Source organism: Protopterus annectens, chromosome 11.part0 (assembly GCF_019279795.1).
Source record: "Protopterus annectens isolate FY-2018-M chromosome 11.part0, PAN1.0, whole genome shotgun sequence".
In the NCBI taxonomy this organism is placed as follows: domain Eukaryota; kingdom Metazoa; phylum Chordata; order Ceratodontiformes; family Protopteridae; genus Protopterus; species Protopterus annectens.
The window spans coordinates 1,536,807,885-1,536,952,063 of record NC_056745.1 but is presented as its reverse complement, the minus strand read 5'-3'; positions in this window follow the sequence as shown (position 1 = coordinate 1,536,952,063).

The window sequence follows — 144,179 nt, the reverse complement described above, 5'->3', positions numbered from 1 at the left end:
TATTGGAAAGGCATGAAATCTAGAAGTATTCTACAGGCAATAACTTGGTCCTCTGTCCATACCTTTATGAAGCAACACAAGATCTATGGCATTTCTAAATCTAGATTAGGCTTCAGTAGGACCATTATGCAGGGGGATACATATCCTTCCTCTTCCCAGGTAGAGAACATTTGGGAAGTTATCCATATCCAGTAAGGCAGTGTGTTTGTTAAACATAGTATAGCTGTGTAAGTCCTACTTACCTGTAACAGTAGATGTTCGTAGAACACAATGCCATACTGGCAGCACCCACCCACCATCCCATTTTTTGATGTACATAGTTTGGGGTTAGAGATGAGTTGAGTTATGCGCAACTATCTTTTTTGTTTTGTGTGTGTGTGTGTGTGTGTGTGTGTGTGTGTGTGTGTGTGTGTGTGTGTGTGTGTGTGTGTGTGTGTGTGTGTGTGTGTGTGTGTGTGTGTGTGTGTGTGTGTGTGTGTGTGTGTGTGTGTGTGTGTGTGTGCATGTGGTTTTTGGTTTGGAATAGCAGGTGTTTGCTAGCTTGCATTTTTAACTTCTGTTCCTCCTGGACCCTAGAAGGCTGTAAGGGTTCTGTCTGTGGGTTTGAAAAACATCATCATCACACTCACAGACAAAGAGGGGGAGGAGGGCTGAGATTTGGTAGACTGCCAGAGATAGGGTAGCAAGGCACTATGTAAGCAATAATGACCAATAAGGTGTGTGTTGATGTGTAATTAACACCTGCCCAGGGGTGTTATGTGGCCTGATGCCTGGCATTATTTATGCATTAACACATACCCTGGATGCATTATTGTGTTTAGAGAAAGGGCTGCCTGTACAATTGTTGTGTTTTACCTTTTTTATATATATTTTTGATGTAAAATAATTCCTCTGCCTAATGTTTCAAACTGACTGTAATATATGTTAATGGAGTGGGAGGAAGCATTTTACATCAACAATATATAAAAAAATGTACTTAAAAATAAATTTGTAAAACAACAATTTTACAGAGAGCTCGTTCTCTCTCTCACATACACAGTCTCTTCTGCTTTCACACACACACACACACACACACACACACACACACACACACACACACACACACACACACACACACACACACACACAGTCTCTTATGGTTTCTGTGATTTCATACTTGCATTCTCTCATGCAAGCATAACTCTCCATATCTTAGCACAAAAACATCTTGACAAAGCCAGAAATAATGGGGGGACAAAGGCCCAAAAATAGGGACAAATTTAAAATTTTGCTCATAAACATTTAAAATTGCTAGAATAAAAGGTCTTGTATTACAATGTATTTTCTGAAAGAAAAAAAAGCCTGAAACTCAAATGCTGAAATTATTCGCGAATTCACTCCTCACTGATTTGTCACAAAACAAAAACCACACATTTATTGAGGAACAGGCAAAAAATATGAGTAAAAAATCTGGATGTTCTGCAAAAATTTGGACAGTATGCACACAAGACTGCTCTCTCTCTCTTGATCTCACACACATACAATCTTCTCTGCTTTCATATATGCATTCACTCACACAAGATCACTCTCACTCTCTCTCGATCTCTCACACACACACTCTCTTCTGCATTCATACATGCATTCACTCACAGAAGATCGATCTCACAGTCTCTCTCTTTCTATCTCTCACACACACAGTCTCTTCTGCTTTCATACACGCTTTCACCCACATACGCAGACAGAAACATAAACACACATACACATACATACACACATACACCTTCTTCTGTTTTTTTTACACTCGCTAAACAGCAAAAGCACTGCTTAGTGAGTGTAAAGAAATGGTGGCTGTTAGTTTTTTTGTAGTCTGAGCTACACTGCAGCTTGATATGCTGCCATGAAGTAGTGGACTCATTTTACAGTGGGCATTACTGTGGCATCATTCTAGGTGAGGGTAAGATGCTGCTCAAGGTCAGGGTCATACCAGCCTGGGCTACATGATCAGAGAGCTCCTCTATGTCTCTTTTCGTGTAGTCCAGGGAGGTACGTCTCAGGTCATTCCCACCAGTATGTACAATGACTGAGTCATATTTGTATTTTCTTTGGAGTGACCTGAGTGCTTGCGTTATGTGGCGGATCCTAGCATCCGACAGGCAGCTCACCGTGACCTTCTCTTTATTCAGCCTGGTGAGCAGGACGTCAGTGTGTCTGACAATAGAGTCACCTATTACAAGAGTATCAGGTGTGTTATTCAGCCTTAAGGGCTGTGGCTGCTTGGCACACTGACTTTGTGGGCTATGTGTTGTGTGTGTTTTGTTTTGAGGTAGCGTTTGCTTGGATGTCTGCTTTGGAGGTCTCTGTTGCTTAGGTAGATTTTTATTTAGAGCCTCCGAGTATGTTTTTGTGTATTTATGTGTTTGGTTCGTTGATGTGGTTGGACTATGTGATACTGGAATTGTGTTGTGTGAGGTTACCTTCTCCTCCTGACTGGTTACACCAGTTTTGAGATGAGAGAGCTCAGCCTCCAGTTTGGCTAAATAGTTGCATCTCTCACATATATTTGAACCTGTTTGGAGGAGGAGAGGGTTGTCCATGTACATGAGACAGTTGTAACATTGCCTCAAAATTTCCAGATTCACCAGCTGGACTGGAGAGGAAACCATTGACTGACCTTTGGACATGCTAGAGTAATATAGGGAAACTGAATTTAAGACGGACCAATAGAGGACAGGGTAATCATAGAGAGTATAAGAGTAAGTAGTGCTTATGGTTTAATAGTGCTAACTTGTAGGATTACTTGATTGGGCCAGTGAAGGGCCTTAGAATGAGAATATGGTGTTTAAAATGAGAGATTGAGCAGTTCTAAGGGAAAAGGTGAAGAGCAGACTTTGTGGAGCCAGGAATAGTTTAAACCCAATTAGGCGGCACTGCCCGCTGTTGCGCTATGCACAAAAACGTGCAAAACCGCTCAAAAGAGAGATCTTTTCAGGCTTGTTGGCTGTTGGTGAAGCACCCACCAAGAGGAGAAAACGCTGAGAGAAGAAAGGAGCCACTTTTGAGATTTTAAGTATTTTTCCTCTGTTTATTTGCTAAGTTTTTCTGCATAGCCACCTATTTTGAGCATTTTCTGGCTTGTTAAATTTGATTTCTGCATTAGTAACTGTATTTAGAGCACAACCTAGAGCTGTTTACTGAATTTCCTGTTTGCACTTATTTTTAAAATCGTTTTTTTCTCAAAACTTGCATTTTATCTGTCTTTGGCCTAGCACTCTTGTGTGGGATCATTTACTGCACTGTTATAACTTGCTGATACTTGTGAACCTCTGCTATCTCTGAAAAAAACAAAAAAATAAAAAAAATCTTGCTTTTATTCCCACTTTTCTGAGATTTGAGCACACATGTCTATGTATACATCTTGCTTGTAACTGTGTGTGTCTGTGTGTGCTGCTGTTGTAACTGTTTGTGTGGGTCTCTGTTGGAAGTAAGGGTGCCTCCAGCAATGATCTTAGTAGTATCATTTATCATCACTTGCTTCATAAAATAGGACATTAAAAAAATGTTCTCAACCTCAACAATTCAGATTTCTGAAGGCTAGGACATGCCTACTAACTCTTGTGAGCTTCTTTGAAAAGGTCACGGAAGCAATGGACAGTGATTCCACTGTTCATGCTGGCTACTTGAACCTGCAAAGGTGTTTGACAACATACAACATGATGGGATTGTTAATATGCTGATGGCCTTAAACACTGATCTCTATGTGGTAAGATGGGCTACAAACTGGCTCAAGGAAAGAATACATGTTGTTAGACTCAGTGATGCTTCTTCAGTTAAGGAAAATGAAACAGCTGCATGCCCCAGAGGCCTGTACTATGCCCCTACTTTTAAGCATTTATTGCTCTGACCTAAACGCTGACAACAATGATTTCTGGCAGACTAAGCTTGATTATTGTAAGCTGGATGTAGTTCTTAATTCATTCAATGATATTAAAACCTTCCATTGACTCATGGTGTACCAACAGGGGGCTCAAGTTAAATGCTAAGAAAAGCCATATCATATCTTTAGAAAACATCAAATTCTTACTGCATATATTATCAATGACACCTCACTCTCCAGGGAGTTTGTAAACAGGGAGTCAGCCATCAGAATCAATGGATCCCTCTTGTTTGATCACCATGTAGCAACTGCAGTCAGAAAATCCTTCTATATCTTGCAATTAACCATGAAGAGTATCTCATCTAAGACCACGGAAGTTACTGTTCTCTTGTATTCTGCCCTGGATAGACACATTATAGAATATAATGTACATTTGAGATGTAATTTACTAGACAAGACAAAAACTGGAAATGTGGGGGTTCCTAACAACAAGGATCTTGGGCCTCAAAAATCTCAGTTATCAGGTTTGCCTGTGATGATTGTTCTTGTACTTCATGTCATAAATGATCTTCAGGAGAGGACTGTGTCTTTCCATGACTTTCTGGACCCTATTAACTGAGCCCTCCTATTTCATGCTACATTAAATAGTTTAGCCAACACTTGAACAAAAAAAAAAAAATCTCCATTTACATTAGGTGGTATACAAAAAACAAATAGAGAAACAAGTAAATTACCCAGTGCCCCCCCCCCTTGCTTTAGAATAGACTCACCTTGCATGTCAAGCAATCTGACTTCATGTCAGCCTTCAAACATAGAAATGGATGGCTGCCATAGAATACATTCTGGATCTTATAGGTGTTGCCTTCCTTGAAAAGTTTGGCAAAGGGTGGTCATAGGCAAGGCTCACTTGGCCTCTGGTCAAATGGCCTCATATTACCTATGATTCCCATGATTCTGTGTTGACCATAAGGGAGCCCAGCCAGAGAATGGTCCTATTGATGCCATGTCCACTCCCTAAATTAAGTCTAGGAGTGAAAATCGTAGCCCAGATGCATAGTGATGCACATGCCATGTGGCGTGCACCAATGGGCAGTAAAGTAGTATGATGCTCATCTATAACAATGTGATGCACATGCCATGTGGCATGCACCAATGGGCAGTAAAGTAGTATGACGCTCATCTATAACAGTGTGATGCACATGCCATGTGGCGTGCACCAATGGGCAGTAAAGTAGTATGATGCTCATCTATAACAGTGTGATGCACATGCCATGTGGCGTGCACCAGTGGGCAGTAGAGTAGTATGACGCTCATCTATAACAGTGTGATGCATATGGCTATTTGTGCAGGGGAGAGTGATAATAGAGCATACAGGCTCCACAGGTAAACATCTTCTATGTCAATTTCATACCCATTCAGGTGCATGAGGGACAGCTGAGTGGTGTAATAAACAAAAGCATTATTATGATGCAAACTGCAATTAACATGCCTAAGCTTTCAAAGAGCACACACCATATACAACTCCAACTTCATGAAAGAGCAGGACCAAGCCCTGTACTGCAGATTAGGCTTGATAACACATTGCTTTATTTGTGCAATCCAGAGATGATTACACCAAACTAATTTATTAGCATTAAGACTGTAGTGCAGAACTCATTTTATGGCATTTTGTGGGAGACTGAGTCACAGCAAGGAGCACACTCTACAGAAAGTGGAAAATGTCATAAAGTGGAAGTGACAGCACAGAAGTGCAGCTAGTGATTCTGGTGCCCAATGCTCTCTCCAGACCCCATGCCCCACTTGACTTTATGTTCAGGAGCAAAAATAAAAAAAGACCCATACCTCCATCTGGCACTCCTTATCAATGGAGAAGCCAGGTCCACTCATCCTACTCTATGCAAAGAAAGAAAGAAAAAAAAGTTCTTCAAACTACTTGCTTCATTTATAACAAGCAGTATCTATGCCTCATGCCACACACACAACATGATTCAGTTTCAACCATAAAAGAAATAGTAGCATTCCAAAATCCAGCAATGCACTGAAGTACTGAAGACAGATTGGTATTTTCCAATCACACAGCCTAATCCTTTGTGCCGATGACACCTTCCGCTTCACTCTGCCATAGCTGCATTTCTGTGACATCAGACAGGATAACTAGTACTGGTCCCCCAGCACTTTAGTATTTCACAGAACTAAGATTTCCTGCTATCCCTCAGTGGTGACAGTGTGACAACCCCTGTACCTGCTCACAGAGTTGTAAAATGAGTTGCTGCTGATATCCAGAATGCCAACTAGAAATGAACCAGATCAGTAGTGGCACATGCCATTCCTGCAACCCATTGCTCAGCACATCTCCATCACTATTTTTTTTACCACCCATGGGAATTAGTGCTGCAAGAAAGTCAATCTACACCACTTGGCAGGACTGGTCAAGTATCTGTAGGGCATTTCTGCAGGACAGTGACTTGCACCTCTACATAGATTACTCAGACAGACATACCTGCTTTTATCCTCAGTTGGGACATCAGAGCTGCAATGGAGACAAACTACATAACAATAAAAAGTATGTGTCCATCAGCACTATGTATAATCTGTAGTGGTCTGTGCATGAAATGGTGGTGGGAGTCAGAAATACATGCCACTTTTACAAGCCAATTAGTTGTATGCATTCACAGGTTCCAGAGGTACAGGATTCATCGCAACAGGTCAACACATACCTGACATCAACGGCTGTCTGATAGTGATGGTGAAAGCATGCAGCTGATACAGTTTGTGAACACAATGGCACTGTCTGCAACACTAACAGTAAAAGACACACTCCACCCCCAACCCCGATGAGCTCCAGACCGAACCTCTGGCATCACCTATATCTAGTACATGTTGTTCCATCCATTTCAACCAACTAAGGATACACAGCAGCATTGTAAGCAACATGAGAGGGGCAGCCACACTGTTCCAAGATGTGGATGCATCACTGGGGAGAAGCACGCAGCTTATCACTTTCCTCATGACTGCAGAAAATTCCCTGACCTGGGTGCTGCTCTTGACATCAATCAGTGTATGTGAAAGGTAAAACAAAACACCAAACTGGTAACATACACAGTATAGTATTCCAAAAAATACACAAGTCCACCTCTGGTGACAGAAGTTCTCCTGGATGTGGCTGATGTTTGTCTGGCTGCACGTGTCCCACACTCCTGTCTGTGAGTTCTCTGCTGAATGTGGCCAGTGCTTCACTGGCTCCACTTTGGCATCAGTGCCTGGCCTTGGGTGCTCTCATGGGTGTAACCAATGCTTATCTGGATACTCTGTCAGTACAGTCTACTGAATAAACCACTCAGTGTCCTGCAGTTCAATGCTAGCATACTGCACAGTAGCCATACCGTAAGAAAAACAAATGCATGCCCGAACATCGCATAGTGGATGCCATCATTTTGCTGCAACAGCACATTGACATGCTCATATGTGTCCCTGACATACTGTGCTATCCCTTGGGTCAGCTACCTCCAGTCCTGACACTGCAGAGCCAGTCCACATACTACATCCACCAGCATTCCACCCTTATAAACCCCATCCTGTCACTGGAAGAGGTGGTCCTTTTCACCCCACTGTCCCCTAGCCATGTGAATAGTTACCATAGACACCAACCATGACATCTCCTCCTATACTAGCATTGCTAACATCTGTAACTACTCTCCACCTGTGCACATGATGATGACTCTGTCCCAACCACTCAGTGGCTAATGTGGGACTAGTAATACCTGATGCACAGCCTAGAAATTTAATGCACTGCAATGCATAGACTGGGTGTGTTAGGCCTGCAGCACTCATGTTCTGTGATGCTCTTGTCACAGCCCCTATATGTGGATCAGATACCTCTTTACTTATGGCAATACGTATTGTATCCACCTCTGCCTAATATGATGGCCTGCTGCAATTGTTCCTCCAATGAATTCTTACCTGCTTCCGTCTCTGATGCTGCCACAAGTGTACCAGAAAAAAGGCACAAAGAACTCGGATGCAGGACAAAACCTCACTTTAATCCAGCAAGTCACAAACAAAAATAACGCTGTGTAACCAGTTCCTCTTACATTTTCATCAACAACAACTTCATCAGATAAAATTTACCTCATTAAACAATTAAGTATATAACCTAACCCATTTAATTGTACCAGTAAAAAGCAACATTCATTAACTATATGTGGAATAATCAATCATGAAAGACGTAAAATAAATTAACACAGTTTAAAATGCATAAAAGGACATAGATATATAAAATTGTGTGATAAATGTGTGTACACATGTATAAACCTTAAATGTATGTACATACAACAATTTATAGTAAAACCTCAATTAAAAATCAAAAAATCCTTAATATGTACTGAATAGAATACAATGAATCAAACTACACTAGCACCAACTGCTGGGAAAAAAAACACACATTACATTTAAAATTCATACTTTACATGTTAAATTCCGAAAAAAGAAGAAAATACATGGCCCCTAAAAATGACATTAAATAAATAAATACCTGTTAAATGTAAGAAATATATACATATATATATATATATATATATATATATATATATATATATATATATATATATATAAATTATATATAAACATTTTTGTGAATGTATAAGAATTGAACAATGTTATAATTTGGCAGACGTTAATTTCATTTAAGACCAGGAGGGGTACTGGCATCTAAAACAATTTGCCAGTATAACTCCCTGTATTCCATTCGGGTCTCCCATGGACCTCCCCTGGGATCAAGAGGGACAATGTCAATTACAAAAAACTTAAATTCAGCATTGTCACAATTTTCATTATGTTTGTACAAGGCATTATTATCCTTTCTTTTTCTAATATCATAACCGTGCTCATACATTTACTGCCTCAACCTCCTTTTGGTTTTGCCAACATAGAAACAATCACACATCCTGCATAAAGCAATGTATACCACCCCAGTGGTATTGCAATCAGTAAAGCCTTTTGTAATAAGGTGTTTACCCCTGCATTTCAAAAAAATGGCATCACCTTCTTTTATGTTAGAACACTGTGGATAATTACCACATTTATGGGTCCCTTTTTTGTTACTAAAGAACAATCCACTGTTAGCCCCTTCCAAAATATTCTTAATATTTCGTCCCTTTCTGTATACGCATTTAAAAGGTTTTCCGAATATGTTATTCAAGTCTGACAAACTAGCAAATGTATTCCATTCTTTAGTAACAATCCTCCTTACCAAGTTACTTTCACCATCAAAGGTGGTAACCATGGCAGACTGATAACCTTTATCTTGAACTGGAACATCCACCGAATTCTCCTGATTGTTTATCAATTCAGGGATGTGGGAAATTTTCCCTAAAATCGGGGCAAATCTAGAAATTCTACCCTCCATTACCTCAGTGGTCACAGATGTTAACAGATCAATGGGATAACCTCTTACTTTGAACATGTCATTAATAAAGTCACATTCAGTTCTAAAATCATCATCTTCAGAAGTCATCCTGCTAGCTTGCACCAACTGACTTTTAATAATTGCCCTTTTTTGATAGGGAGGGTGGGAGCTGGTATAATGCAAGTAGGCATTAGAGAATATCTCCTTTCTAAAAATGTTTGATTTAAAACCATTGCCATGTCTCCGAATGTTGACATCAAGAAAACATAGGTCACTCTCATCAATTTTGTAAGTAAACCTTAAACAATTAGTTGTATTAGAAATATAATCATAAAACTCAACAAATTTATCAACAGAACTATTCCAAAAAAGGCACACATCATCCAACAAACACCCATAAAAATTCCAATAAAATTTAAAATTGGAATTAAAAACAAATCTTTCTTCCCAGTACAATAAAATAATATTAGCATAAGTGAGTGCACAATGTACACCCATAGCCACACCTTTTATTTATCTAAAATACTCCCCCTGGAAAAAAATAAAATTATTTAAAATTAAATCCATTAAAATCAAACATGTACGAAACACTTTAAAGGAAATGTTGGGCCTGTTTTCTTAAAACTCTTCAAACCATGTCAAGCCGATGTCGTGTGGAATACATGTAAATAAATCCACTACGTCCATTGTAATAAAACATGATGTATTTCCCTGTTTTGAATTGGGAATATGTCTTAAAAAGTCCCAAGAATCCTTCAACACATTGAGATGATCCATTACTTACTTTTTGAGATGGACATCTATATATTTAGCCAAGGGGGCCGTAATAGAACCTTGAGCAGAGATGATAGGCCTAAGTGGAGGGTCCACAATGTTTTTGTAGACCTTAGGTATTCCATAAATTGAAGATACTTTTGGTTTCTCAACATGTAAAAAATTGTAGGTTTCTAAATCAATAAGCCCCTTCATCAATAAATCATTTAAACATAGGGCTAGTTTTTTATAAGCAATGTGAATTTCATTCAAAGAGACTCTCTCATAGGAGGTAACTTCATCATTTAACAGTTCAAACATCTTTGCTTCATAATTAATCTGGTCCATGAAAACAACCCCACCCCCCTTGTCAGGCTTCATAATTCTAAGGTTTTTATCTTCCTCACAAGTTCTTAAAATATCCATTTCTTCCTTAGAAAGATTGGAAATAACCTTATTATACGTAAGCTGGCCTCGAAGTTCTTTCTCAACCACAACTTCAACATTTTTAAGTTGGGGGTGCAAGGGTGGATTAAAAGTGTTCTTTTTAGTTAAATCCAGTGCATTCTTTCTTATATTACCATTAAAAAACACTTATAAATTATTTTGCCTTATAAATAATTTTAAATCTATTAGTGAATTCACTATATTTGCCTTAACTTTGGGAATGAAAGTAAACCCTTTTGTAAATAAACTAAAATGTCCTTTGGAGATAAAAGTGGATGTGTAATTAAATATTTTAAAACCTTTGTAACAAGCTATACAGTCATCAACTATAATTTCTTCAGAGTGGACTATTTCCAAAATGTTTTCCGACCTCTCTAACTCTGGTGGACATACCTGTAGTCCACCTGATCCTTGTTCTTGAGTCTTTCCGATCTCCTTGGAGAAGGAAACTCTAAAGGGTCATATATATCGTAACTCTCAGAATAATTTTCATTAAATAATACATTTTCTTGTCCATTGTCTCTATCACCCCTATACAGGTGGGGTCTAAGAGGTATGTTACCCCCTGTATTTTTAGGTTTAGGGTAATGTGTGTTTCTATTATACTCCTTTATGTCCCTTTCTATCTTTCTAAATTTTCTTTCGTGTACTTTAATACATTTCACTTCAACATTTTTAAGCATATCATAGTATTTGACTTTTTCACATTCAATGCCAAACATAAAATCAGAAACAATTTTGTTGTTAATAGTCTTTATCAGGGAAAACATTTTGTCCATTTCCAGTTCATTATTTCTTATTATGGCCTTCATGATTTCGATGCCACACTTATAAAATGCATTAATTAAGTCTTTATGGAAATCCAACCCTTCAACCACATTGTTAGGGTATTTGCACACCCATAGACCTTTTGGAATAATGTTTAGTTGCAAACAATGTTTTAAATAAACGTTGTCCAATTCCCAAGCTTTGAATTTAAAAAGCATGTTGTCCAGGTCAGATATTAAAGTGGAATAACTTCCACTAAAATTACTGGGTTGAGGTCTAGGTGACTGTTTAAAATCTAATTTGAGGTCAAGAATGTCTTTAAATTGGTTAAACGTACCTGCCTTGTTTAAGTTTGAGACACCAGCTGTCGCTTCACTTGGTGTGTCAGCCACTGTTGACCTGCTAAAGCAGATAAAACTCTTAGCATGTTAATATCAGTGATGCACCTGGTCACCCTTGCAGTGACAGTTTTCAAAGCACCGTGCTATGTAACATGGCACAGATCACTGATATATTGTTGTAAATCTTCTGAGCATACTGCAGTACACCAACAGATGTAACCAGAAAGCAGAAGCAGGCCTACACCAGTCCAAACCCATGTCAGATGATGTTTTGTGTTTGCAGTGCAAACCCATGCTAGATGATGCTTTGTTTCTGTGACCATGCAGTGTCAGATGCCATCTCTGCCATGAACTGGAGGCTTTGGATGGGGTTGGTCATCGGCCATTTATTCAAGGCATATCTAGCAGCACATGCAACATATAATGAGCAACACCATTATGAGTGGTCTAGTTCCTTCATTCAGGTACTGGACCTTCCTGGTCACTCTGGGTGGCAATGAATGTGTATTCCAACTAGATGATTCTGTGAAAAGTCACTTTGCATGAAATGTCAGTATATGTTTCACATGTGCCATATGTGGAAATCATGGGAACATACTAAAAGGTACACAGATGCAATGAATATAATTCCATGTGCACAACACACCAGCACTCTAGTTATGTATTGGAAACACTTCTTGTTGATATGCCACAACATGATGAGCAGGTGGGGCATTGAGAGCAGTTTGAGTGTACTCAATGGTCCCCATGACCTCAGGAAAATGAGCTGTGTTACAGAATGCATTCATAATTATCTCTTTTTCCTCTGATGTCTGTGGAAACCAAATATGCTCCTACATCATCATCAGATCAAGGAACTAGTGCAGAATTTGTGAGGCTGAGACCAATGAAGCTCACATGTGTCCCATGCTGATCACTCAAAGGTCAATTTAGAAAAGGTCACTAATGCCACACAAACCTTTATATCTACTGGGATTGGTTGTCCATGCATTCTTCCTGACCCATGTGAGTGAGCCATAGTTTACTAGCTCCCATATGATGTCTCAGTCCACATGGTAACCACCAGCTATGTTCCAGTCATGGAGGTTATTCTATAAAAGCTCTGATGGATTCCTCTGCAATGTCATGAGAGGAGGCTCACAACATAAGGACACTGGCTTCCAAGGCATCTACTTACACATGCTGACCAGCTAATGAATATGCAACTCCTACCATCTTAGTATAAGCAATACACTTGGTCACTGAAAACCTATGATGTTTAGATAACCCGATTGTTGTGTTTTGGTTCATTTCCCATATTATATGTTTCTGAATCATACTGCCATGTTTCGTTTTGCCGTTTATATACACTGTGCTTCTCATTATCACCCAGACCCTTTGCATGTCATTGCGCAGTCATTTGCACGTAATACATGCCATGCTATTTTCCCACTAGCATAATCATGCTACATGTGTGTACAAATGGTTCCCCTTCACAATCCCAAATTACTGAATGCTCTAAATTCAGTAACTCAAGACTGTAAAGTCGAAAATGCAAAAGCGCGAATCTGCATAAGCACAAATTCAAATATCTCAAATTTGCGCTTATGCATGTCAGTAATGGGACAGGAAGTGTGTGAGTTGGGATGTTTTATGGAAGTGAAGGTGAGTGAGTGTATGTGTGTGTTTTGTAAGTTGTGCATGTGGGTTAGGGTGGGGAGGTGGGAGTATGAGTGTGAGTGTTGGATGTGTCTATGTATGTGTGATGTGTTTGTGTGTGTGCCAGGCAGTTTAAAATGTCTGTGTGGTGTTTTTTTTTGTGTATTAGTGCGATCTCGGAGTTAGAATATATAAGTAGGGGGGTGTGGGGGGTGCAGGGGGGCTTGCCCCTTGTGTACATGTAGTGTAGGGCTTGTAGTTTATGTTATGTGGGTTGTATGGTGTGCGTGTTGTGTGGTGTATGTGTTCTGTATGTTCGGGGTTTTTTGTTTTCGAGCTTGTGGGTTTCGGGATTTTTGTTGGTTCAATTTTATAATTTCGAGTTACTGAATTTCGAGCATTCAGTAATTCGATATTATGAAGGGGAACGTGCAAATCACTCCCTCAGTGTGTGATTCTATTTACCATGCTGTTTCACTTAGCACAATGCACTATTTATTTCTGAATAACCATCTTTGTTTCTGCAACATGAAAAAAACAAACTAAAATTTCAACAGATTTCGTAAAATTATCCTCTTTGAAATGGATTGCCACTGTTCTCTTATTTCCCCTATTGTAAAATTACTTTAATTTAAATTTTTTATATTCTTACCGTGTGAGTTTTAGTTCTTTTCCCCTTTACACTAAACAACATATATACATAGCAGCTGACATGACTGTTTGTACAGCTGAAAAATGCTGACTTTACATCAAACTTCATGCCATGTATGGTCTGCTGTGTCTCACTGTTACTAGATCCCAAGAAATATCAAAGTGTGGAAAAGGAAGTTTGATCAAGTTACTACTATTACATCCACATCAGTATTTTTTTCACTTGTCTTAATTAATCCATGTTCAAAAGTAAGAGAAGATTAGAGTAGATGCAATTGTATGCATGTTGTATATCCATTACATCGTTAAATATAACTACCTGAGGATTTTCATTTTTGCAGTCAGAAAAGCAAATCATAGAAATTGTGCTCATTTATAATGTTTATAGCATGTCTACACCTTCAGACATTATCATGGCCTTACCTCTTCTCATTCAGTACTTTCATGGTTATACTGTTATAATTTTCTGAAACCTTTCAATCAATTCAAACTAGATAAACAAATGAATTCACCTGTACTTGTGTGAAACATAGGCATTTTAATACATCTATTTACAACTCTTCAGTCTTTTTGTTTAACTTTGCACCTCATGAAAAAATAAATACAGAAACACAATAAAGAGAGCATCAGAATGATTTTAGTAGTGCAATTCTGCTTGTAAAATCTATTTTCAAAACACTATACAGTGAAATGATCTAAACAGTCTGAACTACAAGTGAATGCCTGTTGATGCCAAAAGGGTAATAATTAATTACACAGCCTAATGAAGATGCATTGTATTATCTGCTAGAAGCATCTGGATTAAAACTATGTTGAAAAGGAATGCTGGCAATCAGACTATTGTATGTGGCAGATGGAACACGCGGGCTGCTTCAAACATTTTTTATCCCTAGGCTATTTCCAAAACACCTGTTAATTCAAGGGAGCCGACTCATATTCCAGAGAGTGATTTTAATCAAAAATGTGGATGGTACTTGTGTCTGACTAACTTCTGAGTCCATACATTCCTCACTAAGTGTTTTCTCTTTCTAGTTTCCACTAAAATGAGATGACATATGCTGCTACTGTTTAGTCTTAAATATGCTATAATGCCTCATTTTATCATGTTTCGTCTATAGATGTGTTTGGTCACATCTCAGCCCCATAGATCCACAAGCCATACTCCCATCTTTTTAGTTTGTTCTCTTCAGTTTTCACTGCTTCAATTTTGATGATCTGAAGGCAGTTTGTAATGATTAATAACTATTGGCTGACTCCTAATAGGAGCTATGGGTTTACACACATACTCAAATATATATACACACACACGCGCGCGCGCACACAAGCACTCATGCATGTGCACACACGCACACACAAACATGCATGCACATGCGCGCACACACACACACACACACACACACACACACACATATGTATGCACACACGTATGTACACAGACACACACATGCACACACACACACACACACACACACACATGTATGCACACACATGTACACATACACACACACACATACACACACACACACACACACACACACACACACACATACAAAAACACAAATGCTAGTATATCCATATGGATATTCTTTCTGTAATTCTTTAATATTTTCTCAATATAAACAATATAAAATGCCAGGTCTAAAGAAAACAGAGCCACAAAAAGAACATTTTACAGCTTTGACAGATTATAAAATATGGAAATAGAAAATGCTTACATATTTTACTATTACGTCATGAGTAAAATTGTTTGCATATTCAATCAATGGAGAAGTGAACAATTCTGACATGTAAATACCATGTTTCATTCTCTACTGCATTAATTGTATACTTCACTGTTGAGTTTATTGAGTCAATAATCATATTTTGTCTAGGCAAAGTGGTGCAAAAGAAGCCTTAAATCTGTCAAGATCAGAAAAGATGTTTTCTGATACATATCTTAATATTTTGATAGAAAGTATCAGTGTACTTTTTCCAGAAGTGATTATAATGCTTTCAACACCTTTATTCCTTTTTCAAATAGCACGTCAAAGAAAAAGTAAACCACTTTATACAATTACAAAATGACATCATAAGTTGTTCTATACTAAGATACTGTGGATATGTGCCCCTAATATTTTTTAACTGATTTTTATCTCTGCTGTCTGGGACAGTTGCTAAAAAGTTAAAGCAAGAGTTTAAGTTGGAAAAGACATATTGTTTGGCTGAATTGTATGTTGCAGAAATGTATTTCAGCCAGATTGGGATACTTGCACAACTGCCCAAGGCTGTCAGCAATGAATAATAGTTTTGATTATTTTTATAACGTTGCATTCTCAATGATATATTGCTGAGCACATTTATGAACATGTGGTTGAGAGGTAAAGAGTCAGTGAGTACAAAGGAGGCACGATCCTTATCATAAAATTAGCTGCCCTGTTAAGGTGAACAGATTTGTGAAAAAAAATCTTTGCCACCTGCAGGACTTACAGCTGTTGGTATCTTCAGTGGAAGAGATGATATTAAAGATATAGCAATTTAATAGAAAATATCAAACACTGACACAAGTTAAATCTAACATTAGAAATAGGCTTTATTTGTAAAAAAAATAATTTTCTTTCTAAAAAAGAGCATTAGAAGTTGTTGGATGTGTATTTTCAGTCAGATTAGGTATTCTAGCTCTTATTTTGCATATGTGTATGGTTCTTTGAGTAGCAGAGTATCTCCCAGAAAAAAAAACATTTGACTATGTCTCGATTGTGACTGTAATGATCTATGAATGAGACTAAAACATGAAGAGGATATTATGTTAATTCTCACTGCTGCAGTTTTCAAGCAATGGTAATTTAAATCATTCCGAAATCTTCCCTCTGCTTCCAGGTTAACTTTAAACTCTATGTGTAACTGAGATAAGATTGAAATGTTTTAGATGAAATAAACTCAGGATATCATTAACCAGGGTGGCCTACTTTGTGTCACCCCATCCCTTATTATAAAAACATAACCTCAATAGTTTGAAAACGCACTTTATTTTTTAATAGACTTGTTGATTTTTATGTATTATACATTTACGTGAAGGATTACATATCATTTCTTAATATTTCTAACCCACTGAAGCATTATTCAACACTTCAGAGAATGAGAAATTCATGCTATCCAGGGCATATTTTAACTTCATTACTATTTTTAATAACTGCATTTCACAGTAGTTGAAGTGGAATTCAATACAGTGAGTAAAATACAGGATTGCTATGATTATAACTACAATGACCACACTCGTTTAATATGCTACACAATCTTTTACAACCCCCAACTATTTATTTAGAAAGAAATTAAGCAGGAAATTAGATTTGCTCTTTTTTCCTCTTCCTGAAGTCTTCATTTTAAGACAGCTGATGGCTTACTTTTGCGGTCTTAAAACTGAAAATGAGTGCTCTCTTCTTAAAAAGGTTCAAAGCTAAGTACATTACAGACATTTAGCTGGCTTGCAAAATATCTTGAAGAGATGAAGGCCAATATGATTTAATATAAATTTTGCACACTGTTTAACTTCTAATGTTGTTCAGATTACGTATCTCACTGTTTATTTTTAAACTGAACTTTATTTCATTTTCAACACATGCTCAAAAAAAAAAAAAAAAAAAGAAGAGAAAAAAATGAAATGTAGATTGGTTCTCCTGTCTTACACTCCTGGACTGCAATATACTGAAAAAATCCACATGTGAATAATATGCATTCACAAAAATAAAAACATATCCACAACACTGGAAAATATAAACTAAAAAATTAAACATGCACATGCATATATGTATGCACGCATGCACTCCTTCACACACAAACACAAGCTCATGTGCAACACTGTAACTGAAGTTTTTTCAAAGACATGTTTTGTGCTACTGGACAATGCTCACAGTGGCATTGGTGAGCTGCCTGCCCTGGCGTGATGTAGTTCAGAGCAAATGTGAAAATTCAGTTCCCAAGCAACAGATAGTGACATTCACATGTGCACTAATGTGACTAGAACAGAGAATCAGCTCAGCCTTAAAAACCGAATGTATACCTTAAATCTATTTATACTGTGAACAGGTGAAAGGCTGGAAATGGGAGCATAGGGCAGAAAAAAAGGGAAAGCAAGCAGAGGGGAGCATACAGAGGAAACAGGTAAGGATGGAATATGTCGGGGAGGGTAAGCATGAGTAATATGTTTTGTGGGCAACAGATGGATTATTTGTCTTTTCAAGGAAGGAAAAGAGAAGGATGTAAGGAAATGTGAAGGTATGGTAAAAGGATAAAGATAGACAGCAGGAGCAAACGTAACACAAACAAGGCTGACAAGGGAGGTGCTGACACACTGAGAGTGAAGGATGACAGTGGAGTTATAGTCATTAGACAAACAAGAGGAAGACAGTAGTGATTGAGAGGACTGGACAATAAACAGGGGGCAACAAGGACTCAAGAGATAGGGGAACACCTTGATGGGGGACAGGGTGGGTATTTCTCCCAAATGTCTCTGCATGTATCATCCCCAATGGGAGATCAAAAATCACCTTGTATCCCTTCATCATTGGGTCTTGGCTGAGACAGTGTTGTCAGTGCCTGGGTGGGATGTAAGTCTACAAGCCACAAGAAGAGTCTTTGCAGGTGGATGATGTGATCTTCCATACACCATTCTACCTTTACCCCACTACCACAGTCAGATGAGTATGGGAGAAAATGAGTCATCCCTAGCCCTGGCAGAGACAGTGGTGGAAAGAACAACACCCCAGCTGGAGAAGCTCAATTAGGTAAGGGAGGACAGAAGATTGGGTCCCCTGTGGCAAAACATAGGAGAAGCTGGCCTAGCTAGAAATTTTATAAATCTAGCAGTCATCCAGTCTTTGCTAGGGGCTGGTGGAATGGGGCATAGCCACTGGTATTGCAATGGCAGCTACTGTATAGAAATGCAAAATTAATGGAGAGAAATAAAAATAATAAACAGAGCAAAAATAAATCAATAAATCAAGAAGTAAATAAATAAGAAAGGCTAGCAACAAAGAGGGAGGGGAGAAATAGAGACACATTATGTGAAATATAATAAGAAGTGCTCATACATTTCAGTGATACTAAGCACAACTACAGTGTCAACATATTTGCAAAACCTAAGTGAGAAACAGCTTTCCAACACATACCAACTGGTATGCTACTATGTACTATTTAATTAGGATGAAAAGGACAAATACTAGATGGTGTGCTACCTAAACTGCCTAGGGCTGACAGATGTATTCCAGCTACTATACTTAGGAAGTGGTTTGACATATCAATAAATCGGAATATGCCCCACTGACTTTGTGTATCTAGTATATACTATACCCCTGGCATATGTGCAAAGGCATAAACTAAGATAGCAACATCACAATCTGAATGACTTCATAGTGTGTCATACTGTCTAAAACCACATACAGGTTATTAACAGTAAAAAATGAAACATTTCTTTCAGTATATTTTCAGACATACAGGCATTGCTATGAGAAGTTAGGCATGTTAACAGTGCTGCAGAAGGAATATCATTGCAGTATGTCAACTGGAATTTGTACTCACCTCTGCCTCTGGAAAAACACTGCATCCAGTTCTGGAATAGTGGACTATTCTCTTCAATAACCTCCTGAGCTGTGCATAAAGCTCACACATGCAGGTAATATGCAAGCAAAAAGAAGTTTTATAATAGCTGCAGTACATCTCAGGTACCTTCAACTTGTCTTTTTCTTCTTTCCACTGACTAAGTAGGTCTGAATGAAGCCTCTGCAGGTCACTGTCATGGTGACTGCACTGTTCATCAGAGCAAGGTGTGCCTGAGACATCACTAACAGCTCTGGGAAGACTGTGTCAAGCATTCAACTTATAATGAGGACTCCGATAAGACTCCCCAAACAGGCGCTCATGGTGGTTGTTATGTAATAAGTGCAGGGAAATTTTTGACTCCTTAGACAATCACCAGGGAACTTTCTGCCAGAAAATGTTGTAGTACTTGAGGTCACCTAAACAGAACAATGGCTGTCATCTCATGGTCATGCTCATGTTACATTTCATTAATTGCAATAGTGCAACATCTGTCAGAGTGCAATAATGTCTTTGCCAATATTACAGTGAGTTAAATGTGGTAGTAAGGTGTGAGTCATGCTAGAATTTTTCTGCTGTGTTAGCGTGCAGTTGAAAGTGTTGCACAGCATTGCTCTTTAGCACCACCATTTGCCAAAGATTACAAAGACAACCACAAGGCATTCTATAGTTATGTCAAGAATCTAAATAGCAATGCTCAGATCTGCTCTGAGCTACAACAGAATGGTATTAAATATACTGATACCAAGGATATTGCCAATATCCTGGCAGATCTATTTAGTGCCAACTTTACCCCCCTATCACCCTCTAAAGGGCCCATCTCAATACCAAAAGATTGCGAAATTCTGGTAATCATGGCCACACAGGTAGAAACCACACTCTCCAAAGCTAAGAATACAGCATCCATGGGACCAAATGACATCCCAGGCTGTGTATACATGAACTACAAAATGAACTGGAACCTCACCTAAGTGTCATGTTTAATCATAGCCTTATCTCAGGCTTCATGCCCACTGAGTGGCGCACAGCTACAGTTATCCCATTCCACAAGGGGGGGATCTACCTTGGATCCTGGGAACTACTGTCCCATCAGTCTGGCAAGCCTGATCTGCAAGGGCATGAAACGCATTATCATGGAACTTATAAACAAAGACATTGGCAACCTTCAAACACTGGACCTCACCCAGTTTGGGTTCGTAAAGGGCTGATCTTGTCTCCTGAACCTGATTGACTTCTTCAAATCTGTCTCCAGAGCTGTGGATGAGGGTAAGGCAGTCTACATAGCATATCTGGACCTCGCCAAGGCCTTCGACACCATCCCCCACTCTGGAATCATAGATAAATTTACTAAACTGGGCATTAATCCCTATGTCACTCGATGGGTTGCCAACTGGGTTACTGACAGAACCCAGACTATAAAAGTAGCCTACTCCAAATCCAGCTCCAGACAACTGACAAGTGGAGTACCTCAGAGTTCAGTCCTGGGACCACTCTTGTTTGGCATCTACTTCTCTGAAGTACAGGCCAACACTAAGGGACTCTGGCTAACAACGTTCGCAGATGACTGCAAACTGGGAGCCATTATTGAATCCCCAAATGATGTGGATATTCTACAAAAGGGCTTTACAGAAACAAATGCTTGGTGCCAGAGCTATGGGCTCAAGTTTAATGCCAAGAAATGTATAGTTATCTCCTTTGGGGAAAACCATGTACCCATGAATTATCACATAGGTGTCAGTACACTAAACACCAAAAGTGTGATGAGGGACTTAGGGACACAGGTGGGCAGTGGTCGCACCTTCGATAACCACATCGCCACAACTGTCAGGAAATCCTTCTATGTGGCACACCTCATCACTAAAGGATTTTCATCCAGAAAAAAAGGAGATCATTGTCACACTGTGCTCATCCCTCATTAGACCCATTATAGAGTACAACACCGAATTTGGTATGTACCTCACAAGACATCTGCAACAGCTGGAAGGGCCGCAGAAATACCTCACTAAAAGAATCACAAGCCTAAAGCAGATGCCCTATGCTGACAATCTAAAAAAACTCCAGCTATTCTCTGTGGCATATCGTCTACTCAGAGGTGATCTCTGCTTAACATACAAGGCCATGTCTAACCCTGAGCTGTTGGACATGCTCACTTAAAGAAATCCCAATCCCTCAGAGCCACATGCTCCAGGGATTTAAACCTTGTCATCACAATGAACAAAACATGCTGGAGGGATAAGTTCCTGACCCAGAGCCTCCCCATAATCTGGAATAGACTGCCCACACATGTCAAGCAGAGTGCCTCCTTGGCCCTCTTCAAAATGAACCTTGATGATTGGAGGCTTGTATAGGCCCTAGGGCCGATAGTCTAGTACCAACCTATGAACCTATATAAAAAGTGTTCCTCTTTGCATTATTGGTCTGAGCATGCATATTCAACGTGTATTGCACACTCAAATTTAAATTCTTCCACAAAAAAAAAAAAAAAAATGAGATTTCACTGCAGAGCCTCCATCACCAGTACAGAGTGATGTTTATTCTGGACAATGTTGAGTGGCCCTACTGTGACTGGACACGTTAGCATATTGTTAAACATGTTAATACTGTCAGTGGCCAAGAGTAAAACTATGAGCAGGTAAGATACAAAGCCATCAACATGATAAGAGATATCGAAAAGTATGCTACCCATTTTGCACAATAGGGTAGGGTGATGAACTATAGGGTGTGTAGGAATCAGAGGTGGTAGTTTCCAGACATGTGCGTTAGGCCCTGGAACTGAGCTGCAGCATGCACAAAGAGTCTCTGCTAGGGATTCATTGTGTACGTTTCAGTACAATTTATTGGGAAGAATGCACATCTCTCCCAGTATTTACAGATCTGCATAGTGTCATACTTGTCAGTGAATTTGTATTTTCCTCTTATGTAGGAATGTCAAGGCTGCAAGCTACTTGGGCCCCGTACAAGGTAAGGTTATCTTTTTCAGTACTGACACTATTCAATATGAGTATTATTTCTGCACTGGGAATAAAGTAGGGGTGATGTGTGATACTGTGCTTTGGTATTTTCACAGGTTATATAATATCTGACTCTAACATCATGAATATTTTACTGCCTGATGTTGGAGCTTGGTCTGACTCTGACTAGGATGGCAGTGAACAGCTGCCATGCACACGGAACTTTGTGACAGTGTTGGATACAGGGAAAGTGCAAACCAGATCCCCTTGCCAGAATAGAATCATGGCCTCTATGTCTGTCCAAGCCACACAAGATACATGGAACCACTTACATGGGCAGATTGTCCGTGATAGACCTAGTCAGAAAAGAATATCTCCCTCAGCAGCACAGCCCTCTTTGTCTGCTACAAACTGCACAGGACATGAGGATGACTGTGTAGGCTGGTGTACTGGTAACTGTAAATATTATAAGTAACAGCCCCCCCCCCCCCGAAAAAACAAATAACTGTCACAGGGTCTCTGCTGTAGTGAAAGTGCAGAGCCATTATAAAGACTCAGGCTAGTAAAACCTCAGTCTTTGTAGAGATGATACCTGTATTGCAGCTTGAATGAGATGAGCTATGGCAGTGCACAGTCTGTATGTGTGACATTTTGAACATGTGCTTCATTGTCTGTTGCTGCAAATCAAACCTTCATTTGCTCACAGGACACAAACCAGGCATGTATCGTATAACTTCTCCACCTTCACGTCTAGTGCTTATGGCCATCATTTATGTGTCAGGTCTAAGTCTACTTTCACAGAAAAATCTAGTGTGGAGGTGTGTAAGGGCAACAGAGGACACCCATGAGGACAGGATAATTATGTCAGTGCCATGTGTAGAAGAGGGCCTCCCTCATGGTCATGCAGTGCACCTACCTCTAGCTAAGGCCTTGTTACTACCAGTGAAATTCCATGGTTAGGCCACTCCATGGATGGGGGGAGTAACTCTTCTACCGGTGCCCTGGACCGGTCTATATGAGCCAGCCACAGTGCTGCCACATCTGCTTTGGTTGTGTCCCAGCATCCCCACACATAATCACAATCCACCTTAGTTCACAGTTGCATATGCACAAACATATAAACATACATGCACGCATGCACACACACACACACACACACACACACACACACACACACACAAACACACACACACACACACACACGCACGCACACACACACACACACACACACACACACACACACACACACACACACACACACACACACACACACACTCAAAGTGACAGTGCCCTTTCCCAGAGTGTTTTACATTAGTTCCTTTCACTCCAACATCAAACCCACACTCTAGAAAATTACCTTAAGTTAGTTCAGTACTCACACTGTTCCCTTCACACTGTTCCCTGTGGAAGACATTTCACATTTATATTCTTACCCTGTCTGTGAAAATAGTGACCACTGTGCCCTACTTTTTGTATTTTGGTAGATGGGTTGCCTATATGTGATGCACAGTCTATACATGGAGAAACATACGCTGGTTTTAGGTCTGCATGCATCACTTTTAATGTAGTGTATATGCTTTACTATGACCTAAAGCTTTGCAGCAATCTCTACCTCTTGATCAGATCCTTCATCTCACATGGCCAACCCCTGCATCTTGCTCCTCTACTGACTCCTCCTCCTCTGGGCCACTCTCAACTATCTGTTGTGGTGGCAGGTATTCCTCTTACATAGGACATCTCTGATGCAAAGGTTTCCTTATATTATGCTATGCAACATTTTCATGCTAAGAATATCTTCCAACATGTGCCAGCATCATACTGCAAAGCACCACCAGATACATCCAGGCAGCAAAAGTGTGCCTTTAGCAGCCCAAACACATGTTCATTGATGACCTGGGTTTGCGAAAGGGCATAGCTGAAGCTATTGTCTGCTATGGCATGTGGATTCTGAGAGGTGTCATCAACTATAGCTCTAGGACATATCTGGCATCACCAATAAGATACCCCTGTGGAATGTCATCCTGCACAGACCTCCCCTCACTATGTCCCCTGCTGGTTGCTGAAAGGTCCTTGCTGGTATTATTCTTAAAGCAACACACACCTTAGCATCCAATGGAATATATAATCAGTGACACTGACTGCAGATGAGAATGACACATATATGGCAGCTCCTGTTTAGTGACTGCATCAACACAGTACTGGTCTATACTGTTAGTGCTGTGTAGGCCTTGAAATATTAAGTTCAGTCAGATGACATGGTACCTTTAAGGGAGGTGACGTGCAAGACCTTTACTATGCTGTAATAAAAGCCTGTTTTCACCACACTTCTGATGACGTTATACATTACTCTGTTACATTGTTTTACCTTATTTGCATACACAGAGCTCATTTTAATACTATTACTATCATGTCATTATATCAATATTCACATATACTGCAAACACTCTATTAATTAGTCTCCCCATTTCTGCTTATTGTGTCTCTGAAATACACACACCCGGCTTGAGGCCAATTGTTTCTCATAACTGCTAACTCACAGTAAATATTTCTGCATGGCAGCAATGGTAAGTAAAATAAAATATCTACACTACACAACAACATTCTAAAAGCAAATAATCCTAGCCAGTATTTAAATGACATTCCTAGAAATTCAGATTTAAAATAAAATAAAGGAACTATATTATTCAATACTACATTAAAAATAAATCATACAACTTTCCTCTGAAGTATTGTGAAAAAAAATCCTATGGATAGCTTCATCTGTCTTACCCTCAAAGACACATAAAATAAACATTCTTATTCACTAGAATGGCTTATGCAAGTACTAAAACCTGTTGATATGAAGGAGAAGCAGTAATTCACATTAAAATAAACTGGAAAAATGGGTATGTAGAATATGTGAATGTCTGGTTTATGTGGCAAGCTGTTCAGTGTAGGTTTAGACCTCTCCCCATGAATCTCATTCCCAACATATTAATTTTACATATTGTATGAAACATATACATACATACATACATACACACATGCACGGGAGCACTCACACAAATACAGACACACACACACATGCACAAAGATACATGCACGTGCGCATGCACACACACACACACACACACACACACACACACACACACACACACATGCTCACACGCACGCACACACACACACACACACACACACACACACACACACACACACACATATAGACATAGCTCTATATATATATATATATATATATATATATATATATATATATATATATGCAGTATATATTTTATATATACATATATATATATATATATATATATATATATATATATATATATATATATATATATATAAAGATGCCTATATAGATCTTCAAGACTGTGAACATGTCATATTGATGAGATGTAGAACAGAAGGCAAAATACAAGGTCGGATGAATAATGCAGCCACCTCTCTGCCTGTTCACAATCTGCTGCTCTAACAGTATGGGGATGAGGTATGCAGCAATGCAGTTTTTAATTGCAAATTAAAATGTAGACAGGGAATAGGGGTTTTGTACCAATGAAGGAATAGTAAAGTATGGATGGAAATAGCTATTAGGTTTTACCTAATTGAAAATAATTGACAGTCATTTAAAGAATGTTTACATTGGAAGTGGTTTTGTAAGAAAATAAAATAGCTTCAGGTGATTAGCACTGGAAATAATAATTCTTTAAGAATGAATGCAAATTTGAAGAGAAAGAAATATGTATAATATACTAATGCGCACAAAAATAATAGTGAGGACGTTTGCAAATAAGGACTATGTAATATTAGGCATCAATGCTGGAACACAATGACAAGGTGAAAGATGATACTGTAATGTCGAATTTTTTTAATGTCTTTTCTGTAAAATTAAAAAAAAAAAAAAACAGAAAATAGCTATTTTTATGAAAAGAATCATATCATTAAATAGTCCTTTTAACTGAGAAAAAAATGTAAAGATTAAACAGAGGTATTTATTTTCCAGTGATTACTGTAACAGCTCTCAGCAGAAAATAAGCTGCATACTTATATTTCTCACAGAGCTGTATTGGCTGGTATATTACTTTGGGTCTATATTGAATGTTCAGACATTCAAAATTTCGAGTCTCATATGGTCGACACCATATGATCAGATTTTTGAATGTTCGAATGTTGTAACGGAGATCTCTGTACAGAGCGGAATGGAAGATTTCCCTTTTCTGCACTGTAGTGCGATCTCGGAGTTGGTATATTTAAAGAGCTGGGGGGTGTGGGGGCACTGATCCCCATGTGGGGGTGCAGGCGGCTTACCCCCCAGCCTAGAGCATTCAGGTAGGTGTTTTATGTAGTTTACTTTTTTTATTAGATATTTGAACATTTGAAAATTCGATCATATGGTGTTGACCATATAACAGTCAAACTTTCAAACATTCGATTATCTAATATAGACCCATTACTTCTGCTCATAAAAGACTAATTTAATTGATTTGCAACATTTGAAATCTGTATCATACCCTTGTCATTCCAACTCCTATTTCTACCTCTTTTAACAGCTGCCACCATTCACAGAGTTTACTATGCGAGTAGGAACCAGAAGTAAATTGCCAGGCCTTTCTTCAGTATTACACATGCATGCATACACATCTATGGACAGTTGCCAAACCATCTAATACATGTGTTTAGGTTGTGGGAAGCAACTGAGCTACCAAAAGAAACTCCACATAAGTCTAGGGAGCACATTCAAATGTCACACAGAAGATACCCCAGCCAAGGATCAAAACAGAGATACTCATGCTGTAAGGCAACAATATTATTCACTGTGCCAATGTGAAAAGAACAGAAAATAGTACAGCTACACTGAGACCTACTTTTTTTGTATACCTCTTTTAGGAATTATTTACGCTCTTTTGAAAATGGATGAGATCTGTTTTCACCAACGTTATGTTTTAGAGACTGATTCATCACTAAATGCTTTGCATACTAAGCTGTAGAGAATGCAGAATGGTAAGGCAACAAAACTGTATTAAATCCAAACTAATGAATTTCCTCACATCACAGCATTAATAACTTTTTTTCCAGAATAAATAAATAAATAAATAAATAAATAAATTTGTCCTAATATTTCTCCTAACTATATATATAGCATTTTATATAGTAGATAATACTTTTGCACACATTATGTAAATTACTGTCACCATATAGTATAGTAAAATCTCCATCCCTTTCAAGTTCTTTGATCCATTTTTGTTTTTTGTCAGCTTAAGCTTTTCCATTTATTGTCTTTTTCAGTGAATACAATAGGTAGAAGTATTCCATGATCTTTATCGTTTGGAGATGTGTTAATGTGAAATGCGTGCAGCAGTATCACTTAATACGGTTTATTTCTGCTCCTCTTTTATGTATTCTGGATACTTAAAATTATTTTGAATATCAATTAAGCCTCATATCACTGTATCATTGGCAATGATTTATGACAACATAAGCATGAAATGTAAGTAAGAAACAGCTTTCTAAACTTGTTATGAACTGCTTTGCATGCATACTGTAGTTAAGGATATCAAAGATTTTTGGCTGGAAGCAGAAAGAGGCATACAATTATTTCATAATTCATGCTTTCTTTCTAATGTTGAGTGGTTGTAAAAAATGTAATGAAAGTTTAATGGGGAATATCAAAATTCTTCCCTAGAGGAATTGACTTCATGTAGTGTAGGGACATGGTACAATTTTAATCATTGCAATAATTCTTTGTACTGCATATGTACTGAAATAAGTAACAGAACATTAATCTGAATATTTAAAAATAGCAGCAGACTATTTTATGGTCTTCTCTGTTATGTTGCTTATTAATATATGCAGTGTTTGCGATTTGTAAATGGCCATATATACTCATGATTATCTCTTATACATTTCCACTCTACCTGCACACATTAGTACAGTGCATTAAGTGCCATAATTACATTCTGAAATTGGGAAAAAGGACCTTTCCAATATCAGCATGGCAAAGCTTTTGTTAAGCACCTCTAAGTGCCATTAAGCTGTAGTTCTGCACATTAAGTAGCGATTCTTCATGTGGGTCACCACGGAGCAGAGGTGAGAAGGTAAACAGATTTAAAAGTGGTAAGACACTTTGCTGTGCCACACTGGTAAATGAAAAGTGGGGCAGATTAACAGCTTTTAAAGCAATTTGTTAGGGTCACTTCACTTGTGCCTGCTGCCTTTGTGGCATCGATAAAATGTTTACAGCTGACAAAGCTTTAAAATGATTTATGCCCTTGCATTTTTTTGAAACTATTAGGACATGGAGCAGATAAAGGTTTTCATACTATAAAAAATTATGACCAGGAATTTTCAGTCATCACTCAGTTGTTATATGTTCTTAAAATAGAAATGAACCTCTCTAGTTTCACTTTACTTTGTTACTGAGATGAATATCTTGACTTCCATGCCACGAACACTTAAGAACTTGACTACCGTTAAAGACCCAGTTATAATCTTATATATTTTGTTCTTGAAATAGAATGCAAAATAAAACAAAATGAAGGGGATTGCATATCAAATGATAAGACAAATTTTAGAATAACCTTTGATGTCGTGCTTTTACACTACCTCATTTCAAGAGTTCCTGTTTCAATTATCCAGTCTTGATTAGCATGGCAAGGAAAACAACTGGTGATATTTAAACATACGTCAGTAATTACAGACTAAAAATTAAGACAGCTGATCAGTCAGACCCTTGAGATTTGTTACCTTTCATGTATTGAGAAAAATCAGAATGCTAAAAAGGTAGTAACAGGAAAGGCAGCATAAAAGTGCCCAATAGTCAAGTCTGAATTAAAACCAGAGCACGTACTAGGGGAATGGATACTGATTAAAGACTCTTGTTGATAAAGCTGGTGTGCATCTGCACTGGGTTGATGTACAATCAAAACCATGTCCATAGTCTAGTGCAATTTTTAAAGGTATTAGAAATGCCCTGAAGTAACTACATACACAGCTCTGTACCTGGAGAAGTTCAAAGATTCAGCTGGTATACAAACAGAGCATACCTCTTAACCTCTTAATGCAAGAAATCTGATCAAAGCATAAAATAATGGGAGTCAAAATCCTAAAAATAGGGACAGATTTTAAATACTGCCCACATAAATGTGACAGTTGCTAGAATAACAGGTTTTATGTTAGTATACATTTTCTGAATGATGTGAAGTCCGAAACTCAGATGTGTGACATTATTTAATGACTTTAATCCTCAGTGATTTGACAACAAAAACACAAATTTTGTGTTATGATGAACAGACCAAGCATTCAAAGCAAAAATCCTGGACACCTGTGAAAAGCTGGACAGTTGAGTGGTATGGAACAGAGATGCAAAGCATAGCTCATAATTCATAAACCTGTAAACCGTAAATGCATTGTGCAGTAGGTATGATGAATTACAAGAATTCAGCTGATGATGAACTTGTGAGAAAAACATCTTTTCACCTTTTGTTCAAGAAATGGTGATGTGTTGCTCAGCATAACATAGTTGAGTGACATTGTCATTTCTTGGAATGACATTCCCCACAAATCATAAAAAAGTCATATAAAAAGGTATACACAGTGATTACAAGCATACTACTACAACAAAACATATCCTACCCAAACACCATGATGTCACTGAGCCCCTTCATTAGCATTCATGCTAACCAATGGTTTTGTGCAGCCATGGGCTAGGAGCTAAACATTGCTATTAATTGCTCTTCCCATCGCTATAGAGTATTATATGCAACATTTGTCTTCAGGGGGCAAAAGTTCCATCAATGTAAATGCTTATGCCATGTGTGTATAATACATATCATTTTTTTATAATTTGTTTGTTTTCTTAATTATGTACTTTATTGTAACAAATTATTTTTGCACTGGAGCTTTTCTCCTTGAGTCTCTGCTGAAAAAAGGCCCCCGGCCCAGCCAGACTAACTCAGTTAACAACAAGCAAATAAATAAATAAAATAAAATAAATAAAAATGTGTGCTGAAAACAGCAAGAGCCATAGTATTTTCAAAAGTTGGAAGTTACTTTCTATTTTACATTATTTTATTTTATTTTATTGTATCAATGTTTTGTTGACTGTATTAGATCCACTAGGCCTATGGCCAGTTTTCAGGTGAGAGTGAGACCCAAGGTAATATTCCTATTGACTAGGGAAAATGTGTCAAGGGCACTAAAAAAATTCCTTTGCTCAATTCTTGTTGGTTGATCAAGTGTGGAAAGATGGCAGTATAAGCAAAGTCAAAGAGTCAGACAGCTCTGGTAGAAGATGTATTAAGAAGGCAATAGTTACCCAACATTAATAAGTCCTCCAGTTTACCCTTAGCAGACAGTGAAGAGCCTTTGGAGGACAGAGTAGCAAAAACTGAGACATAAAGTCATGTGATGGAAGCAGCAGAAGTCTTTGAAGATCTTACCTTATGATTATCTGCAAATATCAGAATTCAAGTTCAAATCATTCCTTGCACTCCTTTATTGCCTTTCCTTGCAAATGACTAGTAGCAACGTACTAAACAGATTCTTCTAACTCCATAAACTCTATCCATAACCCTGTTCATTGCATAACTTTAAGAGTTAATAAATCTAACTGTTAAAGGATATTTTGTACCTATCTAGTCTGCAATTATTGGAAGGTGCTCACATTGTTGGCCTATGTATTTTGGAAATGTAACTGCATTTTAATGCATCGTTTTTTTGTATTATTGTCCTATGTGATCATAAATGTATTCCCGTCATGTTGTTACCTCTTACCCATTTTTTCTGTATAGAGCTTTTCTCCCTGGGCCTCCACTGAAAATGGCCTCATAGCCCAGATGGACACTCCTGGTAAACACATGTAAAATAAAATAAATCAATAAATAAATCAAACATTTTTTATTCTCTTGTATAAAAAGACTTGGAGGATATGAAGATGGTCAGTCCCATCAGCTTCAGGCAATAGTGAGCATCATTGAGATGCTCAGACAAGCAGGTGTTAAACCAAAGTTAGGATAATGTCTGATGTCATTCTCTGAAGCTACACCATGGCCATCTCTTCAACAAGCAGAGTGAAGTGCAATCATATAATCAACATGCTTATTAGGATTTTTTATTCATGAGTACCCACATGGACAGTTATGACTTTTGAAACTTAATTGCTTAGCACTTTGGCATTTCTATTGCACAAGCCAGGGCTTTTGTGCACTTTGTCTATAAAACAGTGTATGATACAAGCTTAGAAATGGAGAAAAGTATGCAAACCACATTGAGCATTTTTGAAAAGAAGGTGGGTTTGGTACCATGAGCAAGCACTGTGCTTTTAATTTTAATCAAAGAAGAAAAATGCAGTTCTGAATGAGAGACAGTTTCTAGATGAAACTGTTGAGAAGGCTGCTTTGGTAGATATGGATAATGCCTCCTACCCTCTAGCTAAAATCAAGGGCAGGCTGGATTTATGGGTTGGTGGAGGACCGGGTAGGAGAATGACAAGTGTGTGACAGGTGTTTGGTTCCTTTAGATCACCAGATTTTTGTAGGTATGAGCTGCATGTGAATGCATGAATACATTTCTTAAAAAGTTGTAATCTTGATTTCATAATGTTAAGTTATTCAAATGACCTAGTATGTTCCCTTTCACTGGATTCTACTCCCTTTCCATAAAAATTCTATAGTTATTGGTATGTCACATTATGTCACATTGTTATGCCAAACAGTCACAGCCCTTAAGGCTAAACAACACACCTGATACACTTGTAATAGGTGACTCTATCGTCAAGCACATTGATGTCCCGCTCACCAGGCTGAACAAGGAGAATGTCATGATGAGCTGCCTGTCGGGCGCTAGGATCCGCCACATAACACAACCACTCAGGTCACTGCAAGGCAAGTACAAATATGACTCAGTCATTGTCCATGCTGGTGTGAATGACCTGAGATGTACCTCCCTGGACTACATGAAAAGAGACACAGAGGAGCTCTCTGAGCATGGAGCCCAGGCCGGTATGACCCTGACCTTGAGTAGCATCTTACCCTCACCAAGAATGATGCCACAATATGAAGACAAGATGATCAATTTCAACAATTGGCTTAAGTATTGGTGTCATTCAAAGGGGATCCAATGCCTGTCAGCCTGGGATGACATGCTCGACAAGCCACGATGCTTCGCTAGGGATGGCTTGCACCTGTCACCCCTGGGCTTTCTGATATTGGCAAATACTCTTGCCACCCCCATAGTGCCTTATTTAGGCAAGGCTCAAAAGACAAACCCACCTGCATAGGTATCACAAGGGATAAGAAACTAAGAGTAATGCTACTCAACGCCAGAAGTCTAAACCTCAAGATGCATGCACTTAAAACTCTCCTTAGCATGGAGAACATCAATATCTGTGCAGTAACAGAAACCTGGTTCAAGGTTCCCGAGAGCACCCCAGCACTACCAGGTTATACCTCATACCATGCTTTTCGGCCACAAAACTTGGACCAAACCACAAAAGAAGGGGGAATATCAATATTCGTCAAAGATACCCACACCTCCAGGTTGGTGGCACAGCATGAAGCATCAGAGACTATCCATGTGCAACTAACAGTGGGTAAAACTGCCTTCCAGTTTATAGCCTGCTACAGACCACCCTCCCAAACCCAGGAACCCCACTCAGCCTTCCTGAGAACACTGGAAAATATGAAGGTCTCTCCAAACACCATTATATTGGGCGACTTCAACTACCCAAACATAGACTGGGAGCATTACTCTAGCTCCAACACCCTAGCCCAAAGGTTCCTAGAATTTATAAACTCAAATGCTATAGAACAACTTGTTACCACTCCCACAAGAGGGGAAAACATACTAGACCTGATCATCACCAACATGGGGGCTCTATGCTCCAGACCAGAAGTGTATCCCTCACTGGTAAGATCAGACCATAAACTAATCTCACTGGATATTCACATCCCGACCCCACACCTTGCTCAGAAAACCACAGTGAAAAACTTCTCTAAAGCAAATTTCACACTCCTCAAAACCGAGGTAGAATCCTTCAAAGCCCCCAGGCCTGTGTAAAATACAGCCCAGACTGCAGAATCCTTTATAAACGCATTCTATGAACACCTTCAGGAATGCATGGATCATGCAACCCCAAATAAAACCAAGACCCAATCCCCCAAAGGCAGGTGTCCTGTCTGGTGGACCCCAGCCATAAACAAACTATACAATAGAAGGAGGAAGCTACTACATGATAGAGCAAAATCCCAAAAAGGGAAGGCATCTCTGATCAGTATTAGCAAAAACTATGGGCACTCATAAAATCATCTAAGGCCAGCTTCGAGAGAAAAATTACACAGGACACTAAGGATAATCACAAGGCTTTCTTTAGTTATGTTAAGAACCTGGGTGGGAATTCCCAGATATGCTCAGAATTAGTCCAAAATGACAAAAAATACACCGAACCCACAGACATTGCCAACATCCTAGCTGACAGGTTCAGTGCAAACTTCTCCCCCCCTCCCCACCAAAAGGGGAAATATCTATCCCAGCAGAGTGCTGTCTCCCTGACATCTCAGATGCTCAGGTAAGAGCCGCCCTCTCCAAAGCAAAAAACACAGCATCAATGGGACCAGATGGTGTCCGGGGCTGCGTCCTACATGAACTCCAAGAACAGCTAAACCCAAACATAAAACTACTGTTCAATCTCAGCCTTACTACAGGATATGTACCCAAACAGTGGCATACAGCAACAATGGTCCCTCTCCATAAAGGTGGTGCCTCAATGGATCCTGGAAACTATTGCCCCATAAGCCTGACTAGCTTGGTCTGCAAAGCTATGGAAAGGATCGTCATGGACCTCATAAATAAAGATATTGGGGACCTACAGACACTGGATCTTACCCAGTTCGACTTTGTTAAGGGCAGATCCGACCTCTTAAACCTGGTTGATTTCTTTGAAACAGTCACCAAGGCCATTGACGAGGGGAAGGTGGTCCACACAGCCTACCTGGACCTCGCAAACGCCTTCGATACAATACCCCACTCGGGCATTATAGATAAGCTCACCAGCTAAAATATAAACCCCTATGTCACTAGATGGGTTGCAAACTGGCTCAAGGACAGAACCCACATGGTTAGAATTGCTGGAGCCATGTCAGACTCCAAACCAGTTACAAGTGGCATCCCACAAGGCTCAGTCCTGGGAACTCTCTTGTTCGGTATATATTTCTCAGAGGTACAGGCCAACATGGAAGGACTGTGGCTGACCAAGTTCGGAGATGACTGCAAACTAGGCGCCATAATCGACTCTCCAGCCGACACAAGCATCCTACAAAAGGGCCTCATAGAAACAGACAACTGGTTCCAGAGCCTTGGCCTCAAGCTAAATGCCAAAAAGTGTATAGTCATCCCCTTTGGCAAAAACAAAGTGCCCAAAAATTACCACATAGGTAGTAATCCATTAAGTAAGGAAGAAGTAATTGTGGACCTGGGTACCCAAGTTGATAGCAATCTCTTATTTGAAAACCACGTGGCCAAAGTGGTTAGAAAAACATTTTATATAGCCCACCTAATCATGAAGGGATTCACATCTAGATCAGTGGAAGTCATCGTGCATCTTTACTCATCCCTCATCAGGCCCATAATTGAGTACAATGCCCCTTTTGGGATATACCTTACCAGACACCTGCAGCAACTGGAAAGACCCCAAAAGTACCTCACCAAGAGGATCAAAGGGCTCAAACAGATGCCAGATGCTGCCCGGTTAAAGAAACTCCAGCTCTACTCAGTGGCATACCACCTGCTCAGAGGCGATCTGTGCCTGATGTATAAAGCCATGTCCAACCCGGAATTAATGGACATGCTGCACCTCAGAAAATCCAAATCCCATCGAGCTATGCACTCGAGAGACTTGAACCTCAGCATTGAAAGAAATAGGACATGCTGGAGGGACACATTCATAACCCAGAGGCTCCCTTCATTCTGGAATAAAATCCCAGTCCAGGTTAGGCAGTGTCCCTCATTGCCTCTCTTCAAGAGGAATCTTGACGAGTGGATGGGAGATCATAGGTTTACCCCAGGTATCACTTCTGTGTCACTGTTAGACAGAGGCACAGTATACTAACCTCAAAATAGGGCATAGCAAAATTCATTTAAAAATGGGTGGCAAAAGCCAAACACACTCTGGCTAGGCTTATAAATGCCCTAGTATGAACCTATGAACCTATGAACCTATGTTAAAAGACTGGGCGTGGCATTACTCTAGACTTTTTAGATTGTCTGATGTCTCTTCCTGCATTTCCAATATTTTTACTAAATTTTATATAGCCTGGGGTGATACTAAATAGCATGGAATGTGTGATGTGATGGCTGCTTCTTGACAGATCATTTTTTTTATTTAAATATGTCATGGCATTATAGATTTGTCATGGGACTTATTCATTTGATTTTGAATCTTTTAGAGTCAAGAATATTTAATAGTCACCTTGTCTTCCTTTGGTGGTGTTCCAGTGTTTTTTTAGTTTGTGGTTTGTTCCCTGTGTGCCTGGTTGAGCTCAGTTTTTGCTGTGATTTTGAATATTGTAAATATGTAGTTTTGCTTTGCTGATGATCACTTCCAGTGCTGGAGCAGAGATAAACTAACTGTTCTGAACACTGCTGGTGTATATTTGGATTTGGTTTTTAGTTCTGAAAAATCAAAAAAAGTATAGTGATGAAGTGCAAAAGCAAGGCATGAAACAGAAGTGGGTGTTTGCCTGAATTTCTATGGATTGCCTTTGCAATGGTACACCCCTTTGGGGTGTAGGTAATCATAGCTTTTTATGAGATCTATCATTCACAGTGAATAGTTTGAAAGAGAAGTAGTTACCAGCTTCGTCGATTACATATTTTTAAGTCATAGATACAATAAACTTAAATAGAAACTGTTTTCAGTTTGACATGGGAGGTTGGCATAATGGGATTAGTGAGTAGTAACAGCAGATAGTTGCCCACGGGTTGGATCTTTCTCAGTTGATAGAATGATGTTCAGGAACACATTTTCTCTTTGGCTTTGTGGAGTGTGTTCTTTCTTTCTTTTCATTTCTGTGCATCTTGCTTGTTTTGTGCTGCAAAGGTGGTTAATTTTTTTTTGAAAGAAGCAAGTAATAGGCCATCCAAAAGCACTTCCTTCTTCTATGATGGTTGCAGATGAATGACTTGTCACTGGTGTGGATCATTTTTTTGTATAACTCTTTGATATAGGTATTGTCCATTCAAGGGAGAATTTGCTCTGGTGCCAGTGAACGGTAAATTGATTCTTCTTTGTGGCCCATAGGATCTGTTTGGTGTACCTTTGTCTCATGAAGTTGTTGCAGTCTTGAGATCCATGGATTTACAGTAAAGGTCAACCTCTGTCCTATATGGAAAGTTCTGGTGTTTTCTCTTGCAGACATGTATTCATGTATTTATCTATTTGTTTAGCTGTTTCTTTGTTTGGTTCTCTCCTTTTTGAAAATTTCTCAGGACTATTGGTGACTGAGGGATAATACTTTGTGATGTTCCAGGTTGTAGAATTTTCATAAAAGCTATGACAGCATTGTTGGGGGCTTCTAAAGAGAAGAAAAGATGAGTCTGTTGAATGTAGTGGACTGTGGAGTTTGGAGATATTAAGTTGGCATTTTTATGCTAAGGAGCCTAGTTTTGTAGTGGGTTTGATGGTGAGGTTATTGATAGTGAAAGTGACAAGACAGTGATCAATGAAGGTTGGTAGACAAATGGTAATATATGAGATGAGATGGAGGTTAGAATGTTTGAGATAATTAAATCAAGGAGGGAGTTTTGGTTGGACTTGTAGTTGAGTCTTGTAGGTTCAGTGATAAGTTTAATAATTCCGAGGTCAGCAACTATTTCTGAGATGTAACTGGATGTAGAATCTAGAAAGTTGAGACTGAACTTCCCAAGAATTTCTATGTTAGTGCAATTGGGGGAAGCAGTGTTGTTGGAGAGTGACAGTGCTTTAAATATGGATAGGAGAGAAGAAGACACTAGGCAGGTAATTGCTAGAAAGAGGTTTAGTTCTGGTAATGGAAAATTTCAGGAGAAGCCAGTTGTGAAAAACTGAGGAGCAATTTACTTAGACAGCCATGTACAGAATGAGGACACCTCCCCCTGTTCTATTCCTTGGTCTGGAGTTATTAAAATATTTATAGTCTTGGATTAGCTGTTGGCTGTTCAAAGTGTCTTTTTTTAAATTAAGATTCTGCAGTTGCTGCAATGTCAGGGCTGTGCTTTGAGAGGAATGCAGCAATGCAATAATTTGGTCTATACAGTCCAAGACAACAGGGTGCTGGATTATACAGCGGTCATCACTGATGATACTGTAGATCATTTTGCCCCACTTGACCACTTGAGGTATTCCCAGTCTTCACTGTGACTCATGAGTCTAATATCAGGGAAAATAGATAGGGTCTATATTAGAACACCAAACATTCAAAATGAAGAGTGTTCTAATATCGAACCCAAGCAATCGAAAAAAAAAAACCATCGAACATTCGGAACAGCGAAATTTGTCCTAGGGAAAAAATGTGCTGTTCCAAAACACATACACACAACACAAGCACACCAAACAAACAGCAATCCACACACATACACCTAAACTCTAACACCTAACCCTACACTAAACTATATATACACCACTAACTATCCACTTACCTTTACCCAAACCCTAACCCTAAGGTCCATCACTATCGCACAGTCACCTCACCCGCGCCCTAACCCTAACTCGCCTAGCCCACCCTAACCCACATGTCCATACAATCACACACTTACCTGAACCCAACCCGTAACTTTCCACCAGAGCGCTGAAAATACAGAAGCAACAGAAACGGAAAACCAAATTCTTTCCCTTGGAAAGAATTCGGTTTCCTGTTTCTTCGATATTTTCAGCTGAAAATGGGTCGATATTAGAACACTCAACATTTCAAATGTTTGGTGTTCTAATATAGACCCAAATAGATAAGTAGGCAAGATAGAAAGACATTGAAAAAACTGCACACTTTCCCAAGAACACCTTTTTCTAGATAAACATTTTCTTGATCAACAGTCTGATATTTCTCATAAGAAACCAATGCTCTTGTCCAGAAAACTTTCTGAAATCTTATTGTGATCACTCACGATTTTCTACCTTGTGAATATATCATGAAGTTCAGCCTATCTTATCAATCAACTAAAACACCTTATTACAGATATGATTTTTTTTTATAATTTTCTGTCAAACTGGCATTATTTTATGTTAGAGAAAGATGTAAGAGTGGCCCAGTTTGAAAAGACAGGCTAGTAATTTATAATGCTTAGTAGATAACTTTTTTTAAGTTTTGGGAGGTTATTCAGATACTAGCATGGTGAGTGGATGAAATATTCACACATAACAATATTTTTCTTCTATAAGACTGTTATATCACTAGATAAAACAACAGAGCAGTAATTGTCTGTGGTGAAGAGACTACTAACTGTTCTTTCCCATATTTGTAATTTGCTACTTAGAAGTGTCATTCCCATGGTAACTGTTATACTGCCATAATTATGTACTCTGTTTTTCAGGATGTATAGAGGTGATTTAATATGGGTATATAGAAGTTTAAAAAAACGAGAAGATGTGATGTACTTTGGTGCTGGATTCTGTTATCCATGGAAAATTACCAGGAATAAAACTAATTTTGTTAAGGTAGGGATTGTAAATTGAAAACTTGGAGCAATGTTTTTCACTTCAGACTGATGAGTCTATTAAACAAATTGCCCTTAAAATAAGACAGGAAAAAATATTGTAAGTATTAAAAAGAGTGTGGACTAATGGTTTGGTGATATGATATACCATACTAGGGCTAACTGGAACAAGGACTATAGTAATCTCATCTGAGGTTCTCGGCTTTAGAAATATATTGTAACATTGTAACATATTTATTATCTAATTGTGGTTTAATTTGGCAATAACACACAACTGGGTGTGGATATTATATTATTAACCCATGGTTCGGTTGATTTGATCATGAAGCCCGAGTGATTAAAGAAAGCCAACTATGGGTTAATTCTGTGATATTCACACCTAGCTGTGGGTTAATGCTATCAGTTAAGTTCTCACGTTTGAGCGGTACATTTTATTTATTTTTTTGCCAAATGTAGGAAACATGGATAAAAGCCAACATAATGGGGGGACAAAGATCCAAAAATAGGGAAAGATTTTAAATATTATTCTAAATATACAGAACCAACTGATATTGCCAACATCCTGGCAGATAGGTTCAGTGCTAACTTTACCCCCTTCTCACCCCCTAAAGGGCCCATCTTTGTACAGGAAGAATGCAAAGTTCCTGAAATCACGGCTGCACAGGTAAAAACTTCACTCTCCAAAGCCAAGAACACAGCATCCATGGGACCTGACAACATCCCAGGCTGCCTTCTACATGAACTACAGAATGAACTGGCACCCCACCTAAGTACCATGTTCAATCATAGCCTCACCTCAGGCTTTGTGCCCATTGAATGGTGCACCGTGACATTTATCCCACTCCACAAATGGGGGGGCACAACAGACCCCGGGAACTACCGCCCCATTAGCCTGACAAGCCTTGTCTGCAAGGCCATGGAACGTATCATCATGGAACTCATAAACAAAGACATTGGAGATCTGCAAACCCTGGACCCCACACAGTTTGGGTTTGTAAAAGGCAGATCATGTCTCCTAAACCTGATAGACTTCTTTGAAGTAGTCACCAAAGCCATAGATGAGGGTAAGGTGGTTCACACAGCCTATCTAGATCTCGCCAAGGCGTTCAACACCATCCCCCACTCTGGAATTATAGATAAACTCACTAAACTAGGTATAAATCCCTATGTCACAAGATGGGTTGCCAACTGGCTTACTGAAAGAACCCACACTGTGAAAGTAGCAGACTCCAAATCAGACTTCAGACCAGTGACAAGTGGAGTACCACAGGGTTCAGTCCTGGGTCCTCTCCTGTTTGGTATCTACTTCTCTGAAGTGCAGGCTAACACATAAGGTCTTTGGCTAACTAAATTTGCAGATGACTGCAAACTAGGAGCCATAATTGAAACTCCTAATTATGTGGACATCATACAAAAGGGCCTCACTGAGACTGATGCCTGGTGTCAAAGGCATGGTCTCAAGCTCAATGCCAAAAAGTGCATTGTCATCCCCTTTGTTAAAAATTCTGCACCCCTGAACTACCACATAGGCGGTAGTCTACTTAAAACTGAAAGTGTGATAAGAGACCTTGGGACACAGGTGGACAGTAGTCTCTCCTTTGATAATCACATCGCCAAAGTGGTAAGGAAATCCTTCTATGTGGCACACCTCATCACAAAAGGTTTCTCATCCAGAAAAAAAGAGGTCATTGTTCCCCTCTACTCATCACTCATTAGACCCATTACAGAGTATAATGCCCCTTTTGGTATGTACCTCACAAGACATCTACAACAACTGGAAAAGCTGCAAAAATGCCTCACAAAGAGGATTACTGGCCTCAAACAGATGCCTTACGCAGACTGTCTAAAAAAACTCCAGCTTTACTCTTGCATATCGCCTACTCAGAGGCGATCTCTGCCTAACATACAAAGCTATGTCAAACCCAGAGCTGTTGGACATGCTCCACTTAAAGAAATCCAATCCCTCCGAGCTACATGCTCTAGGGACCTAAACCTTGTCACCACAATAAACAGAACATGCTGGAGGGATAGATTCCTGTCCCAGAGACTTCCCATACTCTGGAACAGACTACCTATCTATATCAAACAAAGCTCCTCATTAGCACTGTTCAAGAAAAATCTTGATGATTGGATGGGAAATAGGAAATTCACCCGGGGATCACTTCTGTGGTTCTGCTTGACAGGGGCACAGGAAAATAATTTTCTTGTATGGCGAAAGCCAGGGTACATATTTGGCAAGGCTAGTATAGGCCCTAGGGCCAATAGCCTAGTACCTAGCTATGAACCTATGAACCTAGACAATAACATTATTTAAGAAACAAATTGCTTACCTTTCTTAAATAATGGCTTTTTATAATGATGCTTTAGTGCTCCTTCGCATTCTTCCATGTTTGCTGATGTACTGTGCATGTGTAAGAGAGTTAATTTCCCACGTTTGAGCAGTACATTTTATTTTTTTTTTTCCAAATGCAGGAAACGTGGATAAAAGCCAGCATAATGGGGGGACAAATGCCCAAAAATAGGGAAAGATTTTAAATATTGTTCGTATAAATGTAGAAAGTTCCTGGAATATTTTGTGTTAGTGTACATTTTTGAAAGGATATGAATCCTGGACTTGAAATGTCTATCATTATTTAATGACTTCAATCCCTAGTGGGGTGCCAAAAAATAAATGATTTTTATGAGAAACAGACCAAAAACTATGAGGCAAAATTCCTGATATCCTGTGAAAATATGGACAGTTGAGAGGCACTAGTATCTGCAGAGATTTTAGGAGGCAGAGCACAGAAATACAAGGAAAATTAGATATGCTTCTTCTTCTTTACTTTTGCAAAATGTGCCTGCTTTTTCTTGCATTATGTTCTGAACTCTAGGCATATGCTAATAGAAAAGTCTGGCTGCTCAATTGTACGACAGCATCCAGACTTTTTTCCTCTGGTATATGCTCTATTTACAACAGGCAAGCTTATTGCACTGTGATCAGTATGCACATTTTTGAATGCTAATGAGCCATTATTTTAGAGGTTCATATGTGTTTGGAGTACTCAGCATGTGTACAATGTGCACCAAATGTGAATATAGTTCACAATGTTTCATAGAATATGACAGTTGTGCTGTTTTACTTGTTTCTGTTACATGTTTGAAATAGCTATTTATTCTATAAAGTACTGTAGTATGCAGCTTACAGCCAGGAAATACAAGTGATGTGCCCAGTGTATTATGTTCAATTCCACTCAGTGCAAACTGTAGTTCTTGTTATTATGAAGTAAAACATGTTGTAATTTGCAATTTATTTAGTGTAATAAAGCAGTGAGTATCGTATAGTCTTTGTCAGTCATTCAGGAAAGAAAGGGCAAACAAAAGGAGCATATCATCCAAAGATATAGACAGACTTAACAACAGGGGAAAAAGAAAGGGAGCAAGCAATCTGTTCTACAAAAGCATTAATTGTTTGAGCAGAATACAGATGCGTAAATAAATAACATTGCAAGCTCAATCACAAAAAATTGTAATCAGCCCCCCACCTAAGGTTATGAAACAGACAATAATGAAAACTAAGGTATGCTTTGTCTAAAGATGACCGAACAATAAGAGCAGTATAAAATCACAAGTTGATAGCAATAAGAGAATCCTAGACCAGGGCATTTATTAAGCACCATAAATCGGTTAAATAAAGAAAACAAGGGCATCTTTGTAGTTGGAGACACAGGCATTGAATTTCAATAAAGTCCTCTCACATGTAAAGAAAAGAAAAAAAAAATTACTGTCATATCTTTCTCAAAAATGAAACTTAGTGAAAAGCTTTCTATATTCCTAAAACTGATACTGACTTCCCATACATATGCTCACATAGTTATAGTTACAGGGACTAATAATCTACATATAACTCTCATTAGTAATTCGAAAAATAAAATAAATAAAATGTGTAAACTAAATTTAATTTAACTGCTTATGTGACATTCGACCTAGTCCAAAATTCAAATGCTATCCGTATGCTAAGTCTAAAATTTTCAATAGCTGGTAAAAACAATATGGACTCTATTATTATCTTAGAATTTAAAAAAAAACATCCAATGGTGTGAACATTAGCTGTAGATGATTGTCGTTTTGAAGTAATACCCTGACCACATGTGCAAAAATGGGACAAAGGGATTGAGGATGGATAGATAGATGGTTGGATGGATGGATGGATGGATGGATGGATGGATGGATGGAAGGATGGATGGATGGAAGGATGGGAGCAATATGAGAATGAGAACACATTCAAATTCATCTGAGTCAAAGAAGAAATAATTTGTTAATTAAAACTGATGATTAAACTTAAAAAAAAATAAGATACAGGAAAGTCATCGCCTGGACACATTACATTTGGTAATATTATTAAAATGTGATCATATGAATTGTTTACCTTATTAAAGACTAGGGAACTGGAACTGGAAATGCTCATCAGAAAAAAAAAATACTTTTACCATTACAGCTGTTACAGACACATAAAACTCTCAACTGATAAAATTAACTGTTTTTCAAAAATAAATAGGAATTTGCACCACAAGAGGCAGAGTAGAGGTGTAGTTTTATTTATACGTGACTCTTGAGCTTTAAATTACAAAATATATTGCCTTGATGAATAGTTAAGATTGTGATAGTGTATAGAAATCTGCAAGTCTTAATGTTGAACAAAACTATGACTTCACTGCATGCTCAAAAACATGTTGGATGGCACTTGTACCATGATGGTTGGAAATGTTAATTATCCAACTATTGATTGAGAAGCATCCGATCCAAATTCCTACTTTGTGTGATCACATATTTATTTGAAAATTTCTTCATGTCTTCAAACATTGGTAAATATGCTGAGTAGAGATAGCACTGTTCTGGATCTGGTATTTATCAAGACTGCTGTTTTCATCAGTCACCTTTGTGTACAACCACTATTAGGGAGATATGAGAATGATTCCTTAGCATTTGAGAAAATAAGTTATAGTACATCAATTAAGTGAGCATTGCCAAGTGGGAAATAAATGACTTTGATGATAAGACCATACTTAACAATGAATAAAGCAAAAATGCAGATTATTCTCAAACATATTGTGGATGGAGTACAGTCAACGGTAAATAAGGTCAGCATCATTGATTACAAACATGGAAAGTAAATACACTAAGAGGAAAATCATATAAACCTCTGTGGCAGATTGTCTATAATAACAAATAGCAAATATCTGAAAACACATAAATTAAACTATTATCTCAAATAAAAAATAAAGAAAAGCTCCTTAGACAAGTCTTTGCACCACTGTAACTTCATATGTTCCAAATCCAAGATTGCACAGCAGTGGGGAGTAGCCATATTACCAGTCTTTGCCGCAATCTGGTGTCATATAACACCAACCATCAAAACAGAGCAAAATTCCACAGACTTAACATACCACTTAACCACACCACCGCATGCTACCTAAACCCTACCAATATTTACAAGAAACACAGATAAACCCACTGTCAGCATCCATTCAATACCAGCAGTACTGGCATTATACAAAATACAAAAACACCAGGAATGCTGATAATAAATTGGGCAGGAAACAGTGATACAACCTCCCTCACAACACTCACACTACCCATATCTTAACTCATGCCTAACTATATTGCAATAAAGGTAAAAAAAATTGTACATGACATTGCAGACAAAGAAACTTGTACAACTGTGCATCACCTCTTTACCACAACATCAAAGAAAGTCAATCAAATCTGCATTCAACCAACGTACAGACAACAATTAGAATATTATGTAAGTAAAGCTGTTATAAGTGTAATAGGATCATATTCCCTGTGCCCACATGGAAACCCTGGGTGTCTAGTTAAGGAATGTTCTGATGGTGTAATACATCCTCATATTCTCTTATTAATGTTCAATGTTTTTTTTTTTTTTTTTTACAGATGGGCTACTTACCTAGAGGTTGGGATAGATAAGTTGTGTTCCCTGTATGCAAAGGTGGTAACAGGATACGACTAATTATAGGACATCAGTTTCACTTTAATATTGTCTAATGAAACAATTAGAGAGATATAATAATTAAAATAAAATTATGCCTTGTACATATAGCACATTTTAACATTTTATTTTTATTTATTTCAGATTGCACTGATATGGACTTTATACAACATGGATTTATGCCTGGCTGATCATCATTAACCTGTCCAATTCAGTTCTAGGGTCAGAATATCTGGACATGGAAAATCCTTCTATAGCTATCTATATAGAAGTAAGCAAAGGATATTACTACATGATGATAGGCCGGATTCATGAACGGCCAAATTCCGTGCAGGAACAGTATAGCTGCTCCTGCGCACACTATGGCCATCATGCAATCCAGGATAAGGCTGTTTTCATGTGCACGAGCGGCCCATACTGTTCCTGCACGAAATTCTGTTCAATATGCAAATCACCTCATATGCTAGTGAAAATCATGCCGATGAGGTGATTTTGCAGTCCAGCAAGCTGAAAGGGTTCCATATTGGAACACTGTCATTGCAAAAATGTGTTTGGCTAGTAGCCAAGTACATTTTTGCATCTGACAAAATAGAGGCATGACAACTCATGAAAAGCATGTATTATGTTGAACAGACAAGCCAATGGCCAAATATAAGGCCATTGGCATTAAAAGCAACTTAATTTTTTTAAAAATAAAACTTATTTTGGTTTGGCCAATTTTGGCTGTTTAAGCTAAGGGCAGTGGTGCACAAACACGAGGGTGTCGAAAATGTAAAAAAAAAAAAAAAAAAGGGGGGGGGGGGCTGCCTTTTACCAGAAATCTGCATTTTGCCATTATAGTCAATGGTAGGCAGAATGTAAACAAGACAAGGGAGCACTGGTTGCCATGAGGAAAGGATGTTCTTGGGAATTGTAACTATGGACCTGCACACTGGGATATGCAAATGAAGGGACCTATACTGAATCACAGAGTTCTACCTACTAGCAGCCTGCACCTAACCATGCAGGTGCAAGGATAGGGAATCATGTAGGCAGGACAACAGGATGACTTCAGTAGGAGGTGTGTCATGCTTGGTGTAAACTTACTGGAGCCCTGCGACCCGTGTTTGCTCTTAGCTAAGCAGAGCTAAGGAAGGAGGTGTGTCCCACATTGTTGAGCACTGTTTTCCCTGCTTAAACAGGTGTGCATGCCATGCACTGGGTTTTAAACAAAAAAAAAAAAAAGAAAAACAGGAAATAGCAGCTCGGTTCACATGTGAGCACTGGGTATGTGTGCTGCGCCTTGGGGCTTAAACAGGAAGGCAATGGGAAGGGAAAACAGCAATAGGAAGGCAATCAAGGAGAACTAGCATAGCTGGCAGGTGAAATGTATCGGAATCAGCCAATTATACAGGCAGCAGCCCAGCCCAGTACAGCACACTACTATAAACTATGCAAATCCTTTTCACTCTGGTTTTTCCCACAAACTCTACACCACCGGTGAACACAGATGGGGAAATTTTACCTGACAGAACTAACAAAATGATAGGGGCTGCTGTCAGTCTCATACATCAGTATGTGCAAGAGGCTTAGGGTGGTGAGAATGTGAATGCTGACAACCATCCCACAGTGAGGAGGAGAACAGTGTACAGACCCAGGGTAACCTACCAGGGTCTACATGAGTTGGAGATAGTGGAGCGCTATAGGGTGGACAGGGACATTCTACAGCAAATTGTTGAGCTGTGCCAGCCCTACCTCACACACAGAACCAACAGAGGGGAACCCATCCAAGTGGATACCAAGGTATGTGTAGGTTTAAGAATACTAGCCACAGGTACCTTCCAAAGGGCAACTGGGGATATCATGGGGATCTCACAGGCATCATCATCCAGGGTATTCCACCAGTTCCTGGATGGCATGTCAGCACATGCCAGCGAGCACATACATTTTCCCATCACCCGTGAGGTGTTGACCAGCAATGTGCATCTCTTCCACCAAATTGCAGAATACCCTGAGGTAGTGGGTGCTATAGACTGCATGCACATACACATCAAAGCACCACCCGGTGAGTGGAGTAGGGTCTACATAAACTGCAAGGGCTTCCTCTCCAGCAACTGTCAGGTCGTGTGCGATGTCCGGAGCATTATCTTGAATGTGTGTGCTGGCGGCCATGGAAACTATCATGACTCCCACATCTGGCATATGACACAGCTGTACCAGTCATTTGCCAGTGGGGACATCCTATATGGCCACCTAATGGGGGATGCTGGCTATGCACTGGAGCCATGGCTGATGACATCTGTCAGAAATGCACACACACCTGAACAAGAACTCCATAATGAGGCACATGCAAAAACCAGAATCATAATAGAGCATGTGTTTGGGATGCTCAAGTCACAGTTCCACTGCCTGGACATATTTGGTGAAACCTTGTGGTACTCTCCAGCTGCATGTACCCAAATTTTCATAGTATGTGCCATGCTACACAATATCATCCTGTGGAAACAGCTGCAGCAGTAACAGTATGGGGCAATGCCACAAAGCCCCCTACCATTGCCAATGCCACCACAGGCACAGAGGGACTTGGAGGAGGAACCATCTGAGCCTGCCCATGTAGGCAGAAGGAGGTGTGCCCAGTATGTCCAGGCCTAGACAAGGAGGCAACGCATAGCACATACACTGACATGGTAGGGAACCAGGGAATGACACCGCTCTCTGACTCGCACATACAGTAAAAGGGATGCCAAACATGACACTACCTGTGCTTTACCATGTATAGGGAGTGTAGTATGTGCATCCCACATAGTCAGCCCTTCAGCACCATCCTCAATACAGGCCCAGCCACAAGATAAGTCACTCTTCCTATCAATTACTGAATGCTGTAGTATGTTCTGATAGTTGTATCTATGGTATGGATGTGAGCATGCAAGGGAATTGGGTGACTGAATGAGATGGCAGTAGATACTGGACATCTATATGGGTAGCATGAAATCCATAACAAATACTGGTGTCAACACAGTAGGCAGTACTAGACAAGGTGACAAATCTCACTGCAGTACATGTGGTGGCCCAAATGTGTGTCTATAGGATACACACATGCATGTCAGTAAGGCTCACCTACCCACCACCAGCCTCAGCCAGCAGGACAGGTGTAGATGACCATAAAGAAAGGCTGGGCTAAGGCCTACAATTGATGGCAATGGTGAACAGCCCCCTCCAGACCTACACAGACAGACTGCAATAGATCTGGCAGTTGTATGTTAGTTCTGCAGGGTAAGATGTCTGAAACTGAAATGTAGGTCAATAGAACCTAAGATCTGTACTCCACTGATATACCTCCAGTCTGCATGATAGGTCATAATACAAAATGATGTGGAAGCCAACAGAGTACCTGACATACCAGTTCAGTCATAGCACAGTACAAAGTTGTCAGGTGTGCGCCCCCCCCCCACAATCCTATATAAAATATGCAGTAACCTGTAAGTGTGACAGGTAGTATCAGTGGAGCACAGATTACCCGAGCTGGCCAAATCTACAAGACAGATTGTTGCATGTGTACAATATGCAAGGTTCTGCATGTTAGGTTGTTGTGTGTTTAATATTGTCTGGAAGTGGTCAGCATGTAGGGATGAAGGGTTGTGTCTCAGTGGAAAATGGGCAGTACTGTTGTTGACATGACCATGTTTCGACAACTGCATTGCCAAACGCAATGCTTCTCAGCAATACCCATGTCAGCAGTCATCCATACTCACTGTCCAGATGTCAATGTCTGTCACTGTTTGAAAGATAGACATGCCATGAATGTGGGCCCATAGATACACACAGTACACAGGTGGAAGTATCCTAGACAGAGTGCATAAAATTTAACTGTCAGTTGCACACAACATTGGAATTGTACAGACAGGTTAGAAGCACAGTAGTTGTCCATTTATTATGGAATACTGATGTAATCTGGCCAATCACTGACAGACCACAAAAGGCACAGTTATGAAGTAATGAGAGACTGCCTATGTCCCTGAACAAGGCTGCATAAGGGGAATGCCCCGGGTATATCTGTGAGTCAGCTGCAAGTAGCTTTCATATTACACATGCACTCAGCTCACCCCACCAGCAGCCACAGGTTTATCACAGGTCATATCCTTGCTGTTGGGAATGAGTACAGTATGACTCCACTTCTGTATGGGAATGCCCACAGAATGCTGCATGCTGAAGAGCTGTCCTATGCAGGTGTGTCCCTAGCTGTAAGCAGCACCCTGCCTGCATCCAGACCAATGGATCAATATGGACAGGATCTATTGCCATTAACACCTTACACACTTACCCTGTCACCCCAGGGGAATCCACTGGCTCGGAGCCTGGGAATGTAGGAGTGACAGAATGCAGTGACCTGATACAGATGATCTACATCACTACCAAATGGCCTACAGTCCTTTGTCAAAGGTTTGTGCCTCACCCGTAGATCCAATGTATGGTATCTCATGAGATCACAACTAACAACCTAACACAATCAACAGAACACAAATGCAAGGCCATGTTAACAAATCCAAGTAGTATGCCCTCCATGTCCCACTGCATGAACTGTGTACCAATCCATAAATACCACTGTGATGAAGGGTCAACTATAGGAATACTTCTCAGATATCGCTGGCATAATGTTAGGATGAAGATAGAATAACAGAGTGGGGGGGTGTAGAAGCATGGACGTCATGGAGTGTGTGAAGTCTGAAACTCTGATGTGTGCCCATACTACCCCTGCCTGCAAACTCAGTAATGGGTGGCTACAAACCTGCTCATAAACCACAATGTGAAGCGGAACTGACCAGACATATGAGTCCTCCCTCTGGGTAACCTGGGTGAATCTGTACAGCTGAGAGATATGACCACAGCAGGATATGGCCATTCTGTTAAGTCAATATATGTACAAGAAGGGGATCCTCAGACCCCATAGTACCAAGGTGCTAGACTATTTAAACAGACCCATCAGCAAGTGTCCGTAGCAACTCTCCAGAATGGCAGGAGTGTGCAAGAATGTATACTCTGTGGACCACAATACTGGACTTAGCTTTATTCATCTTGTATTTCCCAGTAAATAACTGTAAGCAAATAATTATATCTATCAGTAGTTGATGACATAATACATCACAGTGTAAAACATTACATATGTCTGAATATCTCTGCTAACACCAACCATGTAACACAAGCAGCAGAGACAGCAATAGTTAAAGTATCCCCTTATCTGTCACCCATTGTGACTCCGTATTGTCAACCTATCTACAGATATCCTGCAGAAACAGGTTGCTAGCTGTATGTGTAGAGCCCCAAACCCTGGACTGGAGTACAATCCTACCTGGAATGGATTCACACGCTCAATACAGAAGGTCATACTGGGCATGCTCCTACACTTAGAGAAATGAAGCCCATGTCTGACAACACAGTGGACTATACATATCTGTCATTCGCATATGTCTGTGCACACACACCATACTGTACACCATTCACGCTTCACACACACATTGGATTGGAATACTCACACATATCCAAGGCCAACACACTATAATATGTCAAAAATACACACACAGAAATGTGGGGAAGAGAGAGAGACAGACAGTGACAGAGATAATTCCATTATGAGGCCTCTCCCACCCACTGCACATCCAATTGGCAGATATCACATGATGTGCTGATGTCAATCACTGTACACATTTCTTTTGGTACCCCTCAGCCCTATAGTGTCTGTGATGCTTGTGATAACTGTGTAACACGATAGTACAAATCAGTATTCATGTAGCATTTGTATACTCAGTCCTGTCAAATGTAAAGTTGTGTGTGACTGAGTGTGTGTGTGTGTGTGTGTGTGTGTGTGTGTGTGTGTGTGTGTGTGTGTGTGTGTGTGTGTTTCCAGAGGAATGATTTATGGCCCATTCACATACACTGCACTTCCCATTGCCTATGTTAGCACTCCTGCTGATGTCAGTCACCTTGAAATAAACCATTCACCAAAGCTCAGCCCTGTAAGCTCTGTGGTGCTCATGATAACTGTGTAATACTGTAGTGTAGCAAAGTTGTTAGGTAGGAGTTCTAATCCCGGTCCTAGCATCTGTGATAGTGTGTGTGTGTGTGTGTGTGTGTGTGTGTGTGTGTGTGTGTGTGTGTGTGTGTGTGTGAAGATGAATGATTTTGAGGCCATTCACACTCACTGCACCTGCCATTGCCCTACTTTATGGCTGCTGATGTTAGTCACCTTGAAATAACCCTTTGGACAAGTCTCAGTCCTATAAGCTCCATGGCGCTCATGATAACTGCTTAATACTGTAATGTAGCAACCTAGTTAGGTAGCAGTTCTAATCCTGGTCCTGGCAACTGTGATATTGTGTGTGTGTGTGTGGTGATGAAGGATTTTGAGGCCATTCACACCACTACACCTGCCATTGATCTACTTTAGCACACCTGCTGATGTCAGTCACCTTCAGATAACTGTCTGGCTAAATCTCAGCCCTGTCAACTCTGTGATACTCGTGATAACTGCATAATTCTGTAGTGTAACAAACTAGTTAGGTAGGAATTCTAGTCCTGGTCCTGGCAACTGTATTTATGTGTGTGTGTGTGTGTGTGTGTGTGTGTGTGTGTGTGTGTGTGTGTGTGTGTGTGTGTGTGTGTGAAGACGCATGATTTTGATGCCATTCACACTCACTACACCTGCCATTGCCCTACTTTATGGCTGCTGATATCAGCCACCTTGAAATAACCCTTTGGACAAGTCTCAGCCCTATAAGCTCCGTGGTGCCCTGGGAACTGTGATAATGTGTGTGTGTGTGTGTGTGTGTGTGTGTGTGTGTGTGTGTGTGTGTGTGTGTGTGTGTGTGTGTGTGTATGTCTTTCTTGACACCTGATTTTGTGGTCATTCATGGGGGACAGAGGCACAAACACAGGGACAATATTGACATACTGCAGTTATAAACAGAGAACATTGCTGGTGTAACAGGGTTTGTTGTGACATATCTCTTCTGAGGGATATGAAGTCAGTAACACTGATGGATGTTACCATTTACTGACCACAATCATCAGAGTATGCTACTGCATTTATAAAGACAGAAAATGTGTGAGTAACACACCAAATATGACTCCAAACTCTGGCCAGTCTGCAGATAGTCGTACAGGTGAGAGTTTTCTCAACCACATAACACTGTCATGCCAGACATGTAATGTATAGGAGGCCTAATATTTGAGGACAAATCCTGGACTTTCTGTTGTAGTCTGTACAGTAGTGAGGTTTGTGTGCTTCTGGCGACTGTTTACAGAGTGTCTGTATTATGTAGCCATGTATTGTGATTATGTTATTTGGCCTGTGTACAGACTGAGGTAGATGTCAGTGTTCTTGCTCCTGTTTTATCCGACGTTGATACTGCTCCAGTTTCTGATACTCTATCAGCGTATATGTTTGTAGGGTCAGACTGAGACTTGTCACATACCACAGTCAGGCATCAGACTACACTGTGAATTGGGCCAGTATATGTAGGGTTAGTGTATGAGTGCCAAACATGATGATGACTGTTGTTCACACAGTCCATATACTGTACTATTACTTAGGCTTACAATTATGTGACTGTGACTGTGTTGAGATTGCTTGTGGGTATGCACTTACGCACTGGTGTCTTTTACTCTGTGCTGTTGCACACGTGTAGTGCAAGCAATATTTCCAATTACATGTGTATTCCCCCACAGGTAAATTGGGTTAGTGTTGTGGCAGTCTGCTGCTTGGTGACATGCCTAGAAGCTTAGTGTATTTACCCTAGTGTGATGTTATGTCCAGATATTTGTCAGATGTACTGTTACCTGGCCACTATACATGTATATTTCTGACAAAGTAGTGGGCTGTTGTGAAGATGTATGTCATTAACTAGTGGGAAGTATGTGGCTTGGGACCTCTACTCCTCCATTTAATATGTGTTAGGACAGACAGGAGGGTGTAAATGCATCAACTGTGTGAGATTATCTAGTCCAGTATGTGTGATGTATCCCCATTTTCATGGCTTTAAACATCCCTTTTGTCAGTCTTGCACTAAGGAGTTCTGTGTATACCTCCTGACTGAACAGATTGTTTCAGACTGTCCATGTTTATTGCTCATATTTCTTCTGTATTGCACATGATCATTACTGTGATTTGTGCCGTACTTCACAATGATGATTTTATGATGTCTGTCAGTAACTGATGGCGTACATATCAGTTTCAGAAGAGCCTTCCTTCAAAACATGTATGTTGACACAACCCCTGTCACTGTAGCAACATTCTACATTTATAACTGCAATACATACATTATGTTCCCTTGAGAGTTATGATGCTGCTGAGGTATGACTCCAGTACATGTCATGGGCATATATGTTGATATATATATATATATATATATATATATATATATATATATATATATATATATATATATATATATATATATATATATATATATGTGTGTGTGTGTGTGTGTGTGTGTGTGTGTGTAAGAATATGTATATATATATATATATATATATATATATATATATATATATATATATATATGTATATATATATATATATATATATGTATATATATATATATATATATATATATATATATATATATATGTATATATATATATCTATATATCTATATATATATATATATATATATATATATATATATATATATATATATATCCTTTTGTGTAAACATGAGTGTTGTATATACCTTCTCAGATGTATCCCACCATATTAATCTGAAATGTGTATATTTACATATAAGAACGTTACTGATTCAACACTATTTTCACTTACAAGCACTAAACAATTATAGTAATCAAAGCAGTTGTTCACTACTATTCAGTATGTGTACTGAATGATATATTTGAAAAACCAACAGGTATCCTCACAACTCAGATGGCTTAGTGGTTAAGTGATGTGACTGCAGTGTGCAGGGTCCTGGATTCACGACCTGCATGGGCTAGTTATTTTGTTGCTGGGCAGAACAAGGGCTGATGGACACAGGGTGATTAAGGAGCTTCAAAGTGGCTTTAAGTTGGCTTGCATGGGTTTATGCAAACCTAAGCACTGCTGACATACGGTTAAATGAATAGGTGCTAACATTGTGTAGGCTTCGCTTACCAGTGCACAAATCTGCTTAGCATTTACATTTTAGAAATGCTTACACCTGCTAAGCATAGCTTAGCCCTGGTAACCAGTGATCACATTTCAGTCTGATAAAAATAGCAGGACAATGACATCTTTAATATGTGTATTTTATTTCCTGTAGATAACATGATTCTATGTGCTGTAATTACAGTTGCAAGGGGTGTGAGTATAGCGTATGGGAAACCTGGGTATACATGTGTAGTACCACGATATTTTCTCTTGTGATTTGTTTCATACATGGGTAGTATCCCATCTTATATGCTGTCATACTTGCATGCTACACCAGCTACAGTGTGCTGGTTGACAGAAATAGTTTAACACATATTGTATCATTAGGTTAGTACTTTTAACAGTGCTTTTTTATGTAAGAGTATATTGCAGATTGCAGTAATGGAACCATGCACCCCTGCATGCAAAGCTGGACTTTGAGTACTGAGTATCTTGTTCTTGGTGTTTGAGCTGTCTGTTTATATGCATCTCCTATTGGACATTGATCTGATATGTTGATATTAACTGTAGACTACTATGTTTTTTGGACATATCATTGAGGACTGCTGTCATGTAGTAATGGCATGCCTTTCAGTTTCAGATGTGTACCATGTAAAACATTCATCTTAATGCATAACCTGTTGGCTATCTACTTACTGTCTGTCCTCTGTACAGATGTGCAGATGTCAGGTATTGCTATGGCCATACCATTATGTGGGTGCCCACATTGTATTGGGCTGTGAGCCTGGACACTTCTGCTAGTTATAACATATGGGACATACCTTAATGTGGGCCTTGCCCCATTTTCTTGCCTATGTGAGGGACATTACAGAGGCGGTGGCCTACAGATTCACATACAGTGGGTGGCAATACATCACAGGACAGGAGTTGTGGAGAGAGTCAACCAACATGGGGGACATATTTCCAGATTTGTGAACATATTATATGTCATCAGTGCTGTTATACACATGGTGGATTGAGAGACTGACAGGTTTTGTGTGGACATGCATTTAGTTTATGACATCATGACTCACAGTGATATGTCTCTGACATACCTCTCCACTGGCACACTGTCCACAGACTGGCCACATGTCTGCTTGTTATGATTTGTGTGTTCAACAGACAGTTGGTCTCCTTGGCAAAACAATTGTGGACTCTGGGGAATGCAGTCAGTAAATACTCACATCTATAGGTATTACTAATGTCATATTCCTCATAAAGGATGTCACAACAAACCCAGTGACATCTGCAACTGTCAAAATGTATGACTGCAGTATGTACAAGCTACCCCTGTGTTTGTGCCTCTGTTCCCACCTAGTTAGTGAGTGGGAATATTATCAAAAGCTTTGGCCAGATAAATGTACGCTGTATGTGTCACCTTGCCTTCATCCACTGCTCAGGTGAATGACACCAATAAGTTGACCAGGTGGAATGAGCAGGTATGACCTACTCTTCACAAGGTAAACTGTATGGGATCCTGAGTCTGCAGATTCCCATATCCCTCTTTATTATTAGGTGTACGATGATGCATTCCGTAGCTTTGCAAAAAAGACTTGTCAGGCAGTTGGGGTGGTATTTCCCAGGGTCTGTAGTTCCACCTCATTTGTGGAGTGGGGTGACTATAGCTGTGTACAATTCAGGAGGGAGAAAGCCTGAAGTGAGGCTGTGCTTGAATAGGGCACATAGGTAAGGTGCCAGGTCACTCTGTAGTTCATGTATAACACAGCCAGGGATATTCTCAGGTCCCATAGAAGCTGTATTCTTGGCCTTGGACAGTGGTGTTTTAACCTGTGCTGCAGTAATACTGGGTGCCTGGCGGTGTACTGGTACTGTGATTGGTCCATTGGGGGGGAGTGAGGAGTAATGTTTCTACTCAAGATGTCAGACATATTGGCAGTATCTGTTGGCTCAGTCTGGGAGGTTCCATTGTCTAGTAGCTCAGAACAAACCTTGCTATTGCCATATAGATTCTTAACATAACTATATGAGACCTTGTGGTTGTCTTCACTATGTGCTCCAATTCTATTCTCACAGCTAACTTTGTAGTATTTGATAACCTTCAATTGAGGCTGATAAGGGTTGATTTCCAGTCTTGGGACTTCACGTTATTCCATATCAATTCCTTCCTTCTTTTGTACAGTGTCTGTATGGCAGGGGACCACCAGATCAGCTTCCTTTTATTGGAGGTGAGGGTCCTGGTTGTAGTGGGTATGGCAGTACCCATGCATTTGTATACATGTTCATAGTGCATTGTTGTTTGATTTAGCTGTCATGCACCTAGTCTCCATTTGCATAGCTGCCATGTGGTTAGCCACCTCTGTTGTTATGAGGCCATATTCAGAGCTGGAAAGGCTTTTCATGGTGGTTACCTGTACAGAGGGGCATGGGAGGGCCATGGATTTCCATAGGTGATTATTTCATATTCAGATATAACAAGAGGAAGTTGACTATTGGTGTCGACCAACAGTTGCCCATGTTAGGGAGGACCAGGTGGATGTGATGGGCATGTGCATTGCTACATGAGTAGCTTTCCCAATTAATGGTGGAGTAGTTAAAGTCAACCAGTATGTAAGTGTTAGGCTGGACAATATTATCCTCCAGGGTGGTTTAGGGACATGGAGTGTGAGTGTTGGGATATGTTTGGGGACCTATAGCAGGCTACGACCTGAACCACTGTCCTACCCAATGTTAGCTATGCCTGCAGGATCTGTAATGCCTAAGTTGGTCAGCACTCTGGAGGTGTGTGTCTCCTTAATGAATATGGAAACATCATCACCTTTGGAGCTTCAGTCACAGTTCTGCAGCCAAGAGATGTGGAATGGGTAATAGGCTGCTAGTGCAGGGGTGCTTCCTGCTATATTTAACCAGGTCTCTGTTAGAGCACAAATGTCATAGTTCCCCATTTTAAGGAATAATTCCAGTGAGTACATTTTCAGATGTAGATGTGCAGCAGCATGACCCTCAGATTGCATGTGTTTGTAGCTGTCATATGTTCTGTATATTTATGTATACATATGTATATACATATATATATATATATATATATATATATATATATATATATATATACATATATATATACATATATATATATATATATATATATATATATATATATATATATATATCTGAGTGTGTATTGACCTAGTGTTGGTCCATTACCCCCATTTTGCAGCTTTTGTCAAGATCTCTTACACTTAGGGGTGGGGATGTTCACACATATATATGTATATATGTATATATATATATATATATATATATATATATATATGTATGTGTGTGTGTGTGTGTGTGTGTGTGTGTGTGTGTGTGTATTGACCTAGTGTTGGTCCATTACACCCCCCCCCGTTTTGCAGCTTTTGTCAAGATCTCTTACACTTAGGGGTGGGGAGGTATGGTGCTGGGTATAAATGCAGTACATGTTATGCACACACACACACACACACACACACACACACATATATATATATATATATATATATATATATATATATATATATATATATATATATATATACACATACATACAAATGTGTGTGTGTGTGTGTGTGTGTGTGTGTATAGATATATATATATATATATATATATATATATATATATATATGTGTATATATATATATATATATATATATATATATTTCTATATACATGGATCTACTATTTTTCACCGAAAGCACATTTCACTGAAACACATTTGAACGTGCACTTTTCACCGAAACACATTTCACCGAAAATTGTAGATGGTGTTTTCCCCACTGTAGTACATCCCTGCAGTTAGTAAATATAGTAAGGGGGGTGTGGTGGGCACCGACCCCCACATGGGGGGTGTGGGTGGCTTAGCCCCCCACATATTTTAAATATTTTGAATTATATATATGGATATATGTAATTGCAATATATTACTGTTCTCTGACAATAATATATACATAAAATATGTGGGGGGGGGACTATACCCCCCACAGCCCCTCATGTGGGGAGCAGTGCCCCCCGCACCCCCCCCCATATTATATACTAACTCTAGGGTTACACTACAGTGGGGTAAAGGCCATCTACAACTTTCAGTGAAATGTGTTTCGGTGAATTGTGTTTTCAGTGAAATGAGCTTTCTGTGAAAAGTGCACTCTAATTTGATTTTTGGTGAAATGTGCTTTCAGTGAATAGTAGTAGATACATATATATATATATATATATATATATATATATATATATATATATATGTGTGTGTGTGTGTGTGTGTGTGTGTGTGTGTGTGTGTGTGTGTGTGTGTGTATATGCATATGCATCTATATCTGTATATGTATGTATGTCTGTATAAATATATGTATATATAGATATCTCTGTATATATATATATATATATATATATATATATATAAATATATTTATATTTATATATATATATATATATATATATATATATATATATATATATAGTATATATAAATTTTTAAATTTCTATTCTCCCACCAGGACACAAGTGCTCTTCAGCAATTACATTCTGCTTGCTGAGCACACTCAAGGAAATCTGCTGTCTGCGGCTACCACTCCACCCATACAGTATAAGAAGGAATCAGTACTGCAAACTAAACAAGGATATACATTTTGAGCCTCAAGAGCAGGAGCACACTCAAGCAAATCTGCAGTCTGCGGCTACCAGTTCACCCATACAGTATAAGAAGGAATCAGTACTGCAAACTAAACAAGGATATACATTTTGAGCCTCAAGAGCAGGGTCAGTCCAACCATGCATTCTAACTGCATGTTTTATGTTTATGAGCGTGAAGCTATTACATTAGCAGTATTTCTTAGTAATTCTCAGCATGCTAATAAAACTTGACTGTTGTAGCCTTGTGCCCCCCCCCCCCCAGCTAGTACAGTAATCCTAACTGTCCAATAGACAGTATACATTTAGTTCAGATCTCTGTGACTAAATTAACCACCAAACAGCCCTCTCAGTGCTTTCTGCCTTAGTTTGTATCACTTGGAGGCCCACCTGTTTATTTGCATCTCTGCACATTCCCCTTCATTGCTAATGTATCTCCCTACTCTAATCTGTGCACAAATTGGTTATTAATCAGCAAGTTAATGTGAAGACACACTCCCAACCTTAATAAACTTTGCTGTCTCTTCTCTACTTGACTTTACAGGTAGTTTGAATTATTACTTACCCCCTCTGAGACCTTCACTGATTTCCACTGACTGCTTCTCTGGTTTCTTTGCATTCCACCTGGTTTACACCCCTTCTGCTCCCTCCCTCCCCCAATACTAAGTCTATATTAGAATCCTGCTGAGCATGGAGCCATCTTTAAATTTCTAGTCTCCCACCAGGATACAAGTGCTCTTCAGCAATTACATTCTGCTTGCTGGTAAGCCATTAGACCTCAGGAATTTGTTTACAGTGTTCAGATTTGTAAAGTAAAACTTACTTTTTTCTCTTGTCTTGGTGGGCTCTGCCCCGCTCCGTTCGCCCTCGCTAATGCTCGGGCTCTCTCCACTCCCCTGCCCCTAATCCTCCCACCCCCGCTACCTCTGCATTTATAGTAATCACAGCCACACCCACAGCTCACCCTCACATCACCTCCACCAAGCACAGCTCCTCAAGTCATATAATATTATACCACACCAACTTGCTCCACACAAAATACTCCCAGTCACTCTCATTCCCACTAGGCATTTTTTACATCACCCACACTACTTCCCCATCCACATATAGTGCAACCTTATAATTCCTATTCAGGACCCCCACCTAGAACCCAATTAAACTTTAGACTTAGTTGTGTGATAGTCATGGTTATAGTCTGTCTTCTTATAATTCTTTACAACACCACAAGTTATCACTCTAGCAATATCTATAAACTTAGTAGCACAACACTACATTATGCATTCTTATATACAGACACCACACATTATAATAATATCTGCCCACAATTGTTCAAGAACTACATAACGGACCAATTCAGAACTAAACACATATGGTCTCATTCCTACTTCAAAAAAACACAATACTTTCTCACACTCCTCACCAAACTCCAACATCTGCATCACCATTTTAACACCAGGCTCACCATAACTGGGAATATCCACCTCAACCCAGGCCCAAATCCATCCTGTCCAACACAAACTGCTCCACCACAAATGTCAGAACATAACACCCCCACTATCTTCATCCCTGGGCAAATCAACAACAGCAGCAAAACCAACCATCTTTTAATGCTAAATATTAATATTAGAAGTATCAAAAATAAAATACCTGAACTCCAAGCCACAAGAGCACACTACTCCCCAGACATAGCTGCTTTAACAGAAACCTGGCTAAATAAAAACATAGCTAACTCAGAAGTTCTCCCTACCAGCTACAATATCATTAGACAAGACAGACCACTTCGTAAAGGGGTTGGAACTGCCTTACTGTATAAGTCCAACTTAACTGTACATCAATTACCAAACTCCTACCCCTCCCCCAATAATTTTTGACATACTTATCTCACAACTTCAACTTCACCCTAAAAAGGTCATCACCACAATTGTGATCTATATTCTACCTGGTAATACACCTGCTAGCCCTGAAGACTTCTTATCCTGGTGTTCTTCCACATACTCACAAGAAACCCTTATTCTGGGGGACTTCAACCTAGATTGGTTCACTTGTATATCAGAACCACCAAGTAATCTAATAAATTTCCATGGCTACCAGCAGATAGTCCAAATTCCAGCTAGATGTGATAAAAAATCTAAAAGGGAATCCATCCTTGACTGGGTCCTAACTAACAACCCCACATTGTACCCTCACACAGGCAGTCCCCCAGACACCTTAAGTGACCACAACATAATATACTTTATACGTTTAGAGCAAGCATATGCAAAACCACTAACTATATATCCACTAGAAACACACAAAAATTATCTCCTGAGGTCCAAAACACTTTACTCTGCAACTTTGACTGGACCCCCCTAAACACCCTCCCACTTGACCAGGCTGTAGCATATTTCAACAAAACATTTCTACAACACCTAGACACTGTCACTCCATTGTGCAAAATCAAGGTTAGAACCTCTACAAACCCCTGGCTCAGTAAAGAAACCAAACAAAAATGTAAACCAGCTACTAAAATCCACCCAAAAGGCTATCCCCAAACCAACTACCCCTGACACTAAAGTTCCCATCGAAACACAATTCAACTCCCACTTTGTGAACTCAATTCTATCCTTAGCATCAGAGGACAGTTCCTTCCTCATTACCCCCCCCCCCCACACACACACACACAAATAACACTAATACAAGCCTTACCCTCAAAACAGTTTCCACCACTTCAATCAAAAGCATACTCTCCAAACTAAAAACCTCATCAACAGCAGCCAACCTACTCCCCAGCTATTTCTTGAAACTCAAAACAGATACCAGTCTCCACTCTCATAAACAGATTAATTGTTGAAAACTATGTGCCCAAACTCTGGAAAATATCTTATGTTACACCCATACATAAAGGTGGGACCTCCACTGAACTTAATAACTACAGACCCATTGCTTTACTCTCTCCCCTGGCCAAAATCCTAGAAAAATGCATCCATACCTAGATGCTAAACTATCTCCTAGACAGCAACATCCTGTCACCTACTCAGCATGGTTTCAGACCTGCCCATAGTACCACTACATCCATCCTCTGGTTCACAGACACAGTAAACCATCTCAAAAATGAAGGCCTACAGGTGTCAACTCATTTTTTGGATATGTTCAAAGCATTTGACACAGTCTCACACCAAATCCTGCTAAACAAGCTAAACCAATATCACCTATCAAATGCCACTCTTACCTGGTTCCAAAGCTACTTAACTGACAGGTACCAAGCTGTGAAATGGGAACATTCTCTCCCTCTCCTCAGCTGCCCATAACTATAGGAGTCCCACAGGGTTCTATCTTAGGAACACTACTATTCAGTCTTCACAAATGACCTCCATACCTCCACACAGCATGCATCTATCATTCAGTATGCAGATGACACTACCTTAATCTGTGCTTCACAAAACATTCCCACCCTCCTGCAAACAACTCAACTAGCATTCTCTGACATTGAAAACTACCTTACCAAAACCCAACTTATCCTCAATCCAAAGAAAACTCATCTTATGATTACAGCCAGTTCTAACAAAAACACTGATAGCAGTCAGTTCACTATCTACTCCATGAATGCTACTAAAAATCACTCCAAAGGCACTGGCTAAGCTATTGGGAATAACCATAGACTCCCACCTAAAATTTGATAGTCATCTCAACTTAACTATTAAAAAAGTACATGTCAAACTGGGATCACTTTACTGTATCAAACCATTTCTTACCAACAACACAAGATCAGCCATTGCTCGCTCCCAACTTCTCTCCACCCTACTCTGTGCATCACACATTCTGACTAATCTCAACAAAACTGAAGTAAGCAAAATGGAAGCCTGCTATAACAGAATTGCCCACTTTGCTGCAAATTTCTCATATAGAACTCATCACTGTACTGCTTTGAGACAGCTCCACTGGCTTGTACTGCCCAGCCTCCTAACCTACAATCAGCTCTGCCTCTGTCATTCGATCTATTACATCCCCAATAAGTGTCCTGCCCTCAAAAACCTAGTACAACATCACTCAGCCAAAAGGCCTCTTAGATCATCAAGCAAACTACTACTAGAAGTCACCAACAGCTACAATAGCTTTGGAAATGCACTATATAGTAGTTCAGTGACTAAAAAAATGGAACTCTGTCCCCACTAGCATTCAAAACACATCATCCAAAGCCTCCTTTAAAGACATCATCAGGCAACATCTCAAGCAAAGTTGGCAGTGCCATGATTGCTCCCCAGGCTAGTGAAAGCAGATAAGGTATATGTACTAAATATAGAGTACTTGATAATAGTTCTCAATCTTACTCACAAATACTGGATAATCTACAATGTATGTACTGTACCTGTGTACTATGTATGTATTCTACCTATGTTCCAAATTTCAGCTGTACACCACAAATCTATTAATTACCTTTATTTTTAAATTAATATTTTTTTGTTTGTTCTCTCCACTGTAACTGTTGATGTGCCGCATACCACTGTAAAAACATGTCTTTTGTAATTTGTGTGTATACTGATCATGTCTAAATAACTAAATGTATCTGTAATTTTTCTTTGTGGAGCTATTCTCCCCAGGCCTCTGCTGAAAAAGGTGCTTTTCAGCTCAGTCAGACACCTATGATTAACAAATATAAAATAAATAAAAATATTTATCCTCCTATAGATATATTTCTATATATAGATATACATTGTAATATACGACTATTGATATATCAGCATATTTCTTGTTTGATATATACACATTATATTATTTTATGATATATATGTACATATAATGCTACTCAACGCCAGAAGTCTAAACCTCAAGATGCACGCACTCAAAACTCTCTTTAGCATGGAGAACATCGATATCTATGCAGTAACAGAAACCTGGTTCAATGCTCCCGAGAGCACCCCAGCACTACCAGGTTATACCTCATACCATGCTTTTCGGCACCAAAACTTGGACCGAAACACAAAAGGAGGGGGAGTATCAATATTCGTCAAAGATACCTACACCTCCAGGTTGGTGGCACAGCACGAAGCATCAGAAACTATCCATGTGCAACTAACAGTGGATAAAACTGCCTTCCATTTTATAGCCTGCTACAGACCACCCTCCCAAACCCAGGAATCCCACTTGGCCTTCCTGAGAACACTGGAAAATATCAAAGTCTCTCCAAACACCATTATATTGGGCAACTTCAACTATCCAAACATAGACTGGGAGCATTACAATAGCTCCAAAACCCTGGCCCAAAGGTTCCTAGAATTTATAAACTCAAATGCTATGGAACAACTTGTTACCACTCCACAAGAGGGGAAAACATACTGGACCTGATCATCACCAACATGGGGACTCTATGCTCCAGATCAGAAGTGTATCCCTCACTGGTAAGATCAGACCATAAACTAATCTCACTGGATGTTCACATACCGACCCCACCCCCTGCCCAGAAAACCACTGTGAAAAACTTCTCTAAAGCAAAGTTCACACTCCTCAAAACCGAGGTGGAATCCTTCAAAGCCCCCGGGCCTGTGGAAAATACAGCCCAGACTGCAGAATCCTTTATAAACACATTCTATGAACACCTTCAGGAATGCATGGATCATGCAATCCCAAATAAAACCAAGACCCACTCCTCCAAAGGCAGACGTCCTGTCTGGTGGACCCCAGCCATAAACAAACTATACAATAGAAGGAGGAAGCTACTACATGACAGAACAAAATCCCAAAAAGGGAAGGCATCTCTGATCAGTATTAGCAAAAAACTACGGGCACTCATAAAATCGTCTAAGGCCAGCTTCGAGAGAAAATTGCACAGGACACTAAGGATAATCACAAGGCTTTCTTTAGTTATGTTAGGAACCTGGGTGGGAATTCCCAGATATGCTCAGAATTAGTCCAAAATGACAAAAAATACACCAAACCCACAGACATTGCCAACATCCTAGCTGACAGGTTCAGTGCAAACTCCCTCCCACCAAAGGGCAAATATCTATCCCAGCAGAGTGCTTCCCCTGACATCTCAGATGCTCGTAAGATCCGCCTCCAAAGCAAAAAACACAGCATCAATGGGACCAGACAGTGTCCCGGGCTGCATCCTACATGAACTCCAAGAAGAGCTAAACCCAAACATAAAACTACTGTTTAATCTCAGCCTTACTGCAGGATATGTACCCAAAGAGTGGTGTACAGCAACAGTGGTCCCTCTCCACAAAGATGGTGCCTCAACGGATCCTGGAAACTATCAGCCCATAAACCTGACTAGCTTGGTCTGCAAAGCTATGGAAAGGATCATCATGGACCTCATAAATAAAGATATTGGGGACCTACAGACACTGGATCCTACCCAGTTCAGCTTTGTTAAGGGCAGATCCTGCCTCTTAATCCTGGTCGATTTCTTTGAAACAGTCACCAAGGCCATTGACGAGGGGAAGATCATCCACACAGCCTACCTGGACCTCACAAAAGCCTTTTATACAATACCCCACTCGGGCATTATAGATAAGCTCACCAGCTTAAATATAAACCCCTATGTCACTAGATGGGTTGCAAACTGGCTCAAGAACAGAACCCACATGGTTAGAATTGCTGGAGCCATGTCAGACTCCAAACCAGTTACAAGTGGCATCCCACAAGGCTCAGTCCTGGGACCTCTGTTGTTTGGTATATATTTCTCGGAGGTACAGGCCAACACAGAAGGACTGTGGCTGACCAAGTTCGCAGATGACTGCAAACTGGTTGCCATAATCGACTCTCCAGCTGACACAAGCATCCTCCAAAAGGGCCTCATAGAAACAGACAATTGGTGCCAGAGCCATGGCCTCAAGCTAAATGCCAAAAAGTGTATAGTTATCCCCTTTGGCAAAAACAAAGTGCCCACAAATTACCACATAGGTGGTAATCCATTAATTACAGAAGAAGTAATTAGGGACCTGGGGACCCAAGTTGATAGCAATCTCTCATTTGACAACCACGTGGCCAAAGTGGTTAGAAGAACATTTTATATAGCCCACCTAATCATGAAGGGATTCACATCTAGATCAGGGGAGGTCATCGTGCCTCTTTACTCATCCCTCATCAGGCCCATAATTGAGTACAATGCCCCCTTTGGGATTTACCTTACTAGACACCTGCAGCAACTGGAAAGACCCCAAAAGTACCTCACCAAGAGGATCAAAGGGCTCAAACAGATGCCATATGCTGCCTGGTTAAAGAAACTCCAGCTCTACTCAGTGGCATACCGCCTGCTCAGAGGAGATCTGTGCCTGACGTATAAAGCCATGTCCAACCCGGAATTAATGGACATGCTACACCTCAGAAAATCCAAATCCCATCGAGCTATGCGCTCGAGAGACTTGAACCTCAGCACTGAAATAAATAGGACATGCTGGAGGGACAGATTCAAAACCCAGAGGCTCCCTTCATTCTGGAATAAAATCCCAGTCCAGGTTAGGCAGAGTCCCTCATTGACTCTCTTCAAGAGGAATCTTGATGAGTGGATGGGAGATCGTAGGTTTACCCCTGGTATCACTTTTGTGTCACTGTTAGACAGAGGCACAGTATACTAACTTCAAAAAAGGGCGTAGCAAAATTAATTTAAAATGGGTGGCGAAAGCCAAACACACTCTGGCTAGGCTTATAAATGCCCTAGAGCAGATAGCCTAGTATGAACCTATGAACCTATGAACCTATATTCTATATGTGTAATTTCATATGTACAGCTACAAATATCTGATGTATACACTTTTCATATGCATTTATCACCATACACATCTCTATTTGTATATTTATATATAATTAACATGCTAGTTCCACAGTGTTTGTTCCATAGTATTCTATACCTGTATTGAATTATATATTTAAAAAAAAAGCATTCAGTAGTACAGTTCTGATGGAGTAGTGGTACATTGCTCTGACTACAGTATACAGAGTGTCTGGGTTCGGGGCAGGGCTGGTTATTTTGTTGCTACGCAGAACAGGGGCTATTGGATAGAGAGTGATTAAGGTACTTTTAAGCAGTTGTAAGTGGGTTTGCACGGTGGTAAGCAATACTAACGACCAGTTAAATATGCTTACAGACAGCCTTAAAAGTGCTTAATCTATGTAGGCATTGCTTAGCACCTTGCAAACAGGATTAGTCCCACTTACTACTGCTTAAAAGAGCTTACTTCCGCTTACCCCCACGCTAGTTTCTTTAAAAGAAAATAAAAAAGGGGTGATAGGAAAGTGGTGAAAAGGGGGGCATGCAGAGGGAAAGACAACTGGGAAACTAGCTAGGGATGTGCAGGATGGGTGTAGGGAAGGTCCATAGCTGTCCATTTCTTCTACAGCAACAGCTGTGCATATATACTGACTTTGGAGGTATATTTGGACCCTCAAACCCCTGAGAGAGGGGTGAGGACAACAATAATGTGTTGTCAAGCCAATTAGACCAGATTGCATATGTCCAATGGGCACATGTGCAAAATGGACAGCTATGTATGGGGTAAAATTGTTTTTTTGGTAAAAGATTGCCTTTTTTTTTTTAAGTTGAGAGTGGGATGTTGGGGAAGGATATTAAGTATATTTGGGGAGGTAAGTTGGGTATGAAGACAGACAAGTCAGCAACAGGGGTGATATATGACACATGTGGGGAGTAAACACCTTGGACAGAGAGGGGTATTTGGAAATTGGAAGCCCATGAGCCCCCAAAATGGAAACAGTGGGACTGAGGTTCCCCCCATGGGCAGTCACCACTGCACCTTCATGGCCCCTAAGGTGGCTGTGCTGGGGTCTGAGCAGGAGGGGCAGGCTGATCCTCTAATTGCATCACACAACTCTCAAGCTGGCATAGCAGATCTCCAAACTTCTTTTGGAGCTCACTACACAGCAATCCCTGGACCTGGCTTCGGATGATGGTATCCTGTCCGTGCCTGCTCCCGGGAGTGGATGAGCCCCATCCCCTAAGGTGGTTCCACCCAAAGGTGGTGTATGACCAGTGGATGAGGAGGTCCCAGGGTGGGTCCCAGATGTGCTGGGGCCCATTGCCATGGCCAGATGAGGTGGGAGAGGTGGGTCCGCTGGGACTGTCCTTCCCAAACATGCTATGGTGTTGCAGTTCTACAACATATGTAGGTTAGTAATAGTCAACACAACCCAGGATTAGTTATAACAGCATGCATAGATATTCCCATTAACCCAAAACAACAGATATGGAACAGTTGCAAAGCAAACAAAACACGTACAGATATGAAACCACAGTGGCCATTACAATGGCATGCATGTTACATTGATAGCAACAGCCACCGATGATAGTATTTCAACATGGAACATTAATAGAAACACATTACGACATATGTCCCAACAGTAGGTTTGGTGTAAAACATACCCATTGTTTTGTGTGTTTAGATTCTTGTTGTAGATATGTGCGGTGGGAGTGATGTCAATTAACAGCTTGTATATCCTTGCAGTACTCACAACTTTAATGATCATTGCTCTAATTAATACTCTACAGGTATTATTGCAGTACCCTATGGCCTTGGTTTGGCCAGTGGTATGTTTGTACACAGTGTATAATTCAACCATCTTTTAGCTACTTTCTACTTCTCTTAACTGGAAGACCTGTGGGGGGAATGTTTGTTAACACTACCTGACTGTTTCTACACATATTCCCAAAATCCTAGTTAAAATTATCCATACCGCTTGCTACCACTCCTGGAATTCTAACTACAGCTGTGTCTGCTAAAAAAGCAACAATTTGTGTTTCATCACAGTGAGCTATTAAAAAACTGCTGTCTCTTTTTTCAGTGTTTTCTATCTAAGTCTCTTTTGGTTGTACAATCTGACCTTGTAATTACAACATTCTTATACAGACATTCCTAGACATATTTTTTATGTAGCACAGTGCGGGAAACAGTGGCTAACACAACATTACTATTCAGTTGTCAAATCCTGGTGAATGCAACATGTTAAGCTATACAATATCAGAGTAAACACAACCAGTCCAGGATTTAGACCTTTATTGCCAGGCAGTTAGAGTTCTCTTACCTGGAAGACCTGTGGAGAGAATGTTTGTGAACACTACCTGACTGTTTCTACACATATTCACAAAATCCTAGTTGAAATTATGCATACAGCTTACTATCACTCCTGGTATTCAAACCATGGCTGTGTCTGCTAAAAATACAACAATTTGTATATCATCAGAGTGAGCTATTGAGAAACTGCTGTTTCTTTATTAAATGTTTTCTATCTAAGTATCTCTTGGTTGTACAATCTGACCTTGTAATTACAACATTGCTATATAGACATTCTAGACATATTTTTATGTAGCACAGTGTAGAAACAGTGGTTAATACATTACTATTCAGATATCAGCTCTTGGTGACTGCAACTTTTTATGGCATACAATACCAGAGTAAACACAACCAGTCCAGGATTTTGAACTTTATTGGCAGACAGTTACACTTTTATTTAAATATGACCTATATGGGACTATTACTGTCATATTGTCTGGTTTATTCAGTACAAACTATACACATTTTTATACTGCCAGATGACATTTTACTCCTTTATATTTATTTGGTATGACTACTACATGCAGGATTGATACTCACCAGCCTCACAATGCAGCCTTTGCAACCTACTGGCATGGGCTTCCTAGTTAACAGCCCGCTCAGCTGAAGCTGTAATGAAAATAGAAAAACATTTAAGCATACCTATCCATCACATACACAGGCTGGACTTTGGTAAACAGTTATTGATATGAATACTTACACACTGCTGGGACATCTTCCCTCTCTCTTGCTTTTTGAACCCACTGTCCCAAGAGCTCCTTCTTCCTCCATTTCAAGTTACCATGGTGATGCCGGACCTGCTCACTAGTCTGAGAGATACCAGTGGCACTGGTGAGATCATGGGCAATACTTTCCCAGGCTTCCATGTGATATTAGGAGCCCTGGTACTGGTTCTGCAGCAGTCTCACATCGTGTTTTTTTGCCAGGAGTCCTGCCATGATCTTGGACTCCTGTATGCCCCAACCCTGTTCCTGAAAGTTAATGCCCTCTCCAACACCTGCCATACTGCCTACAGTGGAAAGCTACAACCAGTTATGAACTGTATTCCCACCTGTGGGATTTAAATATGTCCGGTTTCCCACCCTTTGCCATGATTGGATGGTTTTGAAAATAATGAACTAAGCTAAGCTACAGGCAAACCTGTTTAGCTATGGTTGGCAGTTCTTAAAGGGGCAGGTTCAGCATTGTTTACCAATGGGAAAATCCACTTAGCTGGGCTACACATTACTTAGTATTCATATGTACACAATGCTTACACCCAGTCAGCATAGCTGTGCAATGCTTAACATTGCCTATGTTTTATTTTATTGGACTACCATCTGTATGGGATTGATTCATCATTCATTGCATAATATAGATTTCTTTACCTTCCCTGACATCCCCCAATGTGCTGTAATTACATTTATTCTTGTGTGACTATACTGTATGGGGCACTTGTGTTTATATGGGGGTTTCACTACTTTATTACACTGACACTTCACATCTGGGCCTAATACACTACTCTGGTTGAGAAATATAAGTTACTTCCTACATAAATATACAAATAAAAGTGTAATCTTTACACATACAAAATGGAAATGGCTTTGGTGAGACTCGAACCATGAATGACTACATGCAAGGCACACCCTCTAACCACCAGACTATTGCACTTATGCTGGATCCCTATTGCTATTTAACTTATCATGCAGTTTCAGCTGGGCTAAGCATAGCTAAGCAAAGGGCACACCCATGCAGCTAAGCTTAAACTTTACTGCAATTGTAAATATTTCTTTTGTTTTTTTACTTCATACCCTTCAGAATATCCATGCTAATGCTAAACCTGCTATTCTATCAACTTTCTGGGTTTGTAGGGACAATTGTCCCTTATGGCTTTGTCCAGATTTCTTACTCTGATGGGTTGGGAGGTGTGCATTGTGTACATCATGCCCTGATGAAAATTCATGCTAATGCTAAGCCTGTTATTTTATGAACTTTCTGGCTTTGTAGGGATGATTGTCCCTTATGGCTTTGTCCAGATTCCTTACTCTGATGGGTTGAGACGTGCACATTGTATGCTTCATACCCTGCCGAAAATTCATGCTAATGCAAAACCTGTTATTCTATCAGCTTTCTGGCTTTGTAGGGATGATTGTCCCTTATGGCTTTGTCCATATTTCTTATCCTGACAGGTTGGCGGTGTTTATGAGCATTCTCGCTCTATTTAAATTGCTCTACGGAAATTCTGGTGTGCAGGGGGTGTGTGTATTGTGAGAGCACTGCTCTCAGACACATCCCCTGCACTCATACACAGAACTATGTCTGTTTTACAGCACAGCAGCATCCTTCATGAATATGCATGGCGCACTGCTGTGCTGCATGGGAATGGTCCCTTCCATGCAGGAATAAGCTATTCCTGCTCAGAAGTTTACTAAATCCAGGGGATTGTCTTAGGTGGTGAGGCACATCCAGAACAGTTTCTTGCAAGCCATTTAAGGAACTACTAGAGATTCCTGTTTTTCTAGGAGAGGGGATTGAGAATCTGAATTTCATTACTCATTACTGTCATCGTATGATCCATGCCAAAGAGTTGGTGGACCCTTCCAGTTTGCCCAAATGTATTTGTTGCCTCATCTCCACCTTCAGTATAGCACACACACTGCAGGCATTAAACCTGTTTGCAGTACCAGAGCTATCATACAGGTTGAGCCAGAGATGTATGTTCAAGCATCCTACTCTACCATGCCACCTGTATATCAGATGGGGGAATGCATGCATGACAGCTAGCCTGGCCATTATGTACATTTCCCCTCCATACAACCTTCAGGATAAGCATGCTGTGAGGTATCTTTAATGCTGCAAAGTATGCACTAAACATAATATTGCATTTGGGAGTTGTCTATTAAAAACTGGGGACAATTCAATCAAAACATAGCCACGTGTGTACGTGGTCCTCAGCAGTCACTCCTACCCACACCACCATGGTTAACCTCTACTAGAGAAGCAGCTATACCTGTATGTGTAACTAGCTACTGCAGTCAGTATCACTTCCCTTGCACATGTGAAGTAGTTGAATTGTCAAAACCACTTCAGACTTTAATAGACTACCCTGTTGGAGTTTTACATTGACTTTTTTCACCAACATAAAACTCTGAGAGTTTTGATGTAGTGAACTAAATTCCCATGTTGGAAATGGGATTCTGCCAGTTTTCCTTAACATATGCCAACTCAGGACAGCCAGAGAGTGTAATATTGCAATTCATTGTGGAGTAACTACTCTATGTGGTATATTATCACATGTCCAAACTTTTTTTGAATCAGAGAGTGTTAATATGCATTCTTGATCTGGCATGTTACTAGTCCCTGCAATTCATTCTGCAGGTAATGATTCAAATAGCTAAACATGTCATTGTTTTATTATTATTCATAATAGTGTTAGATATTTGCAGCAAATTATCTCTATGGATAAAGATAGTTATCAATAAATTGCTAGAAACTTGAACACACACACACATATATATATATATATATATATATATATATATATATATATATATACACACAGAGAGAGAGAGAGATAGATGTATATAGATATATACACATACATACACACACACACACACACACACACACACACACACACACGCACGCACGCACGCACGCACGCACGCACGCACACACGCACACACACACACACACACACACAAATATTTGGCCCTACTAAATTCATACTGTATTCAAACTGTTTATGCTAAAGTGCTTTGAGAAATATAACCAGTGTATGACACTGAACAGCATCTGAAATTATCCAGTACTCTGTATTATAGATTTAGGGCATAATTACGGATATGCACAGCTTTTTATGGGAAAGAGACCTGTCACAAAACATGATTATCTCTTTTTAGTAGAAGTCTGCACTTCTTTGCTGTAGACCTCTGGTTGTACAAACCAGCATTTACCATGTCAAAGGATATACATAATGCTATGAAAACTGTTATTTGAGATTACCCTAAACTGAAAAGGTAAGGTTGAAAGAAATAATTTCAGCAAGGTACATGTTCTAAGCAAGGAAATTAATAACATTGCAGGCATTTTCCACTACTGAAATTTTAAAAGCAAGAAAACTTTCTATTCATGGAGAAGAGCTTTTATAAAAGTAAACTGCATAATTTTAGAGAAATGAAATGTCACTAAAACATTTTAAACTCAGACTGAAATATCACATTTCTTAAAGAATATCCACTGCATTATGTTTGTAAATACAGTAAAAATAACAGTAATGTTTAAGCATATCTTATGCCTGTCCTTTACAAATCACAGTGTCACGGGCATTTGTAACACTTTTCAGCTGTAGTAAATTTTAAATCATGTAGGCAAATGTATTAATGTATGTTATATGTTCTAGTAACTTTGATTTTTTTTTGCTGCCACCCATAAACAATGTTCAAACTATCTTGAATACTAGGTTAACATGCAGCAAGTATCTTAAAATGTTTACATAGTGATAACGCATGAGTGGCAAGACTAATAATGTTTCATTTGTGCAGGATTAGTTGCCCCTGGATACAAAGAAGGCCTAGATTACTGAACAGAACATTGGCATAGCAAACTGGATGTCACATTTTGGTAAGTGCCATTAATGTAACTGTGAATCACATAGGTGTTCTCAAGGATATATATGAAAAAGATAGGGTGAGTTAAATAATATGTCTAACCAATGCATTGTGCTTCTTTATCTTCCTGAGGCACATGCTGAGTATTGTAGCTACTCCCATTGTCATCACTCTTAAAAGCTGTTGCTTATCCAGCTTCTGTATTGTGTGTGTCTAGTTTAATACAATGGATTCATGTACATTATGGGATATATTGCTTTGCACTCAGTCATAGTTTGCTCTTAACCTTTTTAACCATCTAGGGCACACTATATTGATATGGCTGTTTTCTCCATATTAACAGGCCTATTACCAACTTCACCACCTAGATAGGTTTCCAGGGGATTTCCATTCTGGATCATACATCATTGATCAAATGTCTAGCTAGGAGAGGGAGAAAAGAGTGCCAGAAATGGGTGCAAACTGATTTAAGCCATCATCTGCCCTGCAGAAAGGTGTCCGTTTGTCCTTGCATGTCAGTGGTAAGATACCATTTGCTGGGAGTGTAGTATCATTGAGGCTATGACAAATACAGGAAAGCTCTCTGGAAGACTTTCATTTTTTAGTCCTCAACTCTTGTTAAAGTGAAGTGTCAGTTGGTGGATTTCCCTGAGTACCAACTGACCTAGCTACATATCTATCACTGATGGTAATTTAGGGAGAGGAAATATTTAAGTGGTATGAGACCTCCCATCATGCTAGCACAGAATTTCTTGTATAACCTGCTCCCACACAAGCTCAGTTAAACAGTAGGTGCAGAGGTGTAGTGCAATGCCTGGTTTACTGATGCCACATAGAAGCATTCTTAAATGAATCAACAACCTGATTTAAATAGATATGTATTTCTGTGCAGGTATAACATCTGTCTAATTGTCTGTCTCTGGTGAGACTAAAATACCAAAACTTCTCCCAGTTAGTGCCTTTTTCAGCACTGGGCATCTTCATTCTCCTTTTATTGGCGAGATATCACTGAGCACTGACTATAGTCTATTGCAGCTGGCTCCTCTGGTTGACTGGCTTGCTGTTCAAGCCCAGTTTTCTCAGGACATTTGCAGAGATTCACTTCTCTCTCTCTCTCTCTCTCTCTCTCTCTCTCTCTCTCTCTCTGTACTGAATATCTGCAGGTCCTGCTTTTTACTATTATCCCTGCCAAAGTCTGATGAAATAAGACAACACTAGTGTATATGAAAACAAAATGAGAATATCAATATTTGTTACTACAGAAACAATAAGTACCTGGAAGGACAATCATTGCCTGATGTGCTGAATGGCATGAATGGAGCTGAAACAGAGGAAGAGAGTATTTATCAAGGATATCATCACCTCAGGACTTCTAAGATGGTTGCACACTGATCAGCAGCTTAACTTTAGCCCTCCCAGTGTAAAAAAAAGAAACTGAAAGATAAGGATTCAAAAACTGAAATAAGATAACCCTTGCCAGTTTTAGTAAAATGTATTTACTGGCTAGTAAGTGCACTGCTTGGATTCCAGCAAAGAAGAAGAAACTTAGAGTGCCTGTAAGAAAATCAAATAGAAAAGGTAAAGAGAAACTACTGACTGGAAAAAATCCTGCAGATGTTCAGCAAAAAGCAGTTTGAGTTCCAGTTTTGATTAAATAGAAGGCTCCCAATAATTTAGAGTAAAAAATTAATTGAGTGTGCTCAGAGTTGATTAAAATATATTAAACATTGAATAAGTATATCAATTCAAATAATAAAAGGCTGGAAAAATGGAAGAAGCTTTAAAAACCTATCAGGATGAAATTATAAAACTGAAAAAAATTAAAGGTCAAAATGAAGAAATGGCTGGCTGAGTATGGAACTGGTCAAGAAGAGCTGTTTCAAAAAAATGATAGAGTTAGAGGGCAGAGCATACAGAGTAAACATGAAAATTTATGCTGTACCAGAGAAGGAACAGACTATATTAATGTTTATGAAAGCACAAAATAAGCAGCTGGCCTGGTATTCCACAGCAGGATTTGTTAATTAAAAGGGCTCATCGTGTGTATACTCCAAACCTGGCTATGATAAAGCAGCCAAGAACTGCATGAGTAAATATGCAATCATACCAGCAGAAAGAGTTGATCCTGAAAAAATTGAAGCAAAAGGGAAATGTATTAAAACTGAGACAGTAGTGTTTTTGTGAAAATGATTATTCACTGTACACCTGGGAGAAGAGAAGCAAATTTATCCCAGCAATCAGGAAATCTTGATAGGCAAGTGTTGCATTTAACCTGCTGAATCCAGCTGTCTTCTGAATATTTTTTTCAAGGAGGATCAAAGTCATTGTTGCTGTAGAACAGACTAAGAAGGAAATACAAAAGTTTGTCCAACAAACCTTCAAACCGAAGGGGACTCGGCTTCTCATTCTGATAATAAAGCTCATGGAGAGACTTTGCCAGTGAAACCTTCTGCAATGTCCTAAAGGAAAATACTTGAGAGACAGAAAAAGCACAGGAGTTGACTAAAGAATTGTGAGTACCTTAAACTTGAAACAGAGGCTGGAGTTGGGAGACAGACATTAACAGGATGAACTTAAATTAGTAAATAATTGTGAGGTTATAAAGCATCAAAGACATTTGTGAGGTATGGCTTTACAAGAAAAAGTGGCTGATGATGACTGGACTTTTGTTGACTCTGTTAAACTTGTAGGGGGAATGGAAAGGAATATACCTCACTTCATGTCATTAATGTTTGAAAAGACATTAAGAGGAGAAAAGTAAAACAATTTTTGTTTTTAACAATATTTGTATAAAACATTCCATAATATAATATAAACTGCATGTTATGTAGTAAAGCACTTTCAGTGATTATTGCTAACAACTACCCTTTTATTAGTTTTAAGCAATGTAGTACAATGTGAATAGAGAATAAATACTGGGCAATAACATGTTTAAGTTAATATGCTGTAATCTTGGGCTGTTGTAATACATGGGGTGCTACATGGGGTGCAAAAGTCTGAAAATAATATATGTAGACTTGAGATGCTACTTTTGCATTGGTAAATGTCTGGATTAATGCCCTTGGTTTAATCTAGTAACACGTCTTTTTCTGTAATCCTGTGGGCTTTAAAAAGAAGAGAACATTGTGAATGTAATGAAAGTTTTCCTTTAGAAAATAAATGTTCAATGTGAGTTGAAAAGTCTCCAGCTGCGAACAGCTGTGCATTCTGTTCTTATACTTCCATGGAATTAAGATGACTGCAGGTGCAGACAATACACCTCAAGAGCTCTTTTAATTGTTCGTTGAGGAAGTCATAAAATTAAAAAGTACAAGGGCAAGCAACTTAGTAAAAAATAAAGTTAGAAATTAGTGGAAGGGAATAAGAGATATCAACTTTCCTGGTACCTATATACTTCAATACATTTACTATTACAGTGTGCAAGTAAGTTTTATTTAAATATAGCAAGTGCATATTTTTTCTTAAGGCTAAAAGTTAATGTTTTCTGAAGGCATGCAAGCTGTTTTTTGCATCTCTGAGGGGAATAAATATAAGACAAGGACATACATGAATTAGTGTAAATAGGAGCACATAGTGCATAGCACATGGCACATAGTACATAGGAGCACATAGTTACACATAGTGTAACATACACATTAGCATGGATAACTTTTATTTTAGGTTAGGTAAAGTATGTGTGGGTGCAACTGTTGATATGAGACAATTGTTCCCATTAGGAGGGTTAAACTTCATTATCTGAAGATGCACATAGTTTTGTGTTTTTGTTTTAAGATATTAGGTTATGAGGGTGCTCTGAAGTGTGTTTTTGAGAATTTTTAATAAACAAAAAGTCTTGTAAAATATGACATAGGTTCAAATGGAGATTACAAGAAACAACCATATAAAAGATCAACCTGCCAACCATTAGCAAGTGTATTTAACACAAAAATATATACAAATAGATAATCATCCTACTAGATAAAAATAAAAAGAATCTACATAGACTGTTGTGTTTCACCAATCATAGGCAGAATGGAGAGAGTTTGAGTCCTGAAGGTACTCAACCTTGCAATAAGTGCAATTATTGTTGCTATATTAGAGATACTAATGTCTTTGTACACCCTAACTCTGGACAGGTATTTCCTGTGAAAGTTAATGCTATCTGTGACCCGAGACATGTAGTGTACATTGCTACCGGTGTATCATGCCGTTCATTTTATATAGGCAAGACTGACAGGATGTTAAGAGAAAGAATAAGGAAGCACTTATATCAAATTCGTATCAAATCTGAAGTAAATGCACTGTCTAAGCATATTCTACAGAATGACAATATGCATACGTTTTTATTTTCACTGTTACATGTGAATATACCTAGCATTAGGGGGGGAGATGTTAGGAATTATACTGAAGAAGCTAAAACCAAGTGGATTATAAAAACACAAGCCCATATTTTTCCAGGTCTTAATGATAGAGTTCCCCTGAGACCTGCTCTTAAGAATAGGAGGTATAGAAAATAAATGTGATTATGTTTCAGAATAAATAGAAATTATGATTTTTCATGGAAGATATATGCACAGTACACTGTTTTATTTTTGTATGTGTATATGATTGAATTTTTATTGTCATGTGCTTTGTTTTTATATTTATGTGAATAGTCAACTGATGTTGATTCCTTTAAGGGGCTTTTTTATTAATTGTATAATTGTCTTAATTGATATATTTGAATTTTCTATATAAGCCTCATTTTAGAATCAGTTGTTATAGGCTTGATAAAGCTTTTTATCGAAAGCGCTTGCCAACTACATATTAATAAAGACGCTGTTTTACATTCAGAAGCAAGATTGGATTTGTATATTCTTGGGTTTGATGTTTTGAAGAACCAAGGTCTGAAGAGACGTGGAATACTACATGTACTGTTTATTCATTGACTGCCTGGTGTGACTGCGAATTAGTTTCGTCTTTTACATTTTATGATCTGGCTTTTCATCTGTTCGCAGTCTTTTTCCAACTGGTGGTATCTTTACTTATTATATTTATAATGTAAGGGTTAGTTTAAAGAACAGTTATAGTGTTGTGCATTGTATAGGTAGTGTATCTGTCCTCTCTAGTAATACTGTTAGCAAATGGGTTTTCATAAAGTAATGTGCTGGACTGGGGTTAGGAGATGCATTAGGGTCAGCACACATGAGTAAGTCATTTAACCATTTGCCTAGCCCTAACCCTGATCCTAACCCAACGCTGCACATTACCTTACAAAAAACCCTACCCTAATAGTATCACAGTTCAAACAAAGTGTCAGTACTGTTAAGGGTTTTTAGTCACTTAGTAACAAAAAACAGAATGTTTCCTTTTGCAATTAATAAAGTTTTGACTATTTTAGTGTTTTGGTTAATGAGTTTCAAGATGAAGTTGTCACCTCTGTGTCAACACTTGTCAAATCTGAAATTTCATGATACACTCATATTGTACGTGTGTGTGTGTGTGTGTGTGTGTGTGTGTGTGTGTGTGTGTGTGTGTGTGTGTGTGTGTCTGATTGCGTGTGTGTGTGTGTGTGTGTGTGTGTGTGTGTGTGTGTGTGTGTGTGTGTGTGTGTATATGTGTTTTGTCTCATCATGAAGCGAATGCACAAAACAGCTCATTCAAAAAGAGCAGTAATTTTAGATCAAATCTAAAAAAGATTGAAACGGTAAAAAAATATTTTCTGCAGTGGTGCAAAGCCCCCCAGAACCCACAGCATTGTGGCTGTTCCCCCAACACCTTCTACTAATTATGCATACCAACTCCAAGATCACAGAGCATGGGAGTAAAGGAAAATTTTCAAACTCCACTGTGATACCATCTTGCATGAAAAAATAAGCCGGTCTGAGCATTCAGTCTTCTGAACATTCACACTTACAGACTGCAAATGTTTGTCTATCTATCTAACTATCTATCTATCTATCTATCTATGGGTGTTAGAAATCCTGACAAAATGACAGAATGCCAATTCCCAGGTGACTGACACCATTTGGTCAGCACAAACTGGTGGTTGATAGGTATCCAAGATCAACAGTCAAAGAATAGGAAAATATTTTTCCTCAGCGATTGTGTGATCTTGGAATTAGTATATATAATTAGCATGGGGTGTAGAGTTGTTATCTGTTGCATGTAATGATGTTCCTATTTGGTTTGTTGACCTTTTGAGGTTGTAGTAAGTAGAGCCATATATTATGTGTGTGTGTGTATATATATATATATATATATATATATATATATAACATCTATCTATATATATATATATATATATATATATATATATATATATATATATATATATATATATATATATATATATAGGTTCCCTATTTAATTTCGAAATATTGAAATCATGAATTTCAGTATTTTGAAATTATAATAGCGAAGTTTTGAAATACCAGTAAACCAGAAACGCATAATTCAAAATACTGAAGTACGGAGATTTTGAATTAGTGCATCTGGTGTTGTGCTGTGTGAATGGTAAGATGTGAGTTTGGGTATGTATGTATTTGTATGTGTGTTGGTTAGGAGCTTTAGTGTATGTCAGTGTGTGTTTTGACTGTGATGTGTGTGTGTGAGGGTGTGTACAATGTATGGGAGTGAGTTACCTGTGTGTGTCTGTGCGATCTCGGAGTTAGTATATATAAGTGGGGGGTATGGGGGAGCCCCTTCTTATCTGTAGTGTAGGATATTATATTTGAGTTGGGGGGGGGTTGTAAATATGTGTTTGTGTGTGCAGTATCTGTAGTGTACCATCGGGATTTTGAATTCTGCAGTTGTAGGGTTTCGGTGTTTTGGTGTGTTTTAGCTATGTAATTTCGAAATACTGAAATTCAGGATTTCAGTAATTCAAAATTACATAGTGAATCCATATATATATATATATATATATATATATATATATATATATATATGTACATATACATATATATATATATTTATTTATATATATATATATGTATACATATACATGTATATATAAAATATATAAATATATATATATATATATATATATATATATATATATATATATATGGGTCCCCTTAGAATGGTCGATATTTCACAATGTTGACATTCATATGGCCGAGACCATATGATCGAGATTTGAAATTTTGGCCATGGGAAACTGGCATCTTCCTACAGTGCGGAATGGAAATATTTCCACTTCTGCACTGTTGTGCGATCTTGGAGTTGGTATATTTAAATTCCGGGGGATGTGGGGGGCAGGGCCCCTCAAAGGGTGGTGCAGGGGGATGAAGGCCCCCTGCGAGCATTGTTAAGGTAAGTCTTTGTTTTTGTTGTTTTTTTTGTGTTCTACTTGTATGGTCGACATTTCAAATGTCGATCATATGGTCTCGATGATATGAATTTCGACATTGTGAAATGTCAACCATATCAAGTAGACCCATATATATATATATATATATATATATATATATATATATATCCCTTCAATAGTCCACTTTATCATCTTTATGGCTCTTCTTTGTCCTATCAGATGCACCCTACACTGATTGAATACATTACAGTGACCATGAAACAGTGGCAGACCACTCTGCAATTAAGCCATGATAAAGGACAAATTATTATTCCAGGGATAAAAATTCAAAAGGGGATATTCCAGGGTGACTGACTGTCACCAATGCTATTCTGCCTTGCCATTAACCCAATAAGCTGTCTACTTAACAAATTAGGCCATGGCTATAATTTGGTTCCTAGAAAAAAACAAAGTGTAAAGACTTCTCATGTTCTCTTTATCTATGATTTAAAACTGTATAGCTCATCAGATGGGGAACTGAAAGCACAACTGCAAGCTGTCAAAACTTTTTCAGATGATATAAGAATGTCATTTGGTCTTGATAAATGTGCAAATGCAAGCTTTAAAGCTGGAAAACTGCAGCACCAAGAAAACATCAGTTTGGGACAAGAATGGTATATAAACAAACGTGAGCATGAGGGAGTGTATAAATATTTGGGAATTCATCTACTTCTATCAAAAATAAAACATGAACAAATGTGAATAAAACTTAGTAAGGAATACTTTAGAAGACTTAAATTAACCCTGAAAACAGCGTTGACATCTATGAACAAAATCCAAGCTATAAACCAATTTTCTCTTACTGTCCTAACTTATAGTTTTGGACTGACTGACTGACTTTAAAATGTGTTGGATAGATTAGATAGGAAAACAGGAAGGATGCTTCATGCTCACCAACTGAGTTATAAAAATCAGTGCATACTAAGATTATATATTCCCTGTTCTGAAGGAGGGATGGGCCTCCTTGAAACTGATTACATGTATAGATTTGCAATCATGGGACTCCACACATATCTGCTGACCTCACAAGACCTAAATGTAGTGAAAGTTTTGAAACATGAGCAGAATAAATCTAAAATGACTTTTCGATTTAATCTAGCGGAAGCATATCGGTGTCAAGCAGGAATGGAAATCAAACCAGAAGTAGATAAAAATGAGGCAGGAACTGAATGTGCAAAAAGCAAAAGAAAGAATATAAGGTGAAGAACCAGATGAGAAGGCAAGAAATGTGGAAATATATTAATATAGTTACAGTTATAGAAAACTTCTGTAAGAACCTCATGTTAATCAGGAATGAATGCAGGAATGGTTAACGAGAGACAAATTCAAGCCAAGAGATGAAAGGTTAATATTGGTGGGCCAAGACAGTGGACTACATACACGCTGGTTTACAAAGTCTGTTGGAACATGTGGGAGAAACAGACAAATGTAGATTTTATAAAACTGAATTGGAAACAGTGACATACCTTGTTGCTGGTTGCAACATACTAATGGCAGAAGGACTGTATACTGAAAGGCATAATAATGTGGCAAGATTGCTGCATTGGGGATTGTACAAACATTATGGCATTGAAGTGGCTGAAAAACATTGGAAACATGAGCCAGAAAGCATCATAGAAAATGATGAATTTACATCACATGATATCATTCATTACCAAGAGTTTAAAAGACAGATACTGGAAAACCAGATATAGTGGTCCAAAAAAAGACGACAAAAGTAGCATTGATCATTGAAATCGCCACCCCAGTGGCTACAGTCTTTTGCATACAGAGAGATACAAAGTCATAAAATATCAGGATTTGCAGGCAGAAATGAGAGCAATCTGGAAGAAAGATACCCAGACAGTCCCAATAGTAGTAGGAGCAAGAGGTCCTATAAAAAAAATTCTACAAGCATATTTAGATATGTTACGAATACATGTAACTCCATACAAATTGCAGAAGGAGCCATTATTGGGTACATTGCGGGTGCTGCGAAGAGTATTTCTAGCTGACATCAAAGATTGAAACAATACTAATTTCATGAACTTTAATCGTACTTTGACTTAGGAATGGGGCCCATTCCCATCATGGTATTAGAAACCCAAAAGATTTGGAGAAACTAAAAAAAAAGTGAAAGAGAGAGAAAGAGTTAGGGGTATATAAATCTATAATCCATACATAGCTAAATAGCTATGATGTTAATGAGCTAGCTATAGGGATATACATGGCCTAGAGTACAGGTTTTCAAATTTTCCATTTGAAAGACACGTTAATGAAGCTAAACCTCTCACTTTAGCTTATTATTCATCCTGGCATTACATACTGTCATCATCTTCTTTCGGCTGTTCCCGTTAGGGGTCGCCACAGCAGATCACCTGTTTCCATTTCTTCCTGTCCTCTACATCTTGCTCTGTCACACCAACCACCTGCATGTCCTCTCTCACCACATCCATAAACCTTATCTTAGGCCTTCCTCTTTTCCTGTTACCTGGTAGCTTCATCCTTAGCATCTTTTTCCCAATATACTCAGCATCCCTCCTCAGCACATGTCCAAACCAACATAATCGTGCCTCCCTGGCTTTGTCTCCAAACCTTCCAACCTGGGCTGACCCTCTAATATACTTATTCCTAATCCTGTCCACCATCATCACACCCAGTGCAAATCTTAACATCTTTAATTCTGCCACATCCAGCTCAAACTCCTGCCTTTTAAAATGTCAATGCCACTGTCTCCAACCCATATAACATAGCTGGTCTCACTACCCTCTTGTTGACCTTCCCTTTCACTCTTACAGGTACTCGTCTGTCACAGATCACTCCTGACACTCTTCTCCACCCACTCCATCCTGCCTGTACTCTCTTCTTCACCTCTCTTCCACACTCACTGTTACTCTGAACTATTGACACCAAGTATTTAAACTCATCCACCTTCGCCACCTCTACTCCTTGTATCCTCACCATTCCTCTATCCTCCCTCTCATTCACACACATATATTCTGTCTTAGTCCTGCTGACCTTCATTCCTCTTCTCTCTAAAGCATATCTCTATCTCTCCAGGGTCTCCTCCACCCGTTCCCTACTCTCACTACAGATCACAATGTCATCTGCAAACATCATAGTTCACGGGGCCTCCTGTCTGATCTCGTCTGTCAACCTGTCCATCACCATTGCAAATAAGAAAGGGTTCAGAGCTGATCCTTGATGTAACCCCACCTCCACCTTAAACGCATCCATCCCTCCCACTGCAGACCTCACCACTGTCACACTACCCTCGTACATATCCTGTACCACTCTTACATACTTTTCTGACACTCCTGACTTCCTCATACAATACCACAACTCCTCTCTAGGCACCCTGTCATATGCTTTCTCTAAGTCTACAAAAACACAATGCAACTCATTCCGACATTCTCTGTACTTCTCCATCAACACTCTCATAGCAAAGATCGCATCTGTAGTGCTCTTTCCTGGCATGAATCCATACTGCTGATCACTAATCATCACGTCCCTTCTTAACCTTGCTTCCACTACTCTTTCCCATAACTTCATGCTGTGACTGATCAATTTTATCCCTCTGTAGTTACTACAGCTCTGCACATCACCCTTATTCTTAAAAATCGGTACCAAAACACTTTTTCTCCATTCCTCAGGCATCCTCTCACTTTCCAAGATTTCATTAAACAATCTGGTTAAAAACTCCACTGCCATTTCACCTAAACACCTCCATGCTTCCACAGGTATGTCATCTGGGCCAACAGCCTTTCCATTCTTCATTCTCTTCATAGCTATCCTTACTTCCTCCTTGCTAATCCATTGTACTTCATGATTTACTATCCCTACATCATCCAACCTTCTCTCCCTCTCATTCTCTTCATTCATCAACCGTCAAAGTACTCTTTCCATCTCCTCAACACACTCTCCTCGCTTGTGAGTATGTTTCCCTCATTATCCTTTATCACCTTTACCTGCTGCACATCTTTCCTAGCTCAGTCCCTCTATCTAGCCAATCGGTACAGGTCCTTTTCTCCCTCCTTAGTGTCCAACCTTTCATACAACTCTTCATATGCCTTATCCTTAGCCTTCACCACCTCTCTCTTTGCCATGCATCTCATCTCCTTATACTCCTGTCTACTTTCTTCATCTCTCTGACAATCCCACTTCTTCTTTGCCAGCCTCTTTCTCTGTATCCTCTCCTGTACTTCCTCATTCCATCGCCATGTCTCCTTGTCATCCTTCCTCTGTCCAGATGTGATACCAAGCACCTTTCTAGCCGTCTCCCTTACTAGCTCTGCTGTAGTTACCCAGCTATTTGGTAACTCTTCACTGCCACCCAGTGCCTGCCTTAACTCATCCCTGGACTCCACCTCACAATTACCCTTTTTCAATTTCCACCACTTGATCCTTGGTGCTGCCCTCACACTCCTCCTCCTCTTCTTGATAACCAACGTCATCCTACAAACCACTATCCTATGCTGCCTAATGACACATTCTCTGGTCACCACTTTACAGTCTCCAATATCCTTCAAACTGGCCCTCCTACATAAGATATAATCCACCTGTGTGCATCTTCCTCCACTCTTGTATGTCACCCTATGCTCCTCCCTCTTGTTAAAATACGTATTCACCATAGCCATGTCCATCCTTTTCACAAAATTCACTAACATCTGACCTTCTGCATTCCTTTGTTTAACACCATACCTACCCATCACTTCCTCACCCCCTCTGTTCCCTTCACCAACATGCCCATTGAAATCTGCTCCAATCACCACTCTCTCACCCTTGGGTACAGTCATCACCACTTCATCCAATTCACTCCAAAATTTTTCTTTCTCATCCATTGCACACCCAACTTGTGGAGCATACACACTAACAACATTCATCATTACACCATCAATTTCCAGCTTCATAAACATCACTCTATCCAACCCTCTTTTCACCTCCAAAACACTCTCAGCATACTGTTCCTTCAGAATAACTCCTACGTCATTTCTCCTCCCATCCACACCATGATAAAACAATTTGAACCCACCTCCGATACACCTAGCCTTACTCCCCTTCCATCTGGTCTCTTGCACACACAATATACCAATCTTCCTTCTGTCCATCATATCAGCTAGCTCTCTCCCTATACCAGTCATACTGCCAACATTCAAAGTTCCGACCCTCACTACCACAGTCCTAGCCTTTCTCCTCTCCTCCTGCCTTCAGCCATGTCTTCCGCCTCTTCTCCTCCTTCGGCCTACAGTAGCCCATTTTCCACCAGCACCCTGTAGGCTAACAGTACTGGTATCGGTCGTTGTTAACCCAGGCCTCGACCGATCCGGTATAAAATTTTTTCTTGGTGACTGCATGAAATGTTTTGGCGAAGTTTTATGCCGGATGCCCTTCCTGACACAACCCTCCCCATTTATCCGGGCGTGGGACCGGCACAAAGAAATGCACTGGCTTGTGCATCCCCAGTGGCTAGGGAAATAACTCTTCACTGGTGTGTGCAGTTGCATCTTAACCACAATCATTTATCTAAGAAATTCCAGAGGAATGGCCAAAATCAAGATAACAAAAAACAAATAAAATAACAGGCTCTAACCTCAGTAGTGCAAACCAATAAAACAAAATTTATTAAAAAACACAATGTTTCATAAGCTCTTTCATCTCACAGGGAGACTTCTTCAGATCAATAATTCCACAAATAAATGCTCTTTTATACTAAAATGTTAATACATTACATCATCATCAAATAATCAGGGTTAATTACATCTCATTCATCTTTAAAGGCATCCTAACATAATTTCAACTTAAAATGTCAGCTCTTCTTTCAAAATGGGTCCGATGGATACCTGATCATTCAGCCCTGGAGGGAGTGTGGCATTCGGTTGTAATTGCCATACTAACTCTCTTTTGAAAAGCATTCTATGCCAGTCACCACTCTTTGGGTTACTTCTGATCTTTTCCAAAATAGCAAATGTAAATTTCCTAAAATTAGGGCAAGCAAGCGAGTGCCTATAAAGTGCGTTTGTGACATTTTCTGACTGACATTTTAAGTTGAAATTTATTTCACAACATGTAGAACAATATCTCTCCTTGCAAGCATAAGTGCTACAATAGTGAAGTGGTTAGAGTTTACACTTTGCAAGCAGCCATCTCAGTTTGATCTCCGCCTATAAATAATTTAGCTGTAAAGTCAAGATGAAGTGGACAGTTCTAAAGAGTCATCTCTCTTCTAAAAACTTGTTTTTCCTAAAAGCTTGTGTTAAGCTGGGCCATTGATGTATTTTCTTTTATGAGTACACAAATTCAGCAATCCAAACTTTTGTGAGATAAATCTTCTTCCACTTGTTTTTTTTTTCTATCACTCTATGTTTTACCAACCAAATGTCAGGCAGTTCATCATTTTTTTTTGCTTCCTGTCTTATCCCTTTTCTCTAATCTAGCTGCATTACTTCTTATGCCTCTACATGTATTCTCATTCATTATCCTTTGATTCACCTTTCTGTGATTCCTTCCCTATCCCCTATACTCTCCTTTTATTTCAACCCTGAGTAGCAGCTATATAAAAATCTAAATACTTACAGGAATGCATCTGTGAAGATATGTGAAGGCTGCCAGCCTAACCAGATATAATTTTTTAGATAATTCTGTCATTTGTAAATATTAATATAAGCCACAGGCTTGTTCTCCTAAATTGAAGAAAATGGTGTTAAATGCGGAACTGCAAAAATGCAACAGCAGTGCACTCTGCTGTAGGAAAGCTGTTAAGTCAAGCAATGTATAATTGTTTGATCACAAAACCCAGAGCCAAAATCTCTGGATGAAGGAACTCTTGCTTTTATTTTGAGACTGGAGTTAACTGCTAGAATATGCATGAATAATGTCTTTTATTGATGCAGATTCCTGACCAGGTGCAAGATCAAAATGGCTGTTACACTCTGAACTTCTGTTAGCCCGGGAAAGAGAAAATAATGATGTAATCTGAAATGAGTCAGTAGTATTGTGTTATCAATTTAAGGACAGAAAGACTCAGAGCATTTTGCATTTGTCTTGAGAACATCCACTATCACCAGCACTCTGCCTATGCTCTATATGTAAGATTATTGTACAACTGTGTTTTCTCTTAGAAATAGCTAGGAAATAGGAAGATTAGATTTGTTGTTTTTCTGTATTGATGTCAGAACTATTCTACTGTATTATTTTAAGCATTTTCCTGTGATCTCTGAACTCTTGACTAGCACTGTGCAGTAAGAAGTATTGTCTTGTGATTTTATTATTTATTATTAAATATTTCTAAACTTTTCATCTGTGGCTGTTTTATGTAGAGATAATTTAAACTGTAGAGTACATTGCATGTATAAAGTGATACTGTCCAAGCCACCCCAAATAATGTGTGCTGTTTAGTCACACTTACCAGTTGGATAATAATATTGCACATTAATAATTAGACACCCATTGTTAAGGGCCTTTTTAGTAGCTGATAATTATTAGTGGGTGGTGGTAGCTGGTTCTACCTTTTAGACTGGGGAGAAAGGGGGCACAGATGGAAAATCTGTGCCAGCCTTCCCCAGGAGTGTCTGTGGTGGTATATAACTCATATCTCAAAGTGTGTGTGTGTGTGTCAGCTACTTGGGCAGGGACCCAAAGCACTGGTTGGACAGACAGGGTGCTGGAGGTTTTAGCTTGCCCACTAGGCTGAGATCTGGACCCTATAGCTGTGTCAATGGGGAGTCTTATTGGGGATCTGAAGAGAAAGGGAGAAACCAGCCCCAGACTGACTGTGATGTCTTTGTGCTCTTAAGGGAAATTGTACTTTACTGTGTGTGTATTTGGTATTCTTCCCTATGTGAATGCCCCTCACTGGTGTTATTGGTGAGTATTGAGGCTCCTTGATTGCTGGGCTAGTGCACGGGTGTCACATATTAATTGTTTGGCAGTGGTGGGATATCCACACCACATATTAATTGGTTGGCACATACTAACTGGCTTGTAATGGTGTGGGTAGTGTGAATTCCTGTCGCTTGTGTACAGTGATCATTGAAGGTATTTTTGTACTCTAAATCAGCCATGCAGTGAATACTCAGAGTTCAGATCACAATTGTTTTATTTCTTTTGTTAGCTTAGTCAGGGAGAGCAGGCAAGCATGTCAGGAGAGAAGTATGGAAAGCTAAAAAGGAGCCAGCTGGATGAGATGTGCCAGGCTAGGGGACTGGTGCATGGAAACCTGACTAAGGCAGACATGATTGCAGCTTTAGTCACAGCTGCATCAGAAAATAGCAATCCGGAGGATGATCAGACTGGTCGTGGAGATGTACAACACTCAGGGAATGAACAGCTCAACCTTTGTACAAAGGACTTAAAAATCCATCTGGAGCTAAAGATACTTGAGTTGGAGGCCAGGTGTTTGGAAATGGAAGCTGTGGAAAAGGAGCGGCAGAGGCAGCATGAAAAGGAGATGCTGACTCATCACCAGAGTCATGGATGTAATGGGAAAGGGAGTAACTGTACCCTAGAAGTACAAAAGGTCAATAAATTTCATATGCAGTTTACAGAGGGGGATAATTTTGATAGTTTTATTCATATGTTTGAGAGGATATGTAAACAGTATGGCATTGACCAAAGGCTCTAGGTATGGTTCCTGACACCCTTACTCCATGGTAAAGCTGTAACTATTTTGTCCAAAATGTCTGACATTAACTGTTTTAATTATACTGCTGTTAAGAATTGCTTGTTAGAATTTTTTAAGCTAACACCTGAAACTTATAGGAAAAAGTTTTGTGAGCATAGATGCAAGGCAGATGAAAGTGTGAGTGATTATGTTGCTGAACTGAGCACTTATTTTCAAAGGCAGGTGAGTGAATGTCAGGTCACCACTTTGGAAGGGCCGTCAGACCTCTTGATGAGGGAACAAGCCCTTAGCACTTTACCTGACGACATAAGGATCTGGTTAGCTGATAGATGATGGGCTACTTCAGAGGAGTTGGGGGAGAAGGGAGACCTATACCTAGCAAGCAGGGCATCCCTGCACAGGAAAGGGACACCAAGTACTGCTCATGGGTCTAAAGGAGACCATGGTGGGCAGCCCAGACTGCCCTAACAGAATCTTCCAGTAGAAGGAGTAGCTACTAGTCCAGGTACATGTCCAGGACCTAGGTTTACATGTTTCAAATGCAACCAGTGGGCCATGTGGCATACAGATGTCCAGAGAGACAAGGTGGGGAACAAAAGGTGAGAGAGCCAGTAATTGGGGAAGAAAAAATGCCAATAGTAGGTTGTCTTGAGATAACAGGGGTACTGAACTACCATCCTGCAGATGTCCTGGTAGGGAAGGATTTTGATGAGGCAGTACCATGTGTTTATGCAGTTGCATGCAGTCAGGCTTCAAGACAAACTTATGGGTCTGGTAGCCTGGGGAGACCCAGACAGACTGCATACTTGCAGCCAGGACTGGTGAGATGGTTACTTCAGGGAGGGAGCAACTCTGTAACACTGAGACTGAAGGTGAGCCACAGCTGTTTGTGGGTACTGATGTTCCCTTGGACAGAGTGACTGCAAAGGTAGAGGTGAGTAGTAGTACCCAGGCTGACAATGAGGCACCACTGTCAGAGGATGCCAGAATTCATGTGGAAGGGGAGTTGGAAGGGTTACAAAGAGAGAGTTGAGACAGGCTCAGCACTCAGACCCTACACTGCAGGGCCTGAGGCAGATAGCTAGGGAGGCACCTGATTCTCAAGGGAAGGGGGAAGCTGTATACTGGGACAAAGGGTTACTGTATAGAGAGTGGACTCCTGAGGGAGGGCTAAAAGGTGAGAGGATACAGTGGTTGGTAGTTCCCAGAGCCTACCATCAGGACCTTCTAACCATAGCCCATGATATTCCCTTTGCAGGTCATATGGGCATAAAATGTACAAAGAGACGTATTATGCAGAACTTCAACTGCCCTGAAATTTCCAGAGATGTAACAGGGTACTGCAGAACCCGTGAACAGTGCCAGAAGGTAGGCAAGGCAGGAGACAAGGTGAGAACTCCTCTGATGCCTTTGCTTATGATTGACGAGCCATTTCAGGGGGTAACTATGGATATTGTGGGGCCTCTGAGTACCCCAAGTTCCACAGGGAAAAAGTATATCCTATTGGTAATAGATTATGCTACAAGATACCCTGAGGCAGTGGTTTTGTCCTCCACTGGGGCAGAAAAGGTGGCAGATGTTTTGTTAGAGATTTTCAGCATGGTAGGTTTCCCGAAAGAAATACTGACTGACATGGTTGCCAATTTCATGTCAGAACTGCTGGCTTGTCTATGGAAGTACTGTGGGATGAAGCACCTGAAGACCACCCCCTACAATCCCCAGACTAATGGTCTTGCTGAGAGGTTAAACTCTACAATTTAGTCCATGCTATATGTATTTTCAGACCAGTTTAAGAGGGAGTGGGGCAAATATTTGCCCCATCTGTTGTTTGCTTACAGAGAGGCTACCCAGGAATCCACAGGTTGTTCACCCTTTGAGTTGTTGTATGGGCATAGGGTGAGGGGACCTCTAGATTTATTGTGTGATTAGTGGGAAGGTGAGTGTGAAACTCACAAGAAGTCTGTTGAGGCATATGTCCTAAACCTCAGGTCAAGGCTCAGGGAACTCACGGGTTTGGCCCAGGAGAACCTAGCAGAAGCCCAACAACAGAAAAAGGCATGGTATGACAGGAATGCTCGAGCTAGAGAGTATGCTGTAGGACAGCAGTTAATGCTTTTCATTCCTGTCAGGCAAAACAAGCTGCAAGCAGCTTGAGAGAGACCCTTCAAGGTGGTAAGAAAGGTAAGTGATGTTAACTACATGGTGGAACTGCTAGACAGTAGGCAGGGACACAAATTATACCTTGTTCACATGATGAAACCTTACCATGATAGGGAGGCCCTTGTGCTGAGCATTTGCAGTGGCTTGCAGGAGGAGTCTGAGGGAGACCTGGTGACTGATCTCCTCAGTGATGCTCGGACTGACACCTCAGTGGAAGGGGTAGTAATGTCCCAGCAGCTATCTCCTAGCCAAGTTTGAGAAATCCAAGCAGTGTTATAGGAATGTGGGGACATGTTCATTGGGAAACCAGGGTGCACCCACCTGGTGCAACACCAGGTGGAATCAGGACTCCAAAGGCCTATTAGGCAGGCTACTTATAGGGTGTCAGAGAGAGTCAAACAGACTCTGAGGGAGGCGATACAGGATATGTTGGAACTAGGGGTAATTCAAGAGTCCAACAGTCCCTGCGCCACCCTAGTGATGCTGGTGCCAAATAAGGATGGCAGCACCAGGTTCTGTGTGGACTACAGGAAATTAAATAGTCACACAGAGTCAGATGCTTATCCCATGCCTAGGTTGGATGAGGCCCTAGAGCAGCTGGGTGGGGCTAAATATCTTATCACAATTGATCTTACCAAGGGTTACTGGCAGGTGCCCTTGACTCCCAGTGCTAGAGAGAAGTCAGCCGTTGTGACTCATTTTGGCTTGAATGAGTTCACAAAAGTGCCCTTTGGGATGAAAAATGCCCAGCAATTTCCAGAGGCTGAGAGATCATATCCTAGCAGGAGCAGGAGGTTTGACCCTTGCCTACCTAGATGATATTGCCATCTACAGCCATTCCTGGCAAGAGCACCTTCAACATGTCAGGGAAGTGCTGGGCAGATTACAGATGGCAGGGTCGATCATTAAGCTGAGCAAATGTCAGCTGGGTATGGCAGAGGTCTCCTATCTGGGACATAGAGTGGGGAGTGGTAAGTTCAGGCCAGAACATGCCAAAGTAGAAGCCATTCAGGCATGGCCTGCTCCTGTTAACAAAAAACAGGTGTGGGAATTCTTAGGGACAGCAGGGTACTACAGAAAGTTTGTCCCCAGTTATAGACCCATAGCTGCTCCCCTCGCAGACCTGACAATGAAGAACAGGCCAGATAAGGTAGTGTGGATCCCAGCATGTGAGCAGGCATTCCAGTAGCTTAAAGAAGCTTTAGGAGGACCCCCTGTGTTAGCCAGCCCAGATTACACTAAAAATTTTGTTGTGCAGGTGGATCCTTCGAACCATGGGGTGGGGGCTGTACTTAGCCAGATTTCTTCACAGATGGAAGAGCACCCAGTGGTTTATCTCAGTAGTAGGCTTCAACCCAGGGAGTAATGCTATGCAGCTGTAGAAAATGAATGTCTAGCCATAGTGTGGGCACTGTAGAAACTTAAGCTTTATCTGTATGGAAGAAAATTATTCTCTGTAGTGACAGATCACAATCCCCTAACATGGTTAAACAGAGCCAGCCAGCAAAATGCCAAGTTGCTAAGATAGCGCCTAGGGTTGCAACCATATGATATGTCAGTGCAGCACTGCAATGGGATTAGCAATGCCAATGCAGATGGGCTCTCAAGACAGGTAATGAGGTAAGGTATACTCAGATAGACCTAAACCTCTCAAGCAACGTTTCTCAAGGGTCACTTGAAAAACTAGCTTGAGTTCTCTAGGGGGGAAGATATGTGGAGATATATGAAGGCTTCCAGCCTAGTCAGAGAGAATTTTGTAGATAATTCTGTTATTTGTAAATATTAATATAAGCCACAGGTTTGTTCTCATAAATGGAAGAAAAAGGTGTTAAATGTGGAACTGCAAACATTTAACAACAGTGCACTCTGCTGTAGGAAAGCTGATAAGTCAAGCATTGTATAATTGTTTGATTACAAAACCCAGAGCCAAGATGTCTGGATGAAGGAATTCTTGCTTTTGTTTTGAGACTGGAGTTAATTGCTGGAATTTTCATATATAATGTCTTTTATTACTGTAGCTTCCTGACCAGGTGCAAGATCAAAAGGGCTGTTACACTCTGAGCTTTTGTTAGCCCGGGAAAGAGAAAATAATGATGTAATCTGAAATGAGTCAGTAGTATTGTGTTATCAATTTAAGGACAGAGAGACTCAGAGCATTACCATTTGTCTTGAGAACATCCAACATCAACAGCACTCTGCCTATGCTCTATATGTAAGTTTATTTTACAACTGTATTTTCTCTTAGAAATAGATAGGAAATAGGAAAATTAGATTAGTTGTTTTTCTGTATTGATGTCAGAACTATTCTACTGTATTATTTTACACATTTTCCTGTGATCTCTGAACTCTCAACTAGCACTTTGCAGTAAGAAGTATTGTCTTGTGGTTTTATTATTTATTATGAAATCTTTTTAAACCTTTCAACTGTGGCTGTTTTATGTACAGATAATTTAAGCTCTAGAGTACATTACATGTATATAGTATATACTGTCCAAGCCACCCCAAATAAGCCTTGCTGTTCAGTCACACTTACCAGTTGGATAATAATATTGCACAGTAATAATTGGACACTCTTTGGTAAGGGCCTTTGTAGTAGTTGATAAATATTAGTGGGTGGTGGCAGTGGCTACTACCTTTTAGACTGGGCAGAAAGGGGGCACAGCTGGAGAATCTGTGCCAGCCTTCCCCAGGAGTGTCTGTGGTTACATATAACTCATATTTCAAAGTGTGTGTGTGTGTGTGTGTGTGTGTGTGTGTGTGTGTGTGTGTGTGTGTGTGTGTGTGTGTGTGTGTGTCAGCTACTTGGGCAGGGACATCAAGCAATTTGTTCAACAGAGAGATTACTGGAGGCTTTAGCTTGCCCACTAGGCTGAGATCTGGACCCTATAGCTGTGCCAGTGGGGATTCTTACTGGGGATCTGGAGAGAAACCAGCCCTAAACTGACTGTGATCTCTGTGTGCTCTTAAGGGAAATTGTACTTTACTGTGTTTGCATTTGTTATCCTCCCCTATGTGGATCCCCCTCACTGGTTTTAGTGGTGAGGATTGAGGCTCCTTGATTGCTGGGCCTGTGCATGGGTGTCACAGCATCAGCTTTTCTTCATCCTCTGAATATGAAATTATATGCATACATTGCATGTTCATTTATTTAGTCTTCAGAATCTTCTTCTTCATCTCTTGCATACATTATTTGCTTATTTAATTATTCCCTTCTTATTTGACATTTTGTCATCACCTTAACTGTTTAAATAAGAATCCTCATTTCCTGAGGACTTATTCAGACTTACCCCTACTAACATCTGTTAAACAATTAATAATGTGGGAAAGTGAAAACAATACAAGACACATCCAGAACATCTTCCTATACCAGCTGCTCCTCTTTACTTATTTATCTCAAAATGGTGGTTGTCTCTACTTTTGTTGTATTTACCTCTTATGTTTTATTACCTTCCTTTATTCCATACGGTCTTATGTCTTCTCCCTCCATATCTTTGAGAAAGAATAGTTAATAAATAATTTTCCTCCATCAGTGTTTACTTCTTTCTTGTCCTAACAAGTGCTATTCCTTATTTCCTTTGACTTGGTTAGCTTTTCCATTATACCAAAACTATGCTGTTATTTTTAGGTCCAATTACCATGTGTTTCCTGGTGGCTTTATATTCCTGTTTCCTACTTTGTTCTACTCTTGTAACCATTTTTCTCACATATGACCTGGCATGTGATTCCTTACACGCTGTTTGCCAATGTGGATTTTCCTTCATTTGATAGATCAATAATCTGGCCTATTTATTCTGTGTTTCATCATTTTCTTGTTCTGATTAACAAAGCATTAAAATATGATTAACTGAGAACTAGGTATTAATCACTTCATGTAAAAATATTCTTGCCAACAGTTTATAGCTGCGTCCCTTTGTTTACTTACCACTACCTCCAGGTCTTTGTTGTCAAAGGACCTCTACAGGCAAGTTAACTCATTGTCTATCCAGCATAGTTCATCTTTATTTTCCAGCTTTTCTGAAACTATGTCTTTCCACAACTTGCTGCTTACTTCAGTGAATATGCTTTCTTTATCCTCTGTTCTTTGGAACTTTTCACTCCATGCTTTTCATAAATATGGAGGAGCTCCTGTCTTGAAGGGCTTCCACTATAATTTGTCTCATTTATTTTCTTCCTCCCTTGTCCTACAGATGCCTCTGCATCTATTTGGTTGGCTTTTGACTCTTTACATCTGGCATTCTCACCTATGGACTCATATTTTTTTCCTGAGATTGTGTTTGTAGGGGATTGTATGGTATCCTCTGATGTTTTTTTTTCAGTTATCTACCAGTCTATGGGATCCAATGCAGTTCTCATCCTATTTTTTTTCTAGTTTTAGTTATTGATCATTTTTCAGTCCTGGATGGAATTCAGAAAATTATTTAACTGATCAATCATTGTAAATTGGAAAAAATACCCATGAACCCATGCTTCTATTTCTGCTACCTTAAATTCATTTCATATAGGTAAAGATCATCTTGGATAATTCTTGCACAATCTTTGCCTTCATTAGTTCTTGCAAAACAGTGGATATCCTCCCAGGTTTGAAATTTCTATATACAGATGAGAATGTGTTGAATAGCTGTTTTTTTCTGACCCCTTGTGTGAAGGCACTCTCCTCCAGTTGAGAAACATGTAGTGATCTACAATTACCTTCGCCAAAATGTTTAAAAAATGCCTGAGGGCCTCAGCTGGTATTACATCTGTTAAGCTTATTATTATTATAATAAGATTTGGTTCGACTTTTTTGTTTGCCACAATATTATCTTGTTCCAACTTCTCAGTTTTAATTTCTCTCTATTATCTGTTTCATTTGCTTGGTTTTGCTTTCTAAAGTCCCTTTTAATCTTCCTCCACTCACATGTTTTTGCTTTTTTACAGTTTTTGTTACAGTATCTGTGTCCTTTAAAATAGGTGTCAGTGTCTGGAAACAATGTATATCACAGAAAAAGATTTAAATATTGAAACTTAGCCTTCTGTCTTACTGTGGATTATTCACCACAATGCCCAATACCCTGATTTCTTTTGACTGGGGATTTTTGTTTGTTTTAAATTTTACACCAGGCAAGACTACGGAATTAGACTGCTATTTCTTGATGTGCTAGCCACACCCTTCTGGGTTATATATTATAGCATTATCCCATGTCTGGGTGTGGGGAATACTGGATTTACCCATGGTTGGTGTGGTTTGGTCATGAGGGCGAAGCCCAAGTGACCAAACAAAGACAACCGTCGGTAAATCCAACATTGCCCACACCCAGATGTGGGTATTTCTATTATACAATGACATTATTTAAGAAAAAAAATACTCACTTTTCTTAAATAATGTCTTTGTATAAGGATGACATGCTGTCCTTCTGCCGCTGGACATTTCCTTGAGCCTTATCTGATGTACTGCTCAGGTGTTTCGGACTTATGTTCCCATGCATACCCAGTACATCAGTGCTCAGGAAAGCAAGCAATGGAGAAAAGAAGATCTCTGTTGATCCGTTTTTCTTTCTTTCTTTTATTTTTTAATTAAAAAAAAAGTTTCGGGCAGTTTAGGGGTGGGAGAGAGACAGCATGGATGAAATACAAGGGATATCAAGTATGTGTGTTTAGTTTTAAATAACGTACCTGATTTCCCTAGTATTTTGTCCATGCTACCTCTCTGGTATGTCCTGAGTCCGGTCTACAGATTTTATTTTTATTTTTTAAGAAATAAAAATAAAATTTAAAGAATATAAAAGCCACAGTGTTGCAGCAGTAGCATTGTTGCCTCACAGCAAGAGGTTCTCCCATTCGATTCTTGGCTGGAGTGCCTTCTGTGTGGAGTCTGCATGTCCTCCCGATGGTCGAGTGGAGTTCAAAAGACATGTGTGAATGGGCATGCCTTCATTGAAGGTTGGGCGTCGGGCTGGCACCTTGGCACCATAAAAATCTACTGCCAATCATTAGCGGACTGGTGACCCCTAACTGGGAAACGTCAAAAGAAGAACAACAACAACCAACCGAAAAAATTCTGGGTGACCGGACCTTTTTCTGTTGATATATTCTTCGATTTTCAATGGGCACGCCGGTTGGGCAGACAAATCAGTGTGGATGTTTTGGAATGTTAATGGCCAGTTATTGTATAATTTTGATTAATTACCATCTTTTTTAATTCCACACTCTATAGTAGTTGATCTGCCTGCCAAACTATCCAGGATGTTCTACTTTCTATTTCAACATAATGTTGTACTCCTTTCTCTCTCTGATACCATACTTAATGGTCACTGGGTTTAAATTAAAAGTTCAGCTGAAAATGAAAACTTTTAATAAAGGTGTTGCCACCAGAAAAAAAATGGATAGATTCTGTCTAGTTTGACTGGATTTTGACAATTTTCTTTATTACCCACTTTCTTTTTGTCAAATGCTTGTTGCTGTAGCTGCTGGAATGCACACAACATCTATTAAAAGGCAACAGAATGTCTTATTTATGATGTCTTGCAAAACAAAGAAGGATAGAAAATACATCACAAGTGAACATGTAGAACTACAGTGCAAAGGATAGATAGATAGATAGATAGATAGATAGATAGATAGATAGATAGATAGATAGATAGATAGATAGATACATTAAGATACAGGCATATAGAGATGCACTAATAATTCACTGAAACATGATTACATTTCTGATTTTTTTTTCAATAAATTTAAATTTTGTAACTTATAAAATGATGACCCTGTCAAATAAGCTTGCTGTTTCACTAAAAACCTGCGTTTGCAACAGTTTTTGAGCGGAAACACTTGGGACTAAACAATGTCAAGTTGATAAGCAAAAGTTTGCAGTGGGAAGCAGAGAAGAGAATTGAAATCGTTAGAGGTGAAGGAAAAAACTGCATTTGAAGAAAAAATACAGAAGTGGAGGAAAACTTGTTTGTAGAGGGAAAAGAGAACTAAAACTATAAATCGTGAAACGAAAAAAAATCTGTCTCTTGGAAACACTGTTGCTACCTAACTCACAATAATGTGGAAGAGAGATAAACAGATTCTTCTAAAAAGCACTAAAGAACAAACCAAATGAAAGGGATTGTTAGTCACTTTCCACCATTATCTCCCGCATGCTTATTTAGTCCCTTAGTGGCAGATGCTAAATTACAAGGTAGGATGTACTGCAGTAATCATAAGTGATGGGCAAAAGGGCTGTAATATGAAAAGAACAAATGAAGAATGCTAAATGTCAACAGAAAATGTGTGTTAATGCATACGGTGAATTGGAGGGCTGTTAAAGAGTCTAGGCAGGGAGAAGAAAACAGAGCAAGTACTAGTCCTATGAAACAGAGGAAATGTAAGTAGACTTTCTGAATAAGGAGTCTGAAGTAACGTATTACATTGGAAATAAATGTCTGGAAAATTACTGTCTTGGGTTTAATATTGTGAATAGTAAATTTACTGTGAAACTAGGTAATGATTAAAGGTCTGATTAGACAGCACATTTCCTAGTAATAGTTTAAAGTGACAAATTTGTGAAAAAAATTGACTCATTGTTTTCAATTTTTTTTAATATATTGTTTTATGTTTAAAATTTAAATAATCTTTTGGTATTATTCTGAAAAATGATCTATGAGCCACCATAATTAGCTTACTTATATTTCTTATTTGTCCAGGTGATAAAGATATTTCAAACAAATTTAGCTAACATTTGGAAAAGATAATGTTACTGTCTTCATACTTATTTCAAAATTTGTTTATAGCAAGACTTTTACACAAGCTAAGGTAAAGAGTTATTCTTATGCTTATTAGCATTAAAATGCTTTCAAACATTAAAAGGTTTTGCAAGCTTCATTAAAGAGAATCCATTATTAGAATACTAATTGTTACATTTTAATAAACAGAATTTTAACATAGTATGCATAATCAACATTTAATTTCCATGTACTTTAAGTGCAAACAAATTAACATTGTCACCATTTCCATCAGAGAATTATTTGATTATTCTATTTGTCTGGAAACAAAAAACAACTCTGTATAAGATAATATAGATCCCATGATTCATTATTTAAGATTTTGTTTCATTCCATCCTAAAAGAAAAATAAGTAACTAGAAAGGGATTACGGGTGGATATGTAAAGGCAAAGTGCTTATGGTATTAACACTCCTAACATGTTTCTAATTACATTTGCAGCAGTTTGTTTTCAAGCTGCTGAGGAGTAGCATACCCCGTAGGTAGCAAGCTGCATAAAAGCAATTTACTTTGAAATGATTGCTTATAGCCATGCTTTGCAATGCTTTTAAAGGTCAATAGCATGGTAAGGTGGAATAAGACAAATACCACGACCTTATAAATACCACAAATATCATTAAAGAAATCAACCATTTTGCTTTATATACTCCTCACCAATGCTTCTAAATAGGAAACACGAATAAAAATTTTAAAATTAAAAATGAAAATAAGTTTGTTTCCAAAGGAATGTAATGTTTTGAATTTGTTATGGACTTTGTAAATAGTATGTACATAGTTTCATGAGACTGTTAATTAGTTATTGTGTAAACAATTATTGTTTTGTTTTAAAATCAAATTAAAAGTTTTAAAAAAAGAAATGTAACTGATAGATATACTTTTACCCAGACTTGCATTTTGACATTAAATTATTAACAACTGATGTTTTGCTACTTCTATACCTAGCCATGTGTTAATGTAATATATTAGTGAGCTGTTAGAATTTGTATGGAGTGGAACTCTTTTGTGGAGGGGCATTCAGGATGTAGAACTCGTACATCTTTTCCACACAATTGCTCAGTCTTGGAATGAAGATCATTCCTCCGTATTGCTCTTATTATCTTGCAGCTGCTAAAACTTAAAATGTTGCATCATTTGCTTTAGTATTTATATTTTTATATTTTTGAAGTGGGCATTACTTATCTCAGACCTTCCAGAAATGTACAAGTATTAAATCAGTGGTCAGCTACTAAGTCAGCCTTCAGACTAAAGCAAACAGTTTCATTTCATTTACTTTCTGTCTGTCAAACAATTCATCTTGTATCTACTAGGTGGACAAAATGGGTATCTTCTTGAAACTTGGTAAATGGGGAGCATTCTGAGATTTTTTTTCTGTATCAGTTTGATGGGTTGACATTTGAGATTGGAGGCTGTCATCTTATTATTTTTCCCTATGTCCATAACTTTTGAGGTCACAACCTTGTTACACAGAGAAAGCAAAGCACAAATGAAATGAATAATACCAAATTATTACAGTGACAGATCGGTGCACATATTATTGCCATAACATCACTTCAAGCAAATTATTAGAATAATGAAAACAGAAAAAAACATGTATAACACTTGTAAAAGATAATAGACTCAGATACCAATCACTTTGCACACCCAGATTTGTCAATAACATAAAGAGGTTTGTATTGCCACTATTGTTAATGTTTAAATAATGATTTTTCATGTCTTAACTGTGGGTACCAAATCGCCTCAGCACCATGGGCAATTGCCCAAGGAGATCTTGCCAAAATAACTGCATTTAATATAACATTTTAAATTAAAATATATAAGCACTATGACTTTGTAAGCAACAAAAACACATTTCCTACCTGTTAGACAATGCAGCTCTAATTATTTCATTAATCATTTTTTATACCAGTGAAATCATTTACTTAAATCTATTACTTTAAATGAAGGAAAATCACATCTGAAAATGTGATGTTATATTATTCATTAGCATGGCTTTTCTTTCTCCTCACACACATGCAACAGTAGACCATGAAGGATAATCAATCCCTGTCATGTTATTATGTGAGGTAAGCAACTGAAATCAATTAATCACTGTTAGACTATCACTAATATGGCTTGTCAGTGAATGCAGTATGTATGTAAGGTAGCAGCAAGTCAAAATATATGACTCTGACTATTGTTTGTTCCATCTTCATTGCAGTCAAAAATCAGAAATGCCAACAAAGTTACATTGTGTATAAAAATAGAATTTAAATTATTATAATTGTTAGCAAGAGGTTCTCTGGTTCAATCCTCAGCTGGGGTGCCTTCTGTGTTGAGTCTGCATGTCCTCCCTGTGGTCACGTGGGTTTCCTCCAGGTGCTCCGGTTTCCTCCCACATCCCAAAGACATGCTGTAGGTGGATTGGACACTTTAAATTGGCCCTAGGCATGAGTGCGTGCATGTGTGTGCATTCTGTAGAAGGCTGACAACTCAACACCTTAAAACTCCACTGCCAATGGAGTAAACCAAGTTGGCATTACCTTATGGCAGTCACAATTCGTTGAGGAGAAAAGCAGACACTAAAAAAGTATTATCCATATTTATTGGTATCTACTTCTCTGAAGTGCAGGCTAACACAGAAGGTCTATGGCTAACAAAGTTTGCAGATGACTGCAAACTAGGAGCCATAATCAAAACTCCTAACGATGTGGACAAACTACAAAAGGGCCTCACTGAGACAGATACCTGGTGTCAAAGCCATGGCTTGAAGATCAATGCCAAAAAGTGTATTGTCATCCCCTTTGGTAAAAACTCTGTACCCATGAACTACCACATAGCTGGTAGTCTACTTAATGCCGAAAATGTGATAAGAGACCTTAGGACACAGGTGGACAGTAGTCTCTCCTTTGATAATCACATCGCCACAGTGGTCAGGAAATCCTTCTATGTGGCTCATCTCATCACAAAAGGATTCTCATCCAGAAAAAAAGAGGTCATTGTTCCCCTCTACTCATTAGACTCATTATAGAGTACAATGCCCCTTTTGGTATGTACCTCACAAGACATCTGCAACAACTGGAAAGACCACAGAAATACCTCACAAAGAGGATTACTGGCCTCAAACAGATGCCCTACGCAGACCATCTCAAAAAACTACAGCTTTACTCCATCGCATATCACCTACTCAGAGGCGATCTCTGCCTAACATACAAAGCTATGTCAAACCCAGAGCTGTTGGACATGCTCCACTTAAACAAATCCTAATCCCTCTGAGCTACACGCTCTAGGGACCTAAACCTTGTCACCACAATAAACAGAACATGCTGGAGGGATAGATTCCTGTCCCAGAGACTTCCCATACTCTGGAACAGACTACCTATCTATGTCAAACAGAGCTCCTCATTAGCACTCTTCAAGAAAAATCTTGATGATTGGATGGGAAATGGGAAATTCACCCCAGGGATCACTTCTGTGGCTCTGTTCGACAGGGGCACAGGAAAATAATTTTCTTGGGTGGCAAAAGCCAGGGTACATTTTTTGGCTAGGCTTATATAGGCCCTAGGGCCAATAGCCTAGTATCTACCTATGAACCTATGAACCTATGTTCTGATAAAAACTGTGGGTGTAGATACTGCCTAGATAAATTACCTTTTGAAGTCAGTAACTGAATATTTTTGATTTTTTTTGCATTTGTACAAACATCGTATTACTGTCTTTTGCTCTTTTTCTCTTACAGTGATGTTTTGCTTTAAGTTTGCTTTTCTTGGCATTTCGTTTCAATGGTTTTAAACATTTTAGGTTAAGGCCAGGAAGGAAAAATTTGTATTGCCTTCTTTGATAGCAAGGAGATTAGCTATGTCTGGATTGTGGGATGGCCTAAGTACTTGCATTTTATTTATGGTAAAGGAAACAGGACAGGGTTTACGTCTGAGAGCTAATGGGTGAGACTGCACTCTGGTGACTAAGGCAGGATCGAAAACAGTAAGCCAGTCATTTTGCAAACTAACTTTAAAAATGTTCTGATCTAGCTTTGTTTAGGGAAATAGAACAAACAGGTACCTATCTTAGTGGACAGTCTGTGCTCCCCACACCTTTCAACTGTCCAGATTATCCCAGAATGTTCTTATTTTTGACTCATATCTTTAGTCTGTTCCTCATAAAAATTGTGGTTTTCTCGCAAATCACTGACATTTGAACTCACTAAATAATGGCATAATTTGACTTTCAGACTTTAAAGCTTTCAGGAAATAATTGCTAACCCAAATATTATTATTCTAGCAACTGTATAACTTTATAAGAGCAATATTTAAAATCTGTCACTATTTTTGGGCTTTTGTTCACCAGCTATTTTAGGCTTCGTCCAGATTTCTTCCGCTAAGTGGTTGAGAGGTATGGTGCTCTCCCATTATAAAACCTAATGCATGTAACTCATAAATAGAATGTAGGAAGGTATGCTTTCAATTACCGCCCCATAGCTATTCTCTCTCTATTCTCCAAAATACTAGAGAGATGCATACATTCTCAGGTCTCAGACTACCTCCTTACTAACAACCTCCTTTCCAATACTCAGCATGGTTTCCAACAAAACCATAGCACCACCACTGCCTTACTCTCCTTTACTAACACAATCCTTCAGCATAAAAACAATGGCTATCTCTCTGCTGCTACTTTTCTAGACCTATCTAAAGCATTTGACATGGTCCCACACAAACAACTCACCTCTGTCCTCAATAACCTATCCTTCTCTCAATCAGTCACCAACTGGTTTCAGAGTTACCTGTCTGACTGCCAACAATCCGTTGTATGGCAGAATGACATATCTCCCCAACTACCTGTCTCCATAGGGGTTCCCCAAAAATCCATCCTTGGACCCCTACTCTTCTCTGTTTTCACCAATAATCTAGCCTCTGCCACCAAACATGGCACACTCATACAATACGCAGATGACTCAGCCATCATCTGCTCAGCCCAGTCCCTACCCAAACTGCAAAAAGTCACACAGGAAGCCTTTTCCTCTGTTGAAACTTGGTTATCCGATGCCCAATTAATACTCAATCTAAACAAAACTAAACTACTCATCTTCCAACCCACCAAACATACTCAGAATAACTCTCACATTAACATCACAGCAAAAGACAACACCACTATATACTCAACTGAACACACCAAATTGCTAGGAGTGGAAATAGACAATAAACTAAAATTTGACATTCACATATCCATGACCATAAAAAAAGTCCACAAAAAACTAGGAGCGTTATACAGAAATAAGCAACTTCTCACCAAAGCAGCAAAGATTTCAATAGCAAATTCCCACCTTATCTCCACCCTACTTTATGCCTCTCCAATATATACCAACCTAAGGCAATGCGATCTAAACAAGCTAGAGACCTGCTACAACAAAATTGCCAAATTCACCACAGGGGCATCCTACCGTAGTCACCACTGTCTCTCACTTGCTGAACTGGGCTGGCTTGAACTCCTTCACCACCTTCAATGGTATCAACTATCACTCGCCCACAAACTAGTAAACCATTAAACTAAATGTCCCATCCCTCCAGAATCTACTCCAACCCTATCGCACCACCAGACCACTAAGATCCAGCAACAAAAATCACTTGCAGATCACTAAAGCCAATAACTCTGCTGGTGAAGCACTATTCTCTTGTGCCATAGCCAAATTATGGAACTCCCTCCCACCCACAATTACCTCCGTACCATCATGCACCCACTTCAAAACTTTACTAAAAACGCACCTAAAAACATGCTGGCTATGCCCTTGCAACTCTTACTCTAATATCACCCACCCCATCCAACCACTACCTTTCTTTCCACCCCACTAACTACCTTGATTATAGCAAGCTCAGATGCTCATAAGCCTAGTACTTATTATACAGCAGGAACTTCTTATTGTAACATTTGTTAATGTCTGTTATGTAATTCACAGATAAAGATTCTAGTTGTCTACTGATGTACTATGTTCTTCATCTGTAAATATGTTTGTAATTAATTGCTATGTTAAATTGTTAATCGCTATGTAATCCAATGTAACTACTGTCTGTTTATCTTAACTGTGGAGCTTTTCTGCCCGGGCTTCCGCTGAAAATGGACCTACGTCCAGTCGGACACTCCCGGTCAACAAATGTAACTAAATAAAATAAATGAATAAATAAATAAATAAAAATGCTTCTTGATTACTGCAGGGTAGAAAACACAGTGATAAATTAATATACTGACACAGGAAGGTTCATAGCTCTCACCTTTCTATCTTCAAAATGCGGAATACCACTTTTCATAATACAGAACAAATGAGCAAAATGTTGAACAAATTAATAACAACCTACTAACAATTACTACTAGAAATATAACACAATGGTTAATATATACTAATTTTTACTTATAAAATATTATTTTGATGGTTTTAATATGAATTGATGAATTATTTACTATGAATATCAGTTAAAACAATTTTAGCACTCGATGTGTGAAACACCCTTTCAATGTAGAACTGCAAGGAGCATGGACTTTTTGAGACAAATGAGGAGCATTCCTCATAATAAGGTATATCTGGGAACTATGGCTTATTTGAAAGAACAATTTGTCTCATAATGGAAAGGTTTATGTGGAGAAGGAAAACCCCTTTAAAATAGCATGTATGGCAGTTTCAATAAAAAAGCATGCAATTGTGTAACTCTCCTGGTTACACTAGAAGTATTATTCTCGCATATAGAAGGTCTAGTCCCAGATGAGATCTCCGTTTTGTTTTTTTTATGTTTTTATAAAGACAGATAAACACACACATACTCAAATATAAATTAATATATATATATATATATATATATATATATATATATATATATATATATATATATATATGGATTTACTTCACTTGACTGAAACTCATTTGACCAAAAACTCATTTGACCCTGGCCAAATGACCAAAAAATTATTTGACCCAAAATAGTAGTGGCAGTGTATATGCCCTTTTCCCTACTGTAGTGCAACCATGGAGTTAGTATATATAGTTAGGGGGGTGGGGACACAGCTTGCTTGGCTTTCTATTGTCCAGTGCCTGTTAAGAGGGTCAGTAAGTAGTGTTTAACCAACATAGGTGGGGGGCATTGCCACCCACATCCCCCAATGTAGGGAGGGCTGTGCTACCCACCCCCCCACTAACAATATATACTAACTCCAGGGTCGTGCTACAGTGGGGAAAAGAGCATATACACTGCCACTGATATTTTCGGTCAAATGGATTTTCGGTCATTTGGTCTCAGTCAAATGACTTTTTGGTCAAGTGAAGTGAACACACACACACACAAAATTAAACAACAGCCTAGTATCAAAGAAATTTATTTTTCCAGGCTTAAGGGTAGTACACACTTTCCAATCCAACAAAAAGGGAAAATATAAACATATGCGTGTATGTATATATATATATATATATATATATATATATATATATATATATATACATATATATATATATATATATATATATATATATATATATCTGCATGTTTGTATGCATGTGTGTATGTATATATCTAGTCAACAAATGTTAAATAAGTATATACATATATATATATATATATATATATATATATATATATATATATGTATATATATAAATAAATATATATATATATATATATATATATATATATATATATATATATATATATATATATATATATATATATTTATATACAGGTCTACTACGGTTGATTGAAAACTCACTTGACTGAAAATGAAATTACTAGGGCCACTTCACTGAAAACTCATTTCCTTTGAAACTCATTTCGTTGAAATTTATAAATGGCCTTTTCCCCACTGTAGTGCGACCCTGGAGTTAGTATATAAAGTAATGGGGTGGTGTGGGGGGCTACGCCCCCCACATATTATAAACATTTTAAACTATACACAGTGATACTTACAAGTGCATTAAATAACTGTTTCCAAAACAGAATATATAACCAAGATACAAGCCCCCCACACCTCCCTTACTTTATATACTAACTCCAGGGTCGCACTACCGTGGGGAAAATACCATTTATAACTTTCAATGAAATGAGTTTCATTCAAGTGAGCTTTCAGTGAAGTGGTCCTAGTAATTTCAGTTTCAATCAAGTGAGTTTTCAATCAACTGTAGTAGACCCATATATATATATATATATATATATATATATATATATATATATATATATGTGTGTGTGTGTGTGTGTGTGTGTGTGTGTGTCTTTGTGTGCGTGTGTGTCTGTGTGTGTGTGTGTGTGTGTGTGTGTGTGTGTGTGTGTGTGTGTGTGTGTGTGTGTGTGTGTGTGTGTACAGATGTGGGTAAATCAGACATTTACCTGACACACAATTGTTCAAAATATGTTGACCTAAAATACAAGAGGTTGACAACACATTGTTTTGAAAATATTTGATCTACCCACCTTTGATCAGTAATGGTAGATACAATCAGGAAATTTGCTGCATGAACGTAATGCATACCAATGGACTGCTTTCAGTAGTGCAACCTACCAACATGACTGTCCAGCAAATAGCACAAGCACTGCTTGTATAGTGTTTAAGTGTGCACTGACAGTGAATGTCTGGTTTTGAGAGTTTTCTCCTGTCTAAGAATTAGTTTGACCATGGAGTTGGTGAATAACATTTGGGGGGGGGGGGGCTTGCCTTCACACATTGGAGGGTGCAGGGGGTTTGCCACCCTGCAAAAAACATTTAAAGTAAATTTTTTTTACAAGTTCACAAACACAACAATTTTCCTTTTTGATTAGTGTGATGTTGATATCAGGCTTACTGTGTTTAGAGCAAATATTTTCAGTACAGTCAACTGTCAGGCAATTGTTTTTTAGTTAAGTTTGGTTAAATCATTTATGCATTAGCAAAATGTCTATTTAAGTAATTCAAGCAATTAACCTACATCTGTTTATATATATAGATATATATATATATATATATATATATATATATATATATATATATATATATACATAATATATCCCCTTCACATGGTTGACATTTCAGAATGTCGAAGACCATATGGCATTGACAATATGCTCAATATTTGAAATGCCTAGCATGCGGAACCGGCATCTCCATACAGTGCGGAATGGAAAGATTTCCATCTTCTGCACTGTAGTGTGATCTTGGAATTGGTATATTTAAGTTCCTGGGGGTGTGGAGGGCAGAACCCCCCATGGGGGATGCAGGTGGGCATAGCGCCCCTGCTAGCAGTGTGAAAGTAAGTTTTTATTGTGTTTATTTTTTTATTCAATGGTCAACATTTCAAATGTGGATCATGTAGTCTCGGCCATATGGTCTTTGACATACTGAAATGTCGACCATATGAAGTAGATCCATAAATATATATATATATATATATATATATATATATATATATATATATATATATATTTTTTTACATACACACACGCACACATATGTACACACACACACACACACACACACACACACACACACACACACATATATTTTGCATGTATATATATATATATATATATATATATATATATCTGTGTGTGTGTGTGTGTTTTTGTGTGCGTGTGTGTGTGTGCGTGTGTACCACTTAAAAAGTAAATAAAGTTTTATATACATAAAATCTACAAGCCGACTGGGAAGCTAACTTTTAATTATCTAACACCTCAACAGCATATCTTTGAAGACTACAGTATAAACAAACTGTTAGTAAGACACCTCTTGTATCCTGAATTTGATTCCATAAGCTTCTGTTTGCCTATTGCATGGTTCTGAGAAAGTCCTTTAACCAAATACTGTTTTAAGATTTTGGAAAATTGAGCTAGGCTCCTTAATGGTTTCCTGGACTACATGCCTAGTGACTACCTATGAACAGCCAAAAAGAATACTATTATCCATGAGAGGTATTTCATACCAACAGAAGCTGAAGGATCAATTAAAAGCAAGCTGAGCTTCACTTACACAAATGGTACACTCCATGGCAGGCAAGAATTCATAAGGAAGATCTAATTTAGTCTTTCTATGTGGCACATCTCATTACTAAGGGTTTTTCATCCAGGAAGAAAGAGGTCATTGTCTCCCTCTACTCTTCCCTCATTAGGCCACTCATCAAATACAATGCCCCATTTGGCATGTACCTCACTAGACTCCTAGAGCAACTGGAGAGGCCACAAAAGTACCTCACAAAGAGGATCCTAGGCCTTAAACACTTGTCCTATATGGAGACGCTTAAAAAACTCCAACTATTCTCTGTCTCATATCACCTACTTAGAGGTGATCTCTGCTTGACTTACAAAGCCATGCCTGACCCAGCTCTGTTAGAAATGCTACATCTAAAGAAATCCCAATCCCTCCACACTACACGCTCCAAAGAACTCAATGTCATTACCACAATCAACAGAACAAGCTGGAGGGATGGGTTCATTACCAAGAGATTGCCCATGCTATGGAATAGACTTCCCATACATGTCAAGCGGAGTGCCTCACTGATCCTCTTCAAGATAAATCTTGATGAGTGGATGGGAAATAGAAAATTCACCCCAGGGATCACTCCAGTGGCTTTACTTGACAGAGGACCTGGGAACTAAGGTCAGGTGGCATGATGCCAGGGTAATCCTATGAGCTAGGCTTGTAAAGGCTCTAGGACCATTAGCCTAGTACACACCTATGAACCTATGAACATATAATGTTTGCCAGAAGAATGCAGCCACAGTGTTTCATGTGAACACAACCAGATGGATTTCTCTGAAAGGATGAGGCAGAAGAAATGCAAAAGAAAAAAAAGAAATCTGTTGAGGTGCATAATCTGTACAAAAATGACCCTGGCTTTACACAACTTTGTTTTCTTATAGGTTCATAGGTTTATTGGTGTTTCCTAGGCTAATTAGCACAAGGGCCTTTTTAAGCCTACCCATTCATCCCAATCTCCAACAAGCTCTGATACTCTTGATAAGTGTAAGTATGAGTCTGGGAGAAGAACCATTTACAGGTTACCTGTGTCCGTTAGAGACATAAATGCCAAATCAGGGTTGAATTTCCGGTTTCCCATCCAATTGTCCAAGTTGCACTTGAATTGGGTTAGGCAGGAACACTGCTTCACATGGATGGGGAGCCTCTTTCATAGATGGGGTAGCCTCTGGGATACATACCTATCTCTCTGGGATACAAACCTATCTGTATGAAAATCATCACAAGATGAAACAGGGGAAATGTATAAGAATTCATGGTGCCACTTCTCAGTCAGTGTCCCTGACCATCAGTAGAGAGATGAGAGAAGATAACTGCTACATGCAATGTTAGTTGTTGAACAAAAGAAGTCACAGTAAGGCCCACCTCATTTTAGAACATCGTCCAAGTCATAGAGAAGCTGTGCAACCACATATGGGGCATCAGTAGCCACACCTGAGTCTGTCTGTCACAGAAATGTTTTCCAGTACCAAAAAGGTTATTTGAAAGGAATATTCCTGAATAGTATAGTCATAAATCTACACAACCTTGCAAGAAAAAGGATGATGTAAAGTCTTCCCAAGCTAATACTACAAAACATTGTCTTTTTGGCAGTGTAGATGACAATTTTCTATGGAAGAAGGAAGTCATAGAAGGCCAGGAGGGAAAGAAGGTTTGCCTTGTAGATGTGCAATGGGGCTTTAGAAGGCATCCATCCATCCTGAGCCTGTTGTCCAGTGCAATGCATTCCTAAATGTTGAGCATTTGCATAAGGTCTGTTCCTAGAATATTAATTGGTTTTGGCCATTTTTGCTCTTTGTGCTTCAAATCTATATTTCCAAAATTGTTCAATATTTCTTCATGAATTTTAAAGCATGGTGCATTGCAGACCTAATTATTTATAAAATACCTTTGGTCTGTGTTCCTACCTTCAAAGATATTTGAGTACCTTCATTTTTATTTTAATGAAAATATATATGCAATAAATGACAAGATAACTTTTATACAGTAATAAGTAGACAATTTAAGTTCAGAATCATGTCAACATTGTATATTTGTTTTTGTTAGCCTTAGGTTTACTTTGAAGAGAACTGTGAGTTGCACATTTGCCTTTGGCTGAATATTTTGTTAACATTCCATTCCATCAATTTTCAAATGCCGTTCTAACCTGAGTTCCACAGAAACATCAAATTATTGTATTGCTCCACTGTTTCATGATGTTTTTTCCATAGCCTAGTAATTTTCAGTGAAAATAGTTGAGAAAATTAAATATGAGGTTTCCACTCAGTGTAAGTAAAATATGTATATTTTTCTAAAGCATAAACAATTACATAAAATATTATTTTTCATAGAAAGAGTATTATTTTTGTCTCATAATTTCATTCAAATACAGAAATATGATTCAGATCCATACTTAGTTTGTCAGCTTGAACAAAATGCAAAATATGCATTATGTTTTCTGAAATGAATGGCAAAACCAGGGCATCTGAATGGCCATATAAAGGCTATACATGAGTACTTGTGGCACCTAACAATAATGGACATTTCTAGTAAGTTTTTTAGAATAACATATGACCCTCAGGTGCAAATCTCACTAGCTGGTGTTCCAGTTGAAAAGACGCATACATAACTATCTTTTTGTGATGTTGTTTGTTGCATATAAATGTCTAAGGTAGGGGATGGATCACATGACAAGTAACAAAAACTCCGATATAAGGGAGAAACAAATTGACTTTTTAGTTTTTACAGACAAATAAGATTTTTACTTTTTATGTATTGACAACTCACTAAATAGGTATATTAGGCTACTACTGTGCTCAGAGCAGACATTCATTACAGCACCCAAAATAAAAGGGAACATATAATATTACCAATGGATGGCAGATTGAAGTGATTTGTCTAAATCAACTTTTGCTGACAGTGGAATTTTCTCTTTTCTTCGCTGTTATGTGGCCTTAGAGTAAGTATATATAACTTTGGGTGTGGGTCTTTCACCACAAGGAGAGTTTAGGGAGCTTACGTCCCATGCAAGTAATTACCTCAGTGGTTTTCAATATGTTGTTATCGCCATTTGTTTTCAATCTATTGACACTCAGTGAAATTTTTTTGATAGATCGACAGGAACCAAATTAAATCAAGTATAATGTAATTATCAAACTGGGCAATAAAGGCATATGAACTAAAGCCACAGGTGCCTGAATTTGAAAGGAAATATCTCTGTCTCTATTTGAGATTTTATTATGAATTTGCCAGATAATAACATCAGAGTGTACAGCTAGAAAACATTCCTAAGACTGCAGTTCCAAAATTAGAGCTTCCGGTGCACCATGCCTCTGAATCTGTCCACACAGCTTTACCCACTTGAAAACATAACATTGTAGCCACAGGATGACTTTTTTTCTTGTGCCAGAGCATGTTTACTTCTGCTAAATATCACTCAGTAAAATAGTATTTTAGGCCATTATTGTGTATAGCTTACTGTGCACAAGTTCACTATGGCACCCAAAATGAAAACCAAGTATTATACAAAAATATCAGATTGCGGCATTAAACGTACATGAAGCAAAGCTGCTGAAGCCCATCTTTGAAAGTTTATATCCCCTGTACTCCTTTAAGATTTCATTATGAAACTTTTAGAAAATAACAGAACTGTGTTCTTCTAAAAACAGACACATAAGCATACCATTTTAACCTTAGAGTTTCTAGTGCAGCATAACTCTCAATCTGAATGCATAATCTGAGCCGTTTCAATGCACTGAATATTATAACTTTAAAAATATGTTTTTATAGTAAAATCTTGAGGAGTTTTACTTCAGATAAATAAAAACCTCTATAAAGAAATATTTTGGGCTAATATCATTCTTGTTCTATTGAGAAAGAGTTCACAACAACACCCAAAATGAAAACCGAGTGTAATGCAAAATGATAGACTATGGCAGTAACTGAGGCCTGTCTTTCAAAGGCTATATATATATATATATATATATATATATATGTATGTCACTTTCTGAGCTTCACTATACTAACCACAGTACTTCCAATACAGCATACTTCTGAATTGACTCCATAGCTTCAGCTTCTTGAAACAAAGGAATTGTAGTCATGGCATGTTACCACTGAAATAGTATATTTTTCTACAAAATATATAGGGCTTTTGCTTCTGACATAATAGGAACTTAATACACATATTATGTACATAAATGTTATCAAGTGTTTTATGCAGAGGTCAAATAGCTTTAGGATAGAAGTCAAGCGAAGTTGCAGATTCTAGCAACAGAAATTCTTTTAAACATTCAGTTAGAATGTTAAGTTCCTCAAAGACAGTTCAGAGTAAAAAAATAAAAATCAGGAACATCTAATAAGATACTTGGCTACATGGCAAGCACATATGTTTGAGTGGAATTTATCTTTTCTGAGAAAGTACACCCCTTTTACTGACAAGGAACCATATAAGTATAATGGTTTTATATCTGTTTGACAGATGCTGCCCCCCTCCCCCAAAGCAATATCAATAATCATTTGAAACTGGTCCTATAAATACCCTTTGCTTTTCAACATTTTCAACACAGCCTGTCTCTCCCACCAACACAAGACAGACTACAAGATTGCTGCGGATGCAGACATTTTTGTTTTCCACCTTGGGAGTGGGTTATGGAAAGTTAGTTAACTGTTCCCATCACTCAAGGTACCTGTTACATAGTTAAAGGTATTTGCTGAGGACAATATATAGCTTCAGAACTTTGTATCTACTATTCAGGAACATTTTGAATGTAAGGGCTTAAGAGTGTTTGTTAACTCTAGAGTTTAAGAATAACACTTGCACTGTTAGGGAAAAAACTATGTACATCTTCTGTGTATTGCTATACATTTTTAGTTCTAGATCTGTATCATTTGTGGTAAAATTGTTTACCAGTTAGTTATGTTAAGCCCATTATTGCAAATTAATCTTTTTTTTTCTTAAACTAAAAGTAGTTTATCATTATTGGAAAATGTTCAAAGATACTTCATGAGGAGAACACTTTATAGGAATCTGAAATATTGTGAAGGTTTATAAAAACATAATTTGCACTCAGTAAGTTATAGGTGGCTGCATGGAAACCTGTGCTTGGCATATCATGTTCTTCATAGAAAAGAGTTTAGGATTTTGTTAAATATTAAAATGAGGAAGCTGTACAGATGTCAAGAAAACTAAATTATACCTTTACAATCCCAAAAGTAAAACCACTTTAAGAGCAAGATTTATTACTCATAGTTTAGTTAGGAATTGGAGTAAACTGAACCTTGCAGAAAGCTCTTTAGATATATTTGAAAAAGGCTACTAATAATTGGTTTGGAAGTAATGTCTGTTCATGGCAGTTGCAGGCTCTGTTTTAATGGTCTTTGACCTTTATGCAGTATTAACAAACTATGAAACTATAAAACGCAGACTTGTAAAGACCATTCTGCACTTTCATATACAAACTGGAGTGAGGGAAGCATTAGTATTACTGCCATCTTAAGATCCAGATGATCTAAAATTTTCAGCGAATCTAAGATTTAAGACAATCTTAGTCTGCAGGTATTTTCCCTCCCCACTTGCAAACTTGATTTGCATCTGACTGTACTTAAGCTTTGAGTTGGTGAAACTGAGCAGCTTAGAGAGAGTAAACTGACTTCACAAGGTTCATGATGATAAGAAAGAAAGAAAGAGAAAGAAAGAAACAAAGAAAGAAAGAAAGAAAGAGAGAAAGAAAGGAAGAAAGGAGTTGCATATATTTATCAGGGAATGCCTTGTCAGAGTCAGAGCCTATCCTGTACTTCAGAAGAAACTATGAGGCAGTTCTCTAGATATGGACATGCACTGGCACTATGCAACTATGCAGTAGGCTGCTGCTATGTACACACATTTGGCAAGTGTAACATGGACTCAAATGAATCTGATGGTCTTAGAAATGGCGATCCTTTTTATTTTACTATGAAGGAAGGCATCTAATAAACCTGTAATGAGTTATAGGGCATTTGTCTCAACACCAAAATTACAAGAGTTCCAATGAGTATTTGCAGTTTCTTTCTGAAAAACAAAGAAAGATAGGCTACACTGCAATCAGCAAAAAAAAAAAAAAAAAAAAATTCTTTAGGCATAAAGCTGCTTTTGACTTTAAGTCTTGAAATGGGCTGCAATCTTCTTTGGCACTAAAAGGAATTTGGAATAACAACTTCAGCTTTCTGGTGTAGAGTTACTTCGTGGATTTTTTTTTTTGTACAGGAGATTGAGATACTCCTCTCCTGTATGTAATCTGACTGAGAGAAAATATCAAGCAAGGGGGAAGGATGGACAAATGTGGTAATTTAAGAACCAAAAACATTATCTTCTGTGTATGAGGTCCCTGAACCAACTGCCTGAAACCAATTCAGATGAGTAAGAAACAGATATCAACTGCCTCCAGTGAGGAATAGTTGGGCAATACTTCAGTTCTGCTATTACTGTCCATATGATGGAGGCCAAAGCTTCCTGAAGATTGTCAAGAATCCTTCCCTGTAGGCCTATTTCCTTTCTACTTTCAGACTGCTATTTTTTTAATTTGTATTTTATTCTCTCTCTCTCTCTCTCTCTGTTCATTTATTTTCTCTGACCCACTCCTGTACCTATCTGGCATTGACTTTTCAGAGTTTTACAAAAGACACACTGAGGCAGGTGGAGGTTAAAACACTCACAGGGAAGGATTTTGACTTTCTTGTATGTTTTTAAGATGTGCCTTAAACTATGGTTAAGGAGGCTTTTCAAATAGTACATCCACAATTGTGGCCCCAGCCTTCTCTCAACTTCTTTTAATCAAATCCACGTGTACCAATACATCCTCTATCTGTCTGCATCATTACACACATACACGCTCACACATACACACACACACACACACACACACACACACACACACACACACACACACACACACACACACACACACAGGTCTATATTATAATATCACACGCTCAGAAGAGCGAGCAACAGATGATCGACCCCATGTAAGCGAAAGCTTGCAGCGTCAAAACTTCAGAACAGCGATTATTTTCCAATGGAACACAATCTCTGTTCCGATAAAAAAAAAAAAAACAGTAAAACATTACCCCCGACATCCCCTGAAGTGGGGGGCTCCCCTACTTAATATACCAATTCCGAGATTGCACTACAGTGCCGAAAAGGCAAAGTAGCAAAAGTAGCCAAACAAATTCTTTCCCAGGGAAATAATTCACTGAAATGCTGCTTCTCTGTTTTGCCTTTTCGCGCTTTACTGTTCGACAAAGATGCATTCGACAACCTGCATCTGTGATGGTGTAATAGGGAACCCACACACACACACACACACACACACACACACACACACACACACACACACACATACACACATCATGAAGAAGGGTGTAAACAAAACATCAGAAACATCATCATCAGTCAACATTGTACCAAGTCTGATATAGAGTTAGGAATAATTTCTGTTCTTTGAAGGGATTGAAGCCAGCATTTCTAGAACCAGCACCAGCGACTTTGGTGCTAATAAGGAAATCTGAGGCTTTCCAGTAGCCAGGAAGAAACATATCCCAAGGCTCTCTGTCTCAAATGGCCGAAGATGAAAAATGTGAATCAGCATGCCCTGAGTGGGGTCACTGCTAACCTGTCACAATTCATATTAGGTAAGATAAAGGATTAGCAACTCTATACTAAGGAATCATCGAGGATTGCTAAATAAGGGTGGGAAATACCTGGTATGACCTGAAATATTCTTAAAACTCCTAGACTGAACTAAACGCATTTGATGAACCAACTCAATTAAGGTCTCAACACCCTTAACAAGAACTTCATCAATGGCTACACTACAGTTTTTTGCATAACTGCAGCAACTGGAGAGGCCTGGCTAGGAGATGTGTGCTTTAAATGCCTACCCCACTTTCTTACAAAATAGACTAAGGCAGTCTAGGACCAATTTTTTTTTTTAACTTGAAGCATCTTTATTAAACTATCACTTATGACATAGGCAATCGTACATTTATAAAATTGAAAACAAACTATATTGACACAGTCCCTGTTGCAAGTATTTTACATCACAGGGCGTACTAACACAATTTTAGTTGCAAACATTATGCATCACTTATAATCTACCCATTCATTGTCAATCAAACATTACATAGCTCATTAAAATCCTGGCTTCTTTTAATCCTCCCCTGTATGTATTATTCCCACAGTTCCCATTTGTTTGCTATATTATTTGCTCCAACCCTTTTCTAAAGAGCCTAATTCTAGTTGTTTTAGCTCTTATACTACATTCGCTGCTTCGAGTACAGTTGCTTTAGACTTTGATTTTGATTTTCTAGTAATTGCATTTTTGGTAGATGCCATAATTATGAAATCCACAATAAAAAGCGGCAGAACCCAGAAAAAGCAAGTAATCCAACTTTATTCACTAAAACAACTGCGATTAGTGCTTTCATCTGTAATAAACCAACTTCATCAGTTGAGATTCACTTGAATAGTCCACCATATTTAAAACACACCCCATCATTATATGAATTTCAATGTATCGCATTTAAAGAGCCCACATACAATTATAAGCATTGTAAAATACATCACATAATACAACAGAACCACTTAAAAGCTTACTTAAAAAAAATATGAAAAATGAAAAAAAAATGACTAAACAGCCATTAAAATAATTAACAAACTATATATATATATATATATATATATATATATATATATATATATATATATATATAAAATGTAAAAACACTCATATCTGAATAGCTTTAAGCTATAAAACTGGAGGAACAGATATCAACTCTTTTAAGCCTAGTCTCACACTTGTATTACATTTCAGTTGCCACAGCAGTTCCTTTTTGTCCAAATGCAACCCCAAAAGACCACCTCTTGGACTGTCAATCAACTTCTCCAAAACAACAAATTTAAAACAATGTGTAGGATGCAATTTAGTGCGCCTAGCCAAAGCATTTGTTTCTTGTGTTTTAGAAATGGCATATACATGTTCACGTAGCCTATCTTTTAATGCCCTTGCCATCCTGCCCACATAAAAGGCAGTGCAAGACTCACATAGGGCTGCATACACCAATCTTTTTGTATTACAGTTATAATAACCTTCCATTTGATACATCTTCCCATTGATAACAAATTCCTGGGTACATTGTATATAGCAGCAAGCTCTATAAAACCCATATCTTTTCAAGGTAAAATCTTGATTGTTTGAGGAAGAATTAACAGGCATTTCCAGGAAATATTTTAAGTTTTTACCTATCCTGAAAATTATTGTTGGCTTTTCCCCTCACTTGCTAGCCAACTCATGATCTTCTCTAAAAATTACCCAATTTTTCATAATTATTCTTCTAATCTATGCTGGTGTTAAAGGAACTCTTGGACTTATCAATCAGAGATGAAACAGTTCCACTTATTCAAGTCATTATTTCAGAGCCCCATTAAATGATGACCCACCCCAGCCTACATGGGGGTGTCAACTGTGGCTTTAAAATAGGCACATATACATTGTTCTGTCTTTTAATCATGACTTTATCTATGGATGAATCAACAAAGGCTTCAGGATATCCACGTCCCAAAAACATGGATTTTAACCAAAAACATTCTTCCACAAAGTCTTCATATGATGATGTCATTCCTGCTGCCTAAATCAACTGTCCTTTTAAAAGTGCCTTTTTCTGTTGGAGAGGGTGATAACTTTCAAAATGTAAAAAAAAAAAAAAAAAAAAAAAAAAAAAACTACCTCAGAAAAAGGATCCTAGGCCTTAAACACTTGTCCAATAGGGACAGACTAAAAAAACCTCCAACTATTCTCTGTCTCATATCGCCTACTTAGAGGCAATCCCTGCTTGACTTACAAAGCCATGTCTGCCCCAGCTCTGTTAGAAATGCTACATCTAAAGAAATCCCAATCCCTCTGCACCACATGCTACATAGACCTCAACCTCATTACCACAATTAACAGAACATGCTGGAGGGACAGGTTCATAGCCCAGAGACTGCCCATGCTCTGGAATAGACTTCCCATACATGTCAAGCAGAGCACTTCACTTACCCTATTCAAGAGAAATCTTGATGAGTAGATGGGAAAAAGAAAATTCACTCTGGGAATAACTCCAGTGGCTCTACTCAACAGAGGCACTGGAAACTAAGGTTGGGTGGCACTATGCCAGGGTAATCCTATAGCTAGGCTTGTAAAGGCTCCAGGGCTATTAGCCTAGTACACATCTATGAACCTATGAATATGTGGGCATCCTACATATTTTAGATGCCAAACACCCACTGGTGTCCTTTTTAAGTGCCACATCCAGATACACAAGGGTTTGGTCATTCACCTCAAATGGAAAGTTTAGAAAACCAGTACAGCTGTTGATGTAGTCCTTGAACTTCGAAATTGTCTCCTGCTGCTCTGTCCATATGAGACAAATGTCATCCTGGTACCTAGTGTACATGGTCTAGGATTCTTTAAAGCTACTGTTAAACAGAAACTTCTCCTCCCAGGTAGTCATAACTACGGTGACATAGATGACCCCACAAGCTGCACCCATGGCCACACCTTTTGTTTGCAGAAAAAAATGGCTTTCAGAAATATGTAGTTATTATACAAAACCAGTTCCATAAGATCACAAAGCAAATTAATTTTATCTTAATCCAGATCTGAGTGCAAATGTAAAAATTCTGCAAACCATTCCAGTCCCACATCAAGTGGGATCACCGAGTACAGATCTTTTACGTCATTGGTAACAAACAGGCCATGAGTAACTGTCCCTACATCATTACACATCTGTAAAAATTGCCAAGGATCTTTTACCAGGTGCTTCACTGTTTGAACATATGGTTTCACCTTAAAGTCCAAGTACTTTGTAATAGATGACATGATGGAATTCTTGGCATCCACAATTGGATGAAATGGTAGATTAACTATGCCCTTTTGGAGCTTAGGGACTCCAAATATTGTGGGAATAACAGACTTTTTATACAGAAATACTCATATTCTTCCTTCTGAATTTGACCCTGCATAAACATGTCAAACATGGTAGAGTAAATTCTACTATAGGCCATGTGCACCTCATTTTTGACACTTGGGGAATATGAATCCTGGAACAAGATGTCATACATTTTACTAGTATAAATAACATTGTCATCAAAACTACCCCTCCCCTTTACCCGGTTGCTTGAACCAGATACTTTGTGATTTTAGACTTCAAATGGCCTGTAACTCCTCACCTTGGATGTTATGGGGACCTCTTTGTCTTTTATAACCCAGGCCATTTCTTAGGTCTAATTCACCATAATTAGACTCAGCAAGGCTTTCTTATGTCTAGGCAATTCCGATTTTGTATCATGGCTCAGAAAAAGCATTTTCATGCACCAATTTGCTCACCCAATATCTCTGATAAAGTAATCTTCAGGGAATGTTTAATGTATGACATCTCATTACACCCCCAGAAAATATGTTCCCAATTACCTCTTTCTTCACCATCATATCGCCAACATTTGCTATCCACCTGAGGAAATTTTTTCTGGAGTCTACTTGGGGTATAAACTTATCTATGTAAACATATCCAAGCAAAAATCTTAAATCTTCTAGATTTTGTTGCATATCTGGGAGACAGACATATACCCCCTCATTGTTTCCATGTGAATTGCTTATCCAGTCTCTCTTCCTAATCCTTTCTAACCTCCTCTGGCTGATTGTTATAGTTACCATTTGATATTGTGTATGCTTTACTAATTATTCCTTTTTTAACAGCAGCCTCTGTACTAGATTCTACTAAAAACTCTACCACTGCTGGTCTTTCATTTAGGAACCCCCTGTTTCTTTCTGTTTGCCTGTACTCTGATATAAATCCTTAATAGGGAAGGCAATCTCTAACATGCAGTCCAAATAAATTCTTGGCATCTTCCCATTCTATTACATTTCCCTCTCTAGTTATTTGCTCCCAATATCTCAGTTCCTTTGCCAGTTTTCTACAATACATTCCAGCACCTTCTTGCTTATTGTCTGCATCCATAGTTGCATATAGCAGCAGAATCTCCTTTTTTCATTCCTGCGTTGGCTTAGGTCCCAGGATACTTTCTGCTAATTTATGAATATAATATTCTGTGTGATTATTGTTATTCTCCTTAAAGGGCTGCATCCAAAATCCCGTTCTCCTTGTTTCTTGAGCTTCCCTCTGTTTCATCATCATCCCTTTCCACTTCGAATTATAGGTTTCTGCTTGTGTTATGTATAGGAGCTTTAACTGTGTAGTTCTGAAATATCTTTTCAAATCAGGCAATCCCAGTCTGCCTTGTTCTATTAGAAGAATCAGCTTATCCCACTGATTCTTGCTGTCTTCCCCTCCCAGATAAAATCCTTCTGCTCACTATGAATTACTTTCCACAACTTCTCTTGAGGAAAAATATCAAGCAAGGGAGTAGGATGGGACCAAAAACTTTAGCATCTGTGTATGAGGTTCCTAAACCAACTGCCTGAAAGCAATTGTTGATAAAAATGTGCCTGACCTGTGTATAGGACTAAATGGGCTAAGACATTTTAACTGCTTGTATCTTACTATCCATATCCATATAACAGAGCTTCCAATTTTTCAGTTTTTGTATTATCTTTTTTTTAGCCTCTTTCCACAGGTCTATATTAGTTCACTGAAGTCACTCTTCAGTGAACACACATTCATCAACCCCTATTCAACGAAAATCACTTCTGCAATCCACCGAATACTCCCAGGGCAAGGATGTATTTGCTTGCAGCACAACTTTACCCTTTTCTCCACTGTAGCATGATCTCAGTTTTTATATATAGTTAGGGGGGTGTGGGGGTGAAGGCCCCCACTTGGGTGGATTAGATTTAGTTAGATTACAGTGGTGGTGCTGCGGTAGCATTGTCGCCTCACAGTAAGACGCTGTCCGGTTTGATTCTCAGCTAGAGCGTCTTCTGCGTGGAGACTTGCGTGAATGGGCGTACCTTCGTTGAAGGTTGTGCATCAGGGCTGATAACACGGCATGTAAAAATCAACTACTAATCATTAGCGGACCAGAGTTCCGCTGTGGCGACTCCTAACCGGGAAAAGCCTAAAGACACAAACAAAGTGTCTGTTGTGCTGCGGGGCAAGTATTTGCTCTGGGAGTAGTCAGCAAATTGCAAAAGTGATTTTCCCTTTTTTTTTGGTTCGTATTGTGGAGCGTTTGAGGCAGCACCTTTGTGAACTATCTTCATTTTGATCCCTTGTGTATTTATGGAGCCTGTTCATTCATTGGATTCTATTGGTAATACTCGTGAAGTCACTGCCAGGAACCAAGAAGGAGTGACTAATAAGGATGACTATAGTATCGTTCAACTTGTGCAACTTATGACTATTCAATATCAACAGTTGCAGAAGTCGTTGGACTGACTACATCTCACAGCAACCCAGGGACCACAACTGACTTCTGGGGGATTGACAGTCCGCAGTGGTTTGGAACCAAATGCAGAAGTTACTGCCAACACTCAGCAAGGAATATTGTCACCCACTTTAAGTAGTATACCATGTGGCAAATGGGTGCGAGTGGTTTCCAAACGGATAATCAAAGAAAAACACGTTTCGAACACTGGGTTCAAGAAGAGCCAGTATTTTTTTAATCAAGAAAGACCTGGGTGACCGAGGGATTTTCAGCTATGACTCAAAGACTTTGAAATGAAAATGAGCAAGGTACGTAATTTACAAGTTGATAATGCGTACCTTGCTGAAAGTATTAGAACACAAAGAGTCCCTAAAGGGCTACGAATGAGCAAGTTCTCTAACGGGTTAGTTGTGGGACAACAGGAACTGGATTATTTACTTGCTATGTTCAGTCGGCATGGCATAGAACTATTACATTTTATTATCGAAGTTAACAATAAAATTAAAAAATTGCTTGATGAAGTTAACTTATTGAGTAATTAAATTTTGAATGATAATTTTTTGTAGTTTGAAAACAAATATGACAATGTATTTATTAAAACAGAACAACAGGTGAAAGATAATATTGCTAGAAAACAGAAAAAAAATAAAAGAGATGAGACTGAATATAGAAAAAAAGAAGCCTATCAGGTTCCTAGGATTTATTCTGATACTAATCTGGGGTTGAGCCAGGACATGGATGGTACACACAAACTTGGTTCAGTTAACTATGATGATGGAAGGGATCATGATAATGTCCAGTTAGAAATTTTTAATGATGGAACAGAGGAAGTGTTTGAACAAGAATACCCACCCTTGCATAGATCCAAAAAGATCTTAGATGGAAACAGGAATAGAACTATTTTTTTAGGGGGTCAGCACACCCCGAGAGGTATGATGAAGAGGGGGATGAAGAAGTTTTGGAACAACAAAAAATACCACCAATATTAAATCATAAGGGCCCCCAAGGTTTAATAGTGTTAAGCTTTCAGGGTAAACATTTAAGCTTGAATGGCTTCAGCATTTTTAACTACACTGAACAAAACATTACAGATACCCACTTTTCTCTATTTGAAAAGGGATTCAAATTTGTCCCAGCTAGGAGACCTGATGTGGCTGATGTTTTGATAGAATTAAAACTTTACATTAGAAAGTTAAATTTCCAACTTTTTTTCACAGCAGTGAAGAGCAAGTTCCCTTGCCCCACAACAGATTTAGGAAGAAAAGCCTTTTTAACCCACCCTTACACTCAACGATAGCTAATTTTGAAAGGATTTGTACTAGAGACATCACTAGTGAATTTTATAATTTTAAAGGCAAACATTTTAATCTAAACAAAGGAGAAACAGAATTGTTGAGTCATTAGAGAGGCCTTGATACTAGTAGAATCATGAAACCTGACAAGGGGAGTGGGGTGGTCCTAGTGGACACCTCTGATTATGTGAATGATATTGCCAATATGTTGCTTGACACTGCTAAGTATGAGGTGACTTGAAGTTGCAGCTTTTTTTGGAGGACAGTTTGTTACAAGGGGTTATCACAGAAGATCCTTTTAATTTCTTACAGAATAAATGCCCACTTATTCTTACTGTCTTTGGTATCCCAAAGGTCCACAAAAATGTGCACTGCCCCCCTTACAGACGGATAGTGGCAGCTTATAAAAGTTCCCCATACTCCTTTGGGGTTTTTAATGACAAGCTTTTGAAATAATCACTGCGTTCATTATATTATGTCCTTTCTGACTCATGGGACTTTTTATCTAGGTTAAGACAGGATTTTTTTTCCCTCTAACCACAGGCTTTCTCACCATTGATGTGGTTAATCTGTTTAATTCTATTCCCCATGAAACCGGACTAGAACTGTTCCATGAGGCATTGCTAGAATACATCAACTTGAATTCTACTATGATTAACTTTGTCATGGAAATTATGGAACTGATTCTTTCCAACTTTATTACTTTTGAAAATGAGTTTTATAGACAACTTAAAGGTGTTGCCATGGGGTCAAGATGTGCTGCTATTTACGCAAATTTAGTTATGACCATGTGGGAAAAGAAATATATTTTCAGCCCAGGCCTTAAAGAACAATGGATTTTATATTTGTGGCACCTTGACAATATTTTTATGCTGTGGAAGAGTAACCCTGACAATGTCGACCATTTTGTGGAAAACATTAAGAACGTTTGTGATTATTTTGTTTACACACACCTTTAACATTACCTCTATTGATTATTTAGATGTTAATATTGTTAAAGATGGCCCCCTAGGTTCTTTTATCTCTAAGGTATATCAGAAACCTACTTACTCAAATAGTTTTTTGAGTTTCTAGTAGTCAGCATCCCTTCCACATCAAAAAGAATATTGTCAGGGGGAAATGATTAGGGGGGGCAGAATGTGTTCCACCTTAGATAATTTTAAAAGGGAACTTGGTAACTTATCCCACATGTTTTTAGCTAGGGGTTATCTGGAGAGCTTGGTTCAAAGACTCAGTGCCGAAGTTTTAGAAGGATGGGGCACTAAGTTTATGTCTATTTTAGGTAGACCTCTACCTCCTAAGGAACAGAACTTAGTAGCTGATAGAAATGATTTTTCTCACAATATGGTAATACAATTTGGCCACTTTGGTAGTAAAGTGCAGAATATTCTTTTGAGAAATCGGGTGATTTTAGAAGCCAATAATGACCTGATTGACACCCTGGGGAAGAAACCTGTATTTTCTTACAAGGTGGGTCACAATATGAAACACCTATTTGAACACCCCCTTACTACACTCAAGTATGTGAGGGGGACAAGGAAATGTGGTATGTGCAGTTGTTGTCATGTTTTGGAAGACACTGAAATTTTGATTGGTAACCCTACACAAAAGGTGAGGTTAGCAGATGGGAACTGTAATACCGCAGGGCTGGTATACATTGGCATTTGCGAAGGTTTTAAAGCGTTTATATAGGGAAGACCAAGAGGGTCTTAAGAAGGAGAATGTATGAGCATTTTTATGCTATTGAAACACACAATTGTAATAATGCCCTTTTTAAACATGCACAACTTTGCAATAACTTTTTAGAATATAAGTTTGGTATTTTGGACATTATTAAAATAGATGTTAGGGGGGTAATTGGGACAATGAGATTGAAAAATGTGAGTTGAGATGGCAGCTCAAACTTAATCCTAATGTATTCCTTGGCATCAATGAGCTTATTTCTTTGATGTCAGTATTGAGAGAAAAAGCCAATGTTTTATAATTTTAGATAGGGTATTGGTGTCAATATTATGCTACATACTTTTGTATTGTTTTTTAGTAGTTTTTTTTACATTTTCATACTTTCTTTTTAGGGATATTTTATTTATTAATTGCCCTGTGGAAATGTTTGAATTAAGAGTATTTAATGAATGAGTTGGGGAAGCACTTCTGGTTTTGATAAAGCCTGTTACTGAGTCAGATGAAAGCGCTTATCTCATTTTTTGGATGATTTGAGTGCTAATAACAAGTGGATTTATTTTTTACCATTTTTTTACAATTTTGGGGCTCGTGACATTGGATTGTCTGGCCTTGAGGTGGTTTTACATGGATTAGTGATCTTAGAGTTTGTATATATAGTTAGGGGTGTGTGGGGGTGAAGCCCCCACTTGGGTGGGTTAGATTTATTTAGGTTAGATATATTTATACTTTTATGGAGCTTTTCTACTCGGGTCACTGCTGAAAAAGGGCACCTGCCCAGCCAGACTAACCCAGTCAACAAATGTAAAATAAAATAAATAAATAAATAAATAAATAAAATAAAAATAAATAGATTTGAGTCTGTTGTAGTGCAGGGCAAGTATTTGCCCTGGGAGTATTCAACGAATTGCGGAAGTGATTTTCACTGAATACGGGTCGATGAATGTGTGTTCACTGAAGAGTGACTTTGGCGAACTAATATAGACCCCTTTCAACATATCCTTATCTGCCACACTGGAATAATTTTTAATCCATACTCCTAAATACTTATCTGTAAATATGGGTATTGCAGAACCAATTCATGTGTGGGTACATAATTTACCACTATTGCCTTTGTTTTAGCTTCATTAATTATGTATCCCAAAAAGATTTGAAACTGTCTCAAAATGTTCCACAACACTGTAATTTCCTTTTCTGGTTTTCGGGTGCTGACTTGTCGAAACATGGGCTAAATTCTTGGTTAGGCTTGCAAGGGCTTCAGGGCCAATAGCTTAGTAACTTTCTATGATCCTATGATCCTACAAAATAATATCATCTGCAAACAGAGCCAACATTTCTTGACTACCATATCAATTATAGTATTGAGTTTCTGAGTCCATTATTTTCTTTGTCAATGGTTATAAATATAATGGAAATAACAAAGAGGAAAGAGGACATCCTTGTCTGGTTTCTCTGCTCAAGCAGAAATTATCAGAAAGGAATGCACCCAATTAAATTTTCACCTCAGATCCCTCAAATATCCTCCTAATCAACCTTGTAATTGTATCAGTGAATGCAAATGTTTCCATTGCCATGCTCATAACGTCCCAGCTTACTCTGTCAAATACCTTCTCTGCATTAATACCCACCATTTTCCTACATTCTACTTCCCTCTGGATCATCAATGTTCTGTTAATGTTGTCAAATGTTTGCCACCCCTCCACAAAACCACAGTAATCCATGTCTATCAATTTTTGGCACTAGTTTTGCCATTCATTTAGCCATTATAGACATAAACAGTTTATAATCATGGTTTAATATTTAAATGGGCCTGTATGAAGCTGGATCTTATGGATCTTTACCCTCTTTAGGTATTACAGCTACTACCACTTTCTTCCAGAATGTTGGTACTTCTCCTAAAATACTGTTAAACAAAACATTCCATATCTTTATCAGTTTTTTTTCCTTCCTAGCTTCCAAACTTTAGCTTGACTGAATTCTAAGTGTAACTCTAAAGATTTGGAAAGGACAGAAGTAGCACTGCATTATGGGATACCTGCAGTAAATACCATTTCCTACAAATGACTTAATAAGGACTGCCTCAACCAGAAGTAAATTATTTAAAAGGGAACAGACATCATGACTGAGAATCTAAAGCTATATCTATAGGAAGAACCCCACATACAAATTTGCTAATATTGGAAACACCATTCCAGGGTAGCCATTATAGGAAATAAGTGACTTTCCAATGGCAAGAGGCATGACATAACATCTCAGTGGTCTATGTCTTTCCTCAAATTGGCACCACACTTAACTTCAAGTTGTGCAGCAAATAGATAAATAACTAATTAAATAAAGTTATTGTACTTGAGGACCAGGAGGAACAGAAAGGCCCCTCTTCTCTAAACTGTAGAAAATGCTTAGTTTCTGCAGATCAGTACCACGCACACACCCAACTGAGTGCCTGACTGTGAATGCAGTAGGTACTGGCATTCATTTGTGAAAGTTGGTATGGCATATAGCACACACAGGGTACAGTGAAGCACTTCAGACCCTTATTTTGTTTTTGTTTTTTTTTACATCCTCCATGTGAAGGGCTGCTCTTCCAGATCCCCACCTACTTATATATACCAACTGCAATGATGCACTACAGTGGGAAAAAGGAAAATTCCCTTATCCCCACTGTGCCATGATCTCACAAGAGAGCAAATTTCGCATGTTTGAGAAGCTGATTTTTGATCAGCTGTGCCAGCTTCTTTTTGTGGTCAACAATTTGCAATTCAACATCTTGGGGGGAATTCAATAAAGCCTACACAGACTTTTTTTTTCCTTGCAGGCATATTGATAAACAGTTGAATTGCATGCAAATTAGGGTGGTAGAGTGATCCAGGAAGCAGATAGGCAGTACTGCAGACCCCGTGTTAGTGTTCGTAGTGTACACAGAAAAATTCTGTGTACAGGATAAAAAAAAAAAAACAAAAAACAAGGGCTGTAAAAAGGCTGGTAGATGGGCAGATATAGCATAGCAGAGACAGATATGTACAAAACTAACCACTGTGTGTCCAAAACTATATGGAAAATAATTTAAAATAATTTAATTTTTTAAAGAATCTGGGTATGTTTGTGAGGTGCACTGCAGTTTGCAAACATGCCATTATGAAAAAAAAAAAATTAAAAAGTGTAAAAACAAAATGTAGTAGTTTGTAACAGTAATGTATTATAGCACCCTGCATGGAGTATCTACAATGGTGGAATGGTGCTGTTGCTAAGGAGACAGTGCCTGGAACTGTGTTCTTTCCAGGTTGTGTGCACAGATCCCTATGCAAATGAGCTGGGGTTACTGAATACAAAAATGTGTATTCATGTCCGCAGATCCCATTCGTGTAGGCACAGAACCATGCTGGTGTCTACAGAAGAGGTAGGTGACATCAAAGGGGTATGTGTCTGAAGACTTGTGAACTCATTGGAGCTCAGTGGAACCTGTTTGCATGGCCCAGCACTCTGCTGAGCAGGGGCATGTGTACACTGACTGCTAAGCTTTGTTTACCTTTGTGGCATGTTTCATCGGGTTTGAGTGTGTTTGCGTGGCACACCACAATGCTGAGCATGACCTTTCATGAGGCGTGTACACTAAGTGCTGAGCATTGTTTACCTTCATGGTTCATCTTTGGGTGGCATGCTGCAGTGCTGATTGAGGAAGGCTGTTCAAAAAAAAAATGGCTGAAAACAGCAAGGATATCTGAATTACTGATGACCCCTATTTCACTTAAATAAGGGCCATTAACAGTCCTTACTGATGTACTTGGCAGGTGGAGTACATCATAGGTAGCCAATCACACATACAGTACCTACAGCAGAGCACTATAAAGGTTGCATACACTCTACAATATGATTTCACCCCCATATTCTGCATCAGTGGAGTACAGACTTGGGAGTTTTAACTGAAAGGATGCTAGGGGCTGCTGTAGATTGGCTACAAATGTATGTGCTAGATGCTGAGATCAATGCTGCTGCTGACTATAGGCCTAGACTGAGAAGGAGAAGAGTGTTCAGGTCCAGGGTACCCTTCCAGAAGCTACATGAACTGGAAATTGTAGAGCACTACAGGGTGGACAGGGACATACTACAAGAACTAACTGAGCTCTGCTGACCCCAACTCAGACCCAGAACCAACACAGGGGAACCTATCCCAGTGGAAACAAAGGTATGTGAAGCTCTTAGGATATTAGCTACAGGTACTTTTCAAAGACCAACTGGGGACATGATGGGGGTCTCACAGGCATCAGTATCCAGGGTACTCCACCAATGTGTATGCCATGCTACCACATGCCAGTGTGCACATTTATTTTCCAGTCACCCCTGAGGTGAGGCACAGGAGTAGTAAACAATTCTACCATGTAGCACACTACCCTGACGTACTGGGTGCCATAGATTGTACTCATGTACACATCAAGGCACCACCTGGTGAGGAGGGCAGAATCTATGTCAACCTCAAGGGATATCACTCCATCAACTGCCAGGATCTGTGCAATGTCCAGGGCATTATCCTGAATGTATGTGCTGGTAGCCCTGGCAGTTGTCACGACTCCCATGTCTGGCACTCATCACAGCTAAACCAGATGTTTGCTGGGGGGACATCTCACACGGCTATTTACTGGGGGATGCTGGCTATGCACTGGAACCATGGATGATGACACCCATCAGAAATGCACACACACCCACCAAAGAATGCCATAATGAGGCACACGCACAAACTAGGAACATCATAGAGCATATGTTTGGGCTGCTGAGGTCATGGTTCTGGTGCCTCAATATATCTGGTGGAGCTCTGCAGTAATCTCCAACCACATGTGCACGCATGTTCACAGTATGTGCCATGCTACACAATATGACCTCGCGGAAGCAGCTGCAGGATGATCAGCAAAGGGAAAGGATACATAGCCCCCCACCAGTGCCTAGGTCACCACATCCACAACCACAGGGGACACCGATGAGGTAAACCCTGTGGTTGTCCCTGTAAGCAGATGTAGGTGTGCCCAGTATGCCCTTGCCTTGGCCAAGAGAAAATGCATAGCACATGCACTGACAACATAGGGGACTAGGGACTAATACCTTACTCCGCCTCACATACATATTAGTATAAATGATGCCAGCCAGCCTGTATCTAACCATGTATGGGTTGTGTACTGTGTGCATCAGACAGAGTCAGCTGCAAACTACAGGTCTGTCAACTACTGCATTCGCAAAGTAAGTCACACACCTATTTAGCACTTGTAAGGGGTATGTGCATATTGTAACATATGTATGGACCTGCTGCATGTATGCAAGGGAATATAATGGACTACTGGGCTACTTGGGAAGATCTAACAGCCACCTGAGACAACAAGTACTCTGTCCAATAGCATGTGCTCCATAATATGCACTAGCTCACATGACTGAAAAGTTCACTACATTATTCAAAGGAGATGGCAAACAGTGGAATCACACAACAGTCACGCAACTGTCTATGTCAGCAGAGCATGGGCTGGTCATTGGCCACCACCAACACATCAGTGTACCCATACAGCTGCTGTAACAGTAAATCTGCAATGATATATCAGCAGACCAGCTAATTCCAGGGCTGTGACAGAGAAGCTTGCCACACATTCTATGTCTCATGTAACGCAAAGGTGGCAATGTATGTCTGTATGCTGTTGATTGTGTGATGATGACACATCCCTGTCTGGCAGCCTGTGTGGATCAGTAGGCTAGGGCCATTATCAGGGGTGAAGGTGTTGGTGGTTTGAATCTGGCAGTGTCCACGGCTTTTGCATGTGAGGTAGTCATATGGTGGTGTCTCCACAGATTGTTATACCTCTCAGTCTGTTACTGCATGAAAGCTCGATAAAGCCAAAGAGAATGGGGGGACAAAGGAACAAAACTAGAGACAGAGATCCAGATGCTCTGATTCACCTAGATGGTGGCTAGTATGAAAGCGGGTTGCATCAGTACAGCATATCTGAAGGACATAAAGTCCAACACTCAAATAAATATCAGTACCAAGCAATATCACTCTGCAGGCCACACATGCTGTCTAAAACAAGGCTACTTTGCATACTTCAGAAATACTGTGCCTGCAATTGCATATACAACAGATGTAACCTGTGGTGCATGGGATAAGTACAGCGAGCTATAGTGTGTAATTGTAGATAGGTAGGTGTTCTAATCTGACATGAGCCAACTGTGTGTGTGTGTGTGTGTGTGTGTGTGTGTGTGTGTGTGTGTGTGTGTGTGTGTGTGTGTGTGTGTAAATATGTCCCCATGCCGCACTACAGACAAGCCTATATGGGCTATCTCTATGAAATGGTTATGCACTTTACGGATCTTTGACTAGCTGCTGGCCTCTATTTTGCCCTTCTCTACAGGGCCTGCTGATGTCATCCAGCTCAAGAGCGCTGGCTGACAATTTAATGTCAGATAAACTCTGTGGTGCATGGGATAAATAATGCAAGCTATAATGTGTAATGTGGATAGATAGGAGTTCTAATCTCACATCAGCCACCTGTGTGTGTGTGTGTGTGTGTGTGTGTGTGTGTGTGTGTGTGTGTGTGTGTGTGTGTGTGTGTGTGTGTGTGTGTGTGTGTGTGTGTGTGTAACTATATCTCCATGCAGCACTATGGACAAACCCATATGGCCTACGTCTGTGTAATGGTTATGCATTTTATGAATGCATGAACACACTAACTGCCCCCATTGTCCCTGACAGACTGTTCTTCACATATGCATCTATGGTGCCATGCATGTATACTGCTGTACCTTGCTGATGTCATATTTCTTATGTGCTGCCATGCCATCCTATGCCTCTGTATTGCCGTCATGTGTCCATAGTGTATCCCCTCAGACTCCTTGAACAGAAACATACACAGGACCATGACACAACTATTATTCTGTAACACTACTGCCAGTCCAACATAATGCAACAAGGATGCATAATGTTTGATGTGTAGTCATAACACATGCCAGCATGCAGTACCTGTTGTGACCCACAGCAAGTGGCATGGCAAAACAATACTGCACTACACAAGTACATGTCAAGTGATATAGACTCTCTGTACATCAGATATATAGTAGTATTTCCCTGCATTGATGGCATGGATGGCAGGGATGTGACACAGGTATCATCACATGCACAGGGTGTGGTGTGAGGGTGCCGGAGGCCTAGACTGTGCCAGACAGTTGACAGTATGTGTGTGAGTCAGGAGGGGTGCAGGTTACATCTGCCATGGAGAGGTACCATGTGTGTCTGTAAGTGACCTACTTGTGACAGTGTTGTTTGAGTGTGTGCATGTAGAGAGTCATGCACAGTGCTAGCCCTACACATGTGTATGTTGGACAGCTGTGGACTGTACATGGTAGAATGGACAGTTCACCATCTTTGGTTACGAACATGGGGACTGGCTTTGCCAGAAGTAGCACTGGCACCACCATACCCAAGATCAGATGCAGTGCTAGTACCTGATGGTGACTGCAAAATGCTGGGGCTGTGACCTCCACATGACCACCCAGGACCACGTCATGCCCATGGCTGGACACATCATGGTGTGGACAGCACACTTCCCTCTGTAGCACTGGAGGTACTGCCACTATGGGAGCATTACTGTGCATGGCCACGTGGACTCTCAGCAGATGGTGTTGCTGAGCTATGTCCACATATCTGATGCCCAACTCCAACCAGATGTTCCAGCATGGACAATGTACAGACCAAGACAGACACTGTCTCAGCCCACCATCTGTCCACTGCATCATTGAACCAATCCAGAATGTCCCCAATGCGGTGGAGGCAGTCACAGATGTCAGGCTGTGCTGCATCCATAACCCTAAGCATCCATCTGGTGTTGCATTCAGAACATGCTTGTGCCTCCATGACAGCCTGAAACATGTGCCAAGTGACCCATGATGTGACACCTGCAACAGGTGATGGATGGACAGCAGTCCTTCTACAAGCACCCTTGTCAATCCGCCTGTGTGGGATCTCAACAGCTGTCTGGCTATGGCCAGTGTCTATGCTCATTGGAGCCATTGTTGCCACACTGTCCTGTTCAGTGATGCCACCCTCTGACTGCCCAATATCTGTGACCTCTAGGGACTGGGTAGGTGTGGGCATATGGATCTATATCATGTTATCGCACAGCAAAAAAAATTGAACGTCATATGGTCGGTACCATATGTTCAAATTTTTCGATGTGCGAGCATGTCAAGGGAGATCTCCATTGCAGCACAGAATGGGAAGATTTCCCTTTTCTGCACTGTAGTGCTATCTCAGAGTTGGCATATTTAAGTAGCAGGGGGTGTAGAGGGTGCAGGAGGGGGCTTGCCCCCCTGCTTAAGATATTTGGGAGTTAATTTTTTGAGTTTTTTTGTTTTTTATTATGGTTTCAAACATTTATGAGTTCAATCATATGGTGACAACCATATGATATTCAAACTTATAAATGTTCAATAGCGAAATGTAGATGTGAGCATGCTGACTGTGTGGGGTCACAATGGGGGCAGAAGAGGAATGTCAACCTTTGGGACAGATTCAGCCCCCAACAACCCCGCCTGTGCCTCACTATGGCCACCATCATCATCTGAGTCTGATGAGACATTGACGTCAGGTTGTGAGGGGGACAGACTCCAACCCCCCACCCAGTCACCTGTGAAAACCAAGACAAAAGCAGTACATTACTATTTCCACTTTTATGTAGGGTAATCCACACACACTCATACAAATGAGAATCCACAACTAAACTCCCATGCACAACAGACAACCTCACACCAACATACAAAAACAAGTCAAGCCCTTTATAACATGCATGTCAGCCAAATCCAGGTTAGGTTGCCGGTACAATCTGCCTATAAGGTATGAAATATGACACTGTGCATGATAAACCTTTTACATAAAACCCAGTGCACCTATCTTGAGAATTATATGTCAGTACTAGCACCACTGCCTCAGGTATGTAGCATTTCCCTTTTGTGTTTGAACAGGCATCTTGGAGTAATTGCCTCTGTGCAATCACTCATAACTAAGTGCAGATGTGTCGATGGTAGTTCAAATACACACCTGTGACTAACCAGTCTATGAACTGCAGTTATCTGTTCCAGAATGGAACATACAAGTATTCTACTCTGTCTAAACACAACATTTGTACATAGGGCAATATGGCAGCCCTTAACTTTCATAAGGTATGTATGAGCCGTAAAAAACTGTATCACACTTACCAGGTACAGGACCATGGATTTGGGCCACTCCTGATCATCCTATGAAAAGGTGAGGAAGAGGTATTGTCAGCACCACCAGATGTTGTAGCACTACAAGGCAATATGTGCATATATCCACATGTACAGTGGCTACTGTGATACTGGCTGTATTGCTGACATTCTGAGTATGTGTGCACAAACAAATGTGTGTAAATCCTAACTCCCCTCCCCAATGCAGATAGACCTAACATACATGTACAACTATATACAGCCTGCCACAATGACTGATACAGTATTACACTGGTGAACACAGTATGCTTACCTGGACAGTTCTCTGCTGTGGACACTGTAACACCCACCTACATGATGTATGTTGTGATAGATGCCTGGAAGCTGTTGTGTGTTCCTAAGTTCACCTGGAATTCCTCTGTGACTGTGAGTGGATGTTCTGTCGCAGGCCCTCCACCTGTAGTGGCATGATCCCTGGCAACATCAGCTGTCATTCTTCATGCAGCATTCAGCATGTCTGTGGCCTGGTGTCGGATCTGTTTATAGGTCTTGTCCTGTTGGCCAATCTGGCCACGACAAATCACCACAAACTGAAAAAACAAAAAGGCAGCTTGATGGAGACAACATGGATTTAATAAATGAATTATCCTTAAAACCAACAGTAGTGGATTTTGTCCCACCAAGAAATATCGGAACTTCATCAGATAAACTCAATAAAATAAAACACGCTTTTAAAAAGGGTAAAATCCAATCACAAAATCATTTACATCACACACACCCTTCTCCACAGCCAATCAATGATCGGCCTCATGACCTCCCCCCCCACCACACAGTTTTTACTCGCAAAAGTAACTTGTTTCTAACTTACGTATACACAGTAAATAAAATCATTTCATTAAAACATTTTACATTCATATTGTATTATTATGTTAAAAAAATATAAACTCTATCTCATATATGCTTTCATGCCTCTCAAGTGTACCTCATTACAAGGAATGTACCTCATTTGGGGTCTTAAAGTTCATGTTCCTCGAAGGTCCTTGAAGTTACACATTGAAAGACTGTGTCACACATTCAGTGCTAGGAATTTTTTTAAGTGAAATCCAAGGTAAATAGAAATTAAGCATATTAATTCATTAAAATATCTTCTTTATAAGTAAAACCAGCATATTTTAACCATCCTATGGCCTTCCTAGTAGAAGTTGTTAATAAGCCATTAGTATGTGTTCCACATTTTGCCCATTTGTTCTATATTATGAGGACTAGTGTTCCTCATTTTGGAGATGGAAGGTTGAGAGCTATGCATGCCTTTAATTTGAGCAGATATAATAAAGATTTTGCTTCATTTAAGCCTGGCCATGTCTGTGCTCTAAGTTGCAGCTGCCAATAGACTTCTTCTTTTTCAAGCAGGAGCGGCCATGCCCCACCTCTACCTGAAACTTGCATGGTGTCTAAAACAATAAACTTAAATTTATCCTCATTATAGGCATTAATACGTCTGGCCAATGCATTCATTGGTTTATTGTTACGAATGTCACATAAATGTTTGCTTATCCTACACTTAAACTTGTGCTCTGTCTTGCCTATATAAAAGCATGGGCAGAACTAACACAATGCACCATAAACAACTCTCATGGTGTTACAATCAGGTTTGCCAAAAATAATAATGCTTTTATTATTTATTACAACCTGTTCAACATCCAAAATGTATTTACAAAAGGTACAAGCTCCACATTTTTCATGCATCCTACTTTTTTATTATTCTTAGTGTGCTCTATTATCTGCTTGAAATTGCAACCTTTCCTATATACTAAAATGGGTCTCTTGCCCATTTGTTCTCTAATGGAACTGTCATTCCTTAAAATACTCCAATTCTTTATTACAATTTCTTTTAAATGGATGCTATCAAGACAAAAGGTAGTTATAAGATCTCTGCTAAAATTCCTGGTTTCGTTTAAATTACTTGCCTCTAAACTTGAAGCTCCATCATTATTACTGTCAGTAGACTCTCTAACCATTGTCCATTGGGGAAGGACTTAATTAAGTAATGGTGTGAAGTGTCTGATTTCTCTCTTATGCATTACTCCAATTCTTTATTAAAATTTCTTTTAAAAGGGTGTCGAAATTTTTTGCAAACCAACCTTTTCAAACACTTATTTACACTTTGAAAGTAATCATCCTTTTGATCAGAAACAAGCTATTGTGAAGGATCAGCTAGTGTGAGCAGCCTGTATGACTACTAATTGGGATAGATTCCTAGAAGAATGTGAAACAATGAAAATTATGTTTGTTAACAGGGTTTACCCTTTATGGCTACTGGATGAGCTTCTGAGAGAAGTAATGCATAAGAGAGAAATCAGGCACTTCACACCATTTCTTAATTATGTCCTTGTCCTTAAACAGCTATTTGACATCAGATCTGTGTGGTGTGGTGGGGTAATATAATGGGCTGTAGGTGAGAGGGTCCTGGGTTCAAAACTTGGCAGAGGTGTTCATTGTATACGTGTCAGACAATGTAATAAACACATTTAATCATTAAAGCTCATTTAAGAATAGCTGAGCAAAGTAGTGCTGCGTGCTACTTTGCTTAGCTCCACACAAACCCGTGCTAAAAAAATATAAAGAAAAGAAAAAGGCAGTGATAGGAAAGTGGTGAATTGGGGGCAAGCAGGGGGAAAAACATAGTGAAAGGCAGTTAAGGATGTGCAGGAATGGCGTATGTGTAGCTATCCATATCTTGTACAGAAACAGCTGTGCATTTTGAAAGATTGTGTAAATGAATTTGGACTCTCAAACCCCAGAGAGAGGGGTGAGAACAACATAACTGTGTTGTCAAGCCAATTAGACCAGATTAGTGGTGTCCAATGGATATATCACCCACCCCATCCAACCACTACCTTTCTTTCCACTCCACTAACTGCCTTGATTATAGCAAGCTCAGATGCTCATAAGCCTAGTACTTATTATACAGGAGGATAATTTGTTAATGTCTGTTATGTACTTCACAGATAAAGATTCTAGTAGTCTACTGATGTACTATGTTTTTCATCTGTAAATATGTTGTAAGTAATTGCTATGTTAAATTGTTAATCGCTATGTAATCCAATGTAACTACTGTCTGTTTATTTTAACTGTGGAGCTTTTCTCCCTGGGCCTCCACTGAAAATGGACCTACATCCAGTCGCACACTCCCAGTCAACAAATGTAAAAAAATAAAATAAATAAATAAATAAATATGTGTGACATGGAGAGCTATGTATGGGGTGATATTTTTTTGGGACAGGTGCTCATTTTTTTTAAGGTGAAAGTGGAATGTAAGGGAAGGGGCATAGGTACATGTGGGGAGGTAGGGTTGGTAGGAGGGGATGCATTTGCAGACAGAAAAACAGCAGACAGGGTGTGTGTGACAGATGAGGTGGTAAACTCCTTGGATGGGGAGGGTGTTGTGGAACCAAGTTGCACATGCCTCCAGACAGCAGCAGCATGTCTCATGTCCCCACCAATGGGACAGTCAACACTGCTCCTTCACTGCCCCAAGAGTGGCTGTGCTGAAGGTTGGGCACCACAACAAATCTGCCCCACCAGGTTGGCTACCATGCTCTCAATCTGGCCCAGGTGATGTTCATTGCTCTGATGAACAATCCTGCACAAAATGATCAGCAGTTGATCCTGGATGACTGCATCCCCTTCACCACCGCTCCCAGGTGGAGGCCAGGCCCAGTCCACTGATGTGGTTCAACCTGATACCCCAAGTGGTTTTGGGGCAATGGAGGGGACAACAATGGCCTGGGTCACAGATGTACTAGGACCTGGTGCCACAGCCAGTTGAAGAAACGTATGTGGATCACCAAGAATTGGCCTACCCCAAGGTGCTGTGGTAATGGAGGTATAGCAATAAGTATATGTTAGTTATTAAGAAAACATTGTTAGTAATAACAGCATGGCAGAATATTGGAAATATCACAATTACCTATCAATGCAAATTATGTAAAACACAAGAATAAATAACAGAACAGAAGTATAACAGCATGCCAGTAACAGTTACAGCATAAGGCCAACAAAATAGGTCTTTTAACAAAGTATGTTAAACTGCATCCATTATAATACATAACAATAATAACACATGCCCCAAAAAAACAGTTAATATAACAACATATGTTAATAGTAAACCATAGCCAATGAATAACAGTAATAAATAAATGAAGATAAGGGGGTGGGGACAGAGAAAAAAGTCCATTAGTAACAGTGCAGCTTACTTTTTTGACAAAAGCAGTACTATCTACTTTACAGATATGTATTTTCTTTATGTTTACAGTGAGTACAAGTCTCCTGTAGCTGATTTAGCACATACATACCTCTCATGCTATATGCATGGAGCACTATGGTTCATATATTCATAGGTAGGTACTAGGCTATTAGCCCTAGGGCCTGTATAAGCCTAGCCAAAAAGGTACCCTGGCTTTCACCACCCAAGAAAATTATTTTCCTGTGCCCCTGTCAAGCAGAGCCACAGAAGTGATCCCTGGGGTGAATTTCCTATTTCCCATCCAATCATCAAGATTTTTCTTGAAGAGTGCTAATGAGCAGCTCTGTTTGACATAGACAGGTAGTCAGTTCCAGAGTATGGGAAGTCCATGGGACATGAATCTATCCCTCCAGCATGTCCTGTTTATTGTGGTGACAAGGTCTAGGTCCCTAGAGCGTGTAGCTTGGAGGGATTGGGATTTCTTTAAGTGGAGCATGTACAACAGCTCTGGGTTTGACATAGCTTTGTACGTTAGGCAGAGATTGTTCTGAGTAGGCGATATGCAACGGAGTAAAGCTGGAGTTCTTTGAGACGGTATGTGTAGGGCATCTGTTTGAGGCCAGTAATCCTCTTTGTGAGGTATTTCTGTGGCCTTTCCAGTTGTTGCAGATGTCTTGTGAGGTACATACCAAAAGGGGCATTGTACTCTATAATGGGTCTAATGAGTGATGAGTAGAGGGGAACAATGACCTCTTTTTTTCTGGATGAGAAACCTTTTGTGATAAGGTGAGCCACGTAGATGGATTTTCTGACCACTGTGGCAATGTGATTATCAAAGGAGAGACTACTGCCCACCTATGTCCCAAGGTCTCTTATCACACTTTCGGCATTAAGTAGACTACCACTTATGTGGTAGTTCATGAGTACAGAGTTTTTAGCAAAGGGGATGACAATACACTTATTGGCATTGAGCTTCAGGCCATGGTTTTGACACCAGGCATCTGTCACAGTGAGGCCCTTTTGTAGAATGTCCACATCATTAGGAGTTTCAATTATGGCTCCTAGTTTGCAATCATCTGCAAACTTTGTTAGCCAAAGACCTTCTGTGTTAGCCTGAACTTCAGAGAAGTAGATACCAAACGGGAGAGGACCCAGGACTGAACCCTGTGGTACTCCACTTGTCACTGGTCTGAAGTTGGAATTGGAGTCTGCTACTTTCACAGTGTGGGTCCTGTCTGTGAGCCAGTAGGCAACCCATCTTTTGACATAGGGATTTATACCTAGTTTAGTGAGCTTATCTATAATTCCAGAGTGGGGGATGGTGTTGAAAGCCTTGGTGAGATCTAGATATGCTGTGTGAACCACCTTATCCTCATCTATGGCTTTGGTGACTGCTTCAAAGAAGTCAGCCAGGTTTAGGAGACATGATCTGACTTTTACAAACCTGAACTGGGTAGGGCCCAGAGTTTGGAGATTACCAATGTCTTTGTTTATGAGTTCCATGATGATACATTCCATGGCCTTGCAGACCAGGCTCATCAGGCTAATGGGGCGGTAGTTCCCGTGGTCCTTCATGGCTCCCCCTTTGTGGAGTGGGATAACCTTCATGGTGTGTCATTCAGTGGGCACAAAGCCTGAGGTGAGGCTATGATTGAACACAGTACTTAGGTAGGGTGCCAGTTCATTCTGTAGTTCGTGTAGAATGCAGCCTGAGATATTGTCAGGTCCCATGGATGCTGTGTTCTTGGCTTTGGAGAGTGTGTTTTTTACCTGTGCAGACGTGATTACAGGAACTTGGCATTCTTCTGGTATAGAAATGGGCCCACTAGGGGGTGAGAGGGGGGTAAAGTTAGCACTGAACCTATCTGCCAGGATGTTGGCAATATCAGTTGGTTCTGTATATTTAGTGCCATTGTGCTGTAACTCAGAGCAGATCTGAGTGTTGCCGTTGAGATTCCTGACATAACTATAGAATGTTTTGTGGTTGGTTTTAGAGTCAGTGGCAATTTTGTTTTTGTAACTAGCTTTGGAGGATATTATGAGGGATCTCAGCTTCTTACTGAGGTTGACCAGGGAGTTCCTCCAGTCATGGGATTTTACTCTTTTTTGCAACAGTTTCTTTCTTCTGTTGTAGAGTTTTTTTATGGCAGAGGACCACCAGATTGGCTTCCTTTTTTTGGAGGATAGCATCTTGGTTCTATTAGGGATAGCATGATCCATGCACTCGTGTAAGTGCTTATAAAGTGCATTTGTGTAGGATTCAGCAGTCGTACCTCTATTGTCCGTCTGCCTGGGTGTTATGAAGTTTGCCACTTCTGTCTTAAGAAGTGTGAATTTGGCTTTGGAGAAGGTTTTTACGGTGGTTTCCTTAATTGGGGGTGGTGGCAGGATGTGGATGTCTAGGGTGATTAGCTTGTGGTTCGATCTGACCAACGAGGAATTGACCTCTGGTGTGGAACACTGGTTGCCCATGTTGGTAATGACCAGGTCTAGGATATTGCTACCCCTGGTGAGGGTGTGAATAAATTGATCCAAGGCATTGGAATTTATGAATTCCAGAAAATGTTGAGCAAAAGAGTTGGTACATGGGTAGTTTTCCCAGTTAATGGTGGGGTAGTTGAAATTGCCCATTATTAGGGTGTTGGGATGTACCCTAATACTTTCCAGTGTACCAAAAAATGAGGAGTGGGAATCTTGGGGCATGGTGGGGGGTTTGTAGCAAGCTACAATTTGGATAGTTTTTTTGTTAGGATTGTGTTTGGTTGGGAATGGATGGTAGGGGGTGGGTTTAGGCTTGCAGAATTTAGTGGGGATTTGGAAGAGGTTTAATGTTAATAGAAGGGTGGGGTGAAAGGGAGTTAAAGAGGCATAGATGTTGTGGAAGTGACTTGTAAGGTGGGGGTGTGGAGGTAGAGGTGGAGGGTGTAGGTGGAGGTTGGTAAAAGAGGTGGCATGGTACAGAGTTAATAGAATTAGGAATAGGAGTAAAGTAGAGGTAAGGATTGTAGTAGGAAAAGAGAGCATTGTAGATGTAGTCTGATTTGAAGTGAAAAGATATTTAGGTCAGAGAGAGTTAGGTAGGGCTGTGCCATCGTTAATATGCATGGTGCACTGCCAAGGGGGAACTTTGTACACGGACATGGTAACATTCCATATAGGCTCTACACTGTGCCTACGTGGATTTTATTAAATCCTGGGGCTTGTCTATCAACCGTAAATATATATATATATATATATATATATATATATATATATATATATATATATATATATATATATATATATATATATATATACATATATATATATATGTCAAAATAACGAATTACCATAACGTGAAGTTGCAAAATGGTGAGATGGAAATGACAAAAGTTTGCATTCACTAACATACGGATCATGGTAAATTTTCCCCTGTTAAGTAAATGTTCAACAAAAAAACTTAAAAAAACAAACTGAAGCAAATAAAATCCACCCAAGTGGGAGTCTTTACCACCACACCCTCCAACTAAATATACCAACTCAGAGATTGCACTTCAGGTGAGAAAAGGGCAAAATTCATCACACTGGCCAACTGACTCCTTTTGCAGTGAAAACCTTCAACGATCCAGATGTACGTGAATGTAAATTTTCATTGTTTCTGCCTCACTGTTTTGCAACTCTACGTTATGATAATTTATTTTGACATAGACATAGATCTAAATATATATATATATATATATATATATATATATATATATATATATATATATATAGACATAGACATAGATACATAGATCTAAATATATATATATATATATATATATATATATATACATATATATATATATATATATATATATATATATATATATATATATATATATGTATTTCATAGACACGTATATGGGAGCCAGTAATTAAATCAACTGTTCTAAAGTTGACATTGACAGTTTGGTTGACTAGATAGTCAACAGGTGTGAGAAATTATTATGTTACTAGGAATGGGGAATATACCCTTTCTTCGATATTTTGTAATCTCATAATTAGAATACAAAATTAACAGAGGTTATGAGGGTGCAATGTTTTTTAACTTGTATTCCAAGAGCTCATGTCTCTCTCTACATATATATCTATACAACTATATCTATATATCTACATCTATCTATATCTATTTACACATATATATATATATATATATATATATATATATATATATATATATATATATATATATATATATATATATATATATATATATATATATATATATATATATATATATATATATAAATATATATATATATATATATATATATATATATATATATGGGTCTACTGTATAAGTTCGAAAATACACTTCTTCAAACTCACACAGTAGACCTTAGGTTACGCAAAAGTGCACTTAATCGAAAGTGCACTTTTGCGAAACCCGCTTCAGCGAACTGGCTACATACTGCCTTTTACTGCAGTAGTCACGGACCTTAGGGTTAGGGTGTGGGTCATGGTAAGGAGATAGTTACTAGGGTTATCCCCTTACCATGACCCAAGTCCTAACCCTAAGGTCCGTGATTACCGCACCACAGTGGAGGATAGCCTGTCCTCCACTGTGGTGTGGTAGTCATGGACTTTAGGGTTAGGGCATGGGTCATGGTAAGGGGATAGCTAGTAGGGTTATCCCCTTACCATGACCCGTGCCCTAACCCTAAGGTCCCTGACTACTGCACCACAGTGGAGGACATAGCACATTTTACTACTTTTGAATAAGTGCGCTTTCACATAACTGAGCTGTCTACTGCTCTTTTTCGAATACATGGTATTTGATGAAAAGCAGTAGACCCATATATATATATATATATATATATATATATATATATATATATATGGGTCTACTGCTCTACATTGAAAATACACTTCTTTAAAATAGAGCAGTAGACCCTACATTTCAGCGAAAGTCCACTTAAATGAAAGTGCACTTTTGCTGAAGTCTAGTTCCCCGGGCTACCCAAAATAAAAAAATAAAAAACCCCACTAAAACATGTTTTTGCAGGGGGGCAAGCCCCCCTGTGCCCCCCACACCCCCCTTCTTAAATATACCAACTCCGAGATTGCACTACAGCGGGGAAAAGGGAATATTCCCATTCCACGCTGTAGTTTGACTGCCGAAGTCAGTGTTTGAAGTTTCACTACTTCGAACATGTGGACTCGGTGAAGTGGGGTTTGAAGTAGT